The 144,179-nt window shown below is 33.4% G+C and overlaps 24 non-coding genes across 24 annotated transcripts; all 24 read right to left on the bottom strand.

Moving 5' to 3' along the window:
* Positions 1-46,526: 46,526 nt before the first annotated feature.
* Positions 46,527-46,599, bottom strand: TRNAR-CCU (transfer RNA arginine (anticodon CCU)). The gene has a single exon. It is a non-coding gene; the product is annotated as a tRNA-Arg (tRNA).
* A 5,917-nt stretch (positions 46,600-52,516) lies between these two features.
* On the bottom strand, positions 52,517-52,589 carry TRNAR-CCU (transfer RNA arginine (anticodon CCU)). The gene has a single exon. It is a non-coding gene; the product is annotated as a tRNA-Arg (tRNA).
* Positions 52,590-54,016: 1,427 nt separating this feature from the next.
* TRNAR-CCU (transfer RNA arginine (anticodon CCU)) lies at positions 54,017-54,089 on the bottom strand. Its single transcript has one exon. It is a non-coding gene; the product is annotated as a tRNA-Arg (tRNA).
* A 5,922-nt stretch (positions 54,090-60,011) lies between these two features.
* TRNAR-CCU (transfer RNA arginine (anticodon CCU)) lies at positions 60,012-60,084 on the bottom strand. The gene has a single exon. It is a non-coding gene; the product is annotated as a tRNA-Arg (tRNA).
* Positions 60,085-67,488: 7,404 nt separating this feature from the next.
* TRNAR-CCU (transfer RNA arginine (anticodon CCU)) lies at positions 67,489-67,561 on the bottom strand. The gene has a single exon. It is a non-coding gene; the product is annotated as a tRNA-Arg (tRNA).
* A 2,928-nt stretch (positions 67,562-70,489) lies between these two features.
* On the bottom strand, positions 70,490-70,562 carry TRNAR-CCU (transfer RNA arginine (anticodon CCU)). The gene has a single exon. It is a non-coding gene; the product is annotated as a tRNA-Arg (tRNA).
* A 2,923-nt stretch (positions 70,563-73,485) lies between these two features.
* On the bottom strand, positions 73,486-73,561 carry TRNAR-CCU (transfer RNA arginine (anticodon CCU)). Its single transcript has one exon. It is a non-coding gene; the product is annotated as a tRNA-Arg (tRNA).
* A 1,424-nt stretch (positions 73,562-74,985) lies between these two features.
* Positions 74,986-75,061, bottom strand: TRNAR-CCU (transfer RNA arginine (anticodon CCU)). The gene has a single exon. It is a non-coding gene; the product is annotated as a tRNA-Arg (tRNA).
* Positions 75,062-76,486: 1,425 nt separating this feature from the next.
* On the bottom strand, positions 76,487-76,562 carry TRNAR-CCU (transfer RNA arginine (anticodon CCU)). The gene has a single exon. It is a non-coding gene; the product is annotated as a tRNA-Arg (tRNA).
* Positions 76,563-77,990: 1,428 nt separating this feature from the next.
* Positions 77,991-78,063, bottom strand: TRNAR-CCU (transfer RNA arginine (anticodon CCU)). The gene has a single exon. It is a non-coding gene; the product is annotated as a tRNA-Arg (tRNA).
* A 1,424-nt stretch (positions 78,064-79,487) lies between these two features.
* On the bottom strand, positions 79,488-79,563 carry TRNAR-CCU (transfer RNA arginine (anticodon CCU)). The gene has a single exon. It is a non-coding gene; the product is annotated as a tRNA-Arg (tRNA).
* Positions 79,564-80,991: 1,428 nt separating this feature from the next.
* TRNAR-CCU (transfer RNA arginine (anticodon CCU)) lies at positions 80,992-81,064 on the bottom strand. The gene has a single exon. It is a non-coding gene; the product is annotated as a tRNA-Arg (tRNA).
* Positions 81,065-95,875: 14,811 nt separating this feature from the next.
* On the bottom strand, positions 95,876-95,948 carry TRNAR-CCU (transfer RNA arginine (anticodon CCU)). The gene has a single exon. It is a non-coding gene; the product is annotated as a tRNA-Arg (tRNA).
* A 1,427-nt stretch (positions 95,949-97,375) lies between these two features.
* On the bottom strand, positions 97,376-97,448 carry TRNAR-CCU (transfer RNA arginine (anticodon CCU)). Its single transcript has one exon. It is a non-coding gene; the product is annotated as a tRNA-Arg (tRNA).
* Positions 97,449-98,864: 1,416 nt separating this feature from the next.
* On the bottom strand, positions 98,865-98,937 carry TRNAR-CCU (transfer RNA arginine (anticodon CCU)). The gene has a single exon. It is a non-coding gene; the product is annotated as a tRNA-Arg (tRNA).
* A 4,417-nt stretch (positions 98,938-103,354) lies between these two features.
* On the bottom strand, positions 103,355-103,427 carry TRNAR-CCU (transfer RNA arginine (anticodon CCU)). The gene has a single exon. It is a non-coding gene; the product is annotated as a tRNA-Arg (tRNA).
* A 5,930-nt stretch (positions 103,428-109,357) lies between these two features.
* On the bottom strand, positions 109,358-109,430 carry TRNAR-CCU (transfer RNA arginine (anticodon CCU)). The gene has a single exon. It is a non-coding gene; the product is annotated as a tRNA-Arg (tRNA).
* A 1,427-nt stretch (positions 109,431-110,857) lies between these two features.
* TRNAR-CCU (transfer RNA arginine (anticodon CCU)) lies at positions 110,858-110,930 on the bottom strand. The gene has a single exon. It is a non-coding gene; the product is annotated as a tRNA-Arg (tRNA).
* Positions 110,931-112,346: 1,416 nt separating this feature from the next.
* On the bottom strand, positions 112,347-112,419 carry TRNAR-CCU (transfer RNA arginine (anticodon CCU)). Its single transcript has one exon. It is a non-coding gene; the product is annotated as a tRNA-Arg (tRNA).
* A 1,427-nt stretch (positions 112,420-113,846) lies between these two features.
* TRNAR-CCU (transfer RNA arginine (anticodon CCU)) lies at positions 113,847-113,919 on the bottom strand. Its single transcript has one exon. It is a non-coding gene; the product is annotated as a tRNA-Arg (tRNA).
* A 1,416-nt stretch (positions 113,920-115,335) lies between these two features.
* TRNAR-CCU (transfer RNA arginine (anticodon CCU)) lies at positions 115,336-115,408 on the bottom strand. Its single transcript has one exon. It is a non-coding gene; the product is annotated as a tRNA-Arg (tRNA).
* A 7,413-nt stretch (positions 115,409-122,821) lies between these two features.
* Positions 122,822-122,894, bottom strand: TRNAR-CCU (transfer RNA arginine (anticodon CCU)). Its single transcript has one exon. It is a non-coding gene; the product is annotated as a tRNA-Arg (tRNA).
* Positions 122,895-125,807: 2,913 nt separating this feature from the next.
* TRNAR-CCU (transfer RNA arginine (anticodon CCU)) lies at positions 125,808-125,880 on the bottom strand. Its single transcript has one exon. It is a non-coding gene; the product is annotated as a tRNA-Arg (tRNA).
* Positions 125,881-139,129: 13,249 nt separating this feature from the next.
* On the bottom strand, positions 139,130-139,202 carry TRNAR-CCU (transfer RNA arginine (anticodon CCU)). Its single transcript has one exon. It is a non-coding gene; the product is annotated as a tRNA-Arg (tRNA).
* Between the last annotated feature and the right edge of the window lie 4,977 nt (positions 139,203-144,179).

The following is a 144,179-nucleotide window of genomic DNA, read 5'->3' as shown; positions in this document are numbered from 1 at the left end:
GTCACCTGAATTGAAAAAAAGCATAACTTCTAGAATGAGAATGAGCAACAAAGGAACATGCATCCTAGATGGGACTTGAAGCCACTGTCCCAGGTGATAGTAAACTTTTCAGAAAACTAATCCACAATGTCATTAGGATGAATGTCTGCTTTTAGATACTGGGCCATAATTTTGCAAGCTGAACAGTTCCGGATTGATAAGCAGATAAAAGTTTCTGGTGGAGCCATTTGTGCAGTATGAAGCAAGAATAAAAGGAACATCTCCAAAATTATTTTAATGAAATAAAGCCTATCACCCCAGATGGGACTTGAACCCACAATCCTTTGCTTATCCATTAAGCCACTGGGGCTTAGTAACATCTTTGAGTGAAACTGATTTTTTCATTAGTATAATCATTAATTGTTGCGATATAGGAAAGCCGTTTATTTGTGTTCTTTGCTTTACAAATCCCAGCATGAAATGTGATTGTACTATCCAGACCTAATAGTGTGGACCCTCATGTTACAGTGCAGCAAAACAGATTGATGCAACTCTTTTACCAATAAAGAGGTAGTCTTTTGCATTCCATTTTGTTGACTAACTAAAGTAATGTTTAAAGTGCATATGAACCAAAGCAGCTGTGTGTACTGGTACTTAAAAACAGTCATGTTTGTGTTTTTTTTCTGCCTTCATATCAGGATGTTCAGGAAGCAGATGATAATCATTAACTGTTGACATTAGAAAAAAAATTACATTTGCTCCAGGTGAGGCTTGAACTCACAACCTCGGCATTGCTCAACAGATACTGTCTTATAAGTCCTGCGCACAGACCGATTGCGCCACAGGAGCACATGGTCAATGTGCATTATTTTTAGTTGAGTGATTTTAGCATCGAGTTGACTAAGTAAATTAACTTGGTTTATTAATTTTAAATTAGTTACTTTTTAAATCCACTAAACTACTGCACCCAATTCTAAAGAACCTAATAAAAGTAATATTCTAATCATAAGGTAATCAATTATATTGTGCATTTGAGTTATTGCCCAGTTTTATGTATCCATAGGTGTATATTGCAATGAATTCATGCCATTGTTGTACAGTTCAATATTATCAAAATTGTAAAATAATTACTGTTTATTTATCTTAAATAATATTTGGTATAGATATATGTAACTTTAATGTTGCATATCGAAAATATACACTATATTACCAAAAAGTGCAGTATCTTTAATTAAAAATAAGTTAAATCTCACTTGTGCTCTATATTTAAAGGTAAACATTGTTTTTTTGGTCTGTAGCACCTAAATTGTCAGTAAAGTCAGTGTCCAAAGAAATATAAAAAGCAGAAAATTACCCTTTTGATGACAAGGATGAAAGGACTTCAAGAAACCCATCAGCAATTGCAATAGACATTGTTATTTTGTAGCCACTCTGATATTAAATTGCAATTAAAACTTAATAGGTATGTTTTGGTATATATGGATTTTCTGCAATACCATTAAGACAGTCACCTGCATTGAAAAAAAGCATAACTTCTAGAATGAGTATGAGCAACAAAGGAACATGCATCCTAGATGGGACTTGAAGCCACTGTCCCAGGTGATAGTAAACTTTTCAGGAAACTAATCCACAATGTCATTAGGATAAATGTCTGCTTTTAGACACTGGGCCATAATTTTGCAAGCTGAACAATTCCAGATTGTTAAGCAGATTAAAGTTTCTGGTGGAGCCTTTTGTGCAGTATGAAGCAAGAATGAAAGGAACATCTCCAATATTATTTTAATGAAATAAAGCCTATCACCCCAGATGGGACTTGAAACCACAATCCATTAGGCCACTGGGGCTTAGTAACATCTTTGAGTGAAACTGATTTTTTCATTAGTATAATCATTAATTGTTGCGATATAGGAAAGCCGTTTATTTGTGTTCTTTGCTTTACAAATCCCAGCATGAAATGTGATTGTACTATCCAGACCTAATAGTGTGAACCCTCATGTTACATTGCAGCAAAACAGATTGATGCAACTCTTTTACCAATAAAGAGGTAGTCTTTTGCATTCCATTTTGTTGACTAACTAAAGTAATGTTTACAGTGCATATGAACCAAAGCAGCTGTGTGTACTGGTACTTAAAAACAGTCATGTTTGTGTTTTTTTTCTGCCTTCATATCAGGATGTTCAGGAAGCAGATGATAATCATTAACTGATGACATTAGAAAAAAAATTACATTTGCTCCAGGTGAGGCTTGAACTCACAACCTCAGCATTGCTCAACAGATACTGTCTTATAAGTCCTGCGCACAGACCGATTGCGCCACAGGAGCACATGGTCAAAGAGCATTATTTTTAGTTGAGTGATTTTAGCATCGAGTTGACTAAGTAAATTAACTTGGTTTATTAATTTTAAATTAGTTACTTTTTAAATCCACTAAACTACTGCACCCAATACTAAAGTACCTAATAAAAGTAATATTCTAATCATAAGGTAATCAATTATATTGTGCATTTGTGTTATTGCCCAGTTTTATGTATCCATAGGTGTATATTGCAATGAATTCATGCCATTGTTGTACAGTTCAATATTATCAAAATTGTAAAATAATTCCTGTTTATTTATCTTAAATAATATTTGGTATAGATATATGTAACTTTAATGTTGCATAGGGAAAATATACACTATACTACCAAAAATGCAGTATCTTTAAATAAAAATAAGTTAAATCTCACTTGTGCTCTATATTTAAAGGTAAACATTGTTTTTTTGGTCTGTAGCACCTAAATTGTCAGTAAAGTCAGTGTCCAAAGAAATATAAAAAGCAGAAAATTACCCTTTTGATGACAAGGATGAAAGGACTTCAAGAAACCCATCAGCAATTGCAATAGACATTGTTATTTTGTAGCCACTCTGATATTAAATTGCAATTAAAACTTAATAGGTATGTTTTGGTATATATGGATTTTCTGCAATACCATTAAGACAGTCACCTGCATTGAAAAAAAGCATAACTTCTAGAATGAGTATGAGCAACAAAGGGACATGCATCCTAGATGGGACTTGAAGCCACTGTCCCAGGTGATAGTAAACTTATCAGGAAACTAATCCACAATGTCATTAGGATAAATGTCTGCTTTTAGATACTGGGCCATAATTTTGCAAGCTGAACAGTTCCAGATTGTTAAGCAGATTAAAGTTTCTGGTGGAGCCATTTGTGCAGTATGAAGCAAGAATAAAAGGAACATCTCCAAAATTATTTTAATGAAATAAAGTCTATCTCCCCAGATGGGACTTGAAGCCACAATCCCTGGCTTAGAAGGCCAGTGTCTTATCCATTAGGCAACTGGGGCTTAGTAACATCTTTGAGTGAAACTGATTTTTTCATTAGTATAATCATTAATTGTTGCGATATAGGAAAGCCGTTTATTTGTGTTCTTTGCTTTACAAATCCCAGCATGAAATGTGATTGTACTATCCAGACCTAATAGTGTGGACCCTCATGTTACATTGCAGCAAAACAGATTGATGCAACTCTTTTACCAATAAAGAGGTAGTCTTTTGCATTCCATTTTGTTGACTAACTAAAGTAATGTTTACAGTGCATATGAACCAAAGCAGCTGTGTGTACTGGTACCTTAAAAACAGTCATGTTTGTGTTTTTTTTCTGCCTTCATATCAGGATGTTCAGGAAGCAGATGATAATCATTAACTGTTGACATTAGAAAAAAAATTACATTTGCTCCAGGTGAGGCTTGAATTCACAACCTCAGGATTGCTCAACAGATACTGTCTTATAAGTACCGCGCACAGACTGATTGCGCCACAGGAGCACATGGACAAAGCACTTTATTTTTAGTTGAGTGATTTTAGCATCGAGTTGACTAAGTAAATTAGCTTGGTTTATTAATTTTAAATTAGTTACTTTTTAAATCCACTAAACTACTGCACCCAATACTAAAGTACATAATAAAAGTAATATTCTAATCATAAGGTAATCAATTATATTGTGTATTTGTGTTATTGCCCAGTTTTATGTATCCATAGGTGTATATTGCAATGAATTCATGCCATTGTTGTACAGTACAATATTATCAAAATTGTAAAATAATTCCTGTTTATTTATCTTAAATAATATTTGGTATACATATATGTAACTTTAATGTTGCATAGGGAAAATATACACTCTAATACCAAAAAATGCAGTATCTTTAAATAAAAATAAGTTAAATCTCACTTGTGCTCTATATTTAAAGGTAAACATTGTTTTTTTGGTCTGAAGCACCTAAATTGTCAGTAAAGTCAGTGTCCAAAGAAATATAAAAGGCAGAAAATTACCCTTTTGATGACATGGATGAAAGGACTTCAAGAAACCCATCAGCAATTGTAATAGAAATTGTTATTTTGTAGCCACTCTGATATTAAATTGCAATTAAAACTTAATAGGTATGTTTTGGTATATATGGATTTTCTGCAATACCATTAAGACAGTCACCTGAATTGAAAAAAAGCATAACTTCTAGAATGAGAATGAGCAACAAAGGAACATGCATCCTAGATGGGACTTGAAGCCACTGTCCCAGGTGATAGTAAACTTTTCAGAAAACTAATCCACAATGTCATTAGGATGAATGTCTGCTTTTAGATACTGGGCCATAATTTTGCAAGCTGAACAGTTCCGGATTGATAAGCAGATAAAAGTTTCTGGTGGAGCCATTTGTGCAGTATGAAGCAAGAATAAAAGGAACATCTCCAAAATTATTTTAATGAAATAAAGCCTATCACCCCAGATGGGACTTGAACCCACAATCCTTTGCTTATCCATTAAGCCACTGGGGCTTAGTAACATCTTTGAGTGAAACTGATTTTTTCATTAGTATAATCATTAATTGTTGCGATATAGGAAAGCCGTTTATTTGTGTTCTTTGCTTTACAAATCCCAGCATGAAATGTGATTGTACTATCCAGACCTAATAGTGTGGACCCTCATGTTACAGTGCAGCAAAACAGATTGATGCAACTCTTTTACCAATAAAGAGGTAGTCTTTTGCATTCCATTTTGTTGACTAACTAAAGTAATGTTTAAAGTGCATATGAACCAAAGCAGCTGTGTGTACTGGTACTTAAAAACAGTCATGTTTGTGTTTTTTTTCTGCCTTCATATCAGGATGTTCAGGAAGCAGATGATAATCATTAACTGTTGACATTAGAAAAAAAATTACATTTGCTCCAGGTGAGGCTTGAACTCACAACCTCGGCATTGCTCAACAGATACTGTCTTATAAGTCCTGCGCACAGACCGATTGCGCCACAGGAGCACATGGTCAATGTGCATTATTTTTAGTTGAGTGATTTTAGCATCGAGTTGACTAAGTAAATTAACTTGGTTTATTAATTTTAAATTAGTTACTTTTTAAATCCACTAAACTACTGCACCCAATTCTAAAGAACCTAATAAAAGTAATATTCTAATCATAAGGTAATCAATTATATTGTGCATTTGAGTTATTGCCCAGTTTTATGTATCCATAGGTGTATATTGCAATGAATTCATGCCATTGTTGTACAGTTCAATATTATCAAAATTGTAAAATAATTACTGTTTATTTATCTTAAATAATATTTTTTATAGATATATGTAACTTTAATGTTGCATATCGAAAATATACACTATATTACCAAAAAGTGCAGTATCTTTAATTAAAAATAAGTTAAATCTCACTTGTGCTCTATATTTAAAAGTAAACATTGTTTTTTTGGTCTGTAGCACCTAAATTGTCAGTAAAGTCAGTGTCCAAAGAAATATAAAAAGCAGAAAATTACCCTTTTGATGACAAGGATGAAAGGACTTCAAGAAACCCATCAGCAATTGCAATAGACATTGTTATTTTGTAGCCACTCTGATATTAAATTGCAATTAAAACTTAATAGGTATGTTTTGGTATATATGGATTTTCTGCAATACCATTAAGACAGTCACCTGCATTGAAAAAAAGCATAACTTCTAGAATGAGTATGAGCAACAAAGGAACATGCATCCTAGATGGGACTTGAAGCCACTGTCCCAGGTGATAGTAAACTTTTCAGGAAACTAATCCACAATGTCATTAGGATAAATGTCTGCTTTTAGACACTGGGCCATAATTTTGCAAGCTGAACAATTCCAGATTGTTAAGCAGATTAAAGTTTCTGGTGGAGCCTTTTGTGCAGTATGAAGCAAGAATGAAAGGAACATCTCCAATATTATTTTAATGAAATAAAGCCTATCACCCCAGATGAGACTTGAAACCACAATCCATTAGGCCACTGGGGCTTAGTAACATCTTTGAGTGAAACTGATTTTTTCATTAGTATAATCATTAATTGTTGCGATATAGGAAAGCCGTTTATTTGTGTTCTTTGCTTTACAAATCCCAGCATGAAATGTGATTGTACTATCCAGACCTAATAGTGTGAACCCTCATGTTACATTGCAGCAAAACAGATTGATGCAACTCTTTTACCAATAAAGAGGTAGTCTTTTGCATTCCATTTTGTTGACTAACTAAAGTAATGTTTACAGTGCATATGAACCAAAGCAGCTGTGTGTACTGGTACTTAAAAACAGTCATGTTTGTGTTTTTTTTCTGCCTTCATATCAGGATGTTCAGGAAGCAGATGATAATCATTAACTGATGACATTAGAAAAAAAATTACATTTGCTCCAGGTGAGGCTTGAACTCACAACCTCAGCATTGCTCAACAGATACTGTCTTATAAGTCCTGCGCACAGACCGATTGCGCCACAGGAGCACATGGTCAAAGCGCATTATTTTTAGTTGAGTGATTTTAGCATCGAGTTGACTAAGTAAATTAACTTGGTTTATTAATTTTAAATTAGTTACTTTTTAAATCCACTAAACTACTGCACCCAATTCTAAAGAACCTAATAAAAGTAATATTCTAATCATAAGGTAATCAATTATATTGTGCATTTGAGTTATTGCCCAGTTTTATGTATCCATAGGTGTATATTGCAATGAATTCATGCCATTGTTGTACAGTTCAATATTATCAAAATTGTAAAATAATTACTGTTTATTTATCTTAAATAATATTTGGTATAGATATATGTAACTTTAATGTTGCATATCGAAAATATACACTATATTACCAAAAAGTGCAGTATCTTTAATTAAAAATAAGTTAAATCTCACTTGTGCTCTATATTTAAAAGTAAACATTGTTTTTTTGGTCTGTAGCACCTAAATTGTCAGTAAAGTCAGTGTCCAAAGAAATATAAAAAGCAGAAAATTACCCTTTTGATGACAAGGATGAAAGGACTTCAAGAAACCCATCAGCAATTGCAATAGACATTGTTATTTTGTAGCCACTCTGATATTAAATTGCAATTAAAACTTAATAGGTATGTTTTGGTATATATGGATTTTCTGCAATACCATTAAGACAGTCACCTGCATTGAAAAAAAGCATAACTTCTAGAATGAGTATGAGCAACAAAGGAACATGCATCCTAGATGGGACTTGAAGCCACTGTCCCAGGTGATAGTAAACTTTTCAGGAAACTAATCCACAATGTCATTAGGATAAATGTCTGCTTTTAGACACTGGGCCATAATTTTGCAAGCTGAACAATTCCAGATTGTTAAGCAGATTAAAGTTTCTGGTGGAGCCTTTTGTGCAGTATGAAGCAAGAATGAAAGGAACATCTCCAATATTATTTTAATGAAATAAAGCCTATCACCCCAGATGGGACTTGAAACCACAATCCATTAGGCCACTGGGGCTTAGTAACATCTTTGAGTGAAACTGATTTTTTCATTAGTATAATCATTAATTGTTGCGATATAGGAAAGCCGTTTATTTGTGTTCTTTGCTTTACAAATCCCAGCATGAAATGTGATTGTACTATCCAGACCTAATAGTGTGAACCCTCATGTTACATTGCAGCAAAACAGATTGATGCAACTCTTTTACCAATAAAGAGGTAGTCTTTTGCATTCCATTTTGTTGACTAACTAAAGTAATGTTTACAGTGCATATGAACCAAAGCAGCTGTGTGTACTGGTACTTAAAAACAGTCATGTTTGTGTTTTTTTTCTGCCTTCATATCAGGATGTTCAGGAAGCAGATGATAATCATTAACTGATGACATTAGAAAAAAAATTACATTTGCTCCAGGTGAGGCTTGAACTCACAACCTCAGCATTGCTCAACAGATACTGTCTTATAAGTCCTGCGCACAGACCGATTGCGCCACAGGAGCACATGGTCAAAGCGCATTATTTTTAGTTGAGTGATTTTAGCATCGAGTTGACTAAGTAAATTAACTTGGTTTATTAATTTTAAATTAGTTACTTTTTAAATCCACTAAACTACTGCACCCAATACTAAAGTACCTAATAAAAGTAATATTCTAATCATAAGGTAATCAATTATATTGTGCATTTGTGTTATTGCCCAGTTTTATGTATCCATAGGTGTATATTGCAATGAATTCATGCCATTGTTGTACAGTTCAATATTATCAAAATTGTAAAATAATTCCTGTTTATTTATCTTAAATAATATTTGGTATAGATATATGTAACTTTAATGTTGCATAGGGAAAATATACACTATACTACCAAAAATGCAGTATCTTTAAATAAAAATAAGTTAAATCTCACTTGTGCTCTATATTTAAAGGTAAACATTGTTTTTTTGGTCTGTAGCACCTAAATTGTCAGTAAAGTCAGTGTCCAAAGAAATATAAAAAGCAGAAAATTACCCTTTTGATGACAAGGATGAAAGGACTTCAAGAAACCCATCAGCAATTGCAATAGACATTGTTATTTTGTAGCCACTCTGATATTAAATTGCAATTAAAACTTAATAGGTATGTTTTGGTATATATGGATTTTCTGCAATACCATTAAGACAGTCACCTGCATTGAAAAAAAGCATAACTTCTAGAATGAGTATGAGCAACAAAGGGACATGCATCCTAGATGGGACTTGAAGCCACTGTCCCAGGTGATAGTAAACTTATCAGGAAACTAATCCACAATGTCATTAGGATAAATGTCTGCTTTTAGATACTGGGCCATAATTTTGCAAGCTGAACAGTTCCAGATTGTTAAGCAGATTAAAGTTTCTGGTGGAGCCATTTGTGCAGTATGAAGCAAGAATAAAAGGAACATCTCCAAAATTATTTTAATGAAATAAAGTCTATCTCCCCAGATGGGACTTGAACCCACAATCCCTGGCTTAGGAGGCCAGTGTCTTATCCATTAGGCAACTGGGGCTTAGTAACATCTTTGAGTGAAACTGATTTTTTCATTAGTATAATCATTAATTGTTGCGATATAGGAAAGCCGTTTATTTGTGTTCTTTGCTTTACAAATCCCAGCATGAAATGTGATTGTACTATCCAGACCTAATAGTGTGGACCCTCATGTTACATTGCAGCAAAACAGATTGATGCAACTCTTTTACCAATAAAGAGGTAGTCTTTTGCATTCCATTTTGTTGACTAACTAAAGTAATGTTTACAGTGCATATGAACCAAAGCAGCTGTGTGTACTGGTACCTTAAAAACAGTCATGTTTGTGTTTTTTTTCTGCCTTCATATCAGGATGTTCAGGAAGCAGATGATAATCATTAACTGTTGACATTAGAAAAAAAATTACATTTGCTCCAGGTGAGGCTTGAATTCACAACCTCAGGATTGCTCAACAGATACTGTCTTATAAGTACCGCGCACAGACTGATTGCGCCACAGGAGCACATGGACAAAGCACTTTATTTTTAGTTGAGTGATTTTAGCATCGAGTTGACTAAGTAAATTAGCTTGGTTTATTAATTTTAAATTAGTTACTTTTTAAATCCACTAAACTACTGCACCCAATACTAAAGTACATAATAAAAGTAATATTCTAATCATAAGGTAATCAATTATATTGTGTATTTGTGTTATTGCCCAGTTTTATGTATCCATAGGTGTATATTGCAATGAATTCATGCCATTGTTGTACAGTACAATATTATCAAAATTGTAAAATAATTCCTGTTTATTTATCTTAAATAATATTTGGTATACATATATGTAACTTTAATGTTGCATAGGGAAAATATACACTCTAATACCAAAAAATGCAGTATCTTTAAATAAAAATAAGTTAAATCTCACTTGTGCTCTATATTTAAAGGTAAACATTGTTTTTTTGGTCTGAAGCACCTAAATTGTCAGTAAAGTCAGTGTCCAAAGAAATATAAAAGGCAGAAAATTACCCTTTTGATGACATGGATGAAAGGACTTCAAGAAACCCATCAGCAATTGTAATAGAAATTGTTATTTTGTAGCCACTCTGATATTAAATTGCAATTAAAACTTAATAGGTATGTTTTGGTATATATGGATTTTCTGCAATACCATTAAGACAGTCACCTGAATTGAAAAAAAGCATAACTTCTAGAATGAGAATGAGCAACAAAGGAACATGCATCCTAGATGGGACTTGAAGCCACTGTCCCAGGTGATAGTAAACTTTTCAGAAAACTAATCCACAATGTCATTAGGATGAATGTCTGCTTTTAGATACTGGGCCATAATTTTGCAAGCTGAACAGTTCCGGATTGATAAGCAGATAAAAGTTTCTGGTGGAGCCATTTGTGCAGTATGAAGCAAGAATAAAAGGAACATCTCCAAAATTATTTTAATGAAATAAAGCCTATCACCCCAGATGGGACTTGAACCCACAATCCTTTGCTTATCCATTAAGCCACTGGGGCTTAGTAACATCTTTGAGTGAAACTGATTTTTTCATTAGTATAATCATTAATTGTTGCGATATAGGAAAGCCGTTTATTTGTGTTCTTTGCTTTACAAATCCCAGCATGAAATGTGATTGTACTATCCAGACCTAATAGTGTGGACCCTCATGTTACAGTGCAGCAAAACAGATTGATGCAACTCTTTTACCAATAAAGAGGTAGCCTTTTGCATTCCATTTTGTTGACTAACTAAAGTAATGTTTAAAGTGCATATGAACCAAAGCAGCTGTGTGTACTGGTACTTAAAAACAGTCATGTTTGTGTTTTTTTTCTGCCTTCATATCAGGATGTTCAGGAAGCAGATGATAATCATTAACTGTTGACATTAGAAAAAAAATTACATTTGCTCCAGGGGAGGCTTGAACTCACAACCTCGGCATTGCTCAACAGATACTGTCTTATAAGTCCTGCGCACAGACCGATTGCGCCACAGGAGCACATGGTCAAAGCGCATTATTTTTAGTTGAGTGATTTTAGCATCGAGTTGACTAAGTAAATTAACTTGGTTTATTAATTTTAAATTAGTTACTTTTTAAATCCACTAAACTACTGCACCCAATTTTAAAGAACCTAATAAAAGTAATATTCTAATCATAAGGTAATCAATTATATTGTGCATTTGAGTTATTGCCCAGTTTTATGTATCCATAGGTGTATATTGCAATGAATTCATGCCATTGTTGTACAGTTCAATATTATCAAAATTGTAAAATAATTACTGTTTATTTATCTTAAATAATATTTGGTATAGATATATGTAACTTTAATGTTGCATATCGAAAATATACACTATATTACCAAAAATGCAGTATCTTTAAATAAAAATAAGTTAAATCTCACTTGTGCTCTATATTTAAAGGTAAACATTGTTTTTTTGGTCTGTAGCACCTAAATTGTCAGTAAAGTCAGTGTACAAAGAAATATAAAAAGCAGAAAATTACCGTTTTGATGACAAGGATGAAAGGACTTCAAGAAACCCATCAGCAATTGCAATAGACATTGTTATTTTGTAGCCACTCTGATATTAAATTGCAATTAAAACTTAATAGGTATGTTTTGGTATATATGGATTTTCTGCAATACCATTAAGACAGTCACCTGCATTGAAAAAAAGCATAACTTCTAGAATGAGTATGAGCAACAAAGGGACATGCATCCTAGATGGGACTTGAAGCCACTGTCCAAGGTGATAGTAAACTTTTCAGGAAACTAATCCACAATGTCATTAGGATAAATGTCTGCTTTTAGATACTGGGCCATAATTTTGCAAGCTGAACAGTTCCAGATTGTTAAGCAGATTAAAGTTTCTGGTGGAGCCATTTGTGCAGTATGAAGCAAGAATGAAAGGAACATCTCCAATATTATTTTAATGAAATAAAGCCTATCACCCCAGATGGGACTTGAAACCACAATCCATTAGGCCACTGGGGCTTAGTAACATCTTTGAGTGAAACTGATTTTTTCATTAGTATAATCATTAATTGTTGCGATATAGGAAAGCCGTTTATTTGTGTTCTTCGCATTACAAATCCCAGCATGAAATGTGATTGTACTATCCAGACCTAATAGTGTGGACCCTCATGTTACATTGCAGCAAAACAGATTGATGCAACTCTTTTACCAATAAAGAGGTAGTCTTTTGCATTCCATTTTGTTGACTAACTAAAGTAATGTTTACAGTGCATATGAACCAAAGCAGCTGTGTGTACTGGTACTTAAAAACAGTCATGTTTGTGTTTTTTTTCTGCCTTCATATCAGGATGTTCAGGAAGCAGATGATAATCATTAACTGATGACATTAGAAAAAAAATTACATTTGTTCCAGGTGAGGCTTGAACTCACAACCTCAGCATTGCTCAACAGATACTGTCTTATAAGTCCTGCGCACAGACCGATTGCACCACAGGAGCACATGGTCAAAACGCATTATTTTTAGTTGAGTGATTTTAGCATCGAGTTGACTAAGTAAATTAACTTGGTTTATTAATTTTAAATTAGTTACTTTTTAAATCCACTAAACTACTGCACCCAATACTAAAGTACCTAATAAAAGTAATATTCTAATCATAAGGTAATCAATTATATTGTGCATTTGTGTTATTGCCCAGTTTTATGTATCCATAGGTGTATATTGCAATGAATTCATGCCATTGTTGTACAGTTCAATATTATCAAAATTGTAAAATAATTCCTGTTTATTTATCTTAAATAATATTTGGTATAGATATATGTAACTTTAATGTTGCATAGGGAAAATATACACTATACTACCAAAAATGCAGTATCTTTAAATAAAAATAAGTTAAATCTCACTTGTGCTCTATATTTAAAGGTAAACATTGTTTTTTTGGTCTGTAGCACCTAAATTGTCAGTAAAGTCAGTGTACAAAGAAATATAAAAAGCAGAAAATTACCGTTTTGATGACAAGGATGAAAGGACTTCAAGAAACCCATCAGCAATTGCAATAGACATTGTTATTTTGTAGCCACTCTGATATTAAATTGCAATTAAAACTTAATAGGTATGTTTTGGTATATATGGATTTTCTGCAATACCATTAAGACAGTCACCTGCATTGAAAAAAAGCATAACTTCTAGAATGAGTATGAGCAACAAAGGGACATGCATCCTAGATGGGACTTGAAGCCACTGTCCAAGGTGATAGTAAACTTTTCAGGAAACTAATCCACAATGTCATTAGGATAAATGTCTGCTTTTAGATACTGGGCCATAATTTTGCAAGCTGAACAGTTCCAGATTGTTAAGCAGATTAAAGTTTCTGGTGGAGCCATTTGTGCAGTATGAAGCAAGAATAAAAGGAACATCTCCAAAATTATTTTAATGAAATAAACCTATCTCCCCAGATGGGACTTGAACCCACAATCCCTGGCTTAGGAGGCCAGTGTCTTATCCATTACGCCACTGGGGCTTAGTAACATCTTTGAGTGAAACTGATTTTTTCATTAGTATAATCATTAATTGTTGCGATATAGGAAAGCCGTTTATTTGTGTTCTTTGCTTTACAAATCCCAGCATGAAATGTTATTGTACTATCCAGACCTAATAGTGTGGACCCTCATGTTACATTGCAGCAAAACAGATTGATGCAACTCTTTTACCAATAAAGAGGTAGTCTTTTGCATTCCATTTTGTTGACTAACTAAAGTAATGTTTACAGTGCATATGAACCAAAGCAGCTGTGTGTACTGGTACTTAAAAACAGTCATGTTTGTGTTTTTTTTCTGCCTTCATATCAGGATGTTCAGGAAGCAGATGATAATCATTAACTGATGACATTAGAAAAAAAATTACATTTGCTCCAGGTGAGGCTTGAACTCACAACCTCAGCATTGCTCAACAGATACTGTCTTATAAGTCCTGCGCACAGACCGATTGCGCCACAGGAGCACATGGTCAAAGTGCATTATTTTTAGTTGAGTGATTTTAGCATCGAGTTGACTAAGTAAATTAACTTGGTTTATTAATTTTAAATTAGTTACTTTTTAAATCCACTAAACTACTGCACCCAATACTAAAGTACCTAATAAAAGTAATTTTCTAATCATAAGGTAATCAATTATATTGTGCATTTGTGTTATTGCCCAGTTTTATGTATCCATAGGTGTATATTGCAATGAATTCATGCCATTGTTGTACAGTTCAATATTATCAAAATTGTAAAATAATTCCTGTTTATTTATCTTAAATAATATTTGGTATAGATATATGTAACTTTAATGTTGCATAGGGAAAATATACACTATACTACCAAAAATGCAGTATCTTTAAATAAAAATAAGTTAAATCTCACTTGTGCTCTATATTTAAAGGTAAACATTGTTTTTTTGGTCTGTAGCACCTAAATTGTCAGTAAAGTCAGTGTCCAAAGAAATGTAAAAAGCAGAAAATTACCCTTTTGATGACAAGGATGAAAGGACTTCAAGAAACCCATCAGCAATTGCAATAGACATTGTTATTTTGTAGCCACTCTGATATTAAATTGCAATTAAAACTTAATAGGTATGTTTTGGTATATATGGATTTTCTGCAATACCATTAAGACAGTCACCTGCATTGAAAAAAAGCATAACTTCTAGAATGAGTATGAGCAACTAAGGGACATGCATCCTAGATGGGACTTGAAGCCACTGTCCAAGGTGATAGTAAACTTTTCAGGAAACTAATCCACAATGTCATTAGGATAAATGTCTGCTTTTAGATACTGGGCCATAATTTTGCAAGCTGAACAGTTCCAGATTGTTAAGCAGATTATAGTTTCTGGTGGAGCCATTTGTGCAGTATGAAGCAAGAATAAAAGGAACATCTCCAAAATTATTTTAATGAAATAAACCTATCTCCCCAGATGGGACTTGAACCCACAATCCATTAGGCCACTGGGGCTTAGTAACATCTTTGAGTGAAACTGATTTTTTCATTAGTATAATCATTAATTGTTGCGATATAGGAAAGCCGTTTATTTGTGTTCTTTGCTTTACAAATCCCAGCATGAAATGTGATTGTACTATCCAGACCTAATAGTGTGGACCCTCATGTTACATTGCAGCAAAACAGATTGATGCAACTCTTTTACCAATAAAGAGGTAGTCTTTTGCATTCCATTTTGTTGACTAACTAAAGTAATGTTTACAGTGCATATGAACCAAAGCAGCTGTGTGTACTGGTACTTAAAAACAGTCATGTTTGTGTTTTTTTTCTGCCTTCATATCAGGATGTTCAGGAAGCAGATGATAATCATTAACTGATGACATTAGAAAAAAAATTACATTTGCTCCAGGTGAGGCTTGAACTCACAACCTCAGCATTGCTCAACAGATACTGTCTTATAAGTCCTGTGCACAGACCGATTGCGCCACAGGAGCACATGGTCAAAGTGCATTATTTTTAGTTGAGTGATTTTAGCATCGAGTTGACTAAGTAAATTAACTTGGTTTATTAATTTTAAATTAGTTACTTTTTAAATCCACTAAACTACTGCACCCAATACTAAAGTACCTAATAAAAGTAATATTCTAATCATAAGGTAATCAATTATATTGTGCATTTGTGTTATTGCCCAGTTTTATGTATCCATAGGTGTATATTGCAATGAATTCATGCCATTGTTGTACAGTACAATATTATCAAAATTGTAAAATAATTCCTGTTTATTTATCTTAAATAATATTTGGTATAGATATATGTAACTTTAATGTTGCATAGGGAAAATATACACTATACTACCAAAAATGCAGTATCTTTAAATAAAAATAAGTTAAATCTCACTTGTGCTCTATATTTAAAGGTAAACATTGTTTTTTTGGTCTGTAGCACCTAAATTGTCAGTAAAGTCAGTGTCCAAAGAAATATAAAAAGCAGAAAATTACCCTTTTGATGACAAGGATGAAAGGACTTCAAGAAACCCATCAGCAATTGCAATAGACATTGTTATTTTGTAGCCACTCTGATATTAAATTGCAATTAAAACTTAATAGGTATGTTTTGGTATATATGGATTTTCTGCAATACCATTAAGACAGTCACCTGCATTGAAAAAAAGCATAACTTCTAGAATGAGTATGAGCAACAAAGGGACATGCATCCTAGATGGGACTTGAAGCCACTGTCCCAGGTGATAGTAAACTTTTCAGGAAACTAATCCACAATGTCATTAGGATAAATGTCTGCTTTTAGATACTGGGCCATAATTTTGCAAGCTGAACAGTTCCAGATTGTTAAGCAGACTAAAGTTTCTGGTGGAGCCATTTGTGCAGTATCAAGCAAGAATAAATGGAACATCTCCAAAATTATTTTAATGAAATAAACCTATCTCCCCAGATGGGACTTGAACCCACAATCCCTGGCTTAGTAGGCCAGTGTCTTATCCATTAGGCAACTGGGGCTTAGTAACATCTTTGAGTGAAACTGATTTTTTCATTAGTATAATCATTAATTGTTGCGATATAGGAAAGCCGTTTATTTGTGTTCTTTGCTTTTCAAATCCCAGCATGAAATGTGATTGTACTATCCAGACCTAATAGTGTGGACCCTCATGTTACATTGCAGCAAAACAGATTGATGCAACTCTTTTACCAATAAAGAGGTAGTCTTTTGCATTCCATTTTGTTGACTAACTAAAGTAATGTTTACAGTGCATATGAACCAAAGCAGCTGTGTGTACTGGTACTTAAAAACAGTCATGTTTGTGTTTTTTTTCTGCCTTCATATCAGGATGTTCAGGAAGCAGATGATAATCATTAACTGATGACATTAGAAAAAAAAATTACATTTGCTCCAGGTGAGGCTTGAACTCACAACCTCAGCATTGCTCAACAGATACTGTCTTATAAGTCCTGCGCACAGACCAATTGCACCACAGGAGCACATGGTCAAAGCGCATTATTTTTAGTTGAGTGATTTTAGCATCGAGTTGACTAAGTAAATTAACTTGGTTTATTAATTTTAAATTAGTTACTTTTTAAATCCACTAAACTACTGCACCCAATACTAAAGTACCTAATAAAAGTAATATTCTAATCATAAGGTAATCAATTATATTGTGCATTTGTGTTATTGCCCAGTTTTATGTATCCATAGGTGTATATTGCAATGAATTCATGCCATTGTTGTACAGTTCAATATTATCAAAATTGTAAAATAATTCCTGTTTATTTATCTTAAATAATATTTGGTATAGATATATGTAACTTTAATGTTGCATAGGGAAAATATACACTATACTACCAAAAAATGCAGTATCTTTAAATAAAAATAAGTTAAATCTCACTTGTGCTCTATATTTAAAGGTAAACATTGTTTTTTTGGTCTGTAGCACCTAAATTGTCAGTAAAGTCAGTGTCCAAAGAAATATAAAAAGCAGAAAATTACCCTTTTGATGACAAGGATGAAAGGACTTCAAGAAACCCATCAGCAATTGCAATAGACATTGTTATTTTGTAGCCACTCTGATATTAAATTGCAATTAAAACTTAATAGGTATGTTTTGGTATATATGGATTTTCTGCAATACCATTAAGACAGTCACCTGCATTGAAAAAAAGCATAACTTCTAGAATGAGTATGAGCAACAAAGGGACATGCATCCTAGATGGGACTTGAAGCCACTGTCCAAGGTGATAGTAAACTTTTCAGGAAACTAATCCACAATGTCATTAGGATAAATGTCTGCTTTTAGATACTGGGCCATAATTTTGCAAGCTGAACAGTTCCAGATTGTTAAGCAGATTAAAGTTTCTGGTGGAGCCATTTGTGCAGTATGAAGCAAGAATAAAAGGAACATCTCCAAAATTATTTTAATGAAATAAACCTATCTCCCCAGATGGGACTTGAACCCACAATCCATTAGGCCACTGGGGCTTAGTAACATCTTTGAGTGAAACTGATTTTTTCATTAGTATAATCATTAATTGTTGCGATATAGGAAAGCCGTTTATTTGTGTTCTTTGCTTTACAAATCCCAGCATGAAATGTGATTGTACTATCCAGACCTAATAGTGTGGACCCTCATGTTACATTGCAGCAAAACAGATTGATGCAACTCTTTTACCAATAAAGAGGTAGTCTTTTGCATTCCATTTTGTTGACTAACTAAAGTAATGTTTACAGTGCATATGAACCAAAGCAGCTGTGTGTACTGGTACTTAAAAACAGTCATGTTTGTGTTTTTTTTCTGCCTTCATATCAGGATGTTCAGGAAGCAGATGATAATCATTAACTGATGACATTAGAAAAAAAATTACATTTGCTCCAGGTGAGGCTTGAACTCACAACCTCAGCATTGCTCAACAGATACTGTCTTATAAGTCCTGTGCACAGACCGATTGCGCCACAGGAGCACATGGTCAAAGTGCATTATTTTTAGTTGAGTGATTTTAGCATCGAGTTGACTAAGTAAATTAACTTGGTTTATTAATTTTAAATTAGTTACTTTTTAAATCCACTAAACTACTGCACCCAATACTAAAGTACCTAATAAAAGTAATATTCTAATCATAAGGTAATCAATTATATTGTGCATTTGTGTTATTGCCCAGTTTTATGTATCCATAGGTGTATATTGCAATGAATTCATGCCATTGTTGTACAGTTCAATATTATCAAAATTGTAAAATAATTCCTGTTTATTTATCTTAAATAATATTTGGTATAGATATATGTAACTTTAATGTTGCATAGGGAAAATATACACTATACTACCAAAAATGCAGTATCTTTAAATAAAAATAAGTTAAATCTCACTTGTGCTCTATATTTAAAGGTAAACATTGTTTTTTTGGTCTGTAGCACCTAAATTGTCAGTAAAGTCAGTGTCCAAAGAAATATAAAAAGCAGAAAATTACCCTTTTGATGACAAGGATGAAAGGACTTCAAGAAACCCATCAGCAATTGCAATAGACATTGTTATTTTGTAGCCACTCTGATATTAAATTGCAATTAAAACTTAATAGGTATGTTTTGGTATATATGGATTTTCTGCAATACCATTAAGACAGTCACCTGCATTGAAAAAAAGCATAACTTCTAGAATGAGTATGAGCAACAAAGGGACATGCATCCTAGATGGGACTTGAAGCCACTGTCCCAGGTGATAGTAAACTTTTCAGGAAACTAATCCACAATGTCATTAGGATAAATGTCTGCTTTTAGATACTGGGCCATAATTTTGCAAGCTGAACAGTTCCAGATTGTTAAGCAGACTAAAGTTTCTGGTGGAGCCATTTGTGCAGTATCAAGCAAGAATAAAAGGAACATCTCCAAAATTATTTTAATGAAATAACGCCTATCACCCCAGATGGGACTTGAACCCACTATACCCAGCTTAGGAGGCCATTGTCTTATCCATTAGGCCACTGGGGCTTAGTAACATCTTTGAGTGAAACTGATTTTTTCATTAGTATAATCATTAATTGTTGCGATATAGGAAAGCCGTTTATTTGTGTTCTTTGCTGTTCAAATCCCAGCATGAAATGTGATTGTACTATCCAGACCTAATAGTGTGGACCCTCATGTTACATTGCAGCAAAACAGATTGATGCAACTCTTTTACCAATAAAGAGGTAGTCTTTTGCATTCCATTTTGTTGACTAACTAAAGTAATGTTTACAGTGCATATGAACCAAAGCAGCTGTGTGTACTGGTACTTAAAAACAGTCATGTTTGTGTTTTTTTTCTGCCTTCATATCAGGATGTTCAGGAAGCAGATGATAATCATTAACTGATGACATTAGAAAAAAAATTACATTTGCTCCAGGTGAGGCTTGAACTCACAACCTCAGCATTGCTCAACAGATACTGTCTTATAATTCCTGCGCACAGACCGATTGCGCCACAGGAGCACATGGTCAAAGCGCATTATTTTTAGTTGAGTGATTTTAGCATCGAGATGACTAAGTAAATTAACTTGGTTTATTAATTTTAAATGAGTTACTTTTTAAATCCACTAAACTACTGCACCCAATTCTAAAGTACCTAATAAAAGTAATATTCTAATCATAAGGTAATCAATTATATTGTGCATTTGAGTTATTGCCCAGTTTTATGTATCCATAGGTGTATATTGCAATGAATTCATGCCATTGTTGTACAGTTCAATTTTATCAAAATTGTAAAATAATTACTGTTTATTTATCTTAAATAATATTTGGTATAGATATATGTAACTTTAATGTTGCATATGGAAAATATACACTATATTACCAAAAAGTGCAGTATCTTTAATTAAAAATAAGTTAAATCTCACTTGTGCTCTATATTTAAAGGTAAACATTGTTTTTTTGGTCTGTAGCACTTAAATTGTCAGTAAAGTCAGTGTCCAAAGAAATATAAAAAGCAGAAAATTACCCTTTTGATGACAAGGATGAAAGGACTTCAAGAAACCCATCAGCAATTGCAATAGACATTGTTATTTTGTAGCCACTCTGATATTAAATTGCAATTAAAACTTAATAGGTATGTTTTGGTATATATGGATTTTCTGCAATACCATTAAGACAGTCACCTGCATTGAAAAAAAGCATAACTTCTAGAATGAGTATGAGCAACAAAGGAACATGCATCCTAGATGGGACTTGAAGCCACTGTCCCAGGTGATAGTAAACTTTTCAGGAAACTAATCCACAATGTCTTTAGGATAAATGTCTGCATTTAGATACTGGGCCATAATTTTGCAAGCTCAACAATTCCAGATTGTTAAGCAGATTAAAGTTTCTGGTGGAGCCATTTGTGCAGTATGAAGCAAGAATGAAAGGAACATCTCCAATATTATTTTAATGAAATAAAGCCTATCACCCCAGATGGGACTTGAAACCACAATCCATTAGGCCACTGGGGCTTAGTAACATCTTTGAGTGAAACTGATTTTTTCATTAGTATAATCATTAATTGTTGCAATATAGGAAAGCCGTTTATTTGTGTTCTTTGCTTTACAAATCCCAGCATGAAATTTGATTGTACTATCCAGACCTAATAGTGTGGACCCTCATGTTACAGTGCAGCAAAACAGATTGATGCAACTCTTTTACCAATAAAGAGGTAGTCTTTTGCATTCCATTTTGTTGACTAACTAAAGTAATGTTTACAGTGCATATGAACCAAAGCAGCTGTGTGTACTGGTACTTAAAAACAGTCATGTTTGTGTTTTTTTTCTGCCTTCATATCAGGATGTTCAGGAAGCAGATGATAATCATTAACTGATGACATTAGAAAAAAAATTACATTTTCTCCAGGTGAGGCTTGAACTCACAACCTCAGCATTGCTCAACAGATACTGTCTTATAAGACCTGTGCACAGACCGATTGCGCCACAGGAGCACATGGTCAAAGCGCATTATTTTTAGTTGAGTGATTTTAGCTTCGAGTTGACTAAGTAAATTAACTTGGTTTATTAATTTTAAATTAGTTACTTTTTAAATCCACTAAACTACTGCACCCAATACTAAATTACCTAATAAAAGTAATAGTCTAATCATAAGGTAATCAATTATATTGTGCATTTGTGTTATTGCCCAGTTTTATGTATCCATAGGTGTATATTGCAATGAATTCATGCCACTGTTGTACAGTTCAATATTATCAAAATTGTAAAATAATTCCTGTTTATTTATCTTAAATAATATTTGGTATAGATATATGTAACTTTAATGTTGCATATGGAAAATATACACTATACTACCAAAAATGCAGTATCTTTAAATAAAAATAAGTTAAATCTCACTTGTGCTCTATATTTAAAGGTAAACATTGTTTTTTTGGTCTGTAGCACCTAAATTGTCAGTAAAGTCAGTGTCCAAAGAAATATAAAAAGCAGAAAATTACCCTTTTGATGACAAGGATGAAAGGACTTCAAGAAACCCATCAGCAATTGCAATAGACATTGTTATTTTGTAGCCACTCTGATATTAAATTGCAATTAAAACTTAATAGGTATGTTTTGGTATATATGGATTTTCTGCAATACCATTAAGACAGTCACCTGAATTGAAAAAAAGCATAACTTCTAGAATGAGTATGAGCAACAAAGGGACATGCATCCTAGATGGGACTTGAAGCCACTGTCCCAGGTGATAGTAAACTTTTCAGGAAACTAATCCACAATGTCATTAGGATAAATGTCTGCTTTTAGAAACTGGGCCATAATTTTGCAAGCTGAACAGTTCCAGATTGTTAAGCAGATTAAAGTTTCTGGTGGAGCCATTTGTGCAGTATGAAGCAAGAATAAAAGGAACATCTCCAAAATTATTTTAATGAAATAAACCTATCTCCCCAGATGGGACTTGAAACCACAATCCATTAAGCCACTGGGGCTTAGTAACATCTTTGAGTGAAACTGATTTTTTCATTAGTATAATCATTAATTGTTGCGATATAGGAAAGCCGTTTATTTGTGTTCTTTGCTTTACAAATCCCAGCATGAAATGTGATTGTACTATCCAGACCTAATAGTGTGGACCCTCATGTTACATTGCAGCAAAACAGATTGATGCAACTCTTTTACCAATAAAGAGGTAGTCTTTTGCATTCCATTTTGTTGACTAACTAAAGTAATGTTTACAGTGCATATGAACCAAAGCAGCTGTGTGTACTGGTACTTAAAAACAGTCATGTTTGTGTTTTTTTTCTGCCTTCATATCAGGATGTTCAGGAAGCAGATGATAATCATTAACTGATGACATTAGAAAAAAAATTACATTTTCTCCAGGTGAGGCTTGAACTCACAACCTCAGCATTGCTCAACAGATACTGTCTTATAAGTCCTGTGCACAGACCGATTGCGCCACAGGAGCACATGGTCAAAGCGCATTATTTTTAGTTGAGTGATTTTAGCTTCGAGTTGACTAAGTAAATTAACTTGGTTTATTAATTTTAAATTAGTTACTTTTTAAATCCACTAAACTACTGCACCCAATACTAAAGTACCTAATAAAAGTAATATTCTAATCATAAGGTAATCAATTATATTGTGCATTTGTGTTATTGCCCAGTTTTATGTATCCATAGGTGTATATTGCAATGAATTCATGCCATTGTTGTACAGTTCAATATTATCAAAATTGTAAAATAATTCCTGTTTATTTATCTTAAATAATATTTGGTATAGATATATGTAACTTTAATGTTGCATAGGGAAAATATACACTATACTACCAAAAATGCAGTATCTTTAAATAAAAATAAGTTAAATCTCACTTGTGCTCTATATTTAAAGGTAAACATTGTTTTTTTGGTCTGTAGCACCTAAATTGTCAGTAAAGTCAGTGTCCAAAGAAATATAAAAAGCAGAAAATTACCCTTTTGATGACAAGGATGAAAGGACTTCAAGAAACCCATCAGCAATTGCAATAGACATTGTTATTTTGTAGCCACTCTGATATTAAATTGCAATTAAAACTTAATAGGTATGTTTTGGTATATATGGATTTTCTGCAATACCATTAAGACAGTCACCTGCATTGAAAAAAAGCATAACTTCTAGAATGAGTATGAGCAACAAAGGGACATGCATCCGAGATGGGACTTGAAGCCACTGTCCCAGGTGATAGTAAACTTTTCAGGAAACTAATCCACAATGTCATTAGGATAAATGTCTGCTTTTAGATACTGGGCCATAATTTTGCAAGCTGAACAGTTCCAGATTGTTAAGCAGATTAAAGTTTCTGGTGGAGCCATTTGTGCAGTATGAAGCAAGAATAAAAGGAACATCTCCAAAATTATTTTAATGAAATAAACCTATCTAACCAGATGGTACTTGAACCCACAATCCCTGGCTTAGGAGGCCAGTGTCTTATCCATTAGGCAACTGGGGCTTAGTAACATCTTTGAGTGAAACTGATTTTTTCATTAGTATAATCATTAATTGTTGCGATATAGGAAAGCCGTTTATTTGTGTTCTTTGCTTTTCAAATCCCAGCATGAAATGTGATTGTACTATCCAGACCTAATAGTGTGGACCCTCATGTTACATTGCAGCAAAACAGATTGATGCAACTCTTTTACCAATAAAGAGGTAGTCTTTTGCATTCCATTTTGTTGACTAACTAAAGTAATGTTTACAGTGCATATGAACCAAAGCAGCTGTGTGTACTGGTACCTTAAAAACAGTCATGTTTGTGTTTTTTTTCTGCCTTCATATCAGGATGTTCAGGAAGCAGATGATAATCATTAACTGTTGACATTAGAAAAAAAATTACATTTGCTCCAGGTGAGGCTTGAATTCACAACCTCAGGATTGCTCAACAGATACTGTCTTATAAGTACCGCGCACAGACCAATTGCGCCACAGGAGCACATGGACAAAGCGCTTTATTTTTAGTTGAGTTATTTTAGCATCGAGTTGACTAAGTAAATTAACTTGGTTTATTAATTTTAAATTAGTTACTTTTTAAATCCACTAAACTACTGCACCCAATACTAAAGTACCTAATAAAAGTAATATTCTAATCATAAGGTAATCAATTATATTGTGCATTTGTGTTATTGCCCAGTTTTATGTATCCATAGGTGTATATTGCAATGAATTCATGCCATTGTTGTACAGTACAATATTATCAAAATTGTAAAATAATTCCTGTTTATTTAACTTAAATAATATTTGGTATAGATATATGTAACTTTAATGTTGCATAGGGAAAATATACACTCTAATACCAAAAAATGCAGTATCTTTAAATAAAAATAAGTTAAATCTCACTTGTGCTCTATATTTAAATGTAAACATTGTTTTTTTGGTCTGTAGCACCTAAATTGTCAGTAAAGTCAGTGTCCAAAGAAATTTAAAAGGCAGAAAATTACCCTTTTGATGACATGGATGAAAGGACTTCAAGAAACCCATCAGCAATTGCAATAGAAATTGTTATTTTGTAGCCACTCTGATATTAAATTGCAATTAAAACTTAATAGGTATGTTTTGTTATATATGAATTTTCTGCAATACCATTAAGACAGTCACCTGAATTGAAAAAAAGCATAACTTCTAGAATGAGAATGAGCAACAAAGGAACATGCATCCTAGATGGGACTTGAAGCCACTGTCCCAGGTGATAGTAAACTTTTCAGAAAACTAATCCACAATGTCATTAGGATAAATGTCTGCTTTTAGATACTGGGCCATAATTTTGCAAGCTGAACAGTTCCGGATTGATAAGCAGATAAAAGTTTCTGGTGGAGCCATTTGTGCAGTATGAAGCAAGAATAAAAGGAACATCTCCAAAATTATTTTAATGAAATAAAGCCTATCACCCCAGATGGGACTTGAACCCACTATACCCGGCTTAGGAGGCCATTCTCTTATCCATTAGGCCACTGGGGCTTAGTAACATCTTTGAGTGAAACTGATTTTTTCATTAGTATAATCATTAATTGTTGAGATATAGGAAAGCCGTTTATTTGTGTTCTTTGCTTTACAAATCCCAGCATGAAATTTGATTGTACTATCCAGACCTAATAGTGTGGACCCTCATGTTACAGTGCAGCAAAACAGATTGATGCAACTCTTTTACCAATAAAGTGGTAGTCTTTTGCATTCCATTTTGTTGACTAACTAAAGTAATGTTTACAGTGCATATGAACCAAAGCAGCTGTGTGTACTGGTACTTAAAAACAGTCATGTTTGTATTTTATTTCTGCCTTCATTTCAGGATGTTCAGGAAGCAGATGATAATCATTAACTGATGACATTAGAAAAAAAATTACATTTGCTCCAGGTGAGGCTTGAACTCACAACCTCAGCATTGCTCAACAGATACTGTTTTATAAGTCCTGTGCACAGACCGATTACGCCACAGGAGCACATGGTCAAAGCGCATTATTTGTAGTTGAGTGATTTTAGCTTCGAGTTGACTAAGTAAGTTAACTTGGTTTATTAATTTTAAATTAGTTACTTTTTAAATCCACTAAACTACTGCACCCAATTCTAAAGTACCTAATAAAAGTAATATTCTAATCATAAGGTAATCAATTATATTGTGCATTTGAGTTATTGCCCAGTTTTATGTATCCATAGGTGTATATTGCAATGAATTCATGCCATTGTTGTACAGTTCAATTTTATCAAAATTGTAAAATAATTACTGTTTATTTATCTTAAATAATATTTGGTATAGATATATGTAACTTTAATGTTGCATATGGAAAATATACACTATATTACCAAAAAGTGCAGTATCTTTAATTAAAAATAAGTTAAATCTCACTTGTGCTCTATATTTAAAGGTAAACATTGTTTTTTTGGTCTGTAGCACTTAAATTGTCAGTAAAGTCAGTGTCCAAAGAAATATAAAAAGCAGAAAATTACCCTTTTGATGACAAGGATGAAAGGACTTCAAGAAACCCATCAGCAATTGCAATAGACATTGTTATTTTGTAGCCACTCTGATATTAAATTGCAATTAAAACTTAATAGGTATGTTTTGGTATATATGGATTTTCTGCAATACCATTAAGACAGTCACCTGCATTGAAAAAAAGCATAACTTCTAGAATGAGTATGAGCAACAAAGGAACATGCATCCTAGATGGGACTTGAAGCCACTGTCCCAGGTGATAGTAAACTTTTCAGGAAACTAATCCACAATGTCTTTAGGATAAATGTCTGCATTTAGATACTGGGCCATAATTTTGCAAGCTCAACAATTCCAGATTGTTAAGCAGATTAAAGTTTCTGGTGGAGCCATTTGTGCAGTATGAAGCAAGAATGAAAGGAACATCTCCAATATTATTTTAATGAAATAAAGCCTATCACCCCAGATGGGACTTGAAACCACAATCCATTAGGCCACTGGGGCTTAGTAACATCTTTGAGTGAAACTGATTTTTTCATTAGTATAATCATTAATTGTTGCAATATAGGAAAGCCGTTTATTTGTGTTCTTTGCTTTACAAATCCCAGCATGAAATTTGATTGTACTATCCAGACCTAATAGTGTGGACCCTCATGTTACAGTGCAGCAAAACAGATTGATGCAACTCTTTTACCAATAAAGAGGTAGTCTTTTGCATTCCATTTTGTTGACTAACTAAAGTAATGTTTACAGTGCATATGAACCAAAGCAGCTGTGTGTACTGGTACTTAAAAACAGTCATGTTTGTGTTTTTTTTCTGCCTTCATATCAGGATGTTCAGGAAGCAGATGATAATCATTAACTGATGACATTAGAAAAAAAATTACATTTTCTCCAGGTGAGGCTTGAACTCACAACCTCAGCATTGCTCAACAGATACTGTCTTATAAGACCTGTGCACAGACCGATTGCGCCACAGGAGCACATGGTCAAAGCGCATTATTTTTAGTTGAGTGATTTTAGCTTCGAGTTGACTAAGTAAATTAACTTGGTTTATTAATTTTAAATTAGTTACTTTTTAAATCCACTAAACTACTGCACCCAATACTAAATTACCTAATAAAAGTAATAGTCTAATCATAAGGTAATCAATTATATTGTGCATTTGTGTTATTGCCCAGTTTTATGTATCCATAGGTGTATATTGCAATGAATTCATGCCACTGTTGTACAGTTCAATATTATCAAAATTGTAAAATAATTCCTGTTTATTTATCTTAAATAATATTTGGTATAGATATATGTAACTTTAATGTTGCATATGGAAAATATACACTATACTACCAAAAATGCAGTATCTTTAAATAAAAATAAGTTAAATCTCACTTGTGCTCTATATTTAAAGGTAAACATTGTTTTTTTGGTCTGTAGCACCTAAATTGTCAGTAAAGTCAGTGTCCAAAGAAATATAAAAAGCAGAAAATTACCCTTTTGATGACAAGGATGAAAGGACTTCAAGAAACCCATCAGCAATTGCAATAGACATTGTTATTTTGTAGCCACTCTGATATTAAATTGCAATTAAAACTTAATAGGTATGTTTTGGTATATATGGATTTTCTGCAATACCATTAAGACAGTCACCTGAATTGAAAAAAAGCATAACTTCTAGAATGAGTATGAGCAACAAAGGGACATGCATCCTAGATGGGACTTGAAGCCACTGTCCCAGGTGATAGTAAACTTTTCAGGAAACTAATCCACAATGTCATTAGGATAAATGTCTGCTTTTAGAAACTGGGCCATAATTTTGCAAGCTGAACAGTTCCAGATTGTTAAGCAGATTAAAGTTTCTGGTGGAGCCATTTGTGCAGTATGAAGCAAGAATAAAAGGAACATCTCCAAAATTATTTTAATGAAATAAACCTATCTCCCCAGATGGGACTTGAAACCACAATCCATTAAGCCACTGGGGCTTAGTAACATCTTTGAGTGAAACTGATTTTTTCATTAGTATAATCATTAATTGTTGCGATATAGGAAAGCCGTTTATTTGTGTTCTTTGCTTTACAAATCCCAGCATGAAATGTGATTGTACTATCCAGACCTAATAGTGTGGACCCTCATGTTACATTGCAGCAAAACAGATTGATGCAACTCTTTTACCAATAAAGAGGTAGTCTTTTGCATTCCATTTTGTTGACTAACTAAAGTAATGTTTACAGTGCATATGAACCAAAGCAGCTGTGTGTACTGGTACTTAAAAACAGTCATGTTTGTGTTTTTTTTCTGCCTTCATATCAGGATGTTCAGGAAGCAGATGATAATCATTAACTGATGACATTAGAAAAAAAATTACATTTTCTCCAGGTGAGGCTTGAACTCACAACCTCAGCATTGCTCAACAGATACTGTCTTATAAGTCCTGTGCACAGACCGATTGCGCCACAGGAGCACATGGTCAAAGCGCATTATTTTTAGTTGAGTGATTTTAGCTTCGAGTTGACTAAGTAAATTAACTTGGTTTATTAATTTTAAATTAGTTACTTTTTAAATCCACTAAACTACTGCACCCAATACTAAAGTACCTAATAAAAGTAATATTCTAATCATAAGGTAATCAATTATATTGTGCATTTGTGTTATTGCCCAGTTTTATGTATCCATAGGTGTATATTGCAATGAATTCATGCCATTGTTGTACAGTTCAATATTATCAAAATTGTAAAATAATTCCTGTTTATTTATCTTAAATAATATTTGGTATAGATATATGTAACTTTAATGTTGCATAGGGAAAATATACACTATACTACCAAAAATGCAGTATCTTTAAATAAAAATAAGTTAAATCTCACTTGTGCTCTATATTTAAAGGTAAACATTGTTTTTTTGGTCTGTAGCACCTAAATTGTCAGTAAAGTCAGTGTCCAAAGAAATATAAAAAGCAGAAAATTACCCTTTTGATGACAAGGATGAAAGGACTTCAAGAAACCCATCAGCAATTGCAATAGACATTGTTATTTTGTAGCCACTCTGATATTAAATTGCAATTAAAACTTAATAGGTATGTTTTGGTATATATGGATTTTCTGCAATACCATTAAGACAGTCACCTGCATTGAAAAAAAGCATAACTTCTAGAATGAGTATGAGCAACAAAGGGACATGCATCCGAGATGGGACTTGAAGCCACTGTCCCAGGTGATAGTAAACTTTTCAGGAAACTAATCCACAATGTCATTAGGATAAATGTCTGCTTTTAGATACTGGGCCATAATTTTGCAAGCTGAACAGTTCCAGATTGTTAAGCAGATTAAAGTTTCTGGTGGAGCCATTTGTGCAGTATGAAGCAAGAATAAAAGGAACATCTCCAAAATTATTTTAATGAAATAAACCTATCTAACCAGATGGTACTTGAACCCACAATCCCTGGCTTAGGAGGCCAGTGTCTTATCCATTAGGCAACTGGGGCTTAGTAACATCTTTGAGTGAAACTGATTTTTTCATTAGTATAATCATTAATTGTTGCGATATAGGAAAGCCGTTTATTTGTGTTCTTTGCTTTTCAAATCCCAGCATGAAATGTGATTGTACTATCCAGACCTAATAGTGTGGACCCTCATGTTACATTGCAGCAAAACAGATTGATGCAACTCTTTTACCAATAAAGAGGTAGTCTTTTGCATTCCATTTTGTTGACTAACTAAAGTAATGTTTACAGTGCATATGAACCAAAGCAGCTGTGTGTACTGGTACCTTAAAAACAGTCATGTTTGTGTTTTTTTTCTGCCTTCATATCAGGATGTTCAGGAAGCAGATGATAATCATTAACTGTTGACATTAGAAAAAAAATTACATTTGCTCCAGGTGAGGCTTGAATTCACAACCTCAGGATTGCTCAACAGATACTGTCTTATAAGTACCGCGCACAGACCAATTGCGCCACAGGAGCACATGGACAAAGCGCTTTATTTTTAGTTGAGTTATTTTAGCATCGAGTTGACTAAGTAAATTAACTTGGTTTATTAATTTTAAATTAGTTACTTTTTAAATCCACTAAACTACTGCACCCAATACTAAAGTACCTAATAAAAGTAATATTCTAATCATAAGGTAATCAATTATATTGTGCATTTGTGTTATTGCCCAGTTTTATGTATCCATAGGTGTATATTGCAATGAATTCATGCCATTGTTGTACAGTACAATATTATCAAAATTGTAAAATAATTCCTGTTTATTTAACTTAAATAATATTTGGTATAGATATATGTAACTTTAATGTTGCATAGGGAAAATATACACTCTAATACCAAAAAATGCAGTATCTTTAAATAAAAATAAGTTAAATCTCACTTGTGCTCTATATTTAAATGTAAACATTGTTTTTTTGGTCTGTAGCACCTAAATTGTCAGTAAAGTCAGTGTCCAAAGAAATTTAAAAGGCAGAAAATTACCCTTTTGATGACATGGATGAAAGGACTTCAAGAAACCCATCAGCAATTGCAATAGAAATTGTTATTTTGTAGCCACTCTGATATTAAATTGCAATTAAAACTTAATAGGTATGTTTTGTTATATATGAATTTTCTGCAATACCATTAAGACAGTCACCTGAATTGAAAAAAAGCATAACTTCTAGAATGAGAATGAGCAACAAAGGAACATGCATCCTAGATGGGACTTGAAGCCACTGTCCCAGGTGATAGTAAACTTTTCAGAAAACTAATCCACAATGTCATTAGGATAAATGTCTGCTTTTAGATACTGGGCCATAATTTTGCAAGCTGAACAGTTCCGGATTGATAAGCAGATAAAAGTTTCTGGTGGAGCCATTTGTGCAGTATGAAGCAAGAATAAAAGGAACATCTCCAAAATTATTTTAATGAAATAAAGCCTATCACCCCAGATGGGACTTGAACCCACTATACCCGGCTTAGGAGGCCATTCTCTTATCCATTAGGCCACTGGGGCTTAGTAACATCTTTGAGTGAAACTGATTTTTTCATTAGTATAATCATTAATTGTTGAGATATAGGAAAGCCGTTTATTTGTGTTCTTTGCTTTACAAATCCCAGCATGAAATTTGATTGTACTATCCAGACCTAATAGTGTGGACCCTCATGTTACAGTGCAGCAAAACAGATTGATGCAACTCTTTTACCAATAAAGTGGTAGTCTTTTGCATTCCATTTTGTTGACTAACTAAAGTAATGTTTACAGTGCATATGAACCAAAGCAGCTGTGTGTACTGGTACTTAAAAACAGTCATGTTTGTATTTTATTTCTGCCTTCATTTCAGGATGTTCAGGAAGCAGATGATAATCATTAACTGATGACATTAGAAAAAAAATTACATTTGCTCCAGGTGAGGCTTGAACTCACAACCTCAGCATTGCTCAACAGATACTGTTTTATAAGTCCTGTGCACAGACCGATTACGCCACAGGAGCACATGGTCAAAGCGCATTATTTGTAGTTGAGTGATTTTAGCTTCGAGTTGACTAAGTAAGTTAACTTGGTTTATTAATTTTAAATTAGTTACTTTTTAAATCCACTAAACTACTGCACCCAATACTAAAGTACCTAATAAAAGTAATATTCTAATCATAAGGTAATCAATTATATTGTGCATTTGTGTTATTGCCCAGTTTTATGTATCCATAGGTGTATATTGCAATGAATTCATGCCACTGTTGTACAGTTCAATATTATCAAAATTGTAAAATAATTACTGTTTATTTATCTTAAATAATATTTGGTATAGATATATGTAACTTTAATGTTGCATATCGAAAATATACACTATATTACCAAAAAGTGCAGTATCTTTAATTAAAAATAAGTTAAATCTCACTTGTGCTCTATATTTAAAGGAAAACATAGTTTTTTTGGTCTGTAGCACCTAAATTGTCAGTAAAGTCAGTGTCCAAAGAAATATAAAAAGCAGAAAATTACCCTTTTGATGACAAGGATGAAAGGACTTCAAGAAACCCATCAGCAATTGCAATAGACATTGTTATTTTGTAGCCACTCTGATATTAAATTGCAATTAAAACTTAATAGGTATGTTTTGGTATATATGGATTTTCTGCAATACCATTAAGACAGTCACCTGCATTGAAAAAAAGCATAACTTCTAGAATGAGTATGAGCAACAAAGGAACATGCATCCTAGATGGGACTTGAAGCCACTGTCCCAGGTGATAGTAAACTTTTCAGGAAACTAATCCACAATGTCATTAGGATAAATGTCTGCTTTTAGATACTGGGCCATAATTTTGCAAGCTGAACAATTCCAGATTGTTAAGCAGATTAAAGTTTCTGGTGGAGCCATTTGTGCAGTATGAAGCAAGAATGAAAGGAACATCTCCAATATTATTTTAATGAAATAAAGCCTATCACCCCAGATGGGACTTGAAACCACAATCCATTAGGCCACTGGGGCTTAGTAACATCTTTGAGTGAAACTGATTTTTTCATTAGTATAATCATTAATTGTTGCGATATAGGAAAGCCGTTTATTTGTGTTCTTTGCTTTACAAATCCCAGCATGAAATTTGATTGTACTATCCAGACCTAATAGTGTGGACCCTCATGTTACAGTGCAGCAAAACAGATTGATGCAACTCTTTTACCAATAAAGTGGTAGTCTTTTGCATTCCATTTTGTTGACTAACTAAAGTAATGTTTACAGTGCATATGAACCAAAGCAGCTGTGTGTACTGGTACTTAAAAACAGTCATGTTTGTGTTTTTTTTCTGCCTTCATATCAGGATGTTCAGGAAGCAGATGATAATCATTAACTGATGACATTAGAAAAAAAATTACATTTGCTCCAGGTGAGGCTTGAACTCACAACCTCAGCATTGCTCAACAGATACTGTCTTATAAGTCCTGCGCACAGACCGATTGCGCCACAGGAGTACATGGTCAAAGCGCATTATTTTTAGTTGAGTGATTTTAGCATCGAGTTGACTAAGTAAATTAACTTGGTTTATTAATTTTAAATTAGTTACTTTTTAAATCCACTAAACTACTGCACCCAATACTAAAGTACCTAATAAAAGTAATATTCTAATCATAAGGTAATCAATTATATTGTGCATTTGTGTTATTGCCCAGTTTTATGTATCCATAGGTGTATATTGCAATGAATTCATGCCATTGTTGTACAGTTCAATATTATCAAAATTGTAAAATAATTCCTGTTTATTTATCTTAAATAATATTTGGTATAGATATATGTAACTTTAATGTTGCATATCGAAAATATACACTATATTACCAAAAAGTGCAGTATCTTTAATTAAAAATAAGTTAAATCTCACTTGTGCTCTATATTTAAAGGTAAACATTGTTTTTTTGGTCTGTAGCACCTAAATTGTCAGTAAAGTCAGTGTCCAAAGAAATATAAAAAGCAGAAAATTACCCTTTTGATGACAAGGATGAAAGGACTTCAAGAAACCCATCAGCAATTGCAATAGACATTGTTATTTTGTAGCCACTCTGATATTAAATTGCAATTAAAACTTAATAGGTATGTTTTGGTATATATGGATTTTCTGCAATACCATTAAGACAGTCACCTGCATTGAAAAAAAGCATAACTTCTAGAATGAGTATGAGCAACAAAGGAACATGCATCCTAGATGGGACTTGAAGCCACTGTCCCAGGTGATAGTAAACTTTTCAGGAAACTAATCCACAATGTCATTAGGATAAATGTCTGCTTTTAGATACTGGGCCATAATTTTGCAAGCTGAACAATTCCAGATTGTTAAGAAGATTAAAGTTTCTGGTGGAGCCATTTGTGCAGTATGAAGCAAGAATGAAAGGAACATCTCCAATATTATTTTAATGAAATAAAGCCTATCACCCCAGATGGGACTTGAACCCACAATCCATTAGGCCACTGGGGCTTAGTAACATCTTTGAGTGAAACTGATTTTTTCATTAGTATAATCATTAATTGTTGCGATATAGGAAAGCCGTTTATTTGTGTTCTTTGCTTTACAAATCCCAGCATGAAATGTGATTGTACTATCCAGACCTAATAGTGTGGACCCTCATGTTACATTGCAGCAAAACAGATTGATGCAACTCTTTTACCAATAAAGAGGTAGTCTTTTGCATTCCATTTTGTTGACTAACTAAAGTAATGTTTACAGTGCATATGAACCAAAGCAGCTGTGTGTACTGGTACTTAAAAACAGTCATGTTTGTGTTTTTTTTCTGCCTTCATATCAGGATGTTCAGGAAGCAGATGATAATCATTAACTGATGACATTAGAAAAAAAATTACATTTGCTCCAGGTGAGGCTTGAACTCACAACCTCAGCATTGCTCAACAGATACTGTCTTATAAGTCCTGCACACAGACCGATTGCGCCACAGGAGCACATGGTCAAAGCGCATTATTTTTAGTTGAGTGATTTTAGCATCGAGTTGACTAAGTAAATTAACTTGGTTTATTAATTTTAAATTAGTTACTTTTTAAATCCACTAAACTACTGCAATAAAACTACTAGTTTTCTGAAAAGTTTACTATCACCTGGGACAGTGGCTTCAAGTCCCATCTAGGATGCATGTTCCTTTGTTGCTCATTCTCATTCTAGAAGTTATGCTTTTTTTCAATTCAGGTGACTGTCTTAATGGTATTGCAGAAAATCCATATATAACAAAACATACCTATTAAGTTTTAATTGCAATTTAATATCAGAGTGGCTACAAAATAACAATTTCTATTGAAATTGCTGATGGGTTTCTTGAAGTCCTTTCATCCATGTCATCAAAAGGGTAATTTTCTGCCTTTTATATTTCTTTGGACACTGACTTTACTGACAATTTAGGTGCTTCAGACCAAAAAAACAATGTTTACATTTAAATATAGAGCACAAGTGAGATTTAACTTATTTTTATTTAAAGATACTGCATTTTTTGGTATTAGAGTGTATATTTTCCCTATGCAACATTAAAGTTACATATATCTATACCAAATATTATTTAAGATAAATAAACAGGAATTATTTTACAATTTTGATAATATTGTACTGTACAACAATGGCATGAATTCATTGCAATATACACCTATGGATACATAAAACTGGGCAATAACACAAATGCACAATATAATTGATTACCTTATGATTAGAATATTACTTTTATTAGGTACTTTAGTATTGGGTGCAGTAGTTTAGTGGATTTAAAAAGTAACTAATTTAAAATTAATAAACCAAGTTAATTTACTTAGTCAACTCGAAGCTAAAATCACTCAACTAAAAATAATGCACTTTGACCATGTGCTCCTGTGGCGCAATCGGTCTGTGCACAGGACTTATAAGACAGTATCTGTTGAGCAATCCTGAGGTTGTGAATTCAAGCCTCACCTGCAGCAAATGTAATTTTTTTTCTAATGTTATCAGTTAATGATTATCATCTGCTTCCTGAACATCCTGATATGAAGGCAGAAAAAAAACACAAACATGACTGTTTTTAAGTACCAGTACACACAGCTGCTTTGGTTCATATGCACTTTAAACATTACTTTAGTTAGTTAACAAAATGGAATTCAAAAGACTACCACTTTATTGGTAAAAGAGTTGCATCAATCTGTTTTGCTGCACTGTAACATGAGGGTCCACACTATTAGGTCTGGATAGTACAATCAAATTTCATGCTGGGATTTGTAAAGCAAAGAACACAAATAAACGGCTTTCCTATATCGCAACAATTAATGATTATACTAATGAAAAAATCAGTTTCACTCAAAGATGTTACTAAGCCCCAGTGGCCTAATGGATTGTGGTTTCAAGTCCCATCTGGGGTGATAGGCTTTATTTCATTAAAATAATATTGGAGATGTTCCTTTCATTCTTGCTTCATACTGCACAAATGGCTCCACCAGAAACTTTAATCTGCTTAACAATCTGGAATTGTTCAGCTTGCAAAATTATGGCCCAGTATCTAAAAGCAGACATTTATCCTAATGACATTGTGGATTAGTTTCCTGAAAAGTTTACTATCACCTGGGACAGTGGCTTCAAGTCCCATCTAGGATGCATGTTCCTTTGTTGCTCATACTCATTCTAGAAGTTATGCTTTTTTTCAATGCAGGTGACTGTCTTAATGGTATTGCAGAAAATCCATATATACCAAAACATACCTATTAAGTTTTAATTGCAATTTAATATCAGAGTGGCTACAAAATAACAATGTCTATTGCAATTGCTGATGGGTTTGTGTTATTGCCCAGTTTTATGTATCCATAGGTGTATATTGCAATGAATTCATGCCACTGTTGTACAGTTCAATATTATCAAAATTGTAAAATAATTACTGTTTATTTATCTTAAATAATATTTGGTATAGATATATGTAACTTTAATGTTGCATATCGAAAATATACACTATATTACCAAAAAGTGCAGTATCTTTAATTAAAAATAAGTTAAATCTCACTTGTGCTCTATATTTAAAGGTAAACATTGTTTTTTTGGTCTGTAGCACCTAAATTGTCAGTAAAGTCAGTGTCCAAAGAAATATAAAAAGCAGAAAATTACCCTTTTGATGACAAGGATGAAAGGACTTCAAGAAACCCATCAGCAATTGCAATAGACATTGTTATTTTGTAGCCAGTCTGATATTAAATTGCAATTAAAACTTAATAGGTATGTTTTGGTATATATGGATTTTCTGCAATACCATTAAGACAGTCACCTGCATTGAAAAAAAGCATAACTTCTAGAATGAGTATGAGCAACAAAGGAATATGCATCCTAGATGGGACTTGAAGCCACTGTCCCAGGTGATAGTAAACTTTTCAGGAAACTAATCCACAATGTCATTAGGATAAATGTCTGCTTTTAGATACTGGGCCATAATTTTGCAAGCTGAACAATTCCAGATTGTTAAGCAGATTAAAGTTTCTGGTGGAGCCATTTGTGCAGTATGAAGCAAGAATGAAAGGAACATCTCCAATATTATTTTAATGAAATAAAGCCTATCACCCCAGAAGGGACTTGAAACCACAATCCATTAGGCCACTGGGGCTTAGTAACATCTTTGAGTGAAACTGATTTTTTCATTAGTATAATCATTAATTGTTGCGATATAGGAAAGCCGTTTATTTGTGTTCTTTGCTTTACAAATCCCAGCATGAAATGTGATTGTACTATCCAGACCTAATAGTGTGGACCCTCATGTTACATTGCAGCAAAACAGATTGATGCAACTCTTTTACCAATAAAGAGGTAGTCTTTTGCATTCCATTTTGTTGACTAACTAAAGTAATGTTTACAGTGCATATGAACCAAAGCAGCTGTGTGTACTGGTACTTAAAAACAGTCATGTTTGTGTTTTTTTTCTGCCTTCATATCAGGATGTTCAGGAAGCAGATGATAATCATTAACTGATGACATTAGAAAAAAAATTACATTTGCTCCAGGTGAGGCTTGAACTCACAACCTCAGCATTGCTCAACAGATACTGTCTTATAAGTCCTGCGCACAGACCGATTGCGCCACAGGAGCACATGGTCAAAGTGCATTATTTTTAGTTGAGTGATTTTAGCATCGAGTTGACTAAGTAAATTAACTTGGTTTATTAATTTTAAATTAGTTACTTTTTAAATCCACTAAACTACTGCACCCAATACTAAAGTACCTAATAAAAGTAATATTCTAATCATAAGGTAATCAATTATATTGTGCATTTGTGTTATTGCCCAGTTTTATGTATCCATAGGTGTATATTGCAATGAATTCATGCCATTGTTGTACAGTTCAATATTATCAAAATTGTAAAATAATTCCTGTTTATTTATCTTAAATAATATTTGGTATAGATATATGTAACTTTAATGTTGCATATCGAAAATATACACTATATTACCAAAAAGTGCAGTATCTTTAATTAAAAATAAGTTAAATCTCACTTGTGCTCTATATTTAAAGGTAAACATTGTTTTTTTGGTCTGTAGCACCTAAATTGTCAGTAAAGTCAGTGTCCAAAGAAATATAAAAAGCAGAAAATTACCCTTTTGATGACAAGGATGAAAGGACTTCAAGAAACCCATCAGCAATTGCAATAGACATTGTTATTTTGTAGCCAGTCTGATATTAAATTGCAATTAAAACTTAATAGGTATGTTTTGGTATATATGGATTTTCTGCAATACCATTAAGACAGTCACCTGCATTGAAAAAAAGCATAACTTCTAGAATGAGTATGAGCAACAAAGGAATATGCATCCTAGATGGGACTTGAAGCCACTGTCCCAGGTGATAGTAAACTTTTCAGGAAACTAATCCACAATGTCATTAGGATAAATGTCTGCTTTTAGATACTGGGCCATAATTTTGCAAGCTGAACAATTCCAGATTGTTAAGCAGATTAAAGTTTCTGGTGGAGCCATTTGTGCAGTATGAAGCAAGAATGAAAGGAACATCTCCAATATTATTTTAATGAAATAAAGCCTATCACCCCAGAAGGGACTTGAAACCACAATCCATTAGGCCACTGGGGCTTAGTAACATCTTTGAGTGAAACTGATTTTTTCATTAGTATAATCATTAATTGTTGCGATATAGGAAAGCCGTTTATTTGTGTTCTTTGCTTTACAAATCCCAGCATGAAATGTGATTGTACTATCCAGACCTAATAGTGTGGACCCTCATGTTACATTGCAGCAAAACAGATTGATGCAACTCTTTTACCAATAAAGAGGTAGTCTTTTGCATTCCATTTTGTTGACTAACTAAAGTAATGTTTACAGTGCATATGAACCAAAGCAGCTGTGTGTACTGGTACTTAAAAACAGTCATGTTTGTGTTTTTTTTCTGCCTTCATATCAGGATGTTCAGGAAGCAGATGATAATCATTAACTGATGACATTAGAAAAAAAATTACATTTGCTCCAGGTGAGGCTTGAACTCACAACCTCAGCATTGCTCAACAGATACTGTCTTATAAGTCCTGCGCACAGACCGATTGCGCCACAGGAGCACATGGTCAAAGTGCATTATTTTTAGTTGAGTGATTTTAGCATCGAGTTGACTAAGTAAATTAACTTGGTTTATTAATTTTAAATTAGTTACTTTTTAAATCCACTAAACTACTGCACCCAATACTAAAGTACCTAATAAAAGTAATATTCTAATCATAAGGTAATCAATTATATTGTGCATTTGTGTTATTGCCCAGTTTTATGTATCCATAGGTGTATATTGCAATGAATTCATGCCATTGTTGTACAGTTCAATATTATCAAAATTGTAAAATAATTCCTGTTTATTTATCTTAAATAATATTTGGTATAGATATATGTAACTTTAATGTTGCATAGGTGAAATATACACTATACTACCAAAAATGCAGTATCTTTAAATAAAAATAAGTTAAATCTCACTTGTGCTCTATATTTAAAGGTAAACATTGTTTTTTTGGTCTGTAGCACCTAAATTGTCAGTAAAGTCAGTGTCCAAAGAAATATAAAAAGCAGAAAATTACCCTTTTGATGACAAGGATGAAAGGACTTCAAGAAACCCATCAGCAATTGCAATAGACATTGTTATTTTGTAGCCACTCTGATATTAAATTGCAATTAAAACTTAATAGGTATGTTTTGGTATATATGGATTTTCTGCAATACCATTAAGACAGTCACCTGCATTGAAAAAAAGCATAACTTCTAGAATGAGTATGAGCAACAAAGGGACATGCATCCTAGATGGGACTTGAAGCCACTGTCCAAGGTGATAGTAAACTTTTCAGGAAATTAATCCACAATGTCATTAGGATAAATGTCTGCTTTTAGATACTGGGCCATAATTTTGCAAGCTGAACAGTTCCAGATTGTTAAGCAGATTAAAGTTTCTGGTGGAGCCATTTGTGCAGTATGAAGCAAGAATAAAAGGAACATCTCCAAAATTATTTTAATGAAATAAACCTATCTCCCCAGATGGGACTTGAACCCACAATCCCTGGCTTAGGAGGCCAGTGTCTTATCCATTAGGCCACTGGGGCTTAGTAACATCTTTAAGTGAAACTGATTTTTTCATTAGTATAATCATTAATTGTTGCGATATAGGAAAGCCGTTTATTTGTGTTCTTTGCTTTACAAATCCCAGCATGAAATTTGATTGTACTATCCAGACCTAATAGTGTAGACCCTCATGTTACAGTGCAGCAAAACAGATTGATGCAACTCTTTTACCAATAAAGAGGTAGTCTTTTGCATTCCATTTTGTTGACTAACTAAAGTAATGTTTACAGTGCATATGAACCAAAGCAGCTGTGTGTACTGGTACTTAAAAACAGTCATGTTTGTGTTTTTTTTCTGCCTTCATATCAGGATGTTCAGGAAGCAGATGATAATCATTAACTGATGACATTAGAAAAAATATTACATTTGCTCCAGGTGAGGCTTGAACTCACAACCTCAGCATTGCTCAACAGATACTGTCTTATAAGTCCTGTGCACAGACCGATTGCGCCACAGGAGCACATGGCCAAAGCGCATTATTTTTAGTTGAGTGATTTTAGCTTCGAGTTGACTAAGTAAATTAACTTGGTTTATTAATTTTAAATTAGTTACTTTTTAAATCCACTAAACTACTGCACCCAATACTAAAGTACCTAATAAAAGTAATATTCTAATCATAAGGTAATCAATTATATTGTGCATTTGTGTTATTGCCCAGTTTTATGTATCCATAGGTGTATATTGCAATGAATTCATGCCATTGTTGTACAGTTCAATATTATCAAAATTGTAAAATAATTCCTGTTTATTTATCTTAAATAATATTTGGTATAGATATATGTAACTTTAATGTTGCATAGGGAAAATATACACTATACTACCAAAAATGCAGTATCTTTAAATAAAAATAAGTTAAATCTCACTTGTGCTCTATATTTAAAGGTAAACATTGTTTTTTTGGTCTGAAGCACCTAAATTGTCAGTAAAGTCAGTGTCCAAAGAAATATAAATGGCAGATAATTACCCTTTTGATGACATTGATGAAAGGACTTCAAGAAACCCATCAGCAATTGCAATAGACATTGTTATTTTGTAGCCACTCTGATATTAAATTGCAATTAAAACTTAATAGGTATGTTTTGGTATATATGGATTTTCTGCAATACCATTAAGACAGTCACCTGCATTGAAAAAAAGCATAACTTCTAGAATGAGTATGAGCAACAAAGGGACATGCATCCTAGATGGGACTTGAAGCCACTGTCCCAGGGGATAGTAAACTTTTCAGGAAACTAATCCACAATTTCATTAGGATAAATATCTGCTTTTAGATACTGGGCCATAATTTTGCAAGCTGAACAGTTCCAGATTGTTAAGCAGATTAAAGTTTCTGGTGGAGCCATTTGTGCAGTATGAAGCAAGAATAAAAGGAACATCTCCAAAATTATTTTAATGAAATAAACCTTTCTCCCCAGATGGGACTTGAACCCACAATCCCTGGCTTAGGAGGCCAGTGTGTTATCCATTAGGCAACTGGGGCTTAGTAACATCTTTGAGTGAAACTAATTTTTTCATTAGTATAATCATTAATTGTTGCGATATAGGAAAGCCGTTTATTTGTGTTCTTTGCTTTACAAATCCCAGCATGAAATTTGATTGTACTATCCAGACCTAATAGTGTGGACCCTCATGTTACAGTGCAGCAAAACAGATTGATGCAACTCTTTTACCAATAAAGAGGTAGTCTTTTGCATTCCATTTTGTTGACTAACTAAAGTAATGTTTACAGTGCATATGAACCAAAGCAGCTGTGTGTACTGGTACTTAAAAACAGTCATGTTTGTGTTTTTTTTCTGCCTTCATATCAGGATGTTCAGGAAGCAGATGATAATCATTAACTGATGACATTAGAAAAAAAATTACATTTGCTCCAGGTGAGGCTTGAACTCACAACCTCAGCATTGCTCAACAGATACTGTCTTATAAGTACCGCGCACAGACCGATTGCGCCACAGGAGCACATGGACAAAGCACTTTATTTTTAGTTGAGTGATTTTAGCATCGAGTTGACTAAGTATATTAACTTGGTTTATTAATTTTAAATTAGTTACTTTTTAAATCCACTAAACTACTGCACCCAATACTAAAGTACCTAATAAAAGTAATATTCTAATCATAAGGTAATCAATTATATTGTGCATTTGTGTTATTGCCCAGTTTTATGTATCCATAGGTGTATATTGCAATGAATTCATGCCATTGTTGTACAGTTCAATATTATCAAAATTGTAAAATAATTCCTGTTTATTTATCTTAAATAATATTTGGTATAGATATATGTAACTTTAATGTTGCATAGGGAAAATATACACTATACTACCAAAAATGCAGTATCTTTAAATAAAAATAAGTTAAATCTCACTTGTGCTCTATATTTAAAGGTAAACATTGTTTTTTTGGTCTGTAGCACCTAAATTGTCAGTAAAGTCAGTGTCCAAAGAAATATAAAAAGCAGAAAATTACCCTTTTGATGACAAGGATGATAGGACTTCAAGAAACCCATCAGCAATTGCAATAGACATTGTTATTTTGTAGCCACTCTGATATTAAATTGCAATTAAAACTTAATAGGTATGTTTTGGTATATATGGATTTTCTGCAATACCATTAAGACAGTCACCTGCATTGAAAAAAAGCATAACTTCTAGAATGAGTATGAGCAACAAAGGGACATGCATCCTAGATGGGACTTGAAGCCACTGTCCCAGGGGATAGTAAACTTTTCAGGAAACTAATCCACAATGTCATTAGGATAAATATCTGCTTTTAGATACTGGGCCATAATTTTGCAAGCTGAACAGTTCCAGATTGTTAAGCAGATTAAAGTTTCTGGTGGAGCCATTTGTGCAGTATGAAGCAAGAATAAAAGGAACATCTCCAAAATTATTTTAATGAAATAAACCTTTCTCCCCAGATGGGACTTGAACCCACAATCCCTGGCTTAGGAGGCCAGTGTCTTATCCATTAGGCAACTGGGGCTTAGTAACATCTTTGAGTGAAACTAATTTTTTCATTAGTATAATCATTAATTGTTGCGATATAGGAAAGCCGTTTATTTGTGTTCTTTGCTTTACAAATCCCAGCATGAAATTTGATTGTACTATCCAGACCTAATAGTGTGGACCCTCATGTTACAGTGCAGCAAAACAGATTGATGCAACTCTTTTACCAATAAAGAGGTAGTCTTTTGCATTCCATTTTGTTGACTAACTAAAGTAATGTTTACAGTGCATATGAACCAAAGCAGCTGTGTGTACTGGTACTTAAAAACAGTCATGTTTGTGTTTTTTTTCTGCCTTCATATCAGGATGTTCAGGAAGCAGATGATAATCATTAACTGATGACATTAGAAAAAAAATTACATTTGCTCCAGGTGAGGCTTGAACTCACAACCTCAGCATTGCTCAACAGATACTGTCTTATAAGTCCTGTGCACAGACCGATTGCGCCACAGGAGCACATGGTCAAAGCGCATTATTTTTAGTTGAGTGATTTTAGCTTCGAGTTGACTAAGTAAATTAACTTGGTTTATTAATTTTAAATTAGTTACTTTTTAAATCCACTAAACTACTGCACCCAATACTAAAGTACCTAATAAAAGTAATATTCTAATCATAAGGTAATCAATTATATTGTGCATTTGTGTTATTGCCCAATTTTATGTATCCATAGGTGTATATTGCAATGAATTCATGCCACTGTTGTACAGTTCAATATTATCAAAATTGTAAAATAATTCCTGTTTATTTATCTTAAATAATATTTGGTATAGATATATGTAACTTTAATGTTGCATAGGGAAAATATACAGTATACTACCAAAAATGCAGTATCTCTAAATAAAAATAAGTTAAATCTCACTTGTGCTCTATATTTAAAGGTAAACATTGTTTTTTTGGTCTGTAGCACCTAAATTGTCAGTAAAGTCAGTGTCCAAAGAAATATAAAAAGCAGAAAATTACCCTTTTGATGACAAGGATGAAAGGACTTCAAGAAACCCATCAGCAATTGCAATAGACATTGTTATTTTGTAGCCACTCTGATATTAAATTGCAATTAAAACTTTATAGGTATGTTTTGTTATATATGGATTTTCTGCAATACCATTAAGACAGTCACCTGAATTGAAAAAAAGCATAACTTCTAGAATGAGAATGAGCAACAAAGGAACATGCATCCTAGATGGGACTTGAAGCCACTGTCCCAGGTGATAGTAAACTTTTCAGAAAACTAATCCACAATGTCATTAGGATAAATGTCTGCTTTTAGATAATGGGCCATATTTTTGCAAGCTGAACAGTTCCGGATTGATAAGCAGATAAAAGTTTCTGGTGGAGCCATTTGTGCAGTATGAAGCAAGAATAAAAGGAACATCTCCAAAATTATTTTAATGAAATAAAGCCTATCACCCCAGACAGGACTTGAACCCACAATCCCTGGCTTAGGAGGCCAGTGTCTTATCCTTTAGGCCACTGGGGCTTAGTAACATCTTTGAGTGAAACTGATTTTTTCATTAGTATAATCATTGTTGCGATATAGGAAAGCCATTTATTTGTGTTCTTTGCTTTACAAATCCCAGCATGAAATTTGATTGTACTATCCAGACCTAATAGTGTAGACCCTCATGTTACAGTGCAGCAAAACAGATTGATGCAACTCTTTTACCAATAAAGAGGTAGTCTTTTGCATTCCATTTTGTTGACTAACTAAAGTAATGTTTACAGTGCATATGAACCAAAGCAGCTGTGTGTACTGGTACTTAAAAACAGTCATGTTTGTGTTTTTTTTCTGCCTTCATATCAGGATGTTCAGGAAGCAGATGATAATCATTAACTGATGACATTAGAAAAAAAATTACATTTGCTCCAGGTGAGGCTTGAACTCACAACCTCAGCATTGCTCAACAGATACTGTCTTATAAGTCCTGTGCACAGACCGATTGCACCACAGGAGCACATGGTCAAAGCGCATTATTTTTAGTTGAGTGATTTTAGCTTCGAGTTGACTAAGTAAATTAACTTGGTTTATTAATTTTAAATTAGTTACTTTTTAAATCCACTAAACTACTGCACCCAATACTAAAGTACCTAATAAAAGTAATATTCTAATCATAAGGTAATCAATTATATTGTGCATTTGTGTTATTGCCCAGTTTTATGTATCCATAGGTGTATATTGCAATGAATTCATGCCATTGTTGTACAGTTCAATATTATCAAAATTGTAAAATAATTCCTGTTTATTTATCTTAAATAATATTTGGTATAGATATATGTAACTTTAATGTTGCATAGGGAAAATATACACTATACTACCAAAAATGCAGTATCTTTAAATAAAAATAAGTTAAATCTCACTTGTGCTCTATATTTAAAGGTAAACATTGTTTTTTTGGTCTGAAGCACCTAAATTGTCAGTAAAGTCAGTGTCCAAAGAAATATAAATGGCAGATAATTACCCTTTTGATGACATTGATGAAAGGACTTCAAGAAACCCATCAGCAATTGCAATAGAAATTGTTATTTTGTAGCCACTCTGATATTAAATTGCAATTAAAACTTAATAGGTATGTTTTGTTATATATGGATTTTCTGCAATACCATTAAGACAGTCACCTGAATTGAAAAAAAGCATAACTTCTAGAATGAGAATGAGCAACAAAGGAACATGCATCCTAGATGGGACTTGAAGCCACTGTCCCAGGTGATAGTAAACTTTTCAGAAAACTAATCCACAATGTCATTAGGATAAATGTCTGCTTTTAGATACTGGGCCATAATTTTGCAAGCTGAACAGTTCCGGATTGATAAGCAGATAAAAGTTTCTGGTGGAGCCATTTGTGCAGTATGAAGCAAGAATAAAAGGAACATCTCCAAAATTATTTTAATGAAATAAAGCCTATCACCCCAGACGGGACTTGAACCCACAATCCCTAGCTTAGGAGGCCAGTGCCTTATCCATTAGGCCACTGGGGCTTAGTAACATCTTTGAGTGAAACTGATTTTTTCATTAGTATAATCATTGTTGCGATATAGGAAAGCCATTTATTTGTGTTCTTTGCTTTACAAATCCCAGCATGAAATTTGATTGTACTATCCAGACCTAATAGTGTAGACCCTCATGTTACAGTGCAGCAAAACAGATTGATGCAACTCTTTTACCAATAAAGAGGTAGTCTTTTGCATTCCATTTTGTTGACTAACTAAAGTAATGTTTACAGTGCATATGAACCAAAGCAGCTGTGTGTACTGGTACTTAAAAACAGTCATGTTTGTGTTTTTTTTCTGCCTTCATATCAGGATGTTCAGGAAGCAGATGATAATCATTAACTGATGACATTAGAAAAAAAATTACATTTGCTCCAGGTGAGGCTTGAACTCACAACCTCAGCATTGCTCAACAGATACTGTCTTATAAGTACCGCGCACAGACCGATTGCGCCACAGGAGCACATGGACAAAGCACTTTATTTTTAGTTGAGTGATTTTAGCATCGAGTTGACTAAGTATATTAACTTGGTTTATTAATTTTAAATTAGTTACTTTTTAAATCCACTAAACTACTGCACCCAATACTAAAGTACCTAATAAAAGTAATATTCTAATCATAAGGTAATCAATTATATTGTGCATTTGTGTTATTGCCCAGTTTTATGTATCCATAGGTGTATATTGCAATGAATTCATGCCATTGTTGTACAGTTCAATATTATCAAAATTGTAAAATAATTCCTGTTTATTTATCTTAAATAATATTTGGTATAGATATATGTAACTTTAATGTTGCATAGGGAAAATATACACTATACTACCAAAAATGCAGTATCTTTAAATAAAAATAAGTTAAATCTCACTTGTGCTCTATATTTAAAGGTAAACATTGTTTTTTTGGTCTGTAGCACCTAAATTGTCAGTAAAGTCAGTGTCCAAAGAAATATAAAAAGCAGAAAATTACCCTTTTGATGACAAGGATGATAGGACTTCAAGAAACCCATCAGCAATTGCAATAGACATTGTTATTTTGTAGCCACTCTGATATTAAATTGCAATTAAAACTTAATAGGTATGTTTTGGTATATATGGATTTTCTGCAATACCATTAAGACAGTCACCTGCATTGAAAAAAAGCATAACTTCTAGAATGAGTATGAGCAACAAAGGGACATGCATCCTAGATGGGACTTGAAGCCACTGTCCCAGGGGATAGTAAACTTTTCAGGAAACTAATCCACAATGTCATTAGGATAAATATCTGCTTTTAGATACTGGGCCATAATTTTGCAAGATGAACAGTTCCAGATTGTTAAGCAGATTAAAGTTTCTGGTGGAGCCATTTGTGCAGTATGAAGCAAGAATAAAAGGAATATCTCCAAAATTATTTTAATGAAATAAACCTTTCTCCCCAGATGGGACTTGAACCCACAATCCCTGGCTTAGGAGGCCAGTGTCTTATCCATTAGGCAACTGGGGCTTAGTAACATCTTTGAGTGAAACCAATTTTTTCATTAGTATAATCATTAATTGTTGCGATATAGGAAAGCCGTTTATTTGTGTTCTTTGCTTTACAAATCCCAGCATGAAATTTGATTGTACTATCCAGACCTAATAGTGTGGACCCTCATGTTACAGTGCAGCAAAACAGATTGATGCAACTCTTTTACCAATAAAGAGGTAGTCTTTTGCATTCCATTTTGTTGACTAACTAAAGTAATGTTTACAGTGCATATGAACCAAAGCAGCTGTGTGTACTGGTACTTAAAAACAGTCATGTTTGTGTTTTTTTTCTGCCTTCATATCAGGATGTTCAGGAAGCAGATGATAATCATTAACTGATGACATTAGAAAAAAAATTACATTTGCTCCAGGTGAGGCTTGAACTCACAACCTCAGCATTGCTCAACAGATACTGTCTTATAAGTCCTGTGCACAGACCGATTGCGCCACAGGAGCACATGGTCAAAGCGCATTATTTTTAGTTGAGTGATTTTAGCTTCGAGTTGACTAAGTAAATTAACTTGGTTTATTAATTTTAAATTAGTTACTTTTTAAATCCACTAAACTACTGCACCCAATACTAAAGTACCTAATAAAAGTAATATTCTAATCATAAGGTAATCAATTATATTGTGCATTTGTGTTATTGCCCAGTTTTATGTATCCATAGGTGTATATTGCAATGAATTCATGCCATTGTTGTACAGTTCAATATTATCAAAATTGTAAAATAATTCCTGTTTATTTATCTTAAATAATATTTGGTATAGATATATGTAACTTTAATGTTGCATAGGGAAAATATACACTATACTACCAAAAATGCAGTATCTTTAAATAAAAATAAGTTAAATCTCACTTGTGCTCTATATTTAAAGGTAAACATTGTTTTTTTGGTCTGTAGCACCTAAATTGTCAGTAAAGTCAGTGTCCAAAGAAATATAAAAAGCAGAAAATTACCCTTTTGATGACAAGGATGATAGGACTTCAAGAAACCCATCAGCAATTGCAATAGACATTGTTATTTTGTAGCCACTCTGATATTAAATTGCAATTAAAACTTAATAGGTATGTTTTGGTATATATGGATTTTCTGCAATACCATTAAGACAGTCACCTGCATTGAAAAAAAGCATAACTTCTAGAATGAGTATGAGCAACAAAGGGACATGCATCCTAGATGGGACTTGAAGCCACTGTCCCAGGGGATAGTAAACTTTTCAGGAAACTAATCCACAATGTCATTAGGATAAATATCTGCTTTTAGATACTGGGCCATAATTTTGCAAGCTGAACAGTTCCAGATTGTTAAGCAGATTAAAGTTTCTGGTGGAGCCATTTGTGCAGTATGAAGCAAGAATAAAAGGAACATCTCCAAAATTATTTTAATGAAATAAACCTTTCTCCCCAGATGGGACTTGAACCCACAATCCCTGGCTTAGGAGGCCAGTGTCTTATCCATTAGGCAACTGGGGCTTAGTAACATCTTTGAGTGAAACTAATTTTTTCATTAGTATAATCATTAATTGTTGCGATATAGGAAAGCCGTTTATTTGTGTTCTTTGCTTTACAAATCCCAGCATGAAATTTGATTGTACTATCCAGACCTAATAGTGTGGACCCTCATGTTACAGTGCAGCAAAACAGATTGATGCAACTCTTTTACCAATAAAGAGGTAGTCTTTTGCATTCCATTTTGTTGACTAACTAAAGTAATGTTTACAGTGCATATGAACCAAAGCAGCTGTGTGTACTGGTACTTAAAAACAGTCATGTTTGTGTTTTTTTTCTGCCTTCATATCAGGATGTTCAGGAAGCAGATGATAATCATTAACTGATGACATTAGAAAAAAAATTACATTTGCTCCAGGTGAGGCTTGAACTCACAACCTCAGCATTGCTCAACAGATACTGTCTTATAAGTCCTGTGCACAGACCGATTGCGCCACAGGAGCACATGGTCAAAGCGCATTATTTTTAGTTGAGTGATTTTAGCTTCGAGTTGACTAAGTAAATTAACTTGGTTTATTAATTTTAAATTAGTTACTTTTTAAATCCACTAAACTACTGCACCCAATACTAAAGTACCTAATAAAAGTAATATTCTAATCATAAGGTAATCAATTATATTGTGCATTTGTGTTATTGCCCAATTTTATGTATCCATAGGTGTATATTGCAATGAATTCATGCCACTGTTGTACAGTTCAATATTATCAAAATTGTAAAATAATTCCTGTTTATTTATCTTAAATAATATTTGGTATAGATATATGTAACTTTAATGTTGCATAGGGAAAATATACAGTATACTACCAAAAATGCAGTATCTCTAAATAAAAATAAGTTAAATCTCACTTGTGCTCTATATTTAAAGGTAAACATTGTTTGTTTGGTCTGTAGCACCTAAATTGTCAGTAAAGTCAGTGTCCAAAGAAATATAAAAAGCAGAAAATTACCCTTTTGATGACAAGGATGAAAGGACTTCAAGAAACCCATCAGCAATTGCAATAGACATTGTTATTTTGTAGCCACTCTGATATTAAATTGCAATTAAAACTTTATAGGTATGTTTTGTTATATATGGATTTTCTGCAATACCATTAAGACAGTCACCTGAATTGAAAAAAAGCATAACTTCTAGAATGAGAATGAGCAACAAAGGAACATGCATCCTAGATGGGACTTGAAGCCACTGTCCCAGGTGATAGTAAACTTTTCAGAAAACTAATCCACAATGTCATTAGGATAAATGTCTGCTTTTAGATAATGGGCCATATTTTTGCAAGCTGAACAGTTCCGGATTGATAAGCAGATAAAAGTTTCTGGTGGAGCCATTTGTGCAGTATGAAGCAAGAATAAAAGGAACATCTCCAAAATTATTTTAATGAAATAAAGCCTATCACCCAAGACGGGACTTGAACCCACAATCCCTGGCTTAGGAGGCCAGTGTCTTATCCTTTAGGCCACTGGGGCTTAGTAACATCTTTGAGTGAAACTGATTTTTTCATTAGTATAATCATTGTTGCGATATAGGAAAGCCATTTATTTGTGTTCTTTGCTTTACAAATCCCAGCATGAAATTTGATTGTACTATCCAGACCTAATAGTGTAGACCCTCATGTTACAGTGCAGCAAAACAGATTGATGCAACTCTTTTACCAATAAAGAGGTAGTCTTTTGCATTCCATTTTGTTGACTAACTAAAGTAATGTTTACAGTGCATATGAACCAAAGCAGCTGTGTGTACTGGTACTTAAAAACAGTCATGTTTGTGTTTTTTTTCTGCCTTCATATCAGGATGTTCAGGAAGCAGATGATAATCATTAACTGATGACATTAGAAAAAAAATTACATTTGCTCCAGGTGAGGCTTGAACTCACAACCTCAGCATTGCTCAACAGATACTGTCTTATAAGTCCTGTGCACAGACCGATTGCACCACAGGAGCACATGGCCAAAGCGCATTATTTTTAGTTGAGTGATTTTAGCTTCGAGTTGACTAAGTAAATTAACTTGGTTTATTAATTTTAAATTAGTTACTTTTTAAATCCACTAAACTACTGCACCCAATACTAAAGTACCTAATAAAAGTAATATTCTAATCATAAGGTAATCAATTATATTGTGCATTTGTGTTATTGCCCAGTTTTATGTATCCATAGGTGTATATTGCAATGAATTCATGCCATTGTTGTACAGTTCAATATTATCAAAATTGTAAAATAATTCCTGTTTATTTATCTTAAATAATATTTGGTATAGATATATGTAACTTTAATGTTGCATAGGGAAAATATACACTATACTACCAAAAATGCAGTATCTTTAAATAAAAATAAGTTAAATCTCACTTGTGCTCTATATTTAAAGGTAAACATTGTTTTTTTGGTCTGAAGCACCTAAATTGTCAGTAAAGTCAGTGTCCAAAGAAATATAAATGGCAGATAATTACCCTTTTGATGACATTGATGAAAGGACTTCAAGAAACCCATCAGCAATTGCAATAGAAATTGTTATTTTGTAGCCACTCTGATATTAAATTGCAATTAAAACTTAATAGGTATGTTTTGTTATATATGGATTTTCTGCAATACCATTAAGACAGTCACCTGAATTGAAAAAAAGCATAACTTCTAGAATGAGAATGAGCAACAAAGGAACATGCATCCTAGATGGGACTTGAAGCCACTGTCCCAGGTGATAGTAAACTTTTCAGAAAACTAATCCACAATGTCATTAGGATAAATGTCTGCTTTTAGATACTGGGCCATAATTTTGCAAGCTGAACAGTTCCGGATTGATAAGCAGATAAAAGTTTCTGGTGGAGCCATTTGTGCAGTATGAAGCAAGAATAAAAGGAACATCTCCAAAATTATTTTAATGAAATAAAGCCTATCACCCCAGACGGGACTTGAACCCACAATCCCTAGCTTAGGAGGCCAGTGCCTTATCCATTAGGCCACTGGGGCTTAGTAACATCTTTGAGTGAAACTGATTTTTTCATTAGTATAATCATTAATTGTTGCGATATAGGAAAGCCATTTATTTGTGTTCTTTGCTTTACAAATCCCAGCATGAAATTTGATTGTACTATCCAGACCTAATAGGGTGGACCCTCATGTTACAGTGCAGCAAAACAGATTGATGCAACTCTTTTACCAATAAAGAGGTAGTCTTTTGCATTCCATTTTGTTGACTAACTAAAGTAATGTTTACAGTGCATATGAACCAAAGCAGCTGTGTGTACTGGTACTTAAAAACAGTCATGTTTGTGTTTTTTTTCTGCCTTCATATCAGGATGTTCAGGAAGCAGATGATAATCATTAACTGATGACATTAGAAAAAAAATTACATTTGCTCCAGGTGAGGCTTGAACTCACAACCTCAGCATTGCTCAACAGATACTGTCTTATAAGTCCTGTGCACAGACCGATTGCGCCACAGGAGCACATGGTCAAAGCGCATTATTTTTAGTTGAGTGATTTTAGCTTCGAGTTGACTAAGTAAATTAACTTGGTTTATTAATTTTAAATTAGTTACTTTTTAAATCCACTAAACTACTGCACCCAATACTAAAGTACCTAATAAAAGTAATATTCTAATCATAAGGTAATCAATTATATTGTGCATTTGTGTTATTGCCCAGTTTTATGTATCCATAGGTGTATATTGCAATGAATTCATGCCATTGTTGTACAGTTCAATATTATCAAAATTGTAAAATAATTCCTGTTTATTTATCTTAAATAATATTTGGTATAGATATATGTAACTTTAATGTTGCATAGGGAAAATATACACTATACTACCAAAAATGCAGTATCTTTAAATAAAAATAAGTTAAATCTCACTTGTGCTCTATATTTAAAGGTAAACATTGTTTTTTTGGTCTGAAGCACCTAAATTGTCAGTAAAGTCAGTGTCCAAAGAAATATAAATGGCAGATAATTACCCTTTTGATGACATTGATGAAAGGACTTCAAGAAACCCATCAGCAATTGCAATAGAAATTGTTATTTTGTAGCCACTCTGATATTAAATTGCAATTAAAACTTAATAGGTATGTTTTGTTATATATGGATTTTCTGCAATACCATTAAGACAGTCACCTGAATTGAAAAAAAGCATAACTTCTAGAATGAGAATGAGCAACAAAGGAACATGCATCCTAGATGGGACTTGAAGCCACTGTCCCAGGTGATAGTAAACTTTTCAGAAAACTAATCCACAATGTCATTAGGATAAATGTCTGCTTTTAGATACTGGGCCATAATTTTGCAAGCTGAACAGTTCCGGATTGATAAGCAGATAAAAGTTTCTGGTGGAGCCATTTGTGCAGTATGAAGCAAGAATAAAAGGAACATCTCCAAAATTATTTTAATGAAATAAAGCCTATCACCCCAGACGGGACTTGAACCCACAATCCCTAGCTTAGGAGGCCAGTGCCTTATCCATTAGGCCACTGGGGCTTAGTAACATCTTTGAGTGAAACTGATTTTTTCATTAGTATAATCATTAATTGTTGCGATATAGGAAAGCCATTTATTTGTGTTCTTTGCTTTACAAATCCCAGCATGAAATTTGATTGTACTATCCAGACCTAATAGGGTGGACCCTCATGTTACAGTGCAGCAAAACAGATTGATGCAACTCTTTTACCAATAAAGAGGTAGTCTTTTGCATTCCATTTTGTTGACTAACTAAAGTAATGTTTACAGTGCATATGAACCAAAGCAGCTGTGTGTACTGGTACTTAAAAACAGTCATGTTTGTGTTTTTTTTCTGCCTTCATATCAGGATGTTCAGGAAGCAGATGATAATCATTAACTGATGACATTAGAAAAAAAATTACATTTGCTCCAGGTGAGGCTTGAACTCACAACCTCAGCATTGCTCAACAGATACTGTCTTATAAGTCCTGTGCACAGACCGATTGCGCCACAGGAGCACATGGTCAAAGCGCATTATTTTTAGTTGAGTGATTTTAGCTTCGAGTTGACTAAGTAAATTAACTTGGTTTATTAATTTTAAATTAGTTACTTTTTAAATCCACTAAACTACTGCACCCAATACTAAAGTACCTAATAAAAGTAATATTCTAATCATAAGGTAATCAATTATATTGTGCATTTGTGTTATTGCCCAGTTTTATGTATCCATAGGTGTATATTGCAATGAATTCATGCCATTGTTGTACAGTTCAATATTATCAAAATTGTAAAATAATTCCTGTTTATTTATCTTAAATAATATTTGGTATAGATATATGTAACTTTAATGTTGCATAGGGAAAATATACACTATACTACCAAAAATGCAGTATCTTTAAATAAAAATAAGTTAAATCTCACTTGTGCTCTATATTTAAAGGTAAACATTGTTTTTTTGGTCTGTAGCACCTAAATTGTCAGTAAAGTCAGTGTCCAAAGAAATATAAAAAGCAGAAAATTACCCTTTTGATGACAAGGATGATAGGACTTCAAGAAACCCATCAGCAATTGCAATAGACATTGTTATTTTGTAGCCACTCTGATATTAAATTGCAATTAAAACTTAATAGGTATGTTTTGGTATATATGGATTTTCTGCAATACCATTAAGACAGTCACCTGCATTGAAAAAAAGCATAACTTCTAGAATGAGTATGAGCAACAAAGGGACATGCATCCTAGATGGGACTTGAAGCCACTGTCCCAGGGGATAGTAAACTTTTCAGGAAACTAATCCACAATGTCATTAGGATAAATATCTGCTTTTAGATACTGGGCCATAATTTTGCAAGCTGAACAGTTCCAGATTGTTAAGCAGATTAAAGTTTCTGGTGGAGCCATTTGTGCAGTATGAAGCAAGAATAAAAGGAATATCTCCAAAATTATTTTAATGAAATAAACCTTTCTCCCCAGATGGGACTTGAACCCACAATCCCTGGCTTAGGAGGCCAGGGTCTTATCCATTAGGCAACTGGGGCTTAGTAACATCTTTGAGTGAAACTAATTTTTTCATTAGTATAATCATTAATTGTTGCGATATAGGAAAGCCGTTTATTTGTGTTCTTTGCTTTACAAATCCCAGCATGAAATTTGATTGTACTATCCAGACCTAATAGTGTGGACCCTCATGTTACAGTGCAGCAAAACAGATTGATGCAACTCTTTTACCAATAAAGAGGTAGTCTTTTGCATTCCATTTTGTTGACTAACTAAAGTAATGTTTACAGTGCATATGAACCAAAGCAGCTGTGTGTACTGGTACTTAAAAACAGTCATGTTTGTGTTTTTTTTTCTGCCTTCATATCAGGATGTTCAGGAAGCAGATGATAATCATTAACTGATGACATTAGAAAAAAAATTACATTTGCTCCAGGTGAGGCTTGAACTCACAACCTCAGCATTGCTCAACAGATACTGTCTTATAAGTCCTGTGCACAGACCGATTGCGCCACAGGAGCACATGGTCAAAGCGCATTATTTTTAGTTGAGTGATTTTAGCTTCGAGTTGACTAAGTAAATTAACTTGGTTTATTAATTTTAAATTAGTTACTTTTTAAATCCACTAAACTACTGCACCCAATACTAAAGTACCTAATAAAAGTAATATTCTAATCATAAGGTAATCAATTATATTGTGCATTTGTGTTATTGCCCAGTTTTATGTATCCATAGGTGTATATTGCAATGAATTCATGCCATTGTTGTACAGTTCAATATTATCAAAATTGTAAAATAATTCCTGTTTATTTATCTTAAATAATATTTGGTATAGATATATGTAACTTTAATGTTGCATAGGGAAAATATACACTATACTACCAAAAATGCAGTATCTTTAAATAAAAATAAGTTAAATCTCACTTGTGCTCTATATTTAAAGGTAAACATTGTTTTTTTGGTCTGTAGCACCTAAATTGTCAGTAAAGTCAGTGTCCAAAGAAATATAAAAAGCAGAAAATTACCCTTTTGATGACAAGGATGATAGGACTTCAAGAAACCCATCAGCAATTGCAATAGACATTGTTATTTTGTAGCCACTCTGATATTAAATTGCAATTAAAACTTAATAGGTATGTTTTGGTATATATGGATTTTCTGCAATACCATTAAGACAGTCACCTGCATTGAAAAAAAGCATAACTTCTAGAATGAGTATGAGCAACAAAGGGACATGCATCCTAGATGGGACTTGAAGCCACTGTCCCAGGGGATAGTAAACTTTTCAGGAAACTAATCCACAATGTCATTAGGATAAATATCTGCTTTTAGATACTGGGCCATAATTTTGCAAGCTGAACAGTTCCAGATTGTTAAGCAGATTAAAGTTTCTGGTGGAGCCATTTGTGCAGTATGAAGCAAGAATAAAAGGAACATCTCCAAAATTATTTTAATGAAATAAACCTTTCTCCCCAGATGGGACTTGAACCCACAATCCCTGGCTTAGGAGGCCAGTGTCTTATCCATTAGGCAACTGGGGCTTAGTAACATCTTTGAGTGAAACTAATTTTTTCATTAGTATAATCATTAATTGTTGCGATATAGGAAAGCCGTTTATTTGTGTTCTTTGCTTTACAAATCCCAGCATGAAATTTGATTGTACTATCCAGACCTAATAGTGTGGACCCTCATGTTACAGTGCAGCAAAACAGATTGATGCAACTCTTTTACCAATAAAGAGGTAGTCTTTTGCATTCCATTTTGTTGACTAACTAAAGTAATGTTTACAGTGCATATGAACCAAAGCAGCTGTGTGTACTGGTACTTAAAAACAGTCATGTTTGTGTTTTTTTTCTGCCTTCATATCAGGATGTTCAGGAAGCAGATGATAATCATTAACTGATGACATTAGAAAAAAAATTACATTTGCTCCAGGTGAGGCTTGAACTCACAACCTCAGCATTGCTCAACAGATACTGTCTTATAAGTCCTGTGCACAGACCGATTGCGCCACAGGAGCACATGGTCAAAGCGCATTATTTTTAGTTGAGTGATTTTAGCTTCGAGTTGACTAAGTAAATTAACTTGGTTTATTAATTTTAAATTAGTTACTTTTTAAATCCACTAAACTACTGCACCCAATACTAAAGTACCTAATAAAAGTAATATTCTAATCATAAGGTAATCAATTATATTGTGCATTTGTGTTATTGCCCAATTTTATGTATCCATAGGTGTATATTGCAATGAATTCATGCCACTGTTGTACAGTTCAATATTATCAAAATTGTAAAATAATTCCTGTTTATTTATCTTAAATAATATTTGGTATAGATATATGTAACTTTAATGTTGCATAGGGAAAATATACAGTATACTACCAAAAATGCAGTATCTCTAAATAAAAATAAGTTAAATCTCACTTGTGCTCTATATTTAAAGGTAAACATTGTTTTTTTGGTCTGTAGCACCTAAATTGTCAGTAAAGTCAGTGTCCAAAGAAATATAAAAAGCAGAAAATTACCCTTTTGATGACAAGGATGAAAGGACTTCAAGAAACCCATCAGCAATTGCAATAGACATTGTTATTTTGTAGCCACTCTGATATTAAATTGCAATTAAAACTTTATAGGTATGTTTTGTTATATATGGATTTTCTGCAATACCATTAAGACAGTCACCTGAATTGAAAAAAAGCATAACTTCTAGAATGAGAATGAGCAACAAAGGAACATGCATCCTAGATGGGACTTGAAGCCACTGTCCCAGGTGATAGTAAACTTTTCAGAAAACTAATCCACAATGTCATTAGGATAAATGTCTGCTTTTAGATAATGGGCCATATTTTTGCAAGCTGAACAGTTCCGGATTGATAAGCAGATAAAAGTTTCTGGTGGAGCCATTTGTGCAGTATGAAGCAAGAATAAAAGGAACATCTCCAAAATTATTTTAATGAAATAAAGCCTATCACCCCAGACGGGACTTGAACCCACAATCCCTGGCTTAGGAGGCCAGTGTCTTATCCTTTAGGCCACTGGGGCTTAGTAACATCTTTGAGTGAAACTGATTTTTTCATTAGTATAATCATTGTTGCGATATAGGAAAGCCATTTATTTGTGTTCTTTGCTTTACAAATCCCAGCATGAAATTTGATTGTACTATCCAGACCTAATAGTGTAGACCCTCATGTTACAGTGCAGCAAAACAGATTGATGCAACTCTTTTACCAATAAAGAGGTAGTCTTTTGCATTCCATTTTGTTGACTAACTAAAGTAATGTTTACAGTGCATATGAACCAAAGCAGCTGTGTGTACTGGTACTTAAAAACAGTCATGTTTGTGTTTTTTTTCTGCCTTCATATCAGGATGTTCAGGAAGCAGATGATAATCATTAACTGATGACATTAGAAAAAAAATTACATTTGCTCCAGGTGAGGCTTGAACTCACAACCTCAGCATTGCTCAACAGATACTGTCTTATAAGTCCTGTGCACAGACCGATTGCACCACAGGAGCACATGGCCAAAGCGCATTATTTTTAGTTGAGTGATTTTAGCTTCGAGTTGACTAAGTAAATTAACTTGGTTTATTAATTTTAAATTAGTTACTTTTTAAATCCACTAAACTACTGCACCCAATACTAAAGTACCTAATAAAAGTAATATTCTAATCATAAGGTAATCAATTATATTGTGCATTTGTGTTATTGCCCAGTTTTATGTATCCATAGGTGTATATTGCAATGAATTCATGCCATTGTTGTACAGTTCAATATTATCAAAATTGTAAAATAATTCCTGTTTATTTATCTTAAATAATATTTGGTATAGATATATGTAACTTTAATGTTGCATAGGGAAAATATACACTATACTACCAAAAATGCAGTATCTTTAAATAAAAATAAGTTAAATCTCACTTGTGCTCTATATTTAAAGGTAAACATTGTTTTTTTGGTCTGAAGCACCTAAATTGTCAGTAAAGTCAGTGTCCAAAGAAATATAAATGGCAGATAATTACCCTTTTGATGACATTGATGAAAGGACTTCAAGAAACCCATCAGCAATTGCAATAGAAATTGTTATTTTGTAGCCACTCTGATATTAAATTGCAATTAAAACTTAATAGGTATGTTTTGTTATATATGGATTTTCTGCAATACCATTAAGACAGTCACCTGAATTGAAAAAAAGCATAACTTCTAGAATGAGAATGAGCAACAAAGGAACATGCATCCTAGATGGGACTTGAAGCCACTGTCCCAGGTGATAGTAAACTTTTCAGAAAACTAATCCACAATGTCATTAGGATAAATGTCTGCTTTTAGATACTGGGCCATAATTTTGCAAGCTGAACAGTTCCGGATTGATAAGCAGATAAAAGTTTCTGGTGGAGCCATTTGTGCAGTATGAAGCAAGAATAAAAGGAACATCTCCAAAATTATTTTAATGAAATAAAGCCTATCACCCCAGACGGGACTTGAACCCACAATCCCTAGCTTAGGAGGCCAGTGCCTTATCCATTAGGCCACTGGGGCTTAGTAACATCTTTGAGTGAAACTGATTTTTTCATTAGTATAATCATTAATTGTTGCGATATAGGAAAGCCATTTATTTGTGTTCTTTGCTTTACAAATCCCAGCATGAAATTTGATTGTACTATCCAGACCTAATAGGGTGGACCCTCATGTTACAGTGCAGCAAAACAGATTGATGCAACTCTTTTACCAATAAAGAGGTAGTCTTTTGCATTCCATTTTGTTGACTAACTAAAGTAATGTTTACAGTGCATATGAACCAAAGCAGCTGTGTGTACTGGTACTTAAAAACAGTCATGTTTGTGTTTTTTTTCTGCCTTCATATCAGGATGTTCAGGAAGCAGATGATAATCATTAACTGATGACATTAGAAAAAAAATTACATTTGCTCCAGGTGAGGCTTGAACTCACAACCTCAGCATTGCTCAACAGATACTGTCTTATAAGTCCTGTGCACAGACCGATTGCGCCACAGGAGCACATGGTCAAAGCGCATTATTTTTAGTTGAGTGATTTTAGCATCGAGTTGACTAAGTATATTAACTTGGTTTATTAATTTTAAATTAGTTACTTTTTAAATCCACTAAACTACTGCACCCAATACTAAAGTACCTAATAAAAGTAATATTCTAATCATAAGGTAATCAATTATATTGTGCATTTGTGTTATTGCCCAGTTTTATGTATCCATAGGTGTATATTGCAATGAATTCATGCCATTGTTGTACAGTTCAATATTATCAAAATTGTAAAATAATTCCTGTTTATTTATCTTAAATAATATTTGGTATAGATATATGTAACTTTAATGTTGCATAGGGAAAATATACACTATACTACCAAAAATGCAGTATCTTTAAATAAAAATAAGTTAAATCTCACTTGTGCTCTATATTTAAAGGTAAACATTGTTTTTTTGGTCTGTAGCACCTAAATTGTCAGTAAAGTCAGTGTCCAAAGAAATATAAAAAGCAGAAAATTACCCTTTTGATGACAAGGATGATAGGACTTCAAGAAACCCATCAGCAATTGCAATAGACATTGTTATTTTGTAGCCACTCTGATATTAAATTGCAATTAAAACTTAATAGGTATGTTTTGGTATATATGGATTTTCTGCAATACCATTAAGACAGTCACCTGCATTGAAAAAAAGCATAACTTCTAGAATGAGTATGAGCAACAAAGGGACATGCATCCTAGATGGGACTTGAAGCCACTGTCCCAGGGGATAGTAAACTTTTCAGGAAACTAATCCACAATGTCATTAGGATAAATATCTGCTTTTAGATACTGGGCCATAATTTTGCAAGCTGAACAGTTCCAGATTGTTAAGCAGATTAAAGTTTCTGGTGGAGCCATTTGTGCAGTATGAAGCAAGAATAAAAGGAACATCTCCAAAATTATTTTAATGAAATAAACCTTTCTCCCCAGATGGGACTTGAACCCACAATCCCTGGCTTAGGAGGCCAGTGTCTTATCCATTAGGCAACTGGGGCTTAGTAACATCTTTGAGTGAAACTAATTTTTTCATTAGTATAATCATTAATTGTTGCGATATAGGAAAGCCGTTTATTTGTGTTCTTTGCTTTACAAATCCCAGCATGAAATTTGATTGTACTATCCAGACCTAATAGTGTGGACCCTCATGTTACAGTGCAGCAAAACAGATTGATGCAACTCTTTTACCAATAAAGAGGTAGTCTTTTGCATTCCATTTTGTTGACTAACTAAAGTAATGTTTACAGTGCATATGAACCAAAGCAGCTGTGTGTACTGGTACTTAAAAACAGTCATGTTTGTGTTTTTTTTCTGCCTTCATATCAGGATGTTCAGGAAGCAGATGATAATCATTAACTGATGACATTAGAAAAAAAATTACATTTGCTCCAGGTGAGGCTTGAACTCACAACCTCAGCATTGCTCAACAGATACTGTCTTATAAGTCCTGTGCACAGACCGATTGCGCCACAGGAGCACATGGTCAAAGCGCATTATTTTTAGTTGAGTGATTTTAGCTTCGAGTTGACTAAGTAAATTAACTTGGTTTATTAATTTTAAATTAGTTACTTTTTAAATCCACTAAACTACTGCACCCAATACTAAAGTACCTAATAAAAGTAATATTCTAATCATAAGGTAATCAATTATACTGTGCATTTGTGTTATTGCCCAGTTTTATGTATCCATAGGTGTATATTGCAATGAATTCATGCCACTGTTGTACAGTTCAATATTATCAAAATTGTAAAATAATTCCTGTTTATTTATCTTAAATAATATTTGGTATAGATATATGTAACTTTAATGTTGCATAGGGAAAATATACACTATACTACCAAAAATGCAGTATCTCTAAATAAAAATAAGTTAAATCTCACTTGTGCTCTATATTTAAAGGTAAACATTGTTTTTTTGGTCTGTAGCACCTAAATTGTCAGTAAAGTCAGTGTCCAAAGAAATATAAAAAGCAGAAAATTACCCTTTTGATGACAAGGATGAAAGGACTTCAAGAAACCCATCAGCAATTGCAATAGACATTGTTATTTTGTAGCCACTCTGATATTAAATTGCAATTAAAACTTAATAGGTATGTTTTGGTATATATGGATTTTCTGCAATACCATTAAGACAGTCACCTGCATTGAAAAAAAGCATAACTTCTAGAATGAGTATGAGCAACAAAGGAACATGCATCCTAGATGGGACTTGAAGCCACTGTCCCAGGTGATAGTAAACTTTTCAGGAAACTAATCCACAATGTCATTAGGATAAATGTCTGCTTTTAGATACTGGGCCATAATTTTGCAAGCTGAACAGTTCCAGATTGTTAAGCAGATTAAAGTTTCTGGTGGAGCCATTTGTGCAGTATGAAGCAAGAATAAAAGGAACATCTCCAAAATTATTTTAATGAAATAAACCTATCTCCCCAGAAGGGACTTGAACCCACAATCCCTGGCTTAGGAGGCCAGTGTCTTATCCATTAGGCAACTGGGGCTTAGTAACATCTTTGAGTGAAACTGATTTTTTCATTAATATAATCATTAATTGTTGCGATATAGGAAAGCCGTTTATTTGTGTTCTTTGCTTTACAAATCCCAGCATGAAATGTGATTGTACTATCCAGACCTAATAGTGTGGACCCTCATGTTACATTGCAGCAAAACAGATTGATGCAACTTTTTTACCAATAAAGAGGTAGTCTTTTGCATTCCATTTTGTTGACTAACTAAAGTAATGTTTACAGTGCATATGAACCAAAGCAGCTGTGTGTACTGGTACCTTAAAAACAGTCATGTTTGTGTTTTTTTTCTGCCTTCATATCAGGATGCTCAGGAAGCAGATGATAATCATTAACTGTTGACATTAGAAAAAAATATTACATTTGCTCCAGGTGAGGCTTGAATTCACAACCTCAGGATTGCTCAACAGATACTGTCTTATAAGTACCGCGCACAGACCGATTGTGCCACAGGAGCACATGGACAAAGCGCTTTATTTTTAGTTGAGTGATTTTAGCATCGAGTTGACTAAGTAAATTAACTTGGTTTATTAATTTTAAATTAGTTACTTTTTAAATCCACTAAACTACTGCACCCAATACTAAAGTACCTAATAAAAGTAATATTCTAATCATAAGGTAATCAATTATATTGTGCATTTGTGTTATTGCCCAGTTTTATGTATCCATAGGTGTATATTGCAATGAATTCATGCCATTGTTGTACAGTACAATATTATCAAAATTGTAAAATAATTCCTGTTTATTTATCTTAAATAATATTTGGTATAGATATATGTAACTTTAATGTTGCATAGGGAAAATATACACTCTAATACCAAAAAATGCAGTATCTTTAAATAAAAATAAGTTAAATCTCACTTGTGCTCAATATTTAAAGGTAAACATTGTTTTTTTGGTCTGAAGCACCTAAATTGTCAGTAAAGTCAGTGTCCAAAGAAATATAAAAAGCAGAAAATTACCCTTTTGATGACAAGGATGAAAGGACTTCAAGAAACCCATCAGCAATTGCAATAGACATTGTTATTTTGTAGCCACTCTGATATTAAATTGCAATTAAAACTTAATAGGTATGTTTTGGTATATATGGATTTTCTGCAATACCATTAAGACAGTCATCTGCATTGAAAAAAAGCATAACTTCTAGAATGAGTATGAGCAACAAAGGAACATGCATCCTAGATGGGACTTGAAGCCACTGTCCCAGGTGATAGTAAACTTTTCAGGAAACTAATCCACAATGTCATTAGGATAAATGTCTGCATTTAGATACTGGGCCATAATTTTGCAAGCTGAACAATTCCAGATTGTTAAGCAGATTAAAGTTTCTGGTGGAGCCATTTGTGCAGTATGAAGCAAGAATGAAAGGAACATCTCCAATATTATTTTAATGAAATAAAGCCTATCACCCCAGATGGGACTTGAAACCACAATCCATTAGGCCACTGGGGCTTAGTAACATCTTTGAGTGAAACTGATTTTTTCATTAGTATAATCATTAATTGTTGCGATATAGGAAAGCCGTTTATTTGTGTTCTTTGCTTTACAAATCCCAGCATGAAATGTGATTGTACTATCCAGACCTAATGGTGTGGACCCTCATGTTACAGTGCAGCAAAACAGATTGATGCAACTCTTTTACCAATAAAGAGGTAGTCTTTTGCATTCCATTTTGTTGACTAACTAAAGTAATGTTTACAGTGCATATGAACCAAAGCAGCTGTGTGTACTGGTACCTTAAAAACAGTCATGTTTGTGTTTTTTTTCTGCCTTCATATCAGGATGTTCAGGAAGCAGATGATAATCATTAACTGATGACATTAGAAAAAAAATTACATTTGCTCCAGGTGAGGCTTGAACTCACAACCTCAGCATTGCTCAACAGATACTGTCTTATAAGTCCTGCGCACAGACCGATTGCGCCACAGGAGGACATGGTCAAAGCGCATTATTTTTAGTTGAGTGATTTTAGCATCGAGTTGACTAAGTAAATTAACTTGGTTTATTAATTTTAAATTAGTTACTTTTTAAATCCACTAAACTACTGCACCCAATACTAAAGTACCTAATAAAAGTAATATTCTAATCATAAGGTAATCAATTATATTGTGCATTTGTGTTATTGCCCAGTTTTATGTATCCATAGGTGTATATTGCAATGAATTCATGCCATTGTTGTACAGTTCAATATTATCAAAATTGTAAAATAATTCCTGTTTATTTATCTTAAATAATATTTGGTATAGATATATGTAACTTTAATGTTGCATAGGGAAAATATACACTATATTACCAAAAAGTGCAGTATCTTTAATTAAAAATAAGTTAAATCTCACTTGTGCTCTATATTTAAAGGTAAACATTGTTTTTTTGGTCTGTAGCACCTAAATTGTCAGTAAAGTCAGTGTCCAAAGAAATATAAAAAGCAGAAAATTACCCTTTTGATGACAAGGATGAAAGGACTTCAAGAAACCCATCAGCAATTGCAATAGACATTGTTATTTTGTAGCCACTCTGATATTAAATTGCAATTAAAACTTAATAGGTATGTTTTGGTATATATGGATTTTCTGCAATACCATTAAAACAGTCACCTGCATTGAAAAAAAGCATAACTTCTAGAATGAGTATGAGCAACAAAGGGACATGCATCCTAGATGGGACTTGAAGCCACTGTCCCAGGTGATAGTAAACTTTTCAGGAAACTAATCCACAATGTCATTAGGATAAATGTCTGCTTTTAGATACTGGGCCATAATTTTGCAAGCTGAACAGTTCCAGATTGTTAAACAGATTAAAGTTTCTGGTGGAGCCATTTGTGCAGTATGAAGCAAGAATAAAAGGAACGTCTCCAAAAGTATTTTAATGAAATAAACCTATTTCCCCAGATGGGACTTGAACCCACAATCCCTGGCTTAAGAGGCCAGTGTCTTATCCATTAGGCAACTGGTGCTTAGTAACATCTTTGAGTGAAACTGATTTTTTCATTAGTATAATCATTAATTGTTGCGATATAGGAAAGCCGTTTATTTGTGTTCTTTGCTTTTCAAATCCCAGCATGAAATGTGATTGTACTATCCAGACCTAATAGTGTGGACCCTCATGTTACATTGCAGCAAAACAGATTGATGCAACTCTTTTACCAATAAAGAGGTAGTCTTTTGCATTCCATTTTGTTGACTAACTAAAGTAATGTTTACAGTGCATATGAACCAAAGCAGCTGTGTGTACTGGTACCTTAAAAACAGTCATGTTTGTGTTTTTTTTCTGCCTTCATATCAGGATGCTCAAGAAGCAGATGATAATCATTAACTGTTGACATTAGAAAAAAAATTACATTTGCTCCAGGTGAGGCTTGAATTCACAACCTCAGGATTGCTCAACAGATACTGTCTTATAAGTACCGCGCACAGACCGATTGCGCCACAGGAGCACATGGACAAAGCGCTTTATTTTTAGTTGAGTGATTTTAGCATCGAGTTGACTAAGTAAATTAACTTGGTTTATTAATTTTAAATTAGTTACTTTTTAAATCCACTAAACTACTGCACCCAATACTAAAGTACCTAATAAAAGTAATATTCTAATCATAAGGTAATCAATTATATTGTGCATTTGTGTTATTGCCCAGTTTTATGTATCCATAGGTGTATATTGCAATGAATTCATGCCATTGTTGTACAGTACAATATTATCAAAATTGTAAAATAATTCCTGTTTATTTATCTTAAATAATATTTGGTATAGATATATGTAACTTTAATGTTGCATAGGGAAAATATACACTCTAATACCAAAAAATGCAGTATCTTTAAATAAAAATAAGTTAAATCTCACTTGTGCTCTATATTTAAAGGTAAACATTGTTTTTTTGGTCTGAAGCACCTAAATTGTCAGTAAAGTCAGTGTCCAAAGAAATATAAAAGGCAGAAAATTACCCTTTTGATGACATGGATGAAAGGACTTCAAGAAACCCATCAGCAATTGCAATAGAAATTGTTATTTTGTAGCCACTCTGATATTAAATTGCAATTAAAACTTAATAGGTATGTTTTGGTATATATGGATTTTCTGCAATACCATTAAGACAGTCACCTGAATTGAAAAAAAGCATAACTTCTAGAATGAGAATGAGCAACAAAGGAACATGCATCCTAGATGGGACTTGAAGCCACTGTCCCAGGTGATAGTAAACTTTTCAGAAAACTAATCCACAATGTCATTAGGATAAATGTCTGCTTTTAGATACTGGGCCATAATTTTGCAAGCTGAACAGTTCCGGATTGATAAGCAGATAAAAGTTTCTGGTGGAGCCATTTGTGCAGTATGAAGCAAGAATAAAAGGAACATCTCCAAAATTATTTTAATGAAATAAAGCCTATCACCCCAGATGGGACTTGAACCCACAATCCCTGGCTTAGGAGGCCAGTGCCACATCCATTAGGCCACTGGGGCTTAGTAACATCTTTGAGTGAAACTGATTTTTTCATTAGTATAATCATTAATTGTTGCGATACAGGAAAGCCGTTTATTTGTGTTCTTTCCTTTACAAATCCCAGCATGAAATGTGATTGTACTATCCAGACCTAATAGTGTGGACCCTCATGTTACAGTGCAGCAAAACAGATTGATGCAACTCTTTTACCAATAAAGAGGTAGTCTTTTGCATTCCATTTTGTTGACTAACTAAAGTAATGTTTACAGTGCATATGAACCAAAGCAGCTGTGTGTACTGGTACTTAAAAACAGTCATGTTTGTGTTTTTTTTCTGCCTTCATATCAGGATGTTCAGGAAGCAGATGATAATCATTAACTGATGACATTAGAAAAAAAATTACATTTGCTCCAGGTGAGGCTTGAACTCACAACCTCAGCATTGCTCAACAGATACTGTCTTATAAGTCCTGTGCACAGACCGATTGCGCCACAGGAGCACATGGTCAAAGCGCATTATTTTTAGTTGAGTGATTTTAGCTTCGAGTTGACTAAGTAAATTAACTTGGTTTATTAATTTTAAATTAGTTACTTTTTAAATCCACTAAACTACTGCACCCAATACTAAAGTACCTAATAAAAGTAATATTCTAATCATAAGGTAATCAATTATATTGTGCATTTGTGTTATTGCCCAGTTTTATGTATCCATAGGTGTATATTGCAATGAATTCATGCCATTGTTGTACAGTTCAATATTATCAAAATTGTAAAATAATTCCTGTTTATTTATCTTAAATAATATTTGGTATAGATATATGTAACTTTAATGTTGCATAGGGAAAATATACACTATACTACCAAAAATGCAGTATCTTTAAATAAAAATAAGTTAAATCTCACTTGTGCTCTATATTTAAAGGTAAACATTGTTTTTTTGGTCTGTAGCACCTAAATTGTCAGTAAAGTCAGTGTCCAAAGAAATATAAAAAGCAGAAAATTACCCTTTTGATGACAAGGATGAAAGGACTTCAAGAAACCCATCAGCAATTGCAATAGACATTGTTATTTTGTAGCCACTCTGATATTAAATTGCAATTAAAACTTAATAGGTATGTTTTGGTATATATGGATTTTCTGCAATACCATTAAGACAGTCACCTGCATTGAAAAAAAGCATAACTTCTAGAATGAGTATGAGCAACAAAGGGACATGCATCCTAGATGGGACTTGAAGCCACTGTCCCAGGTGATAGTAAACTTTTCAGGAAACTAATCCACAATGTCATTAGGATAAATGTCTGCTTTTAGATACTGGGCCATAATTTTGCAAGCTGAACAGTTCCAGATTGTTAAGCAGATTAAAGTTTCTGGTGGAGCCATTTGTGCAGTATGAAGCAAGAATAAAAGGAACATCTCCAAAATTATTTTAATGAAATAAACATATCTCCCCAGAAGGGACTTGAACCCACAATCCCTGGCTTAGGAGGCCAGTGTCTTATCCATTAGGCAACTGGTGCTTAGTAACATCTTTGAGTGAAACTGATTTTTTCATTAGTATAATCATTAATTGTTGCGATATAGGAAAGCCGTTTATTTGTGTTCTTTGCTTTTCAAATCCCAGCATGAAATGTGATTGTACTATCCAGACCTAATAGTGTGGACCCTCATGTTACATTGCAGCAAAACAGATTGATGCAACTCTTTTACCAATAAAGAGGTAGTCTTTTGCATTCCATTTTGTTGACTAACTAAAGTAATGTTTACAGTGCATATGAACCAAAGCAGCTGTGTGTACTGGTACCTTAAAAACAGTCATGTTTGTGTTTTTTTTCTGCCTTCATATCAGGATGCTCAGGAAGCAGATGATAATCATTAACTGTTGACATTAGAAAAAAAATTACATTTGCTCCAGGTGAGGCTTGAATTCACAACCTCAGGATTGCTCAACAGATACTGTCTTATAAGTACCGCGCACAGACCGATTGCGCCACAGGAGCACATGGACAAAGCGCTTTATTTTTAGTTGAGTGATTTTAGCATCGAGTTGACTAAGTAAATTAACTTGGTTTATTAATTTTAAATTAGTTACTTTTTAAATCCACTAAACTACTGCACCCAATACTAAAGTACCTAATAAAAGTAATATTCTAATCATAAGGTAATCAATTATATTGTGCATTTGTGTTATTGCCCAGTTTTATGTATCCATAGGTGTATATTGCAATGAATTCATGCCATTGTTGTACAGTACAATATTATCAAAATTGTAAAATAATTCCTGTTTATTTATCTTAAATAATATTTGGTATAGATATATGTAACTTTAATGTTGCATAGGGAAAATATACACTCTAATACCAAAAAATGCAGTATCTTTAAATAAAAATAAGTTAAATCTCACTTGTGCTCTATATTTAAAGGTAAACATTGTTTTTTTGGTCTGAAGCACCTAAATTGTCAGTAAAGTCAGTGTCCAAAGAAATATAAAAGGCAGAAAATTACCCTTTTGATGACATGGATGAAAGGACTTCAAGAAACCCATCAGCAATTGCAATAGAAATTGTTATTTTGTAGCCACTCTGATATTAAATTGCAATTAAAACTTAATAGGTATGTTTTGGTATATATGGATTTTCTGCAATACCATTAAGACAGTCACCTGAATTGAAAAAAAGCATAACTTCTAGAATGAGAATGAGCAACAAAGGAACATGCATCCTAGATGGGACTTGAAGCCACTGTCCCAGGTGATAGTAAACTTTTCAGAAAACTAATCCACAATGTCATTAGGATAAATGTCTGCTTTTAGATACTGGGCCATAATTTTGCAAGCTGAACAGTTCCGGATTGATAAGCAGATAAAAGTTTCTGGTGGAGCCATTTGTGCAGTATGAAGCAAGAATAAAAGGAACATCTCCAAAATTATTTTAATGAAATAAAGCCTATCACCCCAGATGGGACTTGAACCCACAATCCCTGGCTTAGGAGGCCAGTGCCACATCCATTAGGCCACTGGGGCTTAGTAACATCTTTGAGTGAAACTGATTTTTTCATTAGTATAATCATTAATTGTTGCGATACAGGAAAGCCGTTTATTTGTGTTCTTTGCTTTACAAATCCCAGCATGAAATGTGATTGTACTATCCAGACCTAATAGTGTGGACCCTCATGTTACAGTGCAGCAAAACAGATTGATGCAACTCTTTTACCAATAAAGAGGTAGTCTTTTGCATTCCATTTTGTTGACTAACTAAAGTAATGTTTACAGTGCATATGAACCAAAGCAGCTGTGTGTACTGGTACTTAAAAACAGTCATGTTTGTGTTTTTTTTCTGCCTTCATATCAGGATGTTCAGGAAGCAGATGATAATCATTAACTGATGACATTAGAAAAAAAATTACATTTGCTCCAGGTGAGGCTTGAACTCACAACCTCAGCATTGCTCAACAGATACTGTCTTATAAGTCCTGTGCACAGACCGATTGCGCCACAGGAGCACATGGTCAAAGCGCATTATTTTTAGTTGAGTGATTTTAGCTTCGAGTTGACTAAGTAAATTAACTTGGTTTATTAATTTTAAATTAGTTACTTTTTAAATCCACTAAACTACTGCACCCAATACTAAAGTACCTAATAAAAGTAATATTCTAATCATAAGGTAATCAATTATATTGTGCATTTGTGTTATTGCCCAGTTTTATGTATCCATAGGTGTATATTGCAATGAATTCATGCCATTGTTGTACAGTTCAATATTATCAAAATTGTAAAATAATTCCTGTTTATTTATCTTAAATAATATTTGGTATAGATATATGTAACTTTAATGTTGCATAGGGAAAATATACACTATACTACCAAAAATGCAGTATCTTTAAATAAAAATAAGTTAAATCTCACTTGTGCTCTATATTTAAAGGTAAACATTGTTTTTTTGGTCTGTAGCACCTAAATTGTCAGTAAAGTCAGTGTCCAAAGAAATATAAAAAGCAGAAAATTACCCTTTTGATGACAAGGATGAAAGGACTTCAAGAAACCCATCAGCAATTGCAATAGACATTGTTATTTTGTAGCCACTCTGATATTAAATTGCAATTAAAACTTAATAGGTATGTTTTGGTATATATGGATTTTCTGCAATACCATTAAGACAGTCACCTGCATTGAAAAAAGCATAACTTCTAGAATGAGTATGAGCAACAAAGGGACATGCATCCTAGATGGGACTTGAAGCCACTGTCCCAGGTGATAGTAAACTTTTCAGGAAACTAATCCACAATGTCATTAGGATAAATGTCTGCTTTTAGATACTGGGCCATAATTTTGCAAGCTGAACAGTTCCAGATTGTTAAGCAGATTAAAGTTTCTGGTGGAGCCATTTGTGCAGTATGAAGCAAGAATAAAAGGAACATCTCCAAAATTATTTTAATGAAATAAACATATCTCCCCAGAAGGGACTTGAACCCACAATCCCTGGCTTAGGAGGCCAGTGTCTTATCCATTAGGCAACTGGGGCTTAGTAACATCTTTGAGTGAAACTGATTTTTTCATTAGTATAATCATTAATTGTTGCGATATAGGAAAGCCGTTTATTTGTGTTCTTTGCTTTACAAATCCCAGCATGAAATGTGATTGTACTATCCAGACCTAATAGTGTGGACCCTCATGTTACAGTGCAGCAAAACAGATTGATGCAACTCTTTTACCAATAAAGAGGTAGTCTTTTGCATTCCATTTTGTTGACTAACTAAAGTAATGTTTACAGTGCATATGAACCAAAGCAGCTGTGTGTACTGGTACCTTAAAAACAGTCATGTTTGTGTTTTTTTTCTGCCTTCATATCAGGATGCTCAGGAAGCAGATGATAATCATTAACTGTTGACATTAGAAAAAAAATTACATTTGCTCCAGGTGAGGCTTGAATTCACAACCTCAGGATTGCTCAACAGATACTGTCTTATAAGTACCGCGCACAGACCGATTGCGCCACAGGAGCACATGGACAAAGCGCTTTATTTTTAGTTGAGTGATTTTAGCATCGAGTTGACTAAGTAAATTAACTTGGTTTATTAATTTTAAATTAGTTACTTTTTAAATCCACTAAACTACTGCACCCAATACTAAAGTACCTAATAAAAGTAATATTCTAATCATAAGGTAATCAATTATATTGTGCATTTGTGTTATTGCCCAGTTTTATGTATCCATAGGTGTATATTGCAATGAATTCATGCCATTGTTGTACAGTACAATATTATCAAAATTGTAAAATAATTCCTGTTTATTTATCTTAAATAATATTTGGTATAGATATATGTAACTTTAATGTTGCATAGGGAAAATATACACTCTAATACCAAAAAATGCAGTATCTTTAAATAAAAATAAGTTAAATCTCACTTGTGCTCTATATTTAAAGGTAAACATTGTTTTTTTGGTCTGCAGCACCTAAATTGTCAGTAAAGTCAGTGTCCAAAGAAATATAAAAGGCAGAAAATTACCCTTTTGATGACATGGATGAAAGGACTTCAAGAAACCCATCAGCAATTGCAATAGAAATTGTTATTTTGTAGCCACTCTGATATTAAATTGCAATTAAAACTTAATAGGTATGTTTTGGTATATATGGATTTTCTGCAATACCATTAAGACAGTCACCTGAATTGAAAAAAAGCATAACTTCTAGAATGAGAATGAGCAACAAAGGAACATGCATCCTAGATGGGACTTGAAGCCACTGTCCCAGGTGATAGTAAACTTTTCAGAAAACTAATCCACAATGTCATTAGGATAAATGTCTGCTTTTAGATACTGGGCCATAATTTTGCAAGCTGAACAGTTTCGGATTGATAAGCAGATAAAAGTTTCTGGTGGAGCCATTTGTGCAGTATGAAGCAAGAATAAAAGGAACATCTCCAAAATTATTTTAATGAAATAAACCTGTCTCCCCAGATGGGACTTGAACCCACAATCCCTGGCTTAGGAGGCCAGTGCCTTATCCATTAGGCCACTGGGGCTTAGTAACATCTTTGAGTGAAACTGATTTTTTCATTAGTATAATCATTAATTGTTGCGATATAGGAAAGCCGTTTATTTGTGTTCTTTGCTTTACAAATCCCAGCATGAAATGTGATTGTACTATCCAGACCTAATAGTGTGGACCCACATGTTACAGTGCAGCAAAACAGATTGATGCAACTCTTTTACCAATAAAGAGGTAGTCTTTTGCATTCAATTTTGTTGACTAACTAAAGTAATGTTTACAGTGCATATGAACCAAAGCAGCTGTGTGTACTGGTACTTAAAAACAGTCATGTTTGTGTTTTTTTTCTGCCTTCATATCAGGATGCTCAGGAATCAGATGATAATCATTAACTGTTGACATTAGAAAAAAATTTACATTTGCTCCAGGTGAGGCTTGAATTCACAACTTCAGGATTGCTCAACAGATACTGTCTTATAAGTACCGCGCACAGACCGATTGCGCCACAGGAGCACATGGACAAAGCGCTTTATTTTTAGTTGAGTGATTTTAGCATCGAGTTGACTAAGTAAATTAACTTGGTTTATTAATTTTAAATTAGTTACTTTTTAAATCCACTAAACTACTGCACCCAATACTAAAGTACCTAATAAAGGTAATATTCTAATCATAAGGTAATCAATTATATTGTGCATTTGTGTTATTGCCCAGTTTTATGTATCCATAGGTGTATATTGCAATGAATTCATGCCATTGTTGTACAGTACAATATTATCAAAATTGTAAAATAATTCCTGTTTATTTATCTTAAATAATATTTGGTATAGATATATGTAACTTTAATGTTGCATAGGGAAAATATACACTCTAATACCAAAAAATGCAGTATCTTTAAATAAAAATAAGTTAAATCTCACTTGTGCTCTATATTTAAAGGTAAACATTGTTTTTTTGGTCTGAAGCACCTAAATTGTCAGTAAAGTCAGTGTCCACAGAAATATAAAAGGCAGAAAATTACCCTTTTGATGACATGGATGAAAGGACTTCAAGAAACCCATCAGCAATTGCAATAGAAATTGTTATTTTGTAGCCACTCTGATATTAAATTGCAATTAAAACTTAATAGGTATGTTTTGGTATATATGGATTTTCTGCAATACCATTAAGACAGTCACCTGAATTGAAAAAAAGCATAACTTCTAGAATGAGAATGAGCAACAAAGGAACATGCATCCTAGATGGGACTTGAAGCCACTGTCCCAGGTGATAGTAAACTTTTCAGAAAACTAATCCACAATGTCATTAGGATAAATGTCTGCTTTTAGATACTGGGCCATAATTTTGCAAGCTGAACAGTTCCGGATTGATAAGCAGATAAAAGTTTCTGGTGGAGCCATTTGTGCAGTATGAAGCAAGAATAAAAGGAACATCTCCAAAATTATTTTAATGAAATAAACCTGTCTCCCCAGATGGGACTTGAACCCACAATCCCTGGCTTAGGAGGCCAGTGCCTTATCCATTAGGCCACTGGGGCTTAGTAACATCTTTGAGTGAAACTGATTTTTTCATTAGTATAATCATTAATTGTTGCGATATAGGAAAGCCGTTTATTTGTGTTCTTTGCTTTTCAAATCCCAGCATGAAATGTGATTGTACTATCCAGACCTAATAGTGTGGACCCTCATGTTACATTGCAGCAAAACAGATTGATGCAACTCTTTTACCAATAAAGAGGTAGTCTTTTGCATTCCATTTTGTTGACTAACTAAAGTAATGTTTACAGTGCATATGAACCAAAGCAGCTGTGTGTACTGGTACCTTAAAAACAGTCATGTTTGTGTTTTTTTTCTGCCTTCATATCAGGATGCTCAGGAAGCAGATGATAATCATTAACTGTTGACATTAGAAAAAAAATTACATTTGCTCCAGGTGAGGCTTGAATTCACAACCTCAGGATTGCTCAACAGATACTGTCTTATAAGTACCGCGCACAGACCGATTGCGCCACAGGAGCACATGGACAAAGCGCTTTATTTTTAGTTGAGTGATTTTAGCATCGAGTTGACTAAGTAAATTAACTTGGTTTATTAATTTTTAATTAGTTACTTTTTAAATCCACTAAACTACTGCACCCAATACTAAAGTACCTAATAAAAGTAATATTCTAATCATAAGGTAATCAATTATATTGTGCATTTGTGTTATTGCCCAGTTTTATGTATCCATAGGTGTATATTGCAATGAATTCATGCCATTGTTGTACAGTACAATATTATCAAAATTGTAAAATAATTCCTGTTTATTTATCTTAAATAATATTTGGTATAGATATATGTAACTTTAATGTTGCATAGGGAAAATATACACTCTAATACCAAAAAATGCAGTATCTTTAAATAAAAATAAGTTAAATCTCACTTGTGCTCTATATTTAAAGGTAAACATTGTTTTTTTGGTCTGAAGCACCTAAATTGTCAGTAAAGTCAGTGTCCAAAGAAATATAAAAGGCAGAAAATTACCCTTTTGATGACATGGATGAAAGGACTTCAAGAAACCCATCAGCAATTGCAATAGAAATTGTTATTTTGTAGCCACTCTGATATTAAATTGCAATTAAAACTTAATAGGTATGTTTTGGTATATATGGATTTTCTGCAATACCATTAAGACAGTCACCTGAATTGAAAAAAAGCATAACTTCTAGAATGAGAATGAGCAACAAAGGAACATGCATCCTAGATGGGACTTGAAGCCACTGTCCCAGGTGATAGTAAACTTTTCAGAAAACTAATCCACAATGTCATTAGGATAAATGTCTGCTTTTAGATACTGGGCCATAATTTTGCAAGCTGAACAGTTTCGGATTGATAAGCAGATAAAAGTTTCTGGTGGAGCCATTTGTGCAGTATGAAGCAAGAATAAAAGGAACATCTCCAAAATTATTTTAATGAAATAAACCTGTCTCCCCAGATGGGACTTGAACCCACAATCCCTGGCTTAGGAGGCCAGTGCCTTATCCATTAGGCCACTGGGGCTTAGTAACATCTTTGAGTGAAACTGATTTTTTCATTAGTATAATCATTAATTGTTGCGATATAGGAAAGCCGTTTATTTGTGTTCTTTGCTTTACAAATCCCAGCATGAAATGTGATTGTACTATCCAGACCTAATAGTGTGGACCCTCATGTTACAGTGCAGCAAAACAGATTGATGCAACTCTTTTACCAATAAAGAGGTAGTCTTTTGCATTCCATTTTGTTGACTAACTAAAGTAATGTTTACAGTGCATATGAACCAAAGCAGCTGTGTGTACTGGTACTTAAAAACAGTCATGTTTGTGTTTTTTTTCTGCCTTCATATCAGGATGCTCAGGAATCAGATGATAATCATTAACTGTTGACATTAGAAAAAAATTTACATTTGCTCCAGGTGAGGCTTGAATTCACAACTTCAGGATTGCTCAACAGATACTGTCTTATAAGTACCGCGCACAGACCGATTGCGCCACAGGAGCACATGGACAAAGCGCTTTATTTTTAGTTGAGTGATTTTAGCATCGAGTTGACTAAGTAAATGAACTTGGTTTATTAATTTTAAATTAGTTACTTTTTAAATCCACTAAACTACTGCACCCAATACTAAAGTACCTAATAAAGGTAATATTCTAATCATAAGGTAATCAATTATATTGTGCATTTGTGTTATTGCCCAGTTTTATGTATCCATAGGTGTATATTGCAATGAATTCATGCCATTGTTGTACAGTACAATATTATCAAAATTGTAAAATAATTCCTGTTTATTTATCTTAAATAATATTTGGTATAGATATATGTAACTTTAATGTTGCATAGGGAAAATATACACTCTAATACCAAAAAATGCAGTATCTTTAAATAAAAATAAGTTAAATCTCACTTGTGCTCTATATTTAAAGGTAAACATTGTTTTTTTGGTCTGAAGCACCTAAATTGTCAGTAAAGTCAGTGTCCAAAGAAATATAAAAGGCAGAAAATTACCCTTTTGATGACATGGATGAAAGGACTTCAAGAAACCCATCAGCAATTGCAATAGAAATTGTTATTTTGTAGCCACTCTGATATTAAATTGCAATTAAAACTTAATAGGTATGTTTTGGTATATATGGATTTTCTGCAATACCATTAAGACAGTCACCTGAATTGAAAAAAAGCATAACTTCTAGAATGAGAATGAGCAACAAAGGAACATGCATCCTAGATGGCACTTGAAGCCACTGTCCCAGGTGATAGTAAACTTTTCAGAAAACTAATCCACAATGTCATTAGGATAAATGTCTGCTTTTAGATACTGGGCCATAATTTTGCAAGCTGAACAGTTCCGGATTGATAAGCAGATAAAAATTTCTGGTGGAGCCATTTGTGCAGTATGAAGCAAGAATAAAAGGAACATCTCCAAAATTATTTTAATGAAATAAAGCCTATCACCCCAGATGGGACTTGAACCCACAATCCCTGGCTTAGGAGGCCAGTGCCATATCCATTAGGCCACTGGGGCTTAGTAACATCTTTGAGTGAAACTGATTTTTTCATTAGTATAATCATTAATTGTTGCGATATAGGAAAGCCGTTTATGTGTTTTCTTTGCTTTACAAATCCCAGCATGAAATGTGATTGTACTATCCAGACCTAATAGTGTGGACCCTCATGTTACAGTGCAGCAAAACAGATTGATGCAACTCTTTTACCAATAAAGAGGTAGTCTTTTGCATTCCATTTTGTTGACTAACTAAAGTAATGTTTACAGTGCATATGAACCAAAGCAGCTGTGTGTACTGGTACTTAAAAACAGTCATGTTTGTGTTTTTTTTCTGCCTTCATATCAGGATGTTCAGGAAGCAGATGATAATCATTAACTGATGACATAAGAAAAAAAATTACATTTGCTCCAGGTGAGGCTTGAACTCACAACCTCAGCATTGCTCAACCGATACTGTCTTATAAGTCCTGCGCACAGACCGATTGCGCCACAGGAGCACATGGTCAAAGTGCATTATTTTTAGTTGAGTGATTTTAGCATCGAGTTGACTAAGTAAATTAACTTGGTTTATTAATTTTAAATTAGTTACTTTTTAAATCCACTAAACTACTGCACCCAATACTAAAGTACCTAATAAAAGTAATATTCTAATCATAAGGTAATCAATTATATTGTGCATTTGTGTTATTGCCCAGTTTTATGTATCCATAGGTGTATATTGCAATGAATTCATGCCATTGTTGTACAGTACAATATTATCAAAATTGTAAAATAATTCCTGTTTATTTATCTTAAATAATATTTGGTATAGATATATGTAACTTTAATGTTGCATAGGGAAAATATACACTCTAATACCAAAAAATGCAGTATCTTTAAATAAAAATAAGTTAAATCTCACTTGTGCTCTATATTTAAAGGTAAACATTGTTTTTTTGGTCTGAAGCACCTAAATTGTCAGTAAAGTCAGTGTCCAAAGAAATATAAAAGGCAGAAAATTACCCTTTTGATGACATGGATGAAAGGACTTCAAGAAACCCATCAGCAATTGCAATAGAAATTGTTATTTTGTAGCCACTCTGATATTAAATTGCAATTAAAACTTAATAGGTATGTTTTGGTATATATGGATTTTCTGCAATACCATTAAGACAGTCACCTGAATTGAAAAAAAGCATAACTTCTAGAATGAGAATGAGCAACAAAGGAACATGCATCCTAGATGAGACTTGAAGCCACTGTCCCAGGTGATAGTAAACTTTTCAGAAAACTAATCCACAATGTCATTAGGATAAATGTCTGCTTTTAGATACTGGGCCATAATTTTGCAAGCTGAACAGTTTCGGATTGATAAGCAGATAAAAGTTTCTGGTGGAGCCATTTGTGCAGTATGAAGCAAGAATAAAAGGAACATCTCCAAAATTATTTTAATGAAATAAACCTGTCTCCCCAGATGGGACTTGAACCCACAATCCCTGGCTTAGGAGGCCAGTGCCTTATCCATTAGGCCACTGGGGCTTAGTAACATCTTTGAGTGAAACTGATTTTTTCATTAGTATAATCATTAATTGTTGCGATATAGGAAAGCCGTTTATTTGTGTTCTTTGCTTTACAAATCCCAGCATGAAATGTGATTGTACTATCCAGACCTAATAGTGTGGACCCTCATGTTACAGTGCAGCAAAACAGATTGATGCAACTCTTTTACCAATAAAGAGGTAGTCTTTTGCATTCCATTTTGTTGACTAACTAAAGTAATGTTTACAGTGCATATGAACCAAAGCAGCTGTGTGTACTGGTACTTAAAAACAGTCATGTTTGTGTTTTTTTTCTGCCTTCATATCAGGATGCTCAGGAATCAGATGATAATCATTAACTGTTGACATTAGAAAAAAATTTACATTTGCTCCAGGTGAGGCTTGAATTCACAACTTCAGGATTGCTCAACAGATACTGTCTTATAAGTACCGCGCACAGACCGATTGCGCCACAGGAGCACATGGACAAAGCGCTTTATTTTTAGTTGAGTGATTTTAGCATCGAGTTGACTAAGTAAATGAACTTGGTTTATTAATTTTAAATTAGTTACTTTTTAAATCCACTAAACTACTGCACCCAATACTAAAGTACCTAATAAAGGTAATATTCTAATCATAAGGTAATCAATTATATTGTGCATTTGTGTTATTGCCCAGTTTTATGTATCCATAGGTGTATATTGCAATGAATTCATGCCATTGTTGTACAGTACAATATTATCAAAATTGTAAAATAATTCCTGTTTATTTATCTTAAATAATATTTGGTATAGATATATGTAACTTTAATGTTGCATAGGGAAAATATACACTCTAATACCAAAAAATGCAGTATCTTTAAATAAAAATAAGTTAAATCTCACTTGTGCTCTATATTTAAAGGTAAACATTGTTTTTTTGGTCTGAAGCACCTAAATTGTCAGTAAAGTCAGTGTCCAAAGAAATATAAAAGGCAGAAAATTACCCTTTTGATGACATGGATGAAAGGACTTCAAGAAACCCATCAGCAATTGCAATAGAAATTGTTATTTTGTAGCCACTCTGATATTAAATTGCAATTAAAACTTAATAGGTATGTTTTGGTATATATGGATTTTCTGCAATACCATTAAGACAGTCACCTGAATTGAAAAAAAGCATAACTTCTAGAATGAGAATGAGCAACAAAGGAACATGCATCCTAGATGGCACTTGAAGCCACTGTCCCAGGTGATAGTAAACTTTTCAGAAAACTAATCCACAATGTCATTAGGATAAATGTCTGCTTTTAGATACTGGGCCATAATTTTGCAAGCTGAACAGTTCCGGATTGATAAGCAGATAAAAATTTCTGGTGGAGCCATTTGTGCAGTATGAAGCAAGAATAAAAGGAACATCTCCAAAATTATTTTAATGAAATAAAGCCTATCACCCCAGATGGGACTTGAACCCACAATCCCTGGCTTAGGAGGCCAGTGCCATATCCATTAGGCCACTGGGGCTTAGTAACATCTTTGAGTGAAACTGATTTTTTCATTAGTATAATCATTAATTGTTGCGATATAGGAAAGCCGTTTATGTGTTTTCTTTGCTTTACAAATCCCAGCATGAAATGTGATTGTACTATCCAGACCTAATAGTGTGGACCCTCATGTTACAGTGCAGCAAAACAGATTGATGCAACTCTTTTACCAATAAAGAGGTAGTCTTTTGCATTCCATTTTGTTGACTAACTAAAGTAATGTTTACAGTGCATATGAACCAAAGCAGCTGTGTGTACTGGTACTTAAAAACAGTCATGTTTGTGTTTTTTTTCTGCCTTCATATCAGGATGTTCAGGAAGCAGATGATAATCATTAACTGATGACATAAGAAAAAAAATTACATTTGCTCCAGGTGAGGCTTGAACTCACAACCTCAGCATTGCTCAACCGATACTGTCTTATAAGTCCTGCGCACAGACCGATTGCGCCACAGGAGCACATGGTCAAAGTGCATTATTTTTAGTTGAGTGATTTTAGCATCGAGTTGACTAAGTAAATTAACTTGGTTTATTAATTTTAAATTAGTTACTTTTTAAATCCACTAAACTACTGCACCCAATACTAAAGTACCTAATAAAAGTAATATTCTAATCATAAGGTAATCAATTATATTGTGCATTTGTGTTATTGCCCAGTTTTATGTATCCATAGGTGTATATTGCAATGAATTCATGCCATTGTTGTACAGTACAATATTATCAAAATTGTAAAATAATTCCTGTTTATTTATCTTAAATAATATTTGGTATAGATATATGTAACTTTAATGTTGCATAGGGAAAATATACACTCTAATACCAAAAAATGCAGTATCTTTAAATAAAAATAAGTTAAATCTCACTTGTGCTCTATATTTAAAGGTAAACATTGTTTTTTTGGTCTGAAGCACCTAAATTGTCAGTAAAGTCAGTGTCCAAAGAAATATAAAAGGCAGAAAATTACCCTTTTGATGACATGGATGAAAGGACTTCAAGAAACCCATCAGCAATTGCAATAGAAATTGTTATTTTGTAGCCACTCTGATATTAAATTGCAATTAAAACTTAATAGGTATGTTTTGGTATATATGGATTTTCTGCAATACCATTAAGACAGTCACCTGCATTGAAAAAAAGCATAACTTCTAGAATGAGAATGAGCAACAAAGGAACATGCATCCTAGATGGGACTTGAAGCCACTGTCCCAGGTGATAGTAAACTTATCCAGAAACTAATCCACAATGTCATTAGGATAAATGTCTGCTTTTAGATACTGGGCCATAATTTTGCAAGCTGAACAGTTCCAGATTGTTAAGCAGATTAAAGTTTCTGGTGGAGCCATTTGTGCAGTATGAAGCAAGAATGAAAGGAACATCTCCAATATTATTTTAATGAAATAAAGCCTATCACCCCAGATGGGACTTGAACCCACAATCCATTAGGCCACTGGGGCTTAGTAACATCTTTGAGTGAAACTGATTTTTTCATTAGTATAATCATTAATTGTTGTGATATAGGAAAGCCGTTTATTTGTGTTCTTTGCTTTACAAATCCCAACATGAAATGTGATTGTACTATCCAGACCTAATAGTGTGGACCCTCATGTTACATTGCAGCAAAACAGATTGATGCAACTCTTTTACCAATAAAGAGGTAGTCTTTTGCATTCCATTTTGTTGACTAACTAAAGTAATGTTTACAGTGCATATGAACCAAAGCAGCTGTGTGTACTGGTACCTTAAAAACAGTCATGTTTGTGTTTTTTTTCTGCCTTCATATCAGGATGTTCAGGAAGCAGATGATAATCATTAACTGATGACATTAGAAAAAAAATTACATTTGCTCCAGGTGAGGCTTGAACTCACAACCTCAGCATTGCTCAACAGATACTGTCTTATAAGTCCAGCGCACAGACCGATTGCGCCACAGGAGGACATGGTCAAAGCGCATTATTTTTAGTTGAGTGATTTTAGCATCGAGTTGACTAAGTAAATTAACTTGGTTTATTAATTTTAAATTAGTTACTTTTTAAATCCACTAAACTACTGCACCCAATACTAAAGTACCTAATAAAAGTAATATTCTAATCATAAGGTAATCAATTATATTGTGCATTTGTGTTATTGCCCAGTTTTATGTATCCATAGGTGTATATTGCAATGAATTCATGCCATTGTTGTACAGTTCAATATTATCAAAATTGTAAAATAATTAGTGTTTATTTATCTTAAATAATATTTGGTATAGATATATGTAACTTTAATGTTGCATATGGAAAATATACACTATATTACCAAAAAGTGCAGTATCTTTAATTAAAAATAAGTTAAATCTCACTTGTGCTCTATATTTAAAGGTAAACATTGTTTTTTTGGTCTGTAGCACCTAAATTGTCAGTAAAGTCAGTGTCCAAAGAAATATAAAAAGCAGAAAATTACCCTTTTGATGACAAGGATGAAAGGACTTCAAGAAACCCATCAGCAATTGCAATAGACATTGTTATTTTGTAGCCACTCTGATATTAAATTGCAATTAAAACTTAATAGGTATGTTTTGGTATATATGGATTTTCTGCAATACCATTAAGACAGTCACCTGCATTGAAAAAAAGCATAACTTCTAGAATGAGTATGAGCAACAAAGGAACATGCATCCTAGATGGGACTTGAAGCCACTGTCCCAGGTGATAGTAAACTTTTTAGAAAACTAATCCACAATGTCATTAGGATAAATGTCTGCTTTTAGATACTGGGCCATAATTTTGCAAGATGAACAGTTCCAGATTGTTAAGCAGATTAAAGTTTCTGGTGGAGCCATTTGTGCAGTATGAAAGGAACATCTCCAATATTATTTTAATGAAATAAACCTATCTCCCCAGATGGGACGTGAACCCACAATCCCTGGCTTAGGAGGCCAGTGTCTTATCCTTTAGGCCACTGGGGCTTAGTAACATCTTTGAGTGAAACTGATTTTTTCATTAGTATAATCATTAATTGTTGCGATATAGGAAAGCCGTTTATTTGTGTTCTTTGCTTTTCAAATCCCAGCATGAAATGTGATTGTACTATCCAGACCTAATAGTGTAGACCCTCATGTTTCATTGCAGCAAAACAGATTGATGCAACTCTTTTACCAAGGTAGTCTTTTGCATTCCATTTTGTTGACTAACTAAAGTAATGTTTACAGTGCATATGAACCAAAGCAGCTGTGTGTACTGGTACCTTAAAAACAGTCATGTTTGTGTTTTTTTTCTGCCTTCATATAAGGATGCTCAGGAAGCAGATGATAATCATTAACTGTTGACATTAGAAAAAAAATTACATTTGCTCCAGGTGAGGCTTGAATTCACAACCTCAGGATTGCTCAATAGATACTGTCTTATAAGTACCGCGCACAGACCGATTGCGCCACAGGAGCACATGGACAAAGCGCTTTATTTTTAGTTGAGTGATTTTAGCATCGAGTTGACTAAGTAAATTAACTTGGTTTATTAATTTTAAATTAGTTACTTTTTAAATCCACTAAACTACTGCACCCAGTACTAAAGTACCTAATAAAAGTAATATTCTAATCATAAGGTAATCAATTATATTGTGCATTTGTGTTATTGCCCAGTTTTATGTATCCATAGGTGTATATTGCAATGAATTCATGCCATTGTTGTACAGTACAATATTATCAAAATTGTAAAATAATTCCTGTTTATTTATCTTAAATAATATTTGGTATAGATATATGTAACTTTAATGTTGCATAGGGAAAATATACACTCTAATACCAAAAAATGCAGTATCTTTAAATAAAAATAAGTTAAATCTCACTTGTGCTCTATATTTAAAGGTAAACATTGTTTTTTTGGTCTGAAGCACCTAAATTGTCAGTAAAGTCAGTGTCCAAAGAAATATAAAAGGCAGAAAATTACCCTTTTGATGACATGGATGAAAGGACTTCAAGAAACCCATCAGCAATTGCAATAGAAATTGTTATTTTGTAGCCACTCTGATATTAAATTGCAATTAAAACTTAATAGGTATGTTTTGGTATATATGGATTTTCTGCAATACCATTAAGACAGTCACCTGAATTGAAAAAAAGCATAACTTCTAGAATGAGAATGAGCAACAAAGGACCATGCATCCTAGATGGGACTTGAAGCCACTGTCCCAAGTGATAGTAAACTTTTCAGAAAACTAATCCACAATGTCATTAGGATAAATGTCTGCTTTTAGATACTGGGCCATAATTTTGCAAGCTGAACAGTTCCGGATTGATAAGCAGATAAAAGTTTCTGGTGGAGCCATTTGTGCAGTATGAAGCAAGAATAAAAGGAACATCTCCAAAATTATTTTAATGAAATAAAGCCTTTCACCCCAGATGGGACTTGAACCCACAATTCCTGGTTTAGGAGGCCAGTGCCATATCCATTAGGCCACTGGGGCTTAGTAACATCTTTGAGTGAAACTGATTTTTTCATTAGTATAATCATTAATTGTTGCGATATAGGAAAGCCGTTTATGTGTTTTCTTTGCTTTACAAATCCCAGCTTGAAATGTGATTGTACTATCCAGACCTAATAGTGTGGACCCTCATGTTACAGTGCAGCAAAACAGATTGATGCAACTCTTTTACCAATAAAGAGGTAGTCTTTTGCATTCCATTTTGTTGACTAACTAAAGTAATGTTTACAGTGCATATGAACCAAAGCAGCTGTGTGTACTGGTACTTAAAAACAGTCATGTTTGTGTTTTTTTTCTGCCTTCATATCAGGATGTTCAGGAAGCAGATGATAATCATTAACTGATGACATAAGAAAAAAAATTACATTTGCTCCAGGTGAGGCTTGAACTCACAACCTCAGCATTGCTCAACCGATACTGTCTTATAAGTCCTGCGCACAGACCGATTGCGCCACAGGAGCAAATGGTCAAAGCGCATTATTTTTAGTTGAGTGATTTTAGCATCGAGTTGACTAAGTAAATTAACTTGGTTTATTAATTTTAAATTAGTTACTTTTTAAATCCACTAAACTACTGCACCCAATACTAAAGTACCTAATAAAAGTAATATTCTAATCATAAGGTAATCAATTATATTGTGCATTTGTGTTATTGCCCAGTTTTATGTATCCATAGGTGTATATTGCAATGAATTCATGCCATTGTTGTACAGTTCAATATTATCAAAATTGTAAAATAATTAGTGTTTATTTATCTTAAATAATATTTGTATAGATATATGTAACTTTAATGTTGCATATGGAAAATATACACTATATTACCAAAAAGTGCAGTATCTTTAATTAAAAATAAGTTAAATCTCACTTGTGCTCTATATTTAAAGGTAAACATTGTTTTTTTGGTCTGTAGCACCTAAATTGTCAGTAAAGTCAGTGTCCAAAGAAATATAAAAAGCAGAAAATTACCCTTTTGATGACAAGGATGAAAGGACATCAAGAAACCCATCAGCAATTGCAATAGACATTGTTATTTTGTAGCCACTCTGATATTAAATTGCAATTAAAACTTAATAGGTATGTTTTGGTATATATGGATTTTCTGCAATACCATTAAGACAGTCACCTGCATTGAAAAAAAGCATAACTTCTAGAATGAGAATGAGCAACAAAGGAACATGCATCCTAGATGGGACTTGAAGCCACTGTCCCAGGTGATAGTAAACTTATCCGGAAACTAATCCACAATGTCATTAGGATAAATGTCTGCTTTTAGATACTGGGCCATAATTTTGCAAGCTGAACAGTTCCAGATTGTTAAGCAGATTAAAGTTTCTGGTGGAGCCATTTGTGCAGTATGAAGCAAGAATGAAAGGAACATCTCCAATATTATTTTAATGAAATAAAGCCTATCACCCCAGATGGGACTTGAACCCACAATCCATTAGGCCACTGGGGCTAAGTAACATCTTTGAGTGAAACTGATTTTTTCATTAGTATAATCATTAATTGTTGCGATATAGGAAAGCCGTTTATGTGTTTTCTTTGCTTTACAAATCCCAGCATGAAATGTGATTGTACTATCCAGACCTAATAGTGTGGACCCTCATGTTACAGTGCAGCAAAACAGATTGATGCAACTCTTTTACCAATTAAGAGGTAGTCTTTTGCATTCCATTTTGTTGACTAACTAAAGTAATGTTTACAGTGCATATGAACCAAAGCAGCTGTGTGTACTGGTACTTAAAAACAGTCATGTTTGTGTTTTTTTTCTGCCTTCATATCAGGATGTTCAGGAAGCAGATGATAATCATTAACTGATGACATAAGAAAAAAAATTACATTTGCTCCAGGTGAGGCTTGAACTCACAACCTCAGCATTGCTCAACCGATACTGTCTTATAAGTCCTGCGCACAGACCGATTGCGCCACAGGAGCACATGGTCAAAGTGCATTATTTTTAGTTGAGTGATTTTAGCATCGAGTTGACTAAGTAAATTAACTTGGTTTATTAATTTTAAATTAGTTACTTTTTAAATCCACTAAACTACTGCACCCAATACTAAAGTACCTAATAAAAGTAATATTCTAATCATAAGGTAATCAATTATATTGTGCATTTGTGTTATTGCCCAGTTTTATGTATCCATAGGTGTATATTGCAATGAATTCATGCCATTGTTGTACAGTTCAATATTATCAAAATTGTAAAATAATTAGTGTTTATTTATCTTAAATAATATTTGTATAGATATATGTAACTTTAATGTTGCATATGGAAAATATACACTATATTACCAAAAAGTGCAGTATCTTTAATTAAAAATAAGTTAAATCTCACTTGTGCTCTATATTTAAAGGTAAACATTGTTTTTTTGGTCTGTAGCACCTAAATTGTCAGTAAAGTCAGTGTCCAAAGAAATATAAAAAGCAGAAAATTACCCTTTTGATGACAAGGATGAAAGGACTTCAAGAAACCCATCAGCAATTGCAATAGACATTGTTATTTTGTAGCCACTCTGATATTAAATTGCAATTAAAACTTAATAGGTATGTTTTGGTATATATGGATTTTCTGCAATACCATTAAGACAGTCACCTGCATTGAAAAAAAGCATAACTTCTAGAATGAGAATGAGCAACAAAGGAACATGCATCCTAGATGGGACTTGAAGCCACTGTCCCAGGTGATAGTAAACTTATCCGGAAACTAATCCACAATGTCATTAGGATAAATGTCTGCTTTTAGATACTGGGCCATAATTTTGCAAGCTGAACAGTTCCAGATTGTTAAGCAGATTAAAGTTTCTGGTGGAGCCATTTGTGCAGTATGAAGCAAGAATGAAAGGAACATCTCCAATATTATTTTAATGAAATAAAGCCTATCACCCCAGATGGGACTTGAACCCACAATCCATTAGGCCACTGGGGCTTAGTAACATCTTTGAGTGAAACTGATTTTTTCATTAGTATAATCATTAATTGTTGCGATATAGGAAAGCCGTTTATATGTGTTCTTTGCTTTACAAATCCCAGCATGAAATGTGATTGTACTATCCAGACCTAATAGTGTGGACCCTCATGTTACATTGCAGCAAAACAGATTGATGCAACTCTTTTACCAATAAAGAGGTAGTCTTTTGCATTCCATTTTGTTGACTAACTAAAGTAATTTTTACAGTGCATATGAACCAAAGCAGCTGTGTGTACTGGTACCTTAAAAACAGTCATGTTTGTGTTTTTTTTCTGCCTTCATATCAGGATGTTTAGGAAGCAGATGATAATCATTAACTGATGACATTAGAAAAAAAATTACATTTGCTCCAGGTGAGGCTTGAACTCACAACCTCAGCATTGCTCAACAGATACTGTCTTATAAGTCCAGCGCACAGACCGATTGCGCCACAGGAGGACATGGTCAAAGCGCATTATTTTTAGTTGAGTGATTTTAGCATCGAGTTGACTAAGTAAATTAACTTGGTTTATTAATTTTAAATTAGTTACTTTTTAAATCCACTAAACTACTGCACCCAATACTAAAGTACCTAATAAAAGTAATATTCTAATCATAAGGTAATCAATTATATTGTGCATTTGTGTTATTGCCCAGTTTTATGTATCCATAGGTGTATATTGCAATGAATTCATGCCATTGTTGTACAGTTCAATATTATCAAAATTGTAAAATAATTAGTGTTTATTTATCTTAAATAATATTTGGTATAGATATATGTAACCTTAATGTTGCATATGGAATATATACACTATATTACCAAAAAGTGCAGTATCTTTAATTAAAAATAAGTTAAATCTCACTTGTGCTCTATATTTAAAGGTAAACATTGTTTTTTTGGTCTGTAGCACCTAAATTGTCAGTAAAGTCAGTGTCCAAAGAAATATAAAAAGCAGAAAATTACCCTTTTGATGACAAGGATGAAAGGACTTCAAGAAACCCATCAGCAATTGCAATAGACATTGTTATTTTGTAGCCACTCTGATATTAAATTGCAATTAAAACTTAATAGGTATGTTTTGGTATATATGGATTTTCTGCAATACCATTAAGACAGTCACCTGCATTGAAAAAAAGCATAACTTCTAGAATGAGTATGAGCAACAAAGGAACATGCATCCTAGATGGGACTTGAAGCCACTGTCCCAGGTGATAGTAAACTTTTCAGGAAACTAATCCACAATGTCATTAGCATAAATGTCTGCATTTAGATACTGGGCCATAATTTTGCAAGCTGAACAATTCCAGATTGTTAAGCAGATTAAAGTTTCTGGTGGAGCCATTTGTGCAGTATGAAGCAAGAATGAAAGGAACATCTCCAATATTATTTTAATGAAATAAAGCCTATCACCCCAGATGGGACTTGAAACCACAATCCATTAGGCCACTGGGGCTTAGTAACATCTTTGAGTGAAACTGATTTTTTCATTAGTATAATCATTAATTGTTGCGATATAGGAAAGCCGTTTATTTGTGTTCTTTGCTTTACAAATCCCAGCATGAAATGTGATTGTACTATCCAGACCTAATAGTGTGGACCCTCATGTTACAGTGCAGCAAAACAGATTGATGCAACTCTTTTACCAATAAAGAGGTAGTCTTTTGCATTCCATTTTGTTGACTAACTAAAGTAATGTTTACAGTGCATATGAACCAAAGCAGCTGTGTGTACTGGTACTTAAAAACAGTCATGTTTGTGGTTTTTTTCTGCCTTCATATCAGGATGTTCAGGAAGCAGATGATAATCATTAACTGATGACATTAGAAAAAAAATTACATTTGCTCCAGGTGAGGCTTGAACTCACAACCTCAGCATTGCTCAACAGATACTGTCTTATAAGTCCTGTGCACAGACCGATTGCACCACAGGAGCACATGGTCAAAGCGCATTATTTTTAGTTGAGTGATTTTAGCTTCGAGTTGACTAAGTAAATTAACTTGGTTTATTGATTTTAAATTAGTTACTTTTTAAATCCACTAAACTACTGCACCCAATACTAAAGTACCTAATAAAAGTAATATTCTAATCATAAGGTAATCAATTATATTGTGCATTTGTGTTATTGCCCAGTTTTATGTATCCATAGGTGTATATTGCAATGAATTCATGCCATTGTTGTACAGTTCAATATTATCAAAATTGTAAAATAATTCCTGTTTATTTATCTTAAATAATATTTGGTATAGATATATGTAACTTTAATGTTGCATAGGGAAAATATACACTATACTACCAAAAATGCAGTATCTTTAAATAAAAATAAGTTAAATCTCACTTGTGCTCTATATTTAAAGGTAAACATTGTTTTTTTGGTCTGTAGCACCTAAATTCTCAGTAAAGTCAGTGTCCAAAGAAATATAAAAAGCAGAAAATTACCCTTTTGATGACAAGGATGAAAGGACTTCAAGAAACCCATCAGCAATTGCAATAGACATTGTTATTTTGTAGCCACTCTGATATTAAATTGCAATTAAAACTTAATAGGTATGTTTTGGTATATATGGATTTTCTGCAATACCATTAAGACAGTCACCTGCATTGAAAAAAAGCATAACTTCTAGAATGAGTATGAGCAACAAAGGGACATGCATCCTAGATGGGACTTGAAGCCCCTGTCCCAGGTGATAGTAAACTTTTCAGGAAACTAATCCACAATGTCATTAGGATAAATGTCTGCTTTTAGATACTGGGCCATAATTTTGCAAGCTGAACAGTTCCAGATTGTTAAACAGATTAAAGTTTCTGGTGGAGCCATTTGTGCAGTATGAAGCAAGAATAAAAGGAACGTCTCCAAAATTATTTTAATGAAATAAACCTATCTCCCCAGATGGGACTTGAACCCACAATCCCTGGCTTAAGAGGCCAGTGTCTTATCCATTAGGCAACTGGGGCTTAGTAACATCTTTGAGTGAAACTGATTTTTTCATTAGTATAATCATTAATTGTTGCGATATAGGAAAGCCGTTTATTTGTGATCTTTGCTTTTCAAATCCCAGCATGAAATGTGATTGTACTATCCAGACCTAATAGTGTGGACCCTCATGTTACATTGCAGCAAAACAGATTGATGCAACTCTTTTACCAATAAAGAGGTAGTCTTTTGCATTCCATTTTGTTGACTAACTAAAGTAATGTTTACAGTGCATATGAACCAAAGCAGCTGTGTGTACTGGTACCTTAAAAACAGTCATGTTTGTGTTTTTTTTCTGCCTTCATATCAGGATGCTCAGGAAGCAGATGATAATCATTAACTGTTGACATTAGAAAAAAAATTACATTTGCTCCAGGTGAGGCTTGAATTCACAACCTCAGGATTGCTCAACAGATACTGTCTTATAAGTACCGCGCACAGACCGATTGCGCCACAGGAGCACATGGACAAAGCGCTTTATTTTTAGTTGAGTGATTTTAGCATCGAGTTGACTAAGTAAATTAACTTGGTTTATTAATTTTAAATTAGTTACTTTTTAAATCCACTAAACTACTGCACCCAATACTAAAGTACCTAATAAAAGTAATATTCTAATCATAAGGTAATCAATTATATTGTGCATTTGTGTTATTGCCCAGTTTTATGTATCCATAGGTGTATATTGCAATGAATTCATGCCATTGTTGTACAGTACAATATTATCAAAATTGTAAAATAATTCCTGTTTATTTATCTTAAATAATATTTGGTATAGATATATGTAACTTTAATGTTGCATAGGGAAAATATACACTCTAATACCAAAAAATGCAGTATCTTTAAATAAAAATAAGTTAAATCTCACTTGTGCTCTATATTTAAAGGTAAACATTGTTTTTTTGGTCTGAAGCACCTAAATTGTCAGTAAAGTCAGTGTCCAAAGAAATATAAAAAGCAGAAAATTACCCTTTTGATGACAAGGATGAAAGGACTTCAAGAAACCCATCAGCAATTGCAATAGACATTGTTATTTTGTAGCCACTCTGATATTAAATTGCAATTAAAACTTAATAGGTATGTTTTGGTATATATGGATTTTCTGCAATACCATTAAGGCAGTCACCTGCATTGAAAAAAAGCATAACTTCTAGAATGAGTATGAGCAACAAAGGGACATGCATCCTAGATGGGACTTGAAGCCACTGTCCCAGGTGATAGTAAACTTTTCAGGAAACTAATCCACAATGTCATTAGGATAAATGTCTGCTTTTAGATACTGGGCCATAATTTTGCAAGCTGAACAGTTCCAGATTGTTAAACAGATTAAAGTTTCTGGTGGAGCCATTTGTGCAGTATGAAGCAAGAATAAAAGGAACGTCTCCAAAATTATTTTAATGAAATAAACCTATCTCCCCAGATGGGACTTGAACCCACAATCCCTGGCTTAAGAGGCCAGTGTCTTATCCATTAGGCAACTGGTGCTTAGTAACATCTTTGAGTGAAACTGATTTTTTCATTAGTATAATCATTAATTGTTGCGATATAGGAAAGCCGTTTATTTGTGTTCTTTGCTTTTCAAATCCCAGCATGAAATGTGATTGTACTATCCAGACCTAATAGTGTGGACCCTCATGTTACATTGCAGCAAAACAGATTGATGCAACTCTTTTACCAATAAAGAGGTAGTCTTTTGCATTCCATTTTGTTGACTAACTAAAGTAATGTTTACAGTGCATATGAACCAAAGCAGCTGTGTGTACTGGTACCTTAAAAACAGTCATGTTTGTGTTTTTTTTCTGCCTTCAAATCAGGATGCTCAGGAAGCAGATGATAATCATTAACTGTTGACATTAGAAAAAAAATTACATTTGCTCCAGGTGAGGCTTGAATTCACAACCTCAGGATTGCTCAACAGATACTGTCTTATAAGTACCGCGCACAGACCGATTGCGCCACAGGAGCACATGGACAAAGCGCTTTATTTTTAGTTGAGTGATTTTAGCATCGAGTTGACTAAGTAAATTAACTTGGTTTATTAATTTTAAATTAGTTACTTTTTAAATCCACTAAACTACTGCACCCAATACTAAAGTACCTAATAAAAGTAATATTCTAATCATAAGGTAATCAATTATATTGTGCATTTGTGTTATTGCCCAGTTTTATGTATCCATAGGTGTATATTGCAATGAATTCATGCCATTGTTGTACAGTACAATATTATCAAAATTGTAAAATAATTAGTGTTTATTTATCTTAAATAATATTTGGTATAGATATATGTAACTTTAATGTTGCATAGGGAAAATATACACTCTAATACCAAAAAATGCAGTATCTTTAAATAAAAATAAGTTAAATCTCACTTGTGCTCTATATTTAAAGGTAAACATTGTTTTTTTGGTCTGAAGCACCTAAATTGTCAGTAAAGTCAGTGTCCAAAGAAATATAAAAGGCAGAAAATTACCCTTTTGATGACATGGATGAAAGGACTTCAAGAAACCCATCAGCAATTGCAATAGAAATTGTTATTTTGTAGCCACTCTGATATTAAATTGCAATTAAAACTTAATAGGTATGTTTTGGTATATATGGATTTTCTGCAATACCATTAAGGCAGTCACCTGCATTGAAAAAAAGCATAACTTCTAGAATGAGTATGAGCAACAAAGGGACATGCATCCTAGATGGGACTTGAAGCCACTGTCCCAGGTGATAGTAAACTTTTCAGGAAACTAATCCACAATGTCATTAGGATAAATGTCTGCTTTTAGATACTGGGCCATAATTTTGCAAGCTGAACAGTTCCAGATTGTTAAACAGATTAAAGTTTCTGGTGGAGCCATTTGTGCAGTATGAAGCAAGAATAAAAGGAACGTCTCCAAAATTATTTTAATGAAATAAACCTATCTTCCCAGATGGGACTTGAACCCACAATCCCTGGCTTAAGAGGCCAGTGTCTTATCCATTAGGCAACTGGGGATTAGTAACATCTTTGAGTGAAACTGATTTTTTCATTAGTATAATCATTAATTGTTGCGATATAGGAAAGCCGTTTATTTGTGTTCTTTGCTTTTCAAATCCCAGCATGAAATGTGATTGTACTATCCAGACCTAATAGTGTGGACCCTCATGTTACATTGCAGCAAAACAGATTGATGCAACTCTTTTACCAATAAAGAGGTAGTCTTTTGCATTCCATTTTGTTGACTAACTAAAGTAATGTTTACAGTGCATATGAACCAAAGCAGCTGTGTGTACTGGTACCTTAAAAACAGTCATGTTTGTGTTTTTTTTCTGCCTTCATATCAGGATGCTCAGGAAGCAGATGATAATCATTAACTGTTGACATTAGAAAAAAAATTACATTTGCTCCAGGTGAGGCTTGAATTCACAACCTCAGGATTGCTCAACAGATACTGTCTTATAAGTACCGCGCACAGACCGATTGCGCCACAGGAGCACATGGACAAAGCGCTTTATTTTTAGTTGAGTGATTTTAGCATCGAGTTGACTAAGTAAATTAACTTGGTTTATTAATTTTAAATTAGTTACTTTTTAAATCCACTAAACTACTGCACCCAATACTAAAGTACCTAATAAAAGTAATATTCTAATCATAAGGTAATCAATTATATTGTGCATTTGTGTTATTGCCCAGTTTTATGTATCCATAGGTGTATATTGCAATGAATTCATGCCATTGTTGTACAGTACAATATTATCAAAATTGTAAAATAATTAGTGTTTATTTATCTTAAATAATATTTGGTATAGATATATGTAACTTTAATGTTGCATAGGGAAAATATACACTCTAATACCAAAAAATGCAGTATCTTTAAATAAAAATAAGTTAAATCTCACTTGTGCTCTATATTTAAAGGTAAACATTGTTTTTTTGGTCTGAAGCACCTAAATTGTCAGTAAAGTCAGTGTCCAAAGAAATATAAAAGGCAGAAAATTACCCTTTTGATGACATGGATGAAAGGACTTCAAGAAACCCATCAGCAATTGCAATAGAAATTGTTATTTTGTAGCCACTCTGATATTAAATTGCAATTAAAACTTAATAGGTATGGTTTGGTATATATGGATTTTCTGCAATACCATTAAGACAGTCACCTGAATTGAAAAAAAGCATAACTTCTAGAATGAGAATGAGCAACAAAGGAACATGCATCCTAGATGGGACTTGAAGCCACTGTCCCAGGTGATAGTAAACTTTTCAGAAAACTAATCCACAATGTCATTAGGATAAATGTCTGCTTTTAGATACTGGGCCATAATTTTGCAAGCTGAACAGTTCCGGATTGATAAGCAGATAAAAGTTTCTGGTGGAGCCATTTGTGCAGTATGAAGCAAGAATAAAAGGAACATCTCCAAAATTATTTTAATGAAATAAAGCCTATCACCCCAGATGGGACTTGAACCCACAATCCCTGGCTTAGGAGGCCAGTGCCATATCCATTAGGCAACTGGGGCTTAGTAACATCTTTGAGTGAAACTGATTTTTTCATTAGTATAATCATTAATTGTTGCGATACAGGAAAGCCGTTTATTTGTGTTCTTTGCTTTACAAATCCCAGCATGAAATGTGATTGTACTATCCAGACCTAATAGTGTGGACCCTCATGTTACATTGCAGCAAAACAGATTGATGCAACTCTTTTACCAATAAAGAGGTAGTCTTTTGCATTCCATTTTGTTGACTAACTAAAGTAATGTTTACAGTGCATATGAACCAAAGCAGCTGTGTGTACTGGTACTTAAAAACAGTCATGTTTGTGTTTTTTTTCTGCCTTCATATCAGGATGTTCAGGAAGCAGATGATAATCATTAACTGATGACATAAGAAAAAAAATTACATTTGCTCCAGGTGAGGCTTGAACTCACAACTTCAGCATTGCTCAACCGATACTGTCTTATAAGTCCTGCGCACAGACCGATTGCGCCACTGGAGCACATGGTCAAAACGCATTATTTTTAGTTGAGTGATTTTAGCATCGAGTTGACTAAGTAAATTAACTTGGTTTATTAATTTTAAATTAGTTACTTTTTAAATCCACTAAACTACTGCACCCAATACTAAAGTACCTAATAAAAGTAATATTCTAATCATAAGGTAATCAATTATATTGTGCATTTGTGTTATTGCCCAGTTTTATGTATCCATAGGTGTATATTGCAATGAATTCATGCCATTGTTGTACAGTTCAATATTATCAAAATTGTAAAATAATTAGTGTTTATTTATCTTAAATAATATTTGTATAGATATATGTAACTTTAATGTTGCATATGGAAAATATACACTATATTACCAAAAAGTGCAGTATCTTTAATTAAAAATAAGTTAAATCTCACTTGTGCTCTATATTTAAAGGTAAACATTGTTTTTTTGGTCTGTAGCACCTAAATTGTCAGTAAAGTCAGTGTCCAAAGAAATATAAAAGGCAGAAAATTACCCTTTTGATGACATGGATGAAAGGACTTCAAGAAACCCATCAGCAATTGCAATAGAAATTGTTATTTTGTAGCCACTCTGATATTAAATTGCAATTAAAACTTAATAGGTATGTTTTGGTATATATGGATTTTCTGCAATACCATTAAGACAGTCACCTGAATTGAAAAAAAGCATAACTTCAAGAATGAGAATGAGCAACAAAGGAACATGCATCCTAGATGGGACTTGAAGCCACTGTCCCAGGTGATAGTAAACTTTTCAGAAAACTAATCCACAATGTCATTAGGATAAATGTCTGCTTTTAGATACTGGGCCATAATTTTGCAAGCTGAACAGTTCCGGATTGATAAGCAGATAAAAGTTTCTGGTGGAGCCATTTGTGCAGTATGAAGCAAGAATAAAAGGAACATCTCCAAAATTATTTTAATGAAATAAAGCCTTTCACCCCAGATGGGACTTGAACCCACAATCCCTGGCTTAGGAGGCCAGTGCCTTATCCATTAGGCCACTGGGGCTTAGTAACATCTTTGAGTGAAACTGATTTTTTCATTAGTATAATCATTAATTGTTGCGATATAGGAAAGCCATTTATTTGTGTTCTTTGCTTTACAAATCCCAGCATGAAATGTGATTGTACTATCCAGACCTAATAGTGTGGACCCTCATGTTACAGTGCAGCAAAACAGATTGATGCAACTCTTTTACCAATAAAGAGGTAGTCTTTTGCATTCCATTTTGTTGACTAACTAAAGTAATGTTTACAGTGCATATGAACCAAAGCAGCTGTGTGTACTGGTACTTAAAAACAGTCATGTTTGTGTTTTTTTTCTGCCTTCATATCAGGATGCTCAGGAAGCAGATGATAATCATTAACTGTTGACATTAGAAAAAAAATTACATTTGCTCCAGGTGAGGCTTGAATTCACAACCTCAGGATTGCTCAACAGATACTGTCTTATAAGTACCGCGCACAGACCGATTGCGCCACAGGAGCACATGGACAAAGCGCTTTATTTTTAGTTGAGTGATTTTAGCATCGAGTTGACTAAGTAAATTAACTTGGTTTATTAATTTTAAATTAGTTACTTTTTAAATCCACTAAACTACTGCACCCAATACTAAAGTACCTAATAAAAGTAATATTCTAATCATAAGGTAATCAATTATATTGTGCATTTGTGTTATTGCCCAGTTTTATGTATCCATAGGTGTATATTGCAATGAATTCATGCCATTGTTGTACAGTAGAATATTATCAAAATTGTAAAATAATTCCTGTTTATTTATCTTAAATAATATTTGGTATAGATATATGTAACTTTAATGTTGCATAGGGAAAATATACACTCTAATACCAAAAAATGCAGTATCTTTAAATAATAATAAGTTAAATCTCACTTGTGCTCTATATTTAAAGGTAAACATTGTTTTTTTGGTCTGAAGCACCTAAATTGTCAGTAAAGTCAGTGTCCAAAGAAATATAAAAGGCAGAAAATTACCCTTTTGATGACATGGATGAAAGGACTTCAAGAAACCCATCAGCAATTGCAATAGAAATTGTTATTTTGTAGCCACTCTGATATTAAATTGCAATTAAAACTTAATAGGTATGTTTTGGTATATATGGATTTTCTGCAATACCATTAAGACAGTCACCTGAATTGAAAAAAAGCATAACTTCTAGAATGAGTATGAGCAACAAAGGAACATGCATCCTAGATGGGACTTGAAGCCACTGTCCCAGGTGATAGTAAACTTTTCAGAAAACTAATCCACAATGTCATTATGATAAATGTCTGCTTTTAGATACTGGGCCATAATTTTGCAAGCTGAACAGTTCCAGATTGTTAAGCAGATTAAAGTTTCTGGTGGAGCCATTTGTGCAGTATGAAAGGAACATCTCCAATATTATTTTAATGAAATAAACCTATCTCCCCAGATGGGACTTGAACCCACAATCACTGGCTTAGGAGGCCAGTGCCATATCCATTAGGCCACTGGGGCTTAGTAACATCTTTGAGTGAAACTGATTTTTTCATTAGTATAATCATTAATTGTTGCGATACAGGAAAGCCGTTTATTTGTGTTCTTTGCTTTACAAATCCCAGCATGAAATGTGATTGTACTATCCAGACCTAATAGTGTGGACCCTCATGTTACAGTGCAGCAAAACAGATTGATGCAACTCTTTTACCAATAAAGAGGTAGTCTTTTGCATTCCATTTTGTTGACTAACTAAAGTAATGTTTACAGTGCATATGAACCAAAGCAGCTGTGTGTACTGGTACTTAAAAACAGTCATGTTTGTGTTTTTTTTCTGCCTTCATATCAGGATGTTCAGGAAGCAGATGATAATCATTAACTGATGACATAAGAAAAAAAATTACATTTGCTCCAGGTGAGGCTTGAACTCACAACCTCAGCATTGCTCAACCGATACTGTCTTATAAGTCCTGCGCACAGACCGATTGCGCCACAGGAGCACATGGTCAAAGCGCATTATTTTTAGTTGAGTGATTTTAGCATCGAGTTGAATAAGTAAATTAACTTGGTTTATTAATTTTAAATTAGTTACTTTTTAAATCCACTAAACTACTGCACCCAATACTAAAGTACCTAATAAAAGTAATATTCTAATCATAAGGTAATCAATTATATTGTGCATTTGTGTTATTGCCCAGTTTTATGTATCCATAGGTGTATATTGCAATGAATTCATGCCATTGTTGTACAGTTCAATATTATCAAAATTGTAAAATAATTCCTGTTTATTTATCTTAAATAATATTTGGTATAGATATATGTAACTTTAATGTTGCATAGGGAAAATATACACTATACTACCAAAAATGCAGTATCTTTAAATAAAAATAAGTTAAATCTCACTTGTGCTCTATATTTAAAGGTAAACATTGTTTTTTTGGTCTGTAGCACCTAAATTCTCAGTAAAGTCAGTGTCCAAAGAAATATAAAAAGCAGAAAATTACCCTTTTGATGACAAGGATGAAAGGACTTCAAGAAACCCATCAGCAATTGCAATAGACATTGTTATTTTGTAGCCACTCTGATATTAAATTGCAATTAAAACTTAATAGGTATGTTTTGGTATATATGGATTTTCTGCAATACCATTAAGACAGTCACCTGCATTGAAAAAAAGCATAACTTCTAGAATGAGTATGAGCAACAAAGGGACATGCATCCTAGATGGGACTTGAAGCCACTGTCCCAGGTGATAGTAAACTTTTCAGGAAACTAATCCACAATGTCATTAGGATAAATGTCTGCTTTTAGATACTGGGCCATAATTTTGCAAGCTGAACAGTTCCAGATTGTTAAACAGATTAAAGTTTCTGGTGGAGCCATTTGTGCAGTATGAAGCAAGAATAAAAGGAACGTCTCCAAAATTATTTTAATGAAATAAACCTAACTCCCCAGATGGGACTTGAACCCACAATCCCTGGCTTAAGAGGCCAGTGTCTTATCCATTAGGCAACTGGGGCTTAGTAACATCTTTGAGTGAAACTGATTTTTTCATTAGTATAATCATTAATTGTTGCGATATAGGAAAGCCGTTTATTTGTGATCTTTGCTTTTCAAATCCCAGCATGAAATGTGATTGTACTATCCAGACCTAATAGTGTGGACCCTCATGTTACATTGCAGCAAAACAGATTGATGCAACTCTTTTACCAATAAAGAGGTAGTCTTTTGCATTCCATTTTGTTGACTAACTAAAGTAATGTTTACAGTGCATATGAACCAAAGCAGCTGTGTGTACTGGTACCTTAAAAACAGTCATGTTTGTGTTTTTTTTCTGCCTTCATATCAGGATGCTCAGGAAGCAGATGATAATCATTAACTGTTGACATTAGAAAAAAAATTACATTTGCTCCAGGTGAGGCTTGAATTCACAACCTCAGGATTGCTCAACAGATACTGTCTTATAAGTACCGCGCACAGACCGATTGCGCCACAGGAGCACATGTACAAAGCGCTTTATTTTTAGTTGAGTGATTTTAGCATCGAGTTGACTAAGTAAATTAACTTGGTTTATTAATTTTAAATTAGTTACTTTTTAAATCCACTAAACTACTGCACCCAATACTAAAGTACCTAATAAAAGTAATATTCTAATCATAAGGTAATCAATTATATTGTGCATTTGTGTTATTGCCCAGTTTTATGTATCCATAGGTGTATATTGCAATGAATTCATGCCATTGTTGTACAGTACAATATTATCAAAATTGTAAAATAATTCCTGTTTATTTATCTTAAATAATATTTGGTATAGATATATGTAACTTTAATGTTGCATAGGGAAAATATACACTCTAATACCAAAAAATGCAGTATCTTTAAATAAAAATAAGTTAAATCTCACTTGTGCTCTATATTTAAAGGTAAACATTGTTTTTTTGGTCTGTAGCACCTAAATTGTCAGTAAAGTCAGTGTCCAAAGAAATATAAAAAGCAGAAAATTACCCTTTTGATGACAAGGATGAAAGGACTTCAAGAAACCCATCAGCAATTGCAATAGACATTGTTATTTTGTAGCCACTCTGATATTAAATTGCAATTAAAACTTAATAGGTATGTTTTGGTATATATGGATTTTCTGCAATACCATTAAGGCAGTCACCTGCATTGAAAAAAAGCATAACTTCTAGAATGAGTATGAGCAACAAAGGGACATGCATCCTAGATGGGACTTGAAGCCACTGTCCCAGGTGATAGTAAACTTTTCAGGAAACTAATCCACAATGTCATTAGGATAAATGTCTGCTTTTAGATACTGGGCCATAATTTTGCAAGCTGAACAGTTCCAGATTGTTAAACAGATTAAAGTTTCTGGTGGAGCCATTTGTGCAGTATGAAGCAAGAATAAAAGGAACGTCTCCAAAATTATTTTAATGAAATAAACCTATCTCCCCAGATGGGACTTGAACCCACAATCCCTGGCTTAAGAGGCCAGTGTCTTATCCATTAGGCAACTGGTGCTTAGTAACATCTTTGAGTGAAACTGATTTTTTCATTAGTATAATCATTAATTGTTGCGATATAGGAAAGCCGTTTATTTGTGTTCTTTGCTTTTCAAATCCCAGCATGAAATGTGATTGTACTATCCAGACCTAATAGTGTGGACCCTCATGTTACATTGCAGCAAAACAGATTGATGCAACTCTTTTACCAATAAAGAGGTAGTCTTTTGCATTCCATTTTGTTGACTAACTAAAGTAATGTTTACAGTGCATATGAACCAAAGCAGCTGTGTGTACTGGTACCTTAAAAACAGTCATGTTTGTGTTTTTTTTCTGCCTTCAAATCAGGATGCTCAGGAAGCAGATGATAATCATTAACTGTTGACATTAGAAAAAAAATTACATTTGCTCCAGGTGAGGCTTGAATTCACAACCTCAGGATTGCTCAACAGATACTGTCTTATAAGTACCGCGCACAGACCGATTGCGCCACAGGAGCACATGGACAAAGCGCTTTATTTTTAGTTGAGTGATTTTAGCATCGAGTTGACTAAGTAAATTAACTTGGTTTATTAATTTTAAATTAGTTACTTTTTAAATCCACTAAACTACTGCACCCAATACTAAAGTACCTAATAAAAGTAATATTCTAATCATAAGGTAATCAATTATATTGTGCATTTGTGTTATTGCCCAGTTTTATGTATCCATAGGTGTATATTGCAATGAATTCATGCCATTGTTGTACAGTAGAATATTATCAAAATTGTAAAATAATTCCTGTTTATTTATCTTAAATAATATTTGGTATAGATATATGTAACTTTAATGTTGCATAGGGAAAATATACACTCTAATACCAAAAAATGCAGTATCTTTAAATAATAATAAGTTAAATCTCACTTGTGCTCTATATTTAAAGGTAAACATTGTTTTTTTGGTCTGAAGCACCTAAATTGTCAGTAAAGTCAGTGTCCAAAGAAATATAAAAGGCAGAAAATTACCCTTTTGATGACATGGATGAAAGGACTTCAAGAAACCCATCAGCAATTGCAATAGAAATTGTTATTTTGTAGCCACTCTGATATTAAATTGCAATTAAAACTTAATAGGTATGTTTTGGTATATATGGATTTTCTGCAATACCATTAAGACAGTCACCTGAATTGAAAAAAAGCATAACTTCTAGAATGAGTATGAGCAACAAAGGAACATGCATCCTAGATGGGACTTGAAGCCACTGTCCCAGGTGATAGTAAACTTTTCAGAAAACTAATCCACAATGTCATTATGATAAATGTCTGCTTTTAGATACTGGGCCATAATTTTGCAAGCTGAACAGTTCCAGATTGTTAAGCAGATTAAAGTTTCTGGTGGAGCCATTTGTGCAGTATGAAAGGAACATCTCCAATATTATTTTAATGAAATAAACCTATCTCCCCAGATGGGACTTGAACCCACAATCACTGGCTTAGGAGGCCAGTGCCATATCCATTAGGCCACTGGGGCTTAGTAACATCTTTGAGTGAAACTGATTTTTTCATTAGTATAATCATTAATTGTTGCGATACAGGAAAGCCGTTTATTTGTGTTCTTTGCTTTACAAATCCCAGCATGAAATGTGATTGTACTATCCAGACCTAATAGTGTGGACCCTCATGTTACAGTGCAGCAAAACAGATTGATGCAACTCTTTTACCAATAAAGAGGTAGTCTTTTGCATTCCATTTTGTTGACTAACTAAAGTAATGTTTACAGTGCATATGAACCAAAGCAGCTGTGTGTACTGGTACTTAAAAACAGTCATGTTTGTGTTTTTTTTCTGCCTTCATATCAGGATGTTCAGGAAGCAGATGATAATCATTAACTGATGACATAAGAAAAAAAATTACATTTGCTCCAGGTGAGGCTTGAACTCACAACCTCAGCATTGCTCAACCGATACTGTCTTATAAGTCCTGCGCACAGACCGATTGCGCCACAGGAGCACATGGTCAAAGCGCATTATTTTTAGTTGAGTGATTTTAGCATCGAGTTGAATAAGTAAATTAACTTGGTTTATTAATTTTAAATTAGTTACTTTTTAAATCCACTAAACTACTGCACCCAATACTAAAGTACCTAATAAAAGTAATATTCTAATCATAAGGTAATCAATTATATTGTGCATTTGTGTTATTGCCCAGTTTTATGTATCCATAGGTGTATATTGCAATGAATTCATGCCATTGTTGTACAGTTCAATATTATCAAAATTGTAAAATAATTCCTGTTTATTTATCTTAAATAATATTTGGTATAGATATATGTAACTTTAATGTTGCATAGGGAAAATATACACTATACTACCAAAAATGCAGTATCTTTAAATAAAAATAAGTTAAATCTCACTTGTGCTCTATATTTAAAGGTAAACATTGTTTTTTTGGTCTGTAGCACCTAAATTCTCAGTAAAGTCAGTGTCCAAAGAAATATAAAAAGCAGAAAATTACCCTTTTGATGACAAGGATGAAAGGACTTCAAGAAACCCATCAGCAATTGCAATAGACATTGTTATTTTGTAGCCACTCTGATATTAAATTGCAATTAAAACTTAATAGGTATGTTTTGGTATATATGGATTTTCTGCAATACCATTAAGACAGTCACCTGCATTGAAAAAAAGCATAACTTCTAGAATGAGTATGAGCAACAAAGGGACATGCATCCTAGATGGGACTTGAAGCCACTGTCCCAGGTGATAGTAAACTTTTCAGGAAACTAATCCACAATGTCATTAGGATAAATGTCTGCTTTTAGATACTGGGCCATAATTTTGCAAGCTGAACAGTTCCAGATTGTTAAACAGATTAAAGTTTCTGGTGGAGCCATTTGTGCAGTATGAAGCAAGAATAAAAGGAACGTCTCCAAAATTATTTTAATGAAATAAACCTAACTCCCCAGATGGGACTTGAACCCACAATCCCTGGCTTAAGAGGCCAGTGTCTTATCCATTAGGCAACTGGGGCTTAGTAACATCTTTGAGTGAAACTGATTTTTTCATTAGTATAATCATTAATTGTTGCGATATAGGAAAGCCGTTTATTTGTGATCTTTGCTTTTCAAATCCCAGCATGAAATGTGATTGTACTATCCAGACCTAATAGTGTGGACCCTCATGTTACATTGCAGCAAAACAGATTGATGCAACTCTTTTACCAATAAAGAGGTAGTCTTTTGCATTCCATTTTGTTGACTAACTAAAGTAATGTTTACAGTGCATATGAACCAAAGCAGCTGTGTGTACTGGTACCTTAAAAACAGTCATGTTTGTGTTTTTTTTCTGCCTTCATATCAGGATGCTCAGGAAGCAGATGATAATCATTAACTGTTGACATTAGAAAAAAAATTACATTTGCTCCAGGTGAGGCTTGAATTCACAACCTCAGGATTGCTCAACAGATACTGTCTTATAAGTACCGCGCACAGACCGATTGCGCCACAGGAGCACATGTACAAAGCGCTTTATTTTTAGTTGAGTGATTTTAGCATCGAGTTGACTAAGTAAATTAACTTGGTTTATTAATTTTAAATTAGTTACTTTTTAAATCCACTAAACTACTGCACCCAATACTAAAGTACCTAATAAAAGTAATATTCTAATCATAAGGTAATCAATTATATTGTGCATTTGTGTTATTGCCCAGTTTTATGTATCCATAGGTGTATATTGCAATGAATTCATGCCATTGTTGTACAGTACAATATTATCAAAATTGTAAAATAATTCCTGTTTATTTATCTTAAATAATATTTGGTATAGATATATGTAACTTTAATGTTGCATAGGGAAAATATACACTCTAATACCAAAAAATGCAGTATCTTTAAATAAAAATAAGTTAAATCTCACTTGTGCTCTATATTTAAAGGTAAACATTGTTTTTTTGGTCTGTAGCACCTAAATTGTCAGTAAAGTCAGTGTCCAAAGAAATATAAAAAGCAGAAAATTACCCTTTTGATGACAAGGATGAAAGGACTTCAAGAAACCCATCAGCAATTGCAATAGACATTGTTATTTTGTAGCCACTCTGATATTAAATTGCAATTAAAACTTAATAGGTATGTTTTGGTATATATGGATTTTCTGCAATACCATTAAGGCAGTCACCTGCATTGAAAAAAAGCATAACTTCTAGAATGAGTATGAGCAACAAAGGGACATGCATCCTAGATGGGACTTGAAGCCACTGTCCCAGGTGATAGTAAACTTTTCAGGAAACTAATCCACAATGTCATTAGGATAAATGTCTGCTTTTAGATACTGGGCCATAATTTTGCAAGCTGAACAGTTCCAGATTGTTAAACAGATTAAAGTTTCTGGTGGAGCCATTTGTGCAGTATGAAGCAAGAATAAAAGGAACGTCTCCAAAATTATTTTAATGAAATAAACCTATCTCCCCAGATGGGACTTGAACCCACAATCCCTGGCTTAAGAGGCCAGTGTCTTATCCATTAGGCAACTGGTGCTTAGTAACATCTTTGAGTGAAACTGATTTTTTCATTAGTATAATCATTAATTGTTGCGATATAGGAAAGCCGTTTATTTGTGTTCTTTGCTTTTCAAATCCCAGCATGAAATGTGATTGTACTATCCAGACCTAATAGTGTGGACCCTCATGTTACATTGCAGCAAAACAGATTGATGCAACTCTTTTACCAATAAAGAGGTAGTCTTTTGCATTCCATTTTGTTGACTAACTAAAGTAATGTTTACAGTGCATATGAACCAAAGCAGCTGTGTGTACTGGTACCTTAAAAACAGTCATGTTTGTGTTTTTTTTCTGCCTTCAAATCAGGATGCTCAGGAAGCAGATGATAATCATTAACTGTTGACATTAGAAAAAAAATTACATTTGCTCCAGGTGAGGCTTGAATTCACAACCTCAGGATTGCTCAACAGATACTGTCTTATAAGTACCGCGCACAGACCGATTGCGCCACAGGAGCACATGGACAAAGCGCTTTATTTTTAGTTGAGTGATTTTAGCATCGAGTTGACTAAGTAAATTAACTTGGTTTATTAATTTTAAATTAGTTACTTTTTAAATCCACTAAACTACTGCACCCAATACTAAAGTACCTAATAAAAGTAATATTCTAATCATAAGGTAATCAATTATATTGTGCATTTGTGTTATTGCCCAGTTTTATGTATCCATAGGTGTATATTGCAATGAATTCATGCCATTGTTGTACAGTACAATATTATCAAAATTGTAAAATAATTAGTGTTTATTTATCTTAAATAATATTTGGTATAGATATATGTAACTTTAATGTTGCATAGGGAAAATATACACTCTAATACCAAAAAATGCAGTATCTTTAAATAAAAATAAGTTAAATCTCACTTGTGCTCTATATTTAAAGGTAAACATTGTTTTTTTGGTCTGAAGCACCTAAATTGTCAGTAAAGTCAGTGTCCAAAGAAATATAAAAGGCAGAAAATTACCCTTTTGATGACATGGATGAAAGGACTTCAAGAAACCCATCAGCAATTGCAATAGAAATTGTTATTTTGTAGCCACTCTGATATTAAATTGCAATTAAAACTTAATAGGTATGTTTTGGTATATATGGATTTTCTGCAATACCATTAAGGCAGTCACCTGCATTGAAAAAAAGCATAACTTCTAGAATGAGTATGAGCAACAAAGGGACATGCATCCTAGATGGGACTTGAAGCCACTGTCCCAGGTGATAGTAAACTTTTCAGGAAACTAATCCACAATGTCATTAGGATAAATGTCTGCTTTTAGATACTGGGCCATAATTTTGCAAGCTGAACAGTTCCAGATTGTTAAACAGATTAAAGTTTCTGGTGGAGCCATTTGTGCAGTATGAAGCAAGAATAAAAGGAACGTCTCCAAAATTATTTTAATGAAATAAACCTATCTTCCCAGATGGGACTTGAACCCACAATCCCTGGCTTAAGAGGCCAGTGTCTTATCCATTAGGCAACTGGGGCTTAGTAACATCTTTGAGTGAAACTGATTTTTTCATTAGTATAATCATTAATTGTTGCGATATAGGAAAGCCGTTTATTTGTGTTCTTTGCTTTTCAAATCCCAGCATGAAATGTGATTGTACTATCCAGACCTAATAGTGTGGACCCTCATGTTACATTGCAGCAAAACAGATTGATGCAACTCTTTTACCAATAAAGAGGTAGTCTTTTGCATTCCATTTTGTTGACTAACTAAAGTAATGTTTACAGTGCATATGAACCAAAGCAGCTGTGTGTACTGGTACCTTAAAAACAGTCATGTTTGTGTTTTTTTTCTGCCTTCATATCAGGATGCTCAGGAAGCAGATGATAATCATTAACTGTTGACATTAGAAAAAAAATTACATTTGCTCCAGGTGAGGCTTGAATTCACAACCTCAGGATTGCTCAACAGATACTGTCTTATAAGTACCGCGCACAGACCGATTGCGCCACAGGAGCACTTGGACAAAGCGCTTTATTTTTAGTTGAGTGATTTTAGCATCGAGTTGACTAAGTAAATTAACTTGGTTTATTAATTTTAAATTAGTTACTTTTTAAATCCACTAAACTACTGCACCCAATACTAAAGTACCTAATAAAAGTAATATTCTAATCATAAGGTAATCAATTATATTGTGCATTTGTGTTATTGCCCAGTTTTATGTATCCATAGGTGTATATTGCAATGAATTCATGCCATTGTTGTACAGTACAATATTATCAAAATTGTAAAATAATTAGTGTTTATTTATCTTAAATAATATTTGGTATAGATATATGTAACTTTAATGTTGCATAGGGAAAATATACACTCTAATACCAAAAAATGCAGTATCTTTAAATAAAAATAAGTTAAATCTCACTTGTGCTCTATATTTAAAGGTAAACATTGTTTTTTTGGTCTGAAGCACCTAAATTGTCAGTAAAGTCAGTGTCCAAAGAAATATAAAAGGCAGAAAATTACCCTTTTGATGACATGGATGAAAGGACTTCAAGAAACCCATCAGCAATTGCAATAGAAATTGTTATTTTGTAGCCACTCTGATATTAAATTGCAATTAAAACTTAATAGGTATGGTTTGGTATATATGGATTTTCTGCAATACCATTAAGACAGTCACCTGAATTGAAAAAAAGCATAACTTCTAGAATGAGAATGAGCAACAAAGGAACATGCATCCTAGATGGGACTTGAAGCCACTGTCCCAGGTGATAGTAAACTTTTCAGAAAACTAATCCACAATGTCATTAGGATAAATGTCTGCTTTTAGATACTGGGCCATAATTTTGCAAGCTGAACAGTTCCGGATTGATAAGCAGATAAAAGTTTCTGGTGGAGCCATTTGTGCAGTATGAAGCAAGAATAAAAGGAACATCTCCAAAATTATTTTAATGAAATAAAGCCTATCACCCCAGATGGGACTTGAACCCACAATCCCTGGCTTAGGAGGCCAGTGCCATATCCATTAGGCAACTGGGGCTTAGTAACATCTTTGAGTGAAACTGATTTTTTCATTAGTATAATCATTAATTGTTGCGATACAGGAAAGCCGTTTATTTGTGTTCTTTGCTTTACAAATCCCAGCATGAAATGTGATTGTACTATCCAGACCTAATAGTGTGGACCCTCATGTTACAGTGCAGCAAAACAGATTGATGCAACTCTTTTACCAATAAAGAGGTAGTCTTTTGCATTCCATTTTGTTGACTAACTAAAGTAATGTTTACAGTGCATATGAACCAAAGCAGCTGTGTGTACTGGTACTTAAAAACAGTCATGTTTGTGTTTTTTTTCTGCCTTCATATCAGGATGTTCAGGAAGCAGATGATAATCATTAACTGATGACATAAGAAAAAAAATTACATTTGCTCCAGGTGAGGCTTGAACTCACAACCTCAGCATTGCTCAACCGATACTGTCTTATAAGTCCTGCGCACAGACCGATTGCGCCACTGGAGCACATGGTCAAAACGCATTATTTTTAGTTGAGTGATTTTAGCATCGAGTTGACTAAGTAAATTAACTTGGTTTATTAATTTTAAATTAGTTACTTTTTAAATCCACTAAACTACTGCACCCAATACTAAAGTACCTAATAAAAGTAATATTCTAATCATAAGGTAATCAATTATATTGTGCATTTGTGTTATTGCCCAGTTTTATGTATCCATAGGTGTATATTGCAATGAATTCATGCCATTGTTGTACAGTTCAATATTATCAAAATTGTAAAATAATTAGTGTTTATTTATCTTAAATAATATTTGTATAGATATATGTAACTTTAATGTTGCATATGGAAAATATACACTATATTACCAAAAAGTGCAGTATCTTTAATTAAAAATAAGTTAAATCTCACTTGTGCTCTATATTTAAAGGTAAACATTGTTTTTTTGGTCTGTAGCACCTAAATTGTCAGTAAAGTCAGTGTCCAAAGAAATATAAAAGGCAGAAAATTACCCTTTTGATGACATGGATGAAAGGACTTCAAGAAACCCATCAGCAATTGCAATAGAAATTGTTATTTTGTAGCCACTCTGATATTAAATTGCAATTAAAACTTAATAGGTATGTTTTGGTATATATGGATTTTCTGCAATACCATTAAGACAGTCACCTGAATTGAAAAAAAGCATAACTTCAAGAATGAGAATGAGCAACAAAGGAACATGCATCCTAGATGGGACTTGAAGCCACTGTCCCAGGTGATAGTAAACTTTTCAGAAAACTAATCCACAATGTCATTAGGATAAATGTCTGCTTTTAGATACTGGGCCATAATTTTGCAAGCTGAACAGTTCCGGATTGATAAGCAGATAAAAGTTTCTGGTGGAGCCATTTGTGCAGTATGAAGCAAGAATAAAAGGAACATCTCCAAAATTATTTTAATGAAATAAAGCCTTTCACCCCAGATGGGACTTGAACCCACAATCCCTGGCTTAGGAGGCCAGTGCCTTATCCATTAGGCCACTGGGGCTTAGTAACATCTTTGAGTGAAACTGATTTTTTCATTAGTATAATCATTAATTGTTGCGATATAGGAAAGCTGTTTATTTGTGTTCTTTGCTTTACAAATCCCAGCATGAAATGTGATTGTACTATCCAGACCTAATAGTGTGGACCCTCATGTTACAGTGCAGCAAAACAGATTGATGCAACTCTTTTACCAATAAAGAGGTAGTCTTTTGCATTCCATTTTGTTGACTAACTAAAGTAATGTTTACAGTGCATATGAACCAAAGCAGCTGTGTGTACTGGTACTTAAAAACAGTCATGTTTGTGTTTTTTTTCTGCCTTCATATCAGGATGCTCAGGAAGCAGATGATAATCATTAACTGTTGACATTAGAAAAAAAATTACATTTGCTCCAGGTGAGGCTTGAATTCACAACCTCAGGATTGCTCAACAGATACTGTCTTATAAGTACCGCGCACAGACCGATTGCGCCACAGGAGCACATGGACAAAGCGCTTTATTTTTAGTTGAGTGATTTTAGCATCGAGTTGACTAAGTAAATTAACTTGGTTTATTAATTTTAAATTAGTTACTTTTTAAATCCACTAAACTACTGCACCCAATACTAAAGTACCTAATAAAAGTAATATTCTAATCATAAGGTAATCAATTATATTGTGCATTTGTGTTATTGCCCAGTTTTATGTATCCATAGGTGTATATTGCAATGAATTCATGCCATTGTTGTACAGTAGAATATTATCAAAATTGTAAAATAATTCCTGTTTATTTATCTTAAATAATATTTGGTATAGATATATGTAACTTTAATGTTGCATAGGGAAAATATACACTCTAATACCAAAAAATGCAGTATCTTTAAATAATAATAAGTTAAATCTCACTTGTGCTCTATATTTAAAGGTAAACATTGTTTTTTTGGTCTGAAGCACCTAAATTGTCAGTAAAGTCAGTGTCCAAAGAAATATAAAAGGCAGAAAATTACCCTTTTGATGACATGGATGAAAGGACTTCAAGAAACCCATCAGCAATTGCAATAGAAATTGTTATTTTGTAGCCACTCTGATATTAAATTGCAATTAAAACTTAATAGGTATGTTTTGGTATATATGGATTTTCTGCAATACCATTAAGACAGTCACCTGAATTGAAAAAAAGCATAACTTCTAGAATGAGTATGAGCAACAAAGGAACATGCATCCTAGATGGGACTTGAAGCCACTGTCCCAGGTGATAGTAAACTTTTCAGAAAACTAATCCACAATGTCATTATGATAAATGTCTGCTTTTAGATACTGGGCCATAATTTTACAAGCTGAACAGTTCCAGATTGTTAAGCAGATTAAAGTTTCTGGTGGAGCCATTTGTGCAGTATGAAAGGAACATCTCCAATATTATTTTAATGAAATAAACCTATCTCCCCAGATGGGACTTGAACCCACAATCACTGGCTTAGGAGGCCAGTGCCATATCCATTAGGCCACTGGGGCTTAGTAACATCTTTGAGTGAAACTGATTTTTTCATTAGTATAATCATTAATTGTTGCGATACAGGAAAGCCGTTTATTTGTGTTCTTTGCTTTACAAATCCCAGCATGAAATGTGATTGTACTATCCAGACCTAATAGTGTGGACCCTCATGTTACAGTGCAGCAAAACAGATTGATGCAACTCTTTTACCAATAAAGAGGTAGTCTTTTGCATTCCATTTTGTTGACTAACTAAAGTAATGTTTACAGTGCATATGAACCAAAGCAGCTGTGTGTACTGGTACTTAAAAACAGTCATGTTTGTGTTTTTTTTCTGCCTTCATATCAGGATGTTCAGGAAGCAGATGATAATCATTAACTGATGACATAAGAAAAAAAATTACATTTGCTCCAGGTGAGGCTTGAACTCACAACCTCAGCATTGCTCAACCGATACTGTCTTATAAGTCCTGCGCACAGACCGATTGCGCCACTGGAGCACATGGTCAAAACGCATTATTTTTAGTTGAGTGATTTTAGCATCGAGTTGACTAAGTAAATTAACTTGGTTTATTAATTTTAAATTAGTTACTTTTTAAATCCACTAAACTACTGCACCCAATACTAAAGTACCTAATAAAAGTAATATTCTAATCATAAGGTAATCAATTATATTGTGCATTTGTGTTATTGCCCAGTTTTATGTATCCATAGGTGTATATTGCAATGAATTCATGCCATTGTTGTACAGTTCAATATTATCAAAATTGTAAAATAATTAGTGTTTATTTATCTTAAATAATATTTGTATAGATATATGTAACTTTAATGTTGCATATGGAAAATATACACTATATTACCAAAAAGTGCAGTATCTTTAATTAAAAATAAGTTAAATCTCACTTGTGCTCTATATTTAAAGGTAAACATTGTTTTTTTGGTCTGTAGCACCTAAATTGTCAGTAAAGTCAGTGTCCAAAGAAATATAAAAGGCAGAAAATTACCCTTTTGATGACATGGATGAAAGGACTTCAAGAAACCCATCAGCAATTGCAATAGAAATTGTTATTTTGTAGCCACTCTGATATTAAATTGCAATTAAAACTTAATAGGTATGTTTTGGTATATATGGATTTTCTGCAATACCATTAAGACAGTCACCTGAATTGAAAAAAAGCATAACTTCAAGAATGAGAATGAGCAACAAAGGAACATGCATCCTAGATGGGACTTGAAGCCACTGTCCCAGGTGATAGTAAACTTTTCAGAAAACTAATCCACAATGTCATTAGGATAAATGTCTGCTTTTAGATACTGGGCCATAATTTTGCAAGCTGAACAGTTCCGGATTGATAAGCAGATAAAAGTTTCTGGTGGAGCCATTTGTGCAGTATGAAGCAAGAATAAAAGGAACATCTCCAAAATTATTTTAATGAAATAAAGCCTTTCACCCCAGATGGGACTTGAACCCACAATCCCTGGCTTAGGAGGCCAGTGCCTTATCCATTAGGCCACTGGGGCTTAGTAACATCTTTGAGTGAAACTGATTTTTTCATTAGTATAATCATTAATTGTTGCGATATAGGAAAGCCGTTTATTTGTGTTCTTTGCTTTACAAATCCCAGCATGAAATGTGATTGTACTATCCAGACCTAATAGTGTGGACCCTCATGTTACAGTGCAGCAAAACAGATTGATGCAACTCTTTTACCAATAAAGAGGTAGTCTTTTGCATTCCATTTTGTTGACTAACTAAAGTAATGTTTACAGTGCATATGAACCAAAGCAGCTGTGTGTACTGGTACTTAAAAACAGTCATGTTTGTGTTTTTTTTCTGCCTTCATATCAGGATGCTCAGGAAGCAGATGATAATCATTAACTGTTGACATTAGAAAAAAAATTACATTTGCTCCAGGTGAGGCTTGAATTCACAACCTCAGGATTGCTCAACAGATACTGTCTTATAAGTACCGCGCACAGACCGATTGCGCCACAGGAGCACATGGACAAAGCGCTTTATTTTTAGTTGAGTGATTTTAGCATCGAGTTGACTAAGTAAATTAACTTGGTTTATTAATTTTAAATTAGTTACTTTTTAAATCCACTAAACTACTGCACCCAATACTAAAGTACCTAATAAAAGTAATATTCTAATCATAAGGTAATCAATTATATTGTGCATTTGTGTTATTGCCCAGTTTTATGTATCCATAGGTGTATATTGCAATGAATTCATGCCATTGTTGTACAGTAGAATATTATCAAAATTGTAAAATAATTCCTGTTTATTTATCTTAAATAATATTTGGTATAGATATATGTAACTTTAATGTTGCATAGGGAAAATATACACTCTAATACCAAAAAATGCAGTATCTTTAAATAATAATAAGTTAAATCTCACTTGTGCTCTATATTTAAAGGTAAACATTGTTTTTTTGGTCTGAAGCACCTAAATTGTCAGTAAAGTCAGTGTCCAAAGAAATATAAAAGGCAGAAAATTACCCTTTTGATGACATGGATGAAAGGACTTCAAGAAACCCATCAGCAATTGCAATAGAAATTGTTATTTTGTAGCCACTCTGATATTAAATTGCAATTAAAACTTAATAGGTATGTTTTGGTATATATGGATTTTCTGCAATACCATTAAGACAGTCACCTGAATTGAAAAAAAGCATAACTTCTAGAATGAGTATGAGCAACAAAGGAACATGCATCCTAGATGGGACTTGAAGCCACTGTCCCAGGTGATAGTAAACTTTTCAGAAAACTAATCCACAATGTCATTATGATAAATGTCTGCTTTTAGATACTGGGCCATAATTTTACAAGCTGAACAGTTCCAGATTGTTAAGCAGATTAAAGTTTCTGGTGGAGCCATTTGTGCAGTATGAAAGGAACATCTCCAATATTATTTTAATGAAATAAACCTATCTCCCCAGATGGGACTTGAACCCACAATCACTGGCTTAGGAGGCCAGTGCCATATCCATTAGGCCACTGGGGCTTAGTAACATCTTTGAGTGAAACTGATTTTTTCATTAGTATAATCATTAATTGTTGCGATACAGGAAAGCCGTTTATTTGTGTTCTTTGCTTTACAAATCCCAGCATGAAATGTGATTGTACTATCCAGACCTAATAGTGTGGACCCTCATGTTACAGTGCAGCAAAACAGATTGATGCAACTCTTTTACCAATAAAGAGGTAGTCTTTTGCATTCCATTTTGTTGACTAACTAAAGTAATGTTTACAGTGCATATGAACCAAAGCAGCTGTGTGTACTGGTACTTAAAAACAGTCATGTTTGTGTTTTTTTTCTGCCTTCATATCAGGATGTTCAGGAAGCAGATGATAATCATTAACTGATGACATAAGAAAAAAAATTACATTTGCTCCAGGTGAGGCTTGAACTCACAACCTCAGCATTGCTCAACCGATACTGTCTTATAAGTCCTGCGCACAGACCGATTGCGCCACAGGAGCACATGGTCAAAGCGCATTATTTTTAGTTGAGTGATTTTAGCATCGAGTTGAATAAGTAAATTAACTTGGTTTATTAATTTTAAATTAGTTACTTTTTAAATCCACTAAACTACTGCACCCAATACTAAAGTACCTAATAAAAGTAATATTCTAATCATAAGGTAATCAATTATATTGTGCATTTGTGTTATTGCCCAGTTTTATGTATCCATAGGTGTATATTGCAATGAATTCATGCCATTGTTGTACAGTTCAATATTATCAAAATTGTAAAATAATTAGTGTTTATTTATCTTAAATAATATTTGTATAGATATATGTAACTTTAATGTTGCATATGGAAAATATACACTATATTACCAAAAAGTGCAGTATCTTTAATTAAAAATAAGTTAAATCTCACTTGTGCTCTATATTTAAAGGTAAACATTGTTTTTTTGGTCTGTAGCACCTAAATTGTCAGTAAAGTCAGTGTCCAAAGAAATATAAAAAGCAGAAAATTACCCTTTTGATGACAAGGATGAAAGGACTTCAAGAAACCCATCAGCAATTGCAATAGACATTGTTATTTTGTAGCCACTCTGATATTAAATTGCAATTAAAACTTAATAGGTATGTTTTGGTATATATGGATTTTCTGCAATACCATTAAGACAGTCACCTGCATTGAAAAAAAGCATAACTTCTAGAATGAGTATGAGCAACAAAGGGACATGCATCCTAGATGGGACTTGAAGCCACTGTCCCAGGTGATAGTAACTTTTCAGGAAACTAATCCACAATGTCATTAGGATAAATGTCTGCTTTTAGATATTGGGCCATAATTTTGCAAGCTGAACAGTTACAGATTGTTAAACAGATTAAAGTTTCTGGTGGAGCCATTTGTGCAGTATGAAGCAAGAATAAAAGGAACATCTCCAAAATTATTTTAATGAAATAAACCTGTCTCCCCAGATGGGACTTGAACCCACAATCCCTGGCTTAGGAGGCCAGTGTCTTATCCATTAGGCAACTGGGGCTTAGTAACATCTTTGAGTGAAACTGATTTTTTCATTAGTATAATCATTAATTGTTGCGATATAGGAAAGCCGTTTATTTGTGTTCTTTGCTTTTCAAATCCCAGCATGAAATGTGATTGTACTATCCAGACCTAATAGTGTGGACCCTCATGTTACATTGCAGCAAAACAGATTGATGCAACTCTTTTACCAATAAAGAGGTAGTCTTTTGCATTCCATTTTGTTGACTAACTAAAGTAATGTTTACAGTGCATATGAACCAAAGCAGCTGTGTGTACTGGTACCTTAAAAACAGTCATGTTTGTGTTTTTTTTCTGCCTTCATATCAGGATGCTCAGGAAGCAGATGATAATCATTAACTGTTGACATTAGAAAAAAAATTACATTTGCTCCAGGTGAGGCTTGAATTCACAACCTCAGGATTGCTCAACAGATACTGTCTTATAAGTACCGCGCACAGACCGATTGCGCCACAGGAGCACATGGACAAAGCGCTTTATTTTTAGTTGAGTGATTTTAGCATCGAGTTGACTAAGTAAATTAACTTGGTTTATTAATTTTAAATTAGTTACTTTTTAAATCCACTAAACTACTGCACCCAATACTAAAGTACCTAATAAAAGTAATATTCTAATCATAAGGTAATCAATTATATTGTGCATTTGTGTTATTGCCCAGTTTTATGTATCCATAGGTGTATATTGCAATGAATTCATGCCATTGTTGTACAGTACAATATTATCAAAATTGTAAAATAATTCCTGTTTATTTATCTTAAATAATATTTGGTATAGATATATGTAACTTTAATGTTGCATAGGGAAAATATACACTCTAATACCAAAAAATGCAGTATCTTTAAATAAAAATAAGTTAAATCTCACTTGTGCTCTATATTTAAAGGTAAACATTGTTTTTTTGGTCTGAAGCACCTAAATTGTCAGTAAAGTCAGTGTCCAAAGAAATATAAAAGGCAGAAAATTACCCTTTTGATGACATGGATGAAAGGACTTCAAGAAACCCATCAGCAATTGCAATAGAAATTGTTATTTTGTAGCCACTCTGATATTAAATTGCAATTAAAACTTAATAGGTATGTCTTGGTTTATATGGATTTTCTGCAATACCATTAAGACAGTCACCTGAATTGAAAAAAAGCATAACTTCTAGAATGAGAATGAGCAACAAAGGAACATGCATCCTAGATGGGACTTGAAGCCACTGTCCCAGGTGATAGTAAACTTTTCAGAAAACTAATCCACAATGTCATTAGGATAAATGTCTGCTTTTAGATACTGGGCCATAATTTTGCAAGCTGAACAGTTTCGGATTGATAAGCAGATAAAAGTTTCTGGTAGAGCCATTTGTGCAGTATGAAGCAAGAATAAAAGGAACATCTCCAAAATTATTTTAATGAAATAAACCTGTCTCCCCAGATGGGACTTGAACCCACAATCCCTGGCTTAGGAGGCCAGTGTCTTATCCATTAGGCAACTGGGGCTTAGTAACATCTTTGAGTGAAACTGATTTTTTCATTAGTATAATCATTAATTGTTGCGATATAGGAAAGCCGTTTATTTGTGTTTTTTGCTTTTCAAATCCCAGCATGAAATGTGATTGTACTATCCAGACCTAATAGTGTGGACCCTCATGTTACATTGCAGCAAAACAGATTGATGCAACTCTTTTACCAATAAAGAGGTAGTCTTTTGCATTCCATTTTGTTGACTAACTAAAGTAATGTTTACAGTGCATATGAACCAAAGCAGCTGTGTGTACTGGTACCTTAAAAACAGTCATGTTTGTGTTTTTTTTCTGCCTTCATATCAGGATGTTCAGGAAGCAGATGATAATCATTAACTGATGACATTAGAAAAAAAATTACATTTGCTCCAGGTGAGGCTTGAACTCATAACCTCAGCATTGCTCAACAGATACTGTCTTATAAGTCCAGCGCACAGACCGATTGCGCCACAGGAGGACATGGTCAAAGTGCATTATTTTTAGTTGAGTGATTTTAGCATCGAGTTGACTAAGTAAATTAACTTGGTTTATTAATTTTAAATTAGTTACTTTTTAAATCCACTAAACTACTGCACCCAATACTAAAGTACCTAATAAAAGTAATATTCTAATCATAAGGTAATCAATTATATTGTGCATTTGTGTTATTGCCCAGTTTTATGTATCCATAGGTGTATATTGCAATGAATTCATGCCATTGTTGTACAGTTCAATATTATCAAAATTGTAAAATAATTAGTGTTTATTTATCTTAAATAATATTTGGTATAGATATATGTAACTTTAATGTTGCATATGGAAAATATACACTATATTACCAAAAAGTGCAGTATCTTTAATTAAAAATAAGTTAAATCTCACTTGTGCTCTATATTTAAAGGTAAACATTGTTTTTTTGGTCTGTAGCACCTAAATTGTCAGTAAAGTCAGTGTCCAAAGAAATATAAAAAGCAGAAAATTACCCTTTTGATGACAAGGATGAAAGGACTTCAAGAAACCCATCAGCAATTGCAATAGACATTGTTATTTTGTAGCCACTCTGATATTAAATTGCAATTAAAACTTAATAGGTATGTTTTGGTATATATGGATTTTCTGCAATACCATTAAGACAGTCACCTGCATTGAAAAAAAGCATAACTTCTAGAATGAGTATGAGCAACAAAGGAACATGCATCCTAGATGGGACTTGAAGCCACTGTCCCAGGTGATAGTAAACTTTTCAGAAAACTAATCCACAATGTCATTAGGATAAATGTCTGCTTTTAGATACTGGGCCATAATTTTGCAAGCTGAACAGTTCCAGATTGTTAAGCAGATTAAAGTTTCTGGTGGAGCCATTTGTGCAGTATGAAAGGAACATCTCCAATATTATTTTAATGAAATAAACCTATCTCCCCAGATGGGACTTGAACCCACAATCCCTGGCTTAGGAGGCCAGTGTCTTATCCTTTAGGCCACCGGGGCTCAGTAACATCTTTGAGTGAAACTGATTTTTTCATTAGTATAATCATTAATTGTTGCGATATAGGAAAGCCGTTTATTTGTGTTCTTTGCTTTTCAAATCCCAGCATGAAATGTGATTGTACTATCCAGACCTAATAGTGTAGACCCTCATGTTTCATTGCAGCAAAACAGATTGATGCAACTCTTTTACCAAGGTAGTCTTTTGCATTCCATTTTGTTGACTAACTAAAGTAATTTTTACAGTGCATATGAACCAAAGCAGCTGTGTGTACTGGTACTTAAAAACAGTCATGTTTGTGTTTTTTTTATGCCCTCATATCAGGATGTTCAGGAAGCAGATGATAATCATTAACTGATGACATTAGAAAAAAAATTACATTTGCTCCAGGTGAGGCTTGAACTCACAACCTCAGCATTGCTCAACAGATACTGTCTTATAAGTCCTGCGCACAGACCGATTGCGCCACAGGAGCACATGGTCAAAGCGCATTATTTTTAGTTGAGTGATTTTAGCATCGAGTTGACTAAGTAAATTAACTTGGTTTATTAATTTTAAATTAGTTACTTTTTAAATCCACTAAACTACTGCACCCAATACTAAAGTACCTAATAAAAGTAATATTCTAATCATAAGGTAATCAATTATATTGTGCATTTGTGTTATTGCCCAGTTTTATGTATCCATAGGTGTATATTGCAATGAATTCATGCCATTGTTGTACAGTAGAATATTATCAAAATTGTAAAATAATTCCTGTTTATTTATCTTAAATAATATTTGGTATAGATATATGTAACTTTAATGTTGCATAGGGAAAATATACACTCTAATACCAAAAAATGCAGTATCTTTAAATAAAAATAAGTTAAATCTCACTTGTGCTCTATATTTAAAGGTAAACATTGTTTTTTTGGTCTGAAGCACCTAAATTGTCAGTAAAGTCAGTGTCCAAAGAAATATAAAAGGCAGAAAATTACCCTTTTGATGACATGGATGAAAGGACTTCAAGAAACCCATCAGCAATTGCAATAGAAATTGTTATTTTGTAGCCACTCTGATATTAAATTGCAATTAAAACTTAATAGGTATGTTTTGGTATATATGGATTTTCTGCAATACCATTAAGACAGTCACCTGAATTGAAAAAAAGCATAACTTCTAGAATGAGAATGAGCAACAAAGGAACATGCATCCTAGATGGGACTTGAAGCCACTGTCCCAAGTGATAGTAAACTTTTCAGAAAACTAATCCACAATGTCATTAGGATAAATGTCTGCTTTTAGATACTGGGCCATAATTTTGCAAGCTGAACAGTTCCGGATTGATAAGCAGATAAAAGTTTCTGGTGGAGCCATTTGTGCAGTATGAAGCAAGAATAAAAGGAACATCTCCAAATTTATTTTAATGAAATAAAGCCTATCACCCTAGATGGGACTTGAACCCATAATCCGTGGCTTAGGAGGGCAGTGTCTTATCCATTAGGCCGCTGGGGCTTAGTAACATCTTTGAGTGAAACTGATTTTTTCATTAGTATAATCATTATTTGTTGCGATATAGGAAAGCCGTTTATTTGTGTTCTTTGCTTTTCAAATCCCAGCATGAAATGTGATTGTACTATCCAGACCTAATAGTGTGGACCCTCATGTTACATTGTAGCAAAACAGATTGATGCAACTCTTTTACCAATAAAGAGGTAGTCTTTTGCATTCCATTTTGTTGACTAACTAAAGTAATGTTTACAGTGCATATGAACCAAAGCAGCTGTGTGTACTGGTACCTTAAAAACAGTCATGTTTGTGTTTTTTTCCTGCCTTCATATAAGGATGCTCAGGAAGCAGATGATAATCATTAACTGTTGACATTAGAAAAAAAATTACATTTGCTCCAGGTGAGGCTTGAATTCACAACCTCAGGATTGCTCAACAGATACTGTCTTATAAGTACCGCGCACAGACCGATTGCGCCACAGGAGCACATGGACAAAGCGCTTTATTTTTAGTTGAGTGATTTTAGCATCGAGTTGACTAAGTAAATTAACTTGGTTTATTAATTTTAAATTAGTTACTTTTTAAATCCACTAAACTACTGCACCCAGTACTAAAGTACCTAATAAAAGTAATATTCTAATCATAAGGTAATCAATTATATTGTGCATTTGTGTTATTGCCCAGTTTTATATATCCATAGGTGTATATTGCAATGAATTCATGCCATTGTTGTACAGTACAATATTATCAAAATTGTAAAATAATTCCTGTTTATTTATCTTAAATAATATTTGGTATAGATATATGTAACTTTAATGTTGCATAGGGAAAATATACACTCTAATACCAAAAAATGCAGTATCTTTAAATAAAAATAAGTTAAATCTCACTTGTGCTCTATATTTAAAGGTAAACATTGTTTTTTTGGTCTGAAGCACCTAAATTGTCAGTAAAGTCAGTGTCCAAAGAAATATAAAAGGCAGAAAATTACCCTTTTGATGACATGGATGAAAGGACTTCAAGAAACCCATCAGCAATTGCAATAGAAATTGTTATTTTGTAGCCACTCTGATATTAAATTGCAATTAAAACTTAATAGGTATGTTTTGGTATATATGGATTTTCTGCAATACCATTAAGACAGTCACCTGAATTGAAAAAAAGCATAACTTCTAGAATGAGAATGAGCAACAAAGGAACATGCATCCTAGATGGGACTTGAAGCCACTGTCCGAAGTGATAGTAAACTTTTCAGAAAACTAATCCACAATGTCATTAGGATAAATGTCTGCTTTTAGATACTGGGCCATAATTTTGCAATCTGAACAGTTCCGGATTGATAAGCAGATAAAAGTTTCTGGTGGAGCCATTTGTGCAGTATGAAGCAAGAATAAAAGGAACATCTCCAAAATTATTTTAATGAAATAAAGCCTTTCACCCCAGATGGGACTTGAACCCACAATCCCTGGCTTAGGATGCCAGTGCCTTATCCATTAGGCCACTGGGGCTTAGTAACATCTTTGAGTGAAACTGATTTTTTCATTAGTATAATCATTAATTGTTGCGATATAGGAAAGCCGTTTATTTGTGTTCTTTGCTTTACAAATCCCAGCATGAAATGTGATTGTACTATCCAGACCTAATAGTGTGGACCCTCATGTTACAGTGCAGCAAAACAGATTGATGCAACTCTTTTACCAATAAAGAGGTAGTCTTTTGCATTCCATTTTGTTGACTAACTAAAGTAATGTTTACAGTGCATATGAACCAAAGCAGCTGTGTGTACTGGTACTTAAAAACAGTCATGTTTGTGTTTTTTTTCTGCCTTCATATCAGGATGCTCAGGAAGCAGATGATAATCATTAACTGTTGACATTAGAAAAAAAATTACATTTGCTCCAGGTGAGGCTTGAATTCACAACCTCAGGATTGCTCAACAGATACTGTCTTATAAGTACCGCGCACAGACCGATTGCGCCACAGGAGCACATGGACAAAGCGCTTTATTTTTAGTTGAGTGATTTTAGCATCGAGTTGACTAAGTAAATTAACTTGGTTTATTAATTTTAAATTAGTTACTTTTTAAATCCACTAAACTACTGCACCCAATACTAAAGTACCTAATAAAGGTAATATTCTAATCATAAGGTAATCAATTATATTGTGCATTTGTGTTATTGCCCAGTTTTATGTATCCATAGGTGTATATTGCAATGAATTCATGCCATTGTTGTACAGTACAATATTATCAAAATTGAAAAATAATTCCTGTTTATTTATCTTAAATAATATTTGGTATAGATATATGTAACTTTAATGTTGCATAGGGAAAATATACACTCTAATACCAAAAAATGCAGTATCTTTAAATAAAAATAAGTTAAATCTCACTTGTGCTCTATATTTAAAGGTAAACATTGTTTTTTTGGTCTGAAGCACCTAAATTGTCAGTAAAGTCAGTGTCCAAAGAAATATAAAAGGCAGAAAATTACCCTTTTGATGACATGGATGAAAGGACTTCAAGAAACCCATCAGCAATTGCAATAGAAATTGTTATTTTGTAGCCACTCTGATATTAAATTGCAATTAAAACTTAATAGGTATGTTTTGGTATATATGGATTTTCTGCAATACCATTAAGACAGTCACCTGAATTGAAAAAAAGCATAACTTCTAGAATGAGAATGAGCAACAAAGGAACATGCATCCTAGATGGCACTTGAAGCCACTGTCCCAGGTGATAGTAAACTTTTCAGAAAACTAATCCACAATGTCATTAGGATAAATGTCTGCTTTTAGATACTGGGCCATAATTTTGCAAGCTGAACAGTTCCGGATTGATAAGCAGATAAAAGTTTCTGGTGGAGCCATTTGTGCAGTATGAAGCAAGAATAAAAGGAACATCTCCAAAATTATTTTAATGAAATAAAGCCTATCACCCCAGATGGGACTTGAACCCACAATCCCTGGCTGTAACATTAGGCCACTGGGGCTTAGTAACATCTTTGAGTGAAACTGATTTTTTCATTAGTATAATCATTAATTGTTGCGATATAGGAAAGCCGTTTATGTGTTTTCTTTGCTTTACAAATCCCAGCATGAAATGTGATTGTACTATCCAGACCTAATAGTGTGGACCCTCATGTTACAGTGCAGCAAAACAGATTGATGCAACTCTTTTACCAATAAAGAGGTAGTCTTTTGCATTCCATTTTGTTGACTAACTAAAGTAATGTTTACAGTGCATATGAACCAAAGCAGCTGTGTGTACTGGAACTTAAAAACAGTCATGTTTGTGTTTTTTTTCTGCCTTCATATCAGGATGTTCAGGAAGCAGATGATAATCATTAACTGATGACATAAGAAAAAAAATTACATTTGCTCCAGGTGAGGCTTGAACTCACAACCTCAGCATTGCTCAACCGATACTGTCTTATAAGTCCTGCGCACAGACCGATTGCGCCACAGGAGCACATGGTCAAAGCGCATTATTTTTAGTTGAGTGATTTTAGCATCGAGTTGACTAAGTAAATTAACTTGGTTTATTAATTTTAAATTAGTTACTTTTTAAATCCACTAAACTACTGCACCCAATACTAAAGTACCTAATAAAAGTAATATTCTAATCATAAGGTAATCAATTATATTGTGCATTTGTGTTATTGCCCAGTTTTATGTATCCATGGGTGTATATTGCAATGAATTCATGCCATTGTTGTACAGTACAATATTATCAAAATTGTAAAATAATTAGTGTTTATTTATCTTAAATAATATTTGGTATAGATATATGTAACTTTAATGTTGCATAGGGAAAATATACACTCTAATACCAAAAAATGCAGTATCTTTAAATAAAAATAAGTTAAATCTCACTTGTGCTCTATATTTAAAGGTAAACATTGTTTTTTTGGTCTGAAGCACCTAAATTGTCAGTAAAGTCAGTGTCCAAAGAAATATAAAAGGCAGAAAATTACCCTTTTGATGACATGGATGAAAGGACTTCAAGAAACCCATCAGCAATTGCAATAGAAATTGTTATTTTGTAGCCACTCTGATATTAAATTGCAATTAAAACTTAATAGGTATGTTTTGGTATATATGGATTTTCTGCAATACCATTAAGACAGTCACCTGAATTGAAAAAAAGCATAACTTCTAGAATGAGAATGAGCAACAAAGGAACATGCATCCTAGATGGCACTTGAAGCCACTGTCCCAGGTGATAGTAAACTTTTCAGAAAACTAATCCACAATGTCATTAGGATAAATGTCTGCTTTTAGATACTGGGCCATAATTTTGCAAGCTGAACAGTTCCGGATTGATAAGCAGATAAAAGTTTCTGGTGGAGCCATTTGTGCAGTATGAAGCAAGAATAAAAGGAACATCTCCAAAATTATTTTAATGAAATAAAGCCTATCACCCCAGATGGGACTTGAACCCACAATCTCTGGCTTAGGAGGCCAGTGCCATATCCATTAGGCCACTGGGGCTTAGTAACATCTTTGAGTGAAACTGATTTTTTCATTAGTATAATCATTAATTGTTGCGATATAGGAAAGCCGTTTATGTGTTTTCTTTGCTTTACAAATCCCAGCATGAAATGTGATTGTACTATCCAGACCTAATAGTGTGGACCCTCATGTTACAGTGCAGCAAAACAGATTGATGCAACTCTTTTACCAATAAAGAGGTAGTCTTTTGCATTCCATTTTGTTGACTAACTAAAGTAATGTTTACAGTGCATATGAACCAAAGCAGCTGTGTGTACTGGTACTTAAAAACAGTCATGTTTGTGTTTTTTTTCTGCCTTCATATCAGGATGTTCAGGAAGCAGATGATAATCATTAACTGATGACATAAGAAAAAAAATTACATTTGCTCCAGGTGAGGCTTGAACTCACAACCTCAGCATTGCTCAACCGATACTGTCTTATAAGTCCTGCGCACAGACCGATTGCGCCACAGGAGCACATGGTCAAAGCGCATTATTTTTAGTTGAGTGATTTTAGCATCGAGTTGACTAAGTAAATTAACTTGGTTTATTAATTTTAAATTAGTTACTTTTTAAATCCACTAAACTACTGCACCCAATACTAAAGTACCTAATAAAAGTAATATTCTAATCATAAGGTAATCAATTATATTGTGCATTTGTGTTATTGCCCAGTTTTATGTATCCATAGGTGTATATTGCAATGAATTCATGCCATTGTTGTACAGTTCAATATTATCAAAATTGTAAAATAATTAGTGTTTATTTATCTTAAATAATATTTGTATAGATATATGTAACTTTAATGTTGCATATGGATAATATACACTATATTACCAAAAAGTGCAGTATCTTTAATTAAAAATAAGTTAAATCTCACTTGTGCTCTATATTTAAAGGTAAACATTGTTTTTTTGGTCTGTAGCACTTAAATTGTCAGTAAAGTCAGTGTCCAAAGAAATATAAAAAGCAGAAAATTACCCTTTTGATGACAAGGATGAAAGGACTTCAAGAAACCCATCAGCAATTGCAATAGACATTGTTATTTTGTAGCCACTCTGATATTAAATTGCAATTAAAACTTAATAGGTATGTTTTGGTATATATGGATTTTCTGCAATACCATTAAGACAGTCACCTGCATTGAAAAAAAGCATAACTTCTAGAATGAGAATGAGCAACAAAGGAACATGCATCCTAGATGGGACTTGAAGCCACTGTCCCAGGTGATAGTAAACTTATCCGGAAACTAATCCACAATGTCATTAGGATAAATGTCTGCTTTTAGATACTGGGCCATAATTTTGCAAGCTGAACAGTTCCAGATTGTTAAGCAGATTAAAGTTTCTGGTGGAGCCATTTGTGCAGTATGAAGTAAGAATGAAAGGAACATCTCCAATATTATTTTAATGAAATAAAGCCTATCACCCCAGATGGGACTTGAACCCACAATCCATTAGGCCACTGGGGCTTAGTAACATCTTTGAGTGAAACTGATTTTTACATTAGTATAATCATTAATTGTTGCGATATAGGAAAGCTGTTTATTTGTGTTCTTTGCTTTACAAATCCCAACATGAAATGCGATTGTACTATCCAGACCTAATAGTGTGGACCCTCATGTTACATTGCAGCAAAACAGATTGATGCAACTCTTTTACCAATAAAGAGGTAGTCTTTTGCATTCCATTTTGTTGACTAACTAAAGTAATGTTTACAGTGCATATGAACCAAAGCAGCTGTGTGTACTGGTACTTTAAAAACAGTCATGTTTGTGTTTTTTTTCTGCCTTCATATCAGGATGTTCAGGAAGCAGATGATAATCATTAACTGATGACATTAGAAAAAAAATTACATTTGCTCCAGGTGAGGCTTGAACTCACAACCTCAGCATTGCTCAACAGATACTGTCTTATAAGTCCAGCGCACAGACAGATTGCGCCACAGGAGGACATGGTCAAAGCATATTATTTTTAGTTGAGTGATTTTAGCATCGAGTTGACTAAGTAAATTAACTTGGTTTATTAATTTTAAATTAGTTACTTTTTAAATCCACTAAACTACTGCACCCAATACTAAAGTACCTAATAAAAGTAATATTCTAATCATAAGGTAATCAATTATATTGTGCATTTGTGTTATTGCCCAGTTTTATGTATCCATAGGTGTATATTGCAATGAATTCATGCCATTGTTGTACAGTTCAATATTATCAAAATTGTAAAATAATTAGTGTTTATTTATCTTAAATAATATTTGGTATAGATATATGTAACTTTAATGTTGCATATGGAAAATATACACTATATTACCAAAAAGTGCAGTATCTTTAATTAAAAATAAGTTAAATCTCACTTGTGCTCTATATTTAAATTAAACATTGTTTTTTTGGTCTGTAGCACTTAAATTGTCAGTAAAGTCAGTGTCCAAAGAAATATAAAAAGCAGAAAATTACCCTTTTGATGACAAGGATGAAAGGACTTCAAGAAACCCATCAGCAATTGCAATAGACATTGTTATTTTGTAGCCACTCTGATATTAAATTGCAATTAAAACTTAATAGGTATGTTTTGGTATATATGGATTTTCTGCAATACCATTAAGACAGTCACCTGCATTGAAAAAAAGCATAACTTCTAGAATGAGAATGAGCAACAAAGGAACATGCATCCTAGATGGGACTTGAAGCCACTGTCCCAGGTGATAGTAAACTTATCCGGAAACTAATCCACAATGTCATTAGGATAAATGTCTGCTTTTAGATACTGGGCCATAAATTTGCAAGCTGAACAGTTCCAGATTGTTAAGCAGATTAACGTTTCTGGTGGAGCCATTTGTGCAGTATGAAGCAAGAATGAAAGGAACATCTCCAATATTATTTTAATGAAATAAAGCCTATCACCCCAGATGGGACTTGAACCCACAATCCATTAGGCCACTGGGGCTTAGTAACATCTTTGAGTGAAACTGATTTTTACATTAGTATAATCATTAATTGTTGCGATATAGGAAAGCCGTTTATTTGTGTTCTTTGCTTTACAAATCCCAACATGAAATGTGATTGTACTATCCAGACCTAATAGTGTGGACCCTCATGTTACATTGCAGCAAAACAGATTGATGCAACTCTTTTACCAATAAAGAGGTAGTCTTTTGCATTCCATTTTGTTGACTAACTAAAGTAATGTTTACAGTGCATATGAACCAAAGCAGCTGTGTGTACTGGTACTTTAAAAACAGTCATGTTTGTGTTTTTTTTCTGCCTTCATATCAGGATGTTCAGGAAGCAGATGATAATCATTAACTGATGACATTAGAAAAAAAATTACATTTGCTCCAGGTGAGGCTTGAACTCACAACCTCAGCATTGCTCAACAGATACTGTCTTATAAGTCCAGCGCACAGACAGATTGCGCCACAGGAGGACATGGTCAAAGCGCATTATTTTTAGTTGAGTGATTTTAGCATCGAGTTGACTAAGTAAATTAACTTGGTTTATTAATTTTAAATTAGTTACTTTTTAAATCCACTAAACTACTGCACCCAATACTAAAGTACCTAATAAAAGTAATATTCTAATCATAAGGTAATCAATTATATTGTGCATTTGTGTTATTGCCCAGTTTTATGTATCCATAGGTGTATATTGCAATGAATTCATGCCATTGTTGTACAGTTCAATATTATCAAAATTGTAAAATAATTAGTGTTTATTTATCTTAAATAATATTTGGTATAGATATATGTAACTTTAATGTTGCATATGGAAAATATACACTATATTACCAAAAAGTGCAGTATCTTTAATTAAAAATAAGTTAAATCTCACTTGTGCTCTATATTTAAATTAAACATTGTTTTTTTGGTCTGTAGCACTTAAATTGTCAGTAAAGTCAGTGTCCAAAGAAATATAAAAAGCAGAAAATTACCCTTTTGATGACAAGGATGAAAGGACTTCAAGAAACCCATCAGCAATTGCAATAGACATTGTTATTTTGTAGCCACTCTGATATTAAATTGCAATTAAAACTTAATAGGTATGTTTTGGTATATATGGATTTTCTGCAATACCATTAAGACAGTCACCTGCATTGAAAAAAAGCATAACTTCTAGAATGAGAATGAGCAACAAAGGAACATGCATCCTAGATGGGACTTGAAGCCACTGTCCCAGGTGATAGTAAACTTATCCGGAAACTAATCCACAATGTCATTAGGATAAATGTCTGCTTTTAGATACTGGGCCATAAATTTGCAAGCTGAACAGTTCCAGATTGTTAAGCAGATTAACGTTTCTGGTGGAGCCATTTGTGCAGTATGAAGCAAGAATGAAAGGAACATCTCCAATATTATTTTAATGAAATAAAGCCTATCACCCCAGATGGGACTTGAACCCACAATCCATTAGGCCACTGGGGCTTAGTAACATCTTTGAGTGAAACTGATTTTTACATTAGTATAATCATTAATTGTTGCGATATAGGAAAGCCGTTTATTTGTGTTCTTTGCTTTACAAATCCCAACATGAAATGTGATTGTACTATCCAGACCTAATAGTGTGGACCCTCATGTTACATTGCAGCAAAACAGATTGATGCAACTCTTTTACCAATAAAGAGGTAGTCTTTTGCATTCCATTTTGTTGACTAACTAAAGTAATGTTTACAGTGCATATGAACCAAAGCAGCTGTGTGTACTGGTACTTTAAAAACAGTCATGTTTGTGTTTTTTTTCTGCCTTCATATCAGGATGTTCAGGAAGCAGATGATAATCATTAACTGATGACATTAGAAAAAAAATTACATTTGCTCCAGGTGAGGCTTGAACTCACAACCTCAGCATTGCTCAACAGATACTGTCTTATAAGTCCAGCGCACAGACAGATTGCGCCACAGGAGGACATGGTCAAAGCGCATTATTTTTAGTTGAGTGATTTTAGCATCGAGTTGACTAAGTAAATTAACTTGGTTTATTAATTTTAAATTAGTTACTTTTTAAATCCACTAAACTACTGCACCCAATACTAAAGTACCTAATAAAAGTAATATTCTAATCATAAGGTAATCAATTATATTGTGCATTTGTGTTATTGCCCAGTTTTATGTATCCATAGGTGTATATTGCAATGAATTCATGCCATTGTTGTACAGTTCAATATTATCAAAATTGTAAAATAATTAGTGTTTATTTATCTTAAATAATATTTGGTATAGATATATGTAACTTTAATGTTGCATATGGAAAATATACACTATATTACCAAAAAGTGCAGTATCTTTAATTAAAAATAAGTTAAATCTCACTTGTGCTCTATATTTAAATTAAACATTGTTTTTTTGGTCTGTAGCACTTAAATTGTCAGTAAAGTCAGTGTCCAAAGAAATATAAAAAGCAGAAAATTACCCTTTTGATGACAAGGATGAAAGGACTTCAAGAAACCCATCAGCAATTGCAATAGACATTGTTATTTTGTAGCCACTCTGATATTAAATTGCAATTAAAACTTAATAGGTATGTTTTGGTATATATGGATTTTCTGCAATACCATTAAGACAGTCACCTGCATTGAAAAAAAGCATAACTTCTAGAATGAGAATGAGCAACAAAGGAACATGCATCCTAGATGGGACTTGAAGCCACTGTCCCAGGTGATAGTAAACTTATCCGGAAACTAATCCACAATGTCATTAGGATAAATGTCTGCTTTTAGATACTGGGCCATAATTTTGCAAGCTGAACAGTTCCAGATTGTTAAGCAGATTAAAGTTTCTGGTGGAGCCATTTGTGCAGTATGAAGCAAGAATGAAAGGAACATCTCCAATATTATTTTAATGAAATAAAGCCTATCACCCCAGATGGGACTTGAACCCACAATCCATTAGGCCACTGGGGCTTAGTAACATCTTTGAGTGAAACTGATTTTTACATTAGTATAATCATTAATTGTTGCGATATAGGAAAGCCGTTTATTTGTGTTCTTTGCTTTACAAATCCCAACATGAAATGTGATTGTACTATCCAGACCTAATAGTGTGGACCCTCATGTTACATTGCAGCAAAACAGATTGATGCAACTCTTTTACCAATAAAGAGGTAGTCTTTTGCATTCCATTTTGTTGACTAACTAAAGTAATGTTTACAGTGCATATGAACCAAAGCAGCTGTGTGTACTGGTACTTTAAAAACAGTCATGTTTGTGTTTTTTTTCTGCCTTCATATCAGGATGTTCAGGAAGCAGATGATAATCATTAACTGATGACATTAGAAAAAAAATTACATTTGCTCCAGGTGAGGCTTGAACTCACAACCTCAGCATTGCTCAACAGATACTGTATTATAAGTCCAGCGCACAGACCGATTGCGCCACAGGAGGACATGGTTAAAGCGCATTATTTTTAGTTGAGTGATTTTAGCATCGAGTTGACTAAGTAAATTAACTTGGTTTATTAATTTTAAATTAGTTACTTTTTAAATCCACTAAACTACTGCACCCAATACTAAAGTACCTAATAAAAGTAATATTCTAATCATAAGGTAATCAATTATATTGTGCATTTGTGTTATTGCCCAGTTTTATGTATCCATAGGTGTATATTGCAATGAATTCATGCCATTGTTGTACAGTTCAATATTATCAAAATTGTAAAATAATTAGTGTTTATTTATCTTAAATAATATTTGGTATAGATATATGTAACTTTAATGTTGCATATGGAAAATATACACTATATTACCAAAAAGTGCAGTATCTTTAATTAAAAATAAGTTAAATCTCACTTGTGCTCTATATTTAAAGGTAAACATTGTTTTTTTGGTCTGTAGCACTTAAATTGTCAGTAAAGTCAGTGTCCAAAGAAATATAAAAAGCAGAAAATTACCCTTTTGATGACAAGGATGAAAGGACTTCAAGAAACCCATCAGCAATTGCAATAGACATTGTTATTTTGTAGCCACTCTGATATTAAATTGCAATTAAAACTTAATAGGTATGTTTTGGTATATATGGATTTTCTGCAATACCATTAAGACAGTCACCTGCATTGAAAAAAAGCATAACTTCTAGAATGAGAATGAGCAACAAAGGAACATGCATCCTAGATGGGACTTGAAGCCACTGTACCAGGTGATAGTAAACTTATCCGGAAACTAATCCACAATGTCATTAGGATAAATGTCTGCTTTTAGATACTGGGCCATAATTTTGCAAGCTGAACAGTTCCAGATTGTTAAGCAGATTAAAGTTTCTGGTGGAGCCATTTGTGCAGTATGAAGCAAGAATGAAAGGAACATCTCCAATATTATTTTAATGAAATAAAGCCTATCACCCCAGATGGGACTTGAACCCACAATCCATTAGGCCACTGGGGCTTAGTAACATCTTTGAGTGAAACTGATTTTTACATTAGTATAATCATTAATTGTTGCGATATAGGAAAGCCGTTTATTTGTGTTCTTTGCTTTACAAATCCCAACATGAAATGTGATTGTACTATCCAGAACTAATAGTGTGGACACTCATGTTACATTGCAGCAAAACAGATTGATGCAACTCTTTTACCAATAAAGAGGTAGTCTTTTGCATTCCATTTTGTTGACTAACTAAAGTAATGTTTACAGTGCATATGAACCAAAGCAGCTGTGTGTACTGGTACTTTAAAAACAGTCATGTTTGTGTTTTTTTTCTGCCTTCATATCAGGATGTTCAGGAAGCAGATGATAATCATTAACTGATGACATTAGAAAAAAAATTACATTTGCTCCAGGTGAGGCTTGAACTCACAACCTCAGCAATGCTCAACAGATACTGTCTTATATGTCCAGCGCACAGACCGATTGTGCCACAGGAGGACATGGTCAAAGCGCATTATTTTTAGTTGAGTGATTTTAGCATCGAGTTGACTAAGTAAATTAACTTGGTTTATTAATTTTAAATTAGTTACTTTTTATTTCCACTAAACTACTGCACCCAATACTAAAGTACCTAATAAAAGTAATATTCTAATCATAAGGTAATCAATTATATTGTGCATTTGTGTTATTGCCCAGTTTTATGTATCCATAGGTGTATATTGCAATGAATTCATGCCATTGTTGTACAGTTCAATATTATCAAAATTGTAAAATAATTAGTGTTTATTTATCTTAAATAATATTTGGTATAGATATATGTAACTTTAATGTTGCATATGGAAAATATACACTATATTACCAAAAAGTGCAGTATCTTTAATTAAAAATAAGTTAAATCTCACTTGTGCTCTATATTTAAAGGTAAACATTGTTTTTTTGGTCTGTAGCACTTAAATTGTCAGTAAAGTCAGTGTCCAAAGAAATATAAAAAGCAGAAAATTACCCTTTTGATGACAAGGATGAAAGGACTTCAAGAAACCCATCAGCAATTGCAATAGACATTGTTATTTTGTAGCCACTCTGATATTAAATTGCAATTAAAACTTAATAGGTATGTTTTGGTATATATGGATTTTCTGCAATACCATTAAGACAGTCACCTGCATTGAAAAAAAGCATAACTTCTAGAATGAGAATGAGCAACAAAGGAACATGCATCCTAGATGGGACTTGAAGCCACTGTCCCAGGTGATAGTAAACTTATCCGGAAACTAATCCACAATGTCATTAGGATAAATGTCTGCTTTTAGATACTGGGCCATAATTTTGCAAGCTGAACAGTTCCAGATTGTTAAGCAGATTAAAGTTTCTGGTGGAGCCATTTGTGCAGTATGAAGCAAGAATGAAAGGAACATCTCCAGTATTATTTTAATGAAATAAAGCCTATCACCCCAGATGGGACTTGAACCCACAATCCATTAGGCCACTGGGGCTTAGTAACATCTTTGAGTGAAACTGATTTTTACATTAGTATAATCATTAATTGTTGCGATATAGGAAAGCCGTTTATTTGTGTTCTTTGCTTTACAAATCCCAACATGAAATGTGATTGTACTATCCAGACCTAATAGTGTGGACCCTCATGTTACATTGCAGCAAAACAGATTGATGCAACTCTTTTACCAATAAAGAGGTAGTCTTTTGCATTCCATTTTGTTGACTAACTAAAGTAATGTTTACAGTGCATATGAACCAAAGCAGCTGTGTGTACTGGTACTTTAAAAACAGTCATGTTTGTGTTTTTTTTCTGCCTTCATATCAGGATGTTCAGGAAGCAGATGATAATCATTAACTGATGACATTAGAAAAAAAATTACATTTGCTCCAGGTGAGGCTTGAACTCACAACCTCAGCTTTGCTCAACAGATACTGTCTTATAAGTCCAGCGCACAGACCGATTGCGCCACAGGAGGACATGGTCAAAGCGCATTATTTTTAGTTGAGTGATTTTAGCATCGAGTTGACTAAGTAAATTAACTTGGTTTATTAATTTTAAATTAGTTACTTTTTAAATCCACTAAACTACTGCACCCAATACTAAAGTACCTAATAAAAGTAATATTCTAATCATAAGGTAATCAATTATATTGTGCATTTGTGTTATTGCCCAGTTTTATGTATCCATAGGTGTATATTGCAATGAATTCATGCCATTGTTGTACAGTTCAATATTATCAAAATTGTAAAATAATTAGTGTTTATTTATCTTAAATAATATTTGTATAGATATATGTAACTTTAATGTTGCATATGGAAAATATACACTATATTACCAAAAAGTGCAGTATCTTTAATTAAAAATAAGTTAAATCTCACTTGTGCTCTATATTTAAAGGTAAACATTGTTTTTTTGGTCTGTAGCACCTAAATTGTCAGTAAAGTCAGTGTCCAAAGAAATATAAAAAGCAGAAAATTACCCTTTTGATGACAAGGATGAAAGGACTTCAAGAAACCCATCAGCAATTGCAATAGACATTGTTATTTTGTAGCCACTCTGATATTAAATTGCAATTAAAACTTAATAGGTATGTTTTGGTATATATGGATTTTCTGCAATACCATTAAGACAGTCACCTGCATTGAAAAAAAGCATAACTTCTAGAATGAGTATGAGCAACAAAGGAACATGCATCCTAGATGGGACTTGAAGCCACTGTCCCAGGTGATAGTAAACTTTTCAGAAAACTAATCCACAATGTCATTAGGATAAATGTCTGCTTTTAGATACTGGGCCATAATTTTGCAAGATGAACAGTTCCAGATTGTTAAGCAGATTAAAGTTTCTGGTGGAGCCATTTGTGCAGTATGAAGCAAGAATGAAAGGAACATCTCCAATATTATTTTAATGAAATAAAGCCTATCACCCCAGATGGGACTTGAACCCACAATCCATTAGGCCACTGGGGCTTAGTAACATCTTTGAGTGAAACTGATTTTTTCATTAGTATAATCATTAATTGTTGCGATATAGGAAAGCCATTTATTTGTGTTCTTTGCTTTACAAATCCCAGCATGAAATGTGATTGTACTATCCAGACCTAATAGTGTGGACCCTCATGTTACATTGCAGCAAAACAGATTGATGCAACTCTTTTACCAATAAAGAGGTAGTCTTTTGCATTCCATTTTGTTGACTAACTAAAGTAATGTTTACAGTGCATATGAACCAAAGCAGCTGTGTGTACTGGTACCTTAAAAACAGTCATGTTTGTGTTTTTTTTCTGCCTTCATATCAGGATGTTCAGGAAACAGATGATAATCATTAACTGATGACATTAGAAAAAAAAATACATTTACTCCAGGTGCGGCTTGAACTCACAACCTCAGCATTGCTCAACAGATACTGTCTTATAAGTCCTGCGCACAGACCGATTGCGCCACAGGAGGACATGGTCAAAGCGCATTATTTTTAGTTGAGTGATTTTAGCATCGAGTTGACTAAGTAAATTAACTTGGTTTATTAATTTTAAATTAGTTACTTTTTAAATCCACTAAACTACTGCACCCAATACTAAAGTACCTAATAAAAGTAATATTCTAATCATAAGGTAATCAATTATATTGTGCATTTGTGTTATTGCCCAGTTTTATGTATCCATAGGTGTATATTGCAATGAATTCATGCCATTGTTGTACAGTTCAATATTATCAAAATTGTAAAATAATTAGTGTTTATTTATCTTAAATAATATTTGGTATAGATATATGTAACTTTAATGTTGCATATGGAAAATATACACTATATTACCAAAAAGTGCAGTATCTTTAATTAAAAATAAGTTAAATCTCACTTGTGCTCTATATTTAAAGGTAAACATTGTTTTTTTGGTCTGTAGCACCTAAATTGTCAGTAAAGTCAGTGTCCAAAGAAATATAAAAAGCAGAAAATTACCCTTTTGATGACAAGGATGAAAGGACTTCAAGAAACCCATCAGCAATTGCAATAGACATTGTTATTTTGTAGCCACTCTGATATTAAATTGCAATTAAAACTTAATAGGTATGTTTTGGTATATATGGATTTTCTGCAATACCATTAAGACAGTCACCTGCATTGAAAAAAAGCATAACTTCTAGAATGAGTATGAGCAACAAAGGGACATGCATCCTAGATGGGACTTGAAGCCACTGTCCCAGGTGATAGTAAACTTTTCAGGAAACTAATCCACAATGTCATTAGGATAAATGTCTGCTTTTAGATACTGGGCCATAATTTTGCAAGCTGAACAGTTCCAGATTGTTAAACAGATTAAAGTTTCTGGTGGAGCCATTTGTGCAGTATGAAGCAAGAATAAAAGGAACATCTCCAAAATTATTTTAATGAAATAAACCTGTCTCCCCAGATGGGACTTGAACCCACAATCCCTGGCTTAGGAGGCCAGTGTCTTATCCATTAGGCAACTGGGGCTTAGCAACATCTTTGAGTGAAACTGATTTTTTCATTAGTATAATCATTAATTGTTGCGATATAGGAAAGCCGTTTATTTGTGTTCTTTGCTTTTCAAATCCCAGCATGAAATGTGATTGTACTATCCAGACCTAATAGTGTGGACCCTCATGTTACATTGCAGCAAAACAGATTGATGCAACTCTTTTACCAATAAAGAGGTAGTCTTTTGCATTCCATTTTGTTGACTAACTAAAGTAATGTTTACAGTGCATATGAACCAAAGCAGCTGTGTGTACTGGTACCTTAAAAACAGTCATGTTTGTGTTTTTTTTCTGCCTTCCTATCAGGATGCTAAGGAAGCAGATGATAATCATTAACTGTTGACATTAGAAAAAAAATTACATTTGCTCCAGGTGAGGCTTGAATTCACAACCTCAGAATTGCTCAACAGATACTGTCTTATAAGTACCGCGCACAGACCGATTGTGCCACAGGAGCACATGGACAAAGCGCTTTATTTTTACTTGAGTGATTTTAGCATCGAGTTGACTAAGTAAATTAACTTGGTTTATTAATTTTAAATTAGTTACTTTTTAAAACCACTAAACTACTGCACCCAATACTAAAGTACCTAATAAAAGTAATATTCTAATCATAAGGTAATCAATTATATTGTGCATTTGTGTTATTGCCCAGTTTTATGTATCCATAGGTGTATATTGCAATGAATTCATGCCATTGTTGTACAGTACAATATTATCAAAATTGTAAAATAATTCCTGTTTATTTATCTTAAATAATATTTGGTATAGATATATGTAACTTTAATGTTGCATAGGGAAAATATACACTCTAATACCAAAAAATGCAGTATCTTTAAATAAAAATAAGTTAAATCTCACTTGTGCTCTATATTTAAAGGTAAACATTGTTTTTTTGGTCTGAAGCACCTAAATTGTCAGTAAAGTCAGTGTCCAAAGAAATATAAAAGGCAGAAAATTACCCTTTTGATGAAATGGATGAAAGGACTTCAAGAAACCCATCAGCAATTGCAATAGAAATTGTTATTTTGTAGCCACTCTGATATTAAATTGCAATTAAAACTTAATAGGTATGTTTTGGTATATATGGATTTTCTGCAATACCATTAAGACAGTCACCTGAATTGAAAAAAAGCATAACTTCTAGAATGAGAATGAGCAACAAAGGAACATGCATCCTAGATGGGACTTGAAGCCACTGTCCCAGGTGATAGTAAACTTTTCAGAAAACTAATCCACAATGTCATTAGGATAAATGTCTGCTTTTAGATACTGGGCCATAATTTTGCAAGCTGAACAGTTTCGGATTGATAAGCAGATAAAAGTTTCTGGTGGAGCCATTTGTGCAGTATGAAGCAAGAATAAAAGGAACATCTCCAAAATTATTTTAATGAAATAAAGCCTATCACCCCAGATGGGACTTGAACCCACAATCCCTGGTTTAGGAGGCCAGTGCCATATCCATTAGGCCACTGGGGCTTAGTAACATCTTTGAGTGAAACTGATTTTTTCATTAGTATAATCATTAATTGTTGCGATATAGGAAAGCCGTTTATGTGTTTTCTTTGCTTTACAAATCCCAGCATGAAATGTGATTGTACTATCCAGACCTGATAGTGTGGACCCTCATGTTACAGTGCAGCAAAACAGATTGATGCAACTCTTTTACCAATAAAGAGGTAGTCTTTTGCATTCCATTTTGTTGACTAACTAAAGTAATGTTTACAGTGCATATGAACCAAAGCAGCTGTGTGTACTGGTACTTAAAAACAGTCATGTTTGTGTTTTCTTTCTGCCTTCATATCAGGATGTTCAGGAAGCAGATGATAATCATTAACTGATGACATAAGAAAAAAAATTACATTTGCTCCAGGTGAGGCTTGAACTCACAACCTCAGCATTGCTCAACCGATACTGTCTTATAAGTCCTGCGCACAGACCGATTGCGCCACAGGAGCACATGGTCAAAGCGCATTATTTTTAGTTGAGTGATTTTAGCATCGAGTTGACTAAGTAAATTAACTTGGTTTATTAATTTTAAATTAGTTACTTTTTAAATCCACTAAACTACTGCACCCAATACTAAAGTACCTAATAAAAGTAATATTCTAATCATAAGGTAATCAATTATATTGTGCATTTGTGTTATTGCCCAGTTTTATGTATCCATAGGTGTATATTGCAATGAATTCATGCCATTGTTGTACAGTTCAATATTATCAAAATTGTAAAATAATTAGTGTTTATTTATCTTAAATAATATTTGTATAGATATATGTAACTTTAATGTTGCATATGGAAAATATACACTATATTACCAAAATGTGCAGTATCTTTAATTAAAAATAAGTTAAATCTCACTTGTGCTCTATATTTAAAGGTAAACATTGTTTTTTTGGTCTGTAGCACTTAAATTGTCAGTAAAGTCAGTGTCCAAAGAAATATAAAAAGCAGAAAATTACCCTTTTGATGACAAGGATGAAAGGACTTCAAGAAACCCATCAGCAATTGCAATAGACATTGTTATTTTGTAGCCACTCTGATATTAAATTGCAATTAAAACTTAATAGGTATGTTTTGGTATATATGGATTTTCTGCAATACCATTAAGACAGTCACCTGAATTGAAAAAAAGCATAACTTCTAGAATGAGAATGAGCAACAAAGGAACATGCATCCTAGATGGGACTTGAAGCCACTGTCCCAGGTGATAGTAAACTTATCCGGAAACTAATCCACAATGTCATTAGGATAAATGTCTGCTTTTAGATACTGGGCCATAATTTTGCAAGCTGAACAGTTCCAGATTGTTAAGCAGATTAAAGTTTCTGGTGGAGCCATTTGTGCAGTATGAAGCAAGAATGAAAGGAACATCTCCAATATTATTTTAATGAAATAAAGCCTATCACCCCAGATGGGACTTGAACCCACAATCCATTAGGCCACTGGGGCTTAGTAACATCTTTGAGTGAAACTGATTTTTTCATTAGTATAATCATTAATTGTTGCGATATAGGAAAGCCGTTTATTTGTGTTCTTTGCTTTACAAATCCCAACATGAAATGTGATTGTACTATCCAGACCTAATAGTGTTGACCCTCATGTTACATTGCAGCAAAACAGATTGATGCAACTCTTTTACCAATAAAGAGGTAGTCTTTTGCATTCCATTTTGTTGACTAACTAAAGTAATGTTTACAGTGCATATGAACCAAAGCAGCTGTGTGTAATGGTACCTTAAAAACAGTCATGTTTGTGTTTTTTTTCTGCCTTCATATCAGGATGTTCAGGAAGCAGATGATAATCATTAACTGATGACATTAGAAAAAAAATTACATTTGCTCCAGGTGAGGCTTGAACTCACAACCTCAGCATTGCTCAACAGATACTGTCTTATAAGTCCAGTGCACAGATCGATTGCGCCACAGGAGGCATGGTCAAAGCGCATTATTTTTAGTTAAGTGATTTTAGCATCGAGTTGACTAAGTAAATTAACTTGGTTTATTAATTTTAAATTAGTTACTTTTTAAATCCACTAAACTACTGCACCCAATACTAAAGTACCTAATAAAAGTAATATTCTAATCATAAGGTAATCAATTATATTGTGCATTTGTGTTATTGCCCAGTTTTATGTATCCATAGGTGTATATTGCAATGAATTCATGCCATTGTTGTACAGTTCAATATTATCAAAATTGTAAAATAATTCCTGTTTATTTACCTTAAATAATATTTGGTATAGATATATGTAACTTTAATGTTGCATAGGGAAAATATACACTATACTACCAAAAATGCAGTATCTTTAAATAAAAATAAGTTAAATCTCACTTGTGCTCTATATTTAAAGGTAAACATTGTTTTTTTGGTCTGTAGCACCTAAATTGTCAGTAAAGTCAGTGTCCAAAGAAATATAAAAAGCAGAAAATTACCCTTTTGATGACAAGGATGAAAGGACTTCAAGAAACCCATCAGCAATTGCAATAGACATTGTTATTTTGTAGCCACTCTGATATTAAATTGCAATTAAAACTTAATAGGTATGTTTTGGTATATATGGATTTTCTGCAATACCATTAAGACAGTCACCTGCATTGAAAAAAAGCATAACTTCTAGAATGAGTATGAGCAACAAAGGGACATGCATCCTAGATGGGACTTGAAGCCACTGTCCCAGGTGATAGTAAACTTTTCAGGAAACTAATCCACAATGTCATTAGGATAAATGTCTGCTTTTAGATACTGGGCCATAATTTTGCAAGCTGAACAGTTCCAGATTGTTAAGCAGATTAAAGTTTCTGGTGGAGCCATTTGTGCAGTATGAAGCAAGAATGAAAGGAACATCTCCAATATTATTTTAATGAAATAAAGCCTATCACCCCAGATGGGACTTGAACCCACAATCCATTAGGCCACTGGGGCTTAGTAACATCTTTGAGTGAAATTGATTTTTTCATTACTATAATCATTAATTGTTGCGATATAGGAAAGCCATTTATTTGTGTTCTTTGCTTTACAAATCCCAGCATGAAATGTGATTGTACTATCCAGACCTAATAGTGTGGACCCTCATGTTACATTGCAGCAAAACAGATTGATGCAACTCTTTTACCAATAAAGAGGTAGTCTTTTGCATTCCATTTTGTTGACTAACTAAAGTAATGTTTACAGTGCATATGAACCAAAGCAGCTGTGTGTACTGGTACCTTAAAAACAGTCATGTTTGTGTTTTTTTTCTGCCTTCATATCAGGATGTTCAGGAAGCAGATGATAATCATTAACTGATGACATTAGAAAAAAAATTACATTTGCTCCAGGTGAGGCTTGAACTCACAACCTCAGCATTGCTCAACAGATACTGTCTTATAAGTCCAGCGCACAGACCGATTGCGCCACAGGAGGACATGGTCAAAGCGCATTATTTTTAGTTGAGTGATTTTAGCATCGAGTTGACTAAGTAAATTAACTTGGTTTATTAATTTTAAATTAGTTACTTTTTAAATCCACTAAACTACTGCACCCAATACTAAAGTACCTAATAAAAGTAATATTCTAATCATAAGGTAATCAATTATATTGTGCATTTGTGTTATTGCCCAGTTTTATGTATCCATAGGTGTATATTGCAATGAATTCATGCCATTGTTGTACAGTTCAATATTATCAAAATTGTAAAATAATTAGTGTTTATTTATCTTAAATAATATTTGGTATAGATATATGTAACTTTAATGTTGCATATGGAAAATATACACTATATTACCAAAAAGTGCAGTATCTTTAATTAAAAATAAGTTAAATCTCACTTGTGCTCTATATTTAAAGGTAAACATTGTTTTTTTGGTCTGTAGCACCTAAATTGTCAGTAAAGTCAGTGTCCAAAGAAATATAAAAAGCAGAAAATTACCCTTTTGATGACAAGGATGAAAGGACTTCAAGAAACCCATCAGCAATTGCAATAGACATTGTTATTTTGTAGCCACTCTGATATTAAATTGCAATTAAAACTTAATAGGTATGTTTTGGTATATATGGATTTTCTGCAATACCATTAAGACAGTCACCTGCATTGAAAAAAAGCATAACTTCTAGAATGAGAATGAGCAACAAAGGAACATGCATCCTAGATGGGACTTGAAGCCACTGTACCAGGTGATAGTAAACTTATCCGGAAACTAATCCACAATGTCATTAGGATAAATGTCTGCTTTTAGATACTGGGCCATAATTTTGCAAGCTGAACAGTTCCAGATTGTTAAGCAGATTAAAGTTTCTGGTGGAGCCATTTGTGCAGTATGAAGCAAGAATGAAAGGAACATCTCCAATATTATTTTAATGAAATAAAGCCTATCACCCCAGATGGGACTTGAACCCACAATCCATTAGGCCACTGGGGCTTAGTAACATCTTTGAGTGAAACTGATTTTTACATTAGTATAATCATTAATTGTTGCGATATAGGAAAGCCGTTTATTTGTGTTCTTTGCTTTACAAATCCCAACATGAAATGTGATTGTACTATCCAGAACTAATAGTGTGGACACTCATGTTACATTGCAGCAAAACAGATTGATGCAACTCTTTTACCAATAAAGAGGTAGTCTTTTGCATTCCATTTTGTTGACTAACTAAAGTAATGTTTACAGTGCATATGAACCAAAGCAGCTGTGTGTACTGGTACTTTAAAAACAGTCATGTTTGTGTTTTTTTTCTGCCTTCATATCAGGATGTTCAGGAAGCAGATGATAATCATTAACTGATGACATTAGAAAAAAAATTACATTTGCTCCAGGTGAGGCTTGAACTCACAACCTCAGCAATGCTCAACAGATACTGTCTTATATGTCCAGCGCACAGACCGATTGTGCCACAGGAGGACATGGTCAAAGCGCATTATTTTTAGTTGAGTGATTTTAGCATCGAGTTGACTAAGTAAATTAACTTGGTTTATTA

This window comes from Taudactylus pleione, unplaced genomic scaffold, assembly GCF_031769625.1.
Source record: "Taudactylus pleione unplaced genomic scaffold, aTauple2 ptg000473l, whole genome shotgun sequence".
NCBI classification, from domain to species: domain Eukaryota; kingdom Metazoa; phylum Chordata; class Amphibia; order Anura; family Myobatrachidae; genus Taudactylus; species Taudactylus pleione.
This window is presented reverse-complemented; position numbering and strand designations above follow the sequence as displayed.